A 123,317-nucleotide genomic window follows, 5' to 3' on the forward strand; every position below is an offset into this window, starting at 1 on the left:
TGAAACCAGTTCACCGCGATGAAAGTGTTTTTGTAAATGTTTTTGAAGTACTGGTTTGGGCACTGTTTAAGCACCTGCATGGCATAATATGTAAACAACAGCCAACCCTATGGATTATCAGCAATTTTGTTTGCTGGAAGGCTGGCGTGTGTTACGCAATCGCACAGTTATTTGAGTGAGCGATGAAGCGAGCCAAAGCTGCTCAGGTTACGAGGCCCGTATCGGTGTCTCACCAGCAAAGGTTTGAGATCCTTCCTCAAAGGGAAAAGCTGTGGCTGGCTGCGATGAGCCTTGGCAGCACAACATGCCCTGCTTCGCCATCGCCATCGCCCAGAGAGCCAAAGAGCCTGCAGTTTATTTAAAGGCGGTGGAAACTTACAGTGGCGTGAAAAGAACCGTCGCTGTGGTTTTGTTTGTCTTTGTGTCACAGCACGGCTGGTGCACTTGATTCAGTCGCCTTATTTACTTTGGTATTTTCACATTGATAATATAGGTTGTTTTGTGTGTGATTCCACCATAGGAGTGATGGCAAAGAGAAAAAATGCGATGATGACCATAGAACACAAACTTATTGCGATGTAGGAAAGCACTGGTTGCTCCTCATGATTAAACCGTTTGTACAATCTATGGTTAGTCTAGATGTGAACAGACCCACCTCCTGGGTAATCTAAAAATGCTTCAAAAGATAAAAAAAGACTTACCGGTGACATACATGTCGTTCCCGAGGGCTGCTATGCTGTAGCCTCCCCCCAGGTGGTCCGGGAACTCGGCCAAGTAGCGCCACTGGCCCGTCTGCGGGTTGAAACAGTCAACGGTGACCAGCTCGTCACAGTCCTTGTCACAGCCGCCCACCACCACCAGGATCTCGGCCAGTCCCGTGGACGGCCGTGGGCGCATGCGGCGGCACGGCCGGTCGTGGCGGTCGTACTCGCAGGACTGGAAGCTGCGGGCCTCGTTCACCATGCGGAGGCAGGTGGGCGACAGGTACACCAGCGGGTCGCTCTCCACGTGGGCCAACAGGAAGAACCTCCTGACGAAAGGCAGTCGCACCTGCTGGAGGAGCTCGGGCCAGTAGTGGAGCCGCCGCTGGAGGTCGGCCTTCACCCATCGCACGGCGATCTGATAAACCGTCTCCTCCTTGTCCACGCACAGCTCGTCGTCCGACACAAACTCCAGCAGGCGCTTCCATGGCAAGCGCTCAAAGTCTGTCCCTTTGGCCAGATCCATCAAGTTCTTGAGGACGAAGCGGCGAGCGCTGGTCGCCAGCTCTCGGCAAGCGTAGGCCTCTGCAAAGTCCTGAATTTCTAAACAGTTGGAAACGTCCAGACGCTGTTCCAGAAAAGCGCAGCAGGCCTCCTTGACTGACGGGAACTGAAACAGATCCGCCGTTTTCAGCAGCAGGTCCACATTGTCCTGTGTTACGGTGACGCGTCCCGTGTAGCAGAAGTCCACAAGAAGTCCCAAAAGCTCTGCCGAGACCTCGTAGAGAACCACCCTGTCCATGGCGCTCTCCCGCAGCGTCCCAGCGAACATGGCCCGGAAGTAGGTGCTGGCGGCGGCCAGCACCGTACGGTGGCAGTGGAACTCACGGCCCTCAGCGCACAGAGTCACGTCAAAAAACTTCCTCTCGGCGCGGAGCTCGTGGATCCCGCGCAGCAGGTTGAAGGCGTGGGCCGTGTCAAAAAAGGGCAGGGTAGACGGCTGCGTCTGTAGGACGGGCTTCTCCATCTTGTGCTTGTGCTCGGGGCCGGTGTTTACATCTAGACACAAAGGTCAACACGGCACCGCATTAATCGGATTCCTTCACCACGCCCTCCCTGAGACCACCTTGTCAAAACAAAGTGAAAAGCAATCCAAACAGTTAATTTCCGTAACCCGCGAAGCTCAAGTAGAGCTTCTCCCAAGCGAGGTAACAGAACATCCAGCCTGGGTCGATATGAGCAGCTCTTTCCACGTTCAAGACACACACATAGCTTGTGTGCTTGAGGCTATAAATACACCGCCAGTGTCCATTTGGAGTGAAGGGGGTTGGGGAAAACACCTAGCCTGTTGTGAGCTGGCACTTTTGAGGACTGACTGTACAACCGACCTCCCCCACTCCATGTTATGTAGCAGTGGCGGGATAATGTAAGCCACCATGAGCAAGGTGGCCATTCAAAACACGCTAACTTCCTTGTTGACTGCAGTCATATTTATATTAAAGATGGACTCACTGTGACAGCTGCAGACATTTAATACACCTGCATGCTGCACACTTACTATTTTTGTTGTTTTGACTCATGGTGTCCCAGAAGCGGATGACTAACTGTTTGGACATATTGGACTCTAAATAGTAGAAACCGAATCAAACATGCCTCTGCTGGTTGCCTCAGCTGCTTCATCAACAATCAATTCCACCCAAAATATTCTCAAACAGCCGTACTTTAACACCAAAACTAATTTGTGTATTAACAAATTAATTCAAAAAGGACTAAAAATCACATGTGTGTATTTAGTTAGTCAGTGGCTGACGCAGCAGCTACAATATCCAAGCTGGACATAATTAGTGTCTTCTCTCAAGGGTGTCCAAACTTTTTCCACACAGGGCCACGTACTGAAAAATCAAAACAATGCAATTAATACAGTAAAAACTTGTTTAAAATAAATGTAGAAATTCTGTATTTTTAATTAAAAAAAGCAATTTTGTAAAAAAAAAATAAAAATTGTTTAAAAATCCTCACTGTTTGTAAAAAAAACATCACTTTTTGTTACAAAACAATTTTGTAAAAAAAAAAATGCAAACATTGTAAAAAAAAATTGTTTGCAAAAAAACAAAAAAGGTTACAAAAGTTTATTTGTTGTAAAAAAAATTTTTTTAAAGATTTTTTTAATGTAAAAAAAAAAAGGCATTTAATATGTTTTTTGGTAAAAATTTCATGCTTTTCTTTGTACATTTTTGGTGACAATGTATTCCAGGACACTCATTTGTGTGATTATTAGTTATTTGTAGTATCAACATTTCAGCCGGCTGTATTCACATTCTGTGTTTTTGCTCTATTTTTACCATTTGTATTATTGTTTTTTGTGTAATTTTATTTCTACATTGTGACAAGGACCATTAAAAAACAACCCGCCAGCTGCAGATGGCCCCTGCCCTGCACTTTGGACACCACAGTCCTAACTAAACAACACTGATATCTAAAATAACATGTTTCTCAATCTACATAGGCACTGTATCATATCTTTATAGTTGCACATAAGGCAGAAGGGTGTTCCGTAAGTATTCCGTATTAAAAAGCGTCCGGAATGCTGTATATCATGCCTAGCTGCGTCACACGCTCAACTCAGTGAATTACTGCGACCACAAGGTGTCACAAAATAACAACCACCACTTGGGGGCAGCCTACATTTTTTTAAGCACATGCTCATGAGGCATCATTAATCACACAGGCAAGATCCTTGTTAACATTTGGAGATCATTTCCTCTGAAAATAAGCAGCTATCCGCTTTTGCTTCAAGGTCGTAATAAAAGTCACTGGTCTGCCGCCAGAGAGACTTAGCGCGCATTCCGTGCAGCGGCGTTTCAACGATGCAGCCACACATGGAGCTCTGCAAAGGATCAAACTCGCTCTCTGCAAGGGCAAACGGCATGCAAATCAACCTGCAACACAAAACCAGACAACGCTACGTATGCACGCAAGTTAGCATGTTGTCTACTTGCAGGTGTGCTGTGGCCTGCTAGATTGTTAGCATGACTGAATGTTCCCTTGTGTCCCCAGAGCCTAGTGTGTGAAGAGGTGCTCCAACGCTCATGAACCTCTTTCCTCGTGGACATGATAGCGCCTCTAACCCGCTCCCCATTTCACCAAGGGCAACTTTGAAAAAAAAAAAAAAAAAAAGACAGACATCACTACACATCTTTGAAAAAGTTTTCAAGCTAATCCCATTTGACTCCTATTAGAACCACATATTTTTGATATCCTGCAATCCTGATATATTATAATGCGTTACTCATGAATACCTCATAAATCTAAGCCTATTGCGCTCACCCCTTGACAGGTGTACAGCTTTGTAAATTTTTGTTTGAAAAAAAAAAAAGCAGGCTTTGCTACACATCTTAAAATAAAGCTCTACCAACTATTCACCAGTAAGTTTGATCGCTAAGTTTTTCATCAACAAATAGGCTAAACCAGCATGATGTTGCTGTTACGTTGGGAGTGCAATACTAGCACTTTAGCACACTATTGTGGCTCCTTATTAAAATGTATATAAATAGTGTAAAATGGAATATTTAAAGTCAAAATCGTCTTCCTGTTTATGCTATGTGGTTTGCAGCAACACATTTTTCTACACGTGAAACGGATCAAACTCAAGGAACGGAACCCAAGGGGAGCCAAGTTCCAACCTTGATTTAGGGAGGTTATATTCAGGAGGACCTGCGAATGTTCGAGTCCAACCCCTGAGCCCAACCCCTGATTTGTGTAAACACATGACAAGTGGTGTACGGTATATACACGACGATGAGCTGACAAGCATCCATCACCGCAAAGGCGCTGTTGATACATGGTGCTGAAATGATCCAATCAGCCTGCCAGAGCCGTACACAAGGCTGGAGAAGACATGTCATGTTTGTTATTCTCCTCTGGCTGAAAATAGATCATGACGGGCTTTTAACCGACGCACAAACAGCAACAAGCAGAAAACAGCTGCAGAGAGAAGCTCTGCCGCGAGACGTCAGGTAATACGCTGCTGCCACTATCGTCCCCTCCACAACTTTTACTGTTATAATAGAGTGCTTAACTTCGTTTTACACATGTGGGACAGTGGGAATGCTCAAAACAAAGTGGTGTCGGGTGCATCCACGACACAAATAATCTTTCACAGAGCTCTATTCGGGACTAGATAGGACGGCTCTAGTCCTATTTAGTCTTGAGCATGAATGTTATTCTGTTGAGAAAAAAAATTCTGCGAATATGCCCGGACCCTCTGTACCTTATTACCTACATGAAAAACCATTTCAGGAGGCTTCTGACTGCCTGATATGCTGAAATGCTGTGGGGGAACAAAGTCTAAGTAATTATTTATTTATAATTATAAATATATCATACAGTATTGCGGATATTGTTTATCGAGGTTAGTATTTTCACTGTTAAGAGCATAGAAAACCTGTTTACGACCTTCTAAATACAGTTTTTAACATTATTAGAGCCCTCTAGACATTAAATAGTCACCTTTACATTCCTATTACCCAATAGAATACTTCCTGCGGTGGCTATTGTCTTATCAATGTAACATTACTGACACCTAGTGACCAGTGAAGAATATTACATACGTATATCAAAATGTCTTTGAATTTAGCCATTTTTATGCTTCAAAATACTTATTTTAGGCCAAAAATGTGTAAAATTTGCATCAATGTGCATTTTTTAAAACTAATAATAGGCTGCAGTCAACCACGAAACAGCGATGATTTGTTCATTCATATATTTTTGCAAAACCGTGATAGAGTGAAGCCGCAATATTCTAAGCGCAAAGTGGCGATGGATTGCTGTACTTCCTGCGGTGGCTATTGTCTCATCAATGTAATATTTCTGACACCTAGTGACCAGTGTAGAGTACTACATATCATCAACGTCTTTGAATGCATCTTCTGAATGCCTTATATTTGTATTCTACTTCCTTTAGGCATTTTTATGCATGAAAATGCGGCATTTAGGCCAAAAATACATAAAATCTGCTAATATATATATACATATATATATATATATATATATATGTATATATATGTGTGTATGCATATTTTTCACTAATAATAAGCCATAGTCACCCACCAAACAGCGGTGATTTATTAATTCATTGTTTTAGAAAAACCCTACGACTGAAGCAGCGAAATTCACAGCGCACAAGTGGGCACAAGTATGCAAGTTAACCATGTTCAATATTACAGTATGTTCCATACAAAAGGAAACAATCTGGAAGACAGATGACTAGCCACAGGGCAACCAAAAACATCAGATTGAGGAGGAGGGGGGAAGGGGTTATGTAGTTCCATGCCGCACTGGCGACCGGCCATGCAAGCGACAGCTGCCGTCGGCCGTCCGAGTGGAGCGACATAAAGCCCGGGTCCTCCAGACCATAAAAAGACACTCACATTCAGCTCATTGCCGACTGAGGCAGACCAGCTCAAGGTCACTCAGTTCATCATTTTTAGCATTATTATTATTATTTGTTATTATTATTATTAGTAGTGGTCGTGGTGGTAGCAGGAGTAATATAGCGGCATCCGTATAAGACAAAACACCTAATGTAGGGCTGCGTGGCCCAATGGATAAGGCGTCTGACTTCGGATCAGAAGATTGAGGGTTCGAGTCCCTTTGTGGTCGTGCCTTTTAGGGGTGGGAGATCTTAGATTAGAGGTGTTCTTTGAGATGCAGAGATTTTTTCTTGCATCCTTTCATTTTTCACTATCTGGCCCTCGCTGCCAAAAATCGTGACACCCCTGATGTTTATGAACAGGGCAACGAAGGTGTGAAGGTGCCCTAAATAGTAATAACTTCCATTTTTTTTAATATACAGATTGACACCGACATGTCTCACTTGCGCCATGCCACTGCCCTCTACCAAGTTCATGTGCCGTGTATAATCGTAACTGTATGCATCCTGCTATAATTTCCCAGGTTAATCCATATACATATTTTTATTGTACAGTAATCCCTCGTTCATTGCAGTTACATGGTTCCAGAACCGACTGTAATAAGTGAAATCCTGCAACGTATGATTTCTTATTTATAAATGGAATATTTTTGTAGTTAGAGCATAGAAAAACGATTTACCACCTTCTAAATACAGTTTTTAACATTATGAGAGCCCTCTAGCCGTGAAAAAGCACCCCTATAGTCACCTTTACACTCCTATTTCCCAATATAGTAGAGAAAATAAGAGAACATAATACATAAATAAGACTTCAGAGTTGACTTTTAGCTTTTCCCCCCAAAGATATTATGTTTATGTTATGCAATTATTTAAGCAGTTTGAGGGGTGATTGTACAAACCAAGTAGAGTTGGCTGTGCATTCCAGTCATTCCTCTTCATTCAGCACGGTAACCATACATGTCCATTGCAATGTGGCCTACACAAACTTTCCCCTCCATGAAAGAGTGACAAAATACAACTAAAATTCACGTCTGAAGAACAAAAACAAGAAGCAGCTCTTTTAAAAAAACTTAGTCATAAACCGCTACATCATCAGGCTAGTTATGCTAACCTACTATTAGCAGGATTTAGTACGCATTGAATGTTTGGCTGGTTGCTAAATCAACTTAAAGGTCAGTTTAGGCGTTCATGTGCCGGACAGAACGCCCGTGACGTTTGAATATTTGTGACATCTTACAGAAAAACAGTGTTTATATGTTGGTTAAAAGTTCAAACGTGTGTTGAAGATTAACGTCACGATTCCATGGAACGGTTCGCTGTCCCGTTAGTTCCGACTAATTCGCCGTATGGGGAGATTCGGCGGGTAAACAAGGAGCTTCAAAGCCGACTTACCAGCTTATGTCGTCGCCCGGAGCTCATAAATATTCAGGACTCGTTCGAGGAAAAAAAGCCTCACGAATGGAGTGTCGATGAAACTTTGATGTCGCCGATGTGATGTTTTTGTAGTTGGAGCTCAGCCTCCTTCGACGCCATGACACCCTGTGGACCGCCACATATGCTGCCTTCGCGTACTGCGGGGGAAACGAGTGCTTAAGATGAATACGCAGGCACTTACGTAATCTGATGTTTATTTTAATTTCTTAACGTTTTCAACTCTACATCGTCTGCTCTATCCTACACATACTAAAGATAATATTCTCATTAAGAAATGTTTATAATTAATATTTATACTATTGCGAGCTTCGCTTTCGCATGTCAACATTCGAAAACACCCAAAGTCACCAGGAACTCTTACTGTATATCCAAGCACTGTATGACTACGTCAATAATATACTTCATTTTCTGTTACTTTTTTTTAACAGTGATGTGACATTATGTTGCAATACACGTATCATTTTGTCTGTCCCTTTTCTGAAAAAAAGGTTACAAGCATTGCTGCATTGCTGGTGGTATGTTGACCTCTAGTGGCAGAAGCTGGGCGCGACCCGCGGGCTAACCATGACCATTAATGACGTCTTACTGGTCCACTAGTTCAGTTTAAAATTTGGGACTAACAAAAAATTGTCATCTAGAGGATCTTTGAGTAGCGTTTTTTTGCAGTACCTCCTTAAAAAACACCAGAGCACTCCTGTCATATGGAGGATGTTTGACTAGTGTTTTTGCAGAAGGTTTTCAAAAACAGCAGAAAACACTCCTGCCACATACATGATCTCTGACTGGTGTTTTTTGTTTTTGCAGTGTTTCCTCGAAAAAAAAAAATAGAGCACCCTATCACATAAAATATCTTGAACTAGAGTTTTTGCAGCAGGTCCTTAAAACCAGGACCCTAACCCTGTCATACAGAGGATTTCTGACTAGATCTCTGACTATAAAGACGATCTTTCACTAGGTTTTTGCAGCAGGACTTTAGAAACAGTAGCTTGCTCTTGTCATAAAGGGGATCTTTGACTACTATTTTTAGTCAGTGTACGACAAATGTATTAACAAAAAGACACCCTACACAGAACAAAACACAAAAATACAACAAAAACCACCGGGCCTAGCCACGCGAGCAAACTACAAAAACTAAGTGTGCTGCTAAACACGAAAATAGAGGAAAACACAATGCAATGCAGGACTAGGCAGGCGGAAAAAACTAACAAAAAATCATAGCTAACACAGAGCTGGAAAAAAATAGTCAATTGAACAAAAGGCGACGCTGCTGAAAAACAAAGCAGGTAGTGAGTAGCTACAGAGGTACACGCACTCATGACAATAACAAGGTGGACCATAAAGTAGGGTAAGGAACCAACACGAGGCATGAAGCAGGGAACGACCTGGCAATGAGCTAACACAAAGACACAGCTAATGTTCCTGGTTAATTGGCCGCAGGTGTGACCAGGTGACTCCTCCCAGGGAATGATAGGTGTGCTGCAACACAGAGCAGACAGGCGGCAGCACAGGAGCTCCTTTAAAAACAGCACAGAGCTCCTGCTACTTAGAGGATCTTTGACTCGCGTTTTTGCAGTAAGTCCTTAGAAACAGGACCCTAAGCTTGTCATATAGAGGATCTCTGACTAGTCTTTTTGCAGTAACATCTTCAAAACAGTAGAAAACAGCAGAGCGCCCCTGTCATATAGAGGATATTTGAATTGCCTTTTTGTGGTAGCTTTGACAGCAGCGCGTGCCTCCAGGCAACAATTTCGATCCAGACGTATGGCAGACGTATATCCATATGGCACGTGACCGTGTGGCCTAATGGATAAGGCGTCTGACTTCGGATCAGAAGATTGAGGGTTCGAGTCCCTTCATGGTTGGATTTTGCAGTTACCAATCATCTATGCACTATACTCAGAGGTGCATACAACAGACATATTACATCTGCTTCATAATCAGCCAATTTAATACAAAAAGGAAGCTACTTTTGACAAATGAGGTCATGAAATCAACGTGTCTACAAAAAGTTGGAATGAGTATATGACAATAACCCTTTGATTCAGTGCTGCTGGCTGACAACTGCTTCGCCGCTAGATGGAGACAAATCGCTCTTTTAACCAGCAACCCATCACAAGCCATTCTCATTTATCATTTAAATAATAATAATAAATAACACGATAATACTAATAATATAATCTAATTAGCATAATGTTGAAATATTAAACAAAAAAGACAATATTTTTTAAAAGTCGCATTAGTATAAGAAACAAAGCAAAATAAAGTTGTAGTTTTTGGGAAATTGGGTTGCAGAAAAAGTTATAATGTTTTGAGAATAAAGTCCTGGTAATAAAATATAACATTACAAAAAGAACATTTACAATAAAGAAGTTTAAATAGTAATAGTAAATACAATTGGAATTTTACGAGAATAAAGTCAAAATATTAAGAGAAAAAGTCTTTTCTAACACGAAAAAAGGTCGCAATATGAGAGAAAAATTGTATCATTTTAGTAGCATAGAACTAAAATATTAAAGAGAAAATACATTCTAAAAAAGTGGTAATGTATGTGAAACAAACAAAACAAAATGAAGTTGTCAACTTTGGAAAATTAGGATTAGTTATGAATAAAGTCTATATATTATGGGAGAAAAAGTCATGTTATGAGAAAAACGTAACATCATGTTGAAAAATAATAGTAATAGTAGCACAGAGTTGAAATAATAAAGAAAAAAACGTTTTTTTAAAGTCATAATATTATTAGAAATTAAGTTTTAGGTTGAGGAAAATGTTATAATATGGGAATAAAGTCAAAATATTAAGGGAAAAAGTCGCAATTTTATGAGAATAAACTCGTAATATCATGATGAAAAATAATGTCATTTTAGTAGCATGGAGTTGAAATATTAGAGAAAAAAAATGTTCTTTTTTAGTATTATGAGAAACAAACAAAACAAAATAAGGTTGTCATTTTTGGAAAATGAGGTTGGGGAAAAAGTTTGAATATTACGGGAATAAAGTCAAAATATTAGGAGAAAAAAGTTGTAGTCTAGTGAGAAAAAAGTCACAATTTTACGAGAATAAACTCGTAATATTTTGAGGAAAACTAATGTAATCTTAGAAGCACGGAGTTGAAATATAAAAAAAAAAATGTTATTTTTTGTAAAGTCATAATATTATGAGAACCAAGCGCAAAAAGAAAATAAAGTTGTAATTTTTGAAAAATGAAGTTGACGAAAAAGTTATATTATATTCGGAATAAAGTCAAAATATAATGGGAAAGAAGTCTACATTTTATGAGAATAGACTGGTAATATTATGAGGAAAAATGTTTTAATAAAGTAAATGCAAATAATGTAAATATTCTCGTAGCATGGAGTTGAAATATTCATGAAAATTTTTTTATTTTTTTGGTCATAAAATTATGAGACACAAACTTTTTTTTTTTTTAATTAGGTTGGGGAAAAAGTTATAATATTGTGGGAATAAAGTCACTATTACAGAGAGAACATTTTCAAAAGAAAGTAAATAGTAAATAGTTGGAACATAAAAAAAACAACAGCAAAAATGAAAAAAAAACCAGCTGTAATTTTACGAGAATAATGTCACAATATTAGGAGGAAAAAAGTTCAAATTTTATGAAAATAAACTTGTAATATCACGAGGAAAAATAATGTCATTTTAGCAGCATAGAGTTGAAATATAAAAAAAAGTAATTTTTTTAAAAGCCATAATATGAGAAACAAACTAAACAAAATAAAGTTGTCATTCTTGGAAAATTAGGTTGGGGGGGAAGTTTAAATATTATTGGAATGAAGTCCTAATATTACGAGAAGACATTTTATAAATATTATTTGAGAATAAATATTTGGAACGTAAGAAAAAAACCCAGCAAAAATGGGAAAAAAGAGCAAAGAGTGAAGTTGATACTAATAATAGGCTTTTTCAGCTACAGTATAGGACAAAGCTGAGATGCAGTTTTTTCTTGATATCACTTCTTAGCATTTCTGCCTTTGTTGCTGTAGAAAATTTCAAAATGGCAAAAATGCATCCTTTCATTCTTTTTTTTGCTGGAAAATGTTTGGACACCGTCTGAATGAGCGTCTCAACAAGCAGACGTGAGCGTGAAAAGAATAACCGTCTGTGGCAAGTAAAGCGTTAAAAGCAAACTGCGGACTCTGTGTAATGATCTTTAAATAATCTAGCGGTAAATTGACCTGACAACGTTGTATTTACACCAAAGAGGCGCGCGCGTGTGTGTGTGTTGTAGTGATGCTCGGCTTGCGGTGTGAATTATTGATATGACAGACGGCAGGCAGCTGTGCATGTCAATACATCTCCCTGGATACGCAGAGACAGAAGCAAAGCCTGACATCAATACGCCACCACACACACAGACAGAGCAAGAGGTGGGAAAAGCCGGAGAAGACGATGATCAGACGTTTGCTGATCAAGACGGAAAAGAAGTTCTACGCTAGCTCTTTTAACAAAACTACAACACAGCCTCCAAAGTCCAACAGTGCGTTGCTTGAACAAGTCACTAAAACTGCAGTGTCCAAACTTTTTCAGAGAAGACGACAAGTGTGTAATTTCTGGAGAAATTGCATGTGAACGCTGGCAAAGCTGCACTTTTAATCCATATACACTGCCAAAGCTTCCGCAATAAACTCATAATATCAAAGAGAAAATTCACAAAAAAAGGTTGAAATAGTTGGAAAATTGAAAAAAAAAAACCCACCAACAGAAGAAATGGAAAAAACAGCTGTAATTTTACAAGAATAAAGTCAAAATATTTAGAGAAAATAAGCTATATTCTAACAAAAAAAGTTGTAATTTTACAAAAAATTTACAAAAAATTTTGTACAAAAAAAATGTCATTTTAGCAGCAACGAGTTGAAATATTAAAAGAAAAAACAATTTATAAGTTGTAATAATATGCAAAACAAACAAAACAAAATAAAATTGTCATTTTTGGAAAATTAGATGGGAAAACGTTATAATATTATGGGAATAAAGTCATTATATTACGGAGAAAATTCACAAGAAAAAAACCTGAAATAGTTGGAAAATTAAAAATCCCACAACAGAAGAAATGGAAAAAAAACAGCTGTAATTTTACAAGAATAAAGGCAAAATATGAATAGAAAAAAGTCATATTCTAACAAAAAAAGTTGTAAGTTTACAAAAATAATCTCATAATATTATGACGAAAAATAATGTCAAGAGTTGAAATAAGAAAAATACACTATTTTTTTTTACAAGTCATAATATTATGAGAAACAAACAAAACAAAATAAAGTTGCCATTTTTGGAAAATTAGGTTGGGAAAACGTGATAATGTTATGGGAATAAAGTCATAATATTACAGAGAAAATTCACAAGAAAAAAGCTGAAATAGTTGGAAAATAAAGTCAAAATATTAAGAGGAAAGAATTCATATTTTAACAAAAAAAGTTGTAATTTTACAAAAATAATCTCACATTATTATGAGGAAAAATAATATCATATTCTAATAGGAAATGCTGTCATTTTACGAAAATTAACCCATATTATTTAGGGGTAAAAACAATGTAATTTTAGTAGCAAAATAGTTGAAATAAGAAAAATACATTATTTTTTTTTTATAAGTCATAATATTATGAGAAACAAACAAAACAAAATAAAGGTGCCATTTTTGGAAAATTAGGTTGGGAAAACATTATAATATTATGGGAATAAAGTCATAATATTACGGAGAAAATTCACAAGAAAAAAGCTGAAATAGTTTGAATAAAAAAATCCAACAACAGAAAAAAAAAGTTGTAATTTGACAAAAATAATCTCATGATTTTATGAGGAAAAATAATAATATGTCATTTTAGCAGCAAAGAGTTGAAATATTAAAAGAAAAAAAACAATTTAGAAGTCGTAACAATATGGAAAACAAACAAAACAAAATAAAATTGTCATTTTTGGAAAATTAGGTTGGGAAAACATTATAATATTATGGGAATAAAGTCATAATATTACATAGAAAATTCACAAGAAAAAAGTTGAAATGGGTGGGAAAATAAAAAATCCAACAACAGAAGAAATGGAAAAAACAGCTGTAATTTTACAAGAATAAAGTCAAAATATTAAGAGAAAAAAAGTCATATTATAACAAAAATAGTTGTAATTTTACAAAAAATGTACAAAAAATTTTGTACAAAAAAATGTCATTTTATCAGCAATGACTTGAAATATTAAAAGAAAAAACAATTTATAAGTCGTAATAATGCAAAACAAACAAAACAAAATAAAGTTGCCATTTTTGGAAAATTAGATTGGGGAAAAATTATAATATGGGAGTAAAGTCATAAGATTACATGGAAAATTCACAAGAAAAAAGTTGAAATGGGTGGGAAAATAAAAAAAAAAAACCCACTCACAGCAGAAATGGAAAAAAATAGCTATAGTTTTACGAGAATAAAAACAAAATATTAAGAGAAAAATACGTATTCTAACGAGAAAAAAAGTTGTGATTTGAAGAGAATAAACAGTTGACATATTAAAAGAAAAAATAGATTTTTTTAATATTATGAGCAACAAACAAAATAAAATAAAGTTGCCATAATTGGAAAATTTACATTAAATGTACATTATTTGTTAGGTGAAAAACTGCCTCGGTTTTTGTGCGTTTTGGTTTTTGTCCAACCTTTTGGAACAAATGTATAACAAAAACTGAGGTGGCACTGTATTATGAATGGTGACAGTTAAGAATGTTCAACTGCGACTTCAACCCTTGCTTGTACGCTTAATAAAAGGGCAGAGTTTGACCCTGGAACAGATTATTTTTGCTTGACATGGTTTCTTGTGAAAAAACGGTGTCCATCTTTCTAAGGCATGACAAGAAGCTGCTTGTGCGCGGCGGCGAAATAACGTGAAAGGTCAAGATGTGCTCTCTGCTTAATTCAATTCCAAATGTATTGTCGTGCAGGCGCCTCTTCCCGTGGAGACGTGGAGCTTTCAAGAGCCCGGTAATGCTGCGCTCGGGCAGCTCGGTCGCGTCAAACAATATCAAACAAAGCATCTTCATTTGGCCGTCTTTGTGTACGCTGAAGAGGCACGCCGCCTGCAAAATAGGCCACAGTCTCCTGGGGAAAAAAAAAACCCCTCATGTACTGTATTCATTTATTTATTAATTTGCATTTGACGTTATTCATGCATTCAAATGGTGCCATTATTTATTATTTTTACATGCAGGGTTATTTATGAGCAACACAATACACCTGAGGGCACATTTATTCAGCCTGTGCAGCTGTGCTACACTGTTTTACTTGGAGGAATAATCAGCAAATCATCATTTCTATGTGATGCCACATACCGTATCACAGACAACGTAGTAACAGCGAGAGAGGAGGACGCAAACGCCAGCAATGCTAACGTAGCGACTGTATGTCATGCTAAAGTGCTAACATTACACCCACATTTTAACATCAACATCATGTGGCTTCACCTGTTTGCCCTGGCTTCCCTTACACTCATTTATTTGTGATTTTAGTGTTTTTTATTTATGTATTATTTTTATTTTATATATTAATTATTTAATTATTTAAAGTATTTTGTTATTTGAAAATTTTATCTGGGATTTTAGATTTGGTGCTACCTTTTACATACAGATACATTAATTTATTTGTGATTTTATTTATTTATTTATTTTATTATTATGGCAAATGTTTTTAATTATTGTTTTATGTTTTTATTGTATTATTGATTTTATTGTTTTTTTAAATTTATATATTGTTTTACTTTATTTTGAAATGATTTTTTTATTATTGTGTTCTATTTTTTTTATTTTATTTGTGATTTTAGATTTGATGCTACCTGTTTGCGTTGGCTTCCCATACATTCATTTATTTGTGATTTTATTTATTTTATTGTTTTTTTAAGTTTATGTCTGTTTGTCACCCTTAAATATTTCAGATCATCAAACAAATGTAAATATTAGTCAATGGCTACACAACTAAACACAAAATGCAGTTTTTAAACTAAACTTTTTATTATTAAGGGAGAAAAAAATCCAAACCTACATGGCCCTGTGTGAAAAAGTGATTGCCCCCCCATTAAAACACAACTGAGATTAACTGAGATCTCTCAGTCTGGAAAAGGTTGTAAAGCCATTTGGAAAGCTTTGGGACTCCAGCGAACCACAGTGAGAGCCATTATCCACAAATGGCAAAAACATGGAACAGTGGTGAACCTTCCCAGGAGTGGCCGGCCAACCAAAATGACCCCAAGAGCGCAATGTTGACTCACCCAGGAGGTTACAAAAGACCCCACCATAAGAAAGACAAAAGGCAAAAACGACCTGCATGGCAGAGTTCCAAGACCAAAACATTAAGGCTCGTCTCAATTTTTCTAGAAAACATCTTGATGATCTCCAAGACCTTTGGGAAAACACTCTGTGGTCTGATGAGAGAAAAGTTGAACTTTTTGGAAGGTGTGTGTCCCATTACATCTCGGGTAAAAGTACTGGCGCATTTCAGAAAAAGAACATCATACCAAGAGTAAAATATGGTGGTGATAGTGTGATGGTCTCGGGCTGTTTTGCTGCTTCAGGACCTGGAAGACTTGCTGTGATAAATAGAACCATGGGGGTGGCCCAAGCAGTGATTAGGTTTAGGAGGCAATCACTTCTTCACACAGGGTCATGTAGGTTTGGATTTTTTTTGTCCGTTAATCATAAAAAGTTTCATTTAAAAACTGCATTCTGTGTTCAGTTGTGTTGTCATTGACTAATATTTACATTTGTTTGATGATCTGAAACATTTAAGTCTGACAAACATGCAAAAAAAGAAATCAGCAAGGGGGCAAACACTTTTTCACGCCACCGTAAGCACATCCCCTATTCTATACGCCCTGTAGCGGGGATAATTGATTGAATTGTAAAAATAGTAATAAGTAAAAAAAAAATCCCGGCCTCATTTCATTCAAACAAATAGCCTTTAAATGTTTTTTTAAGATGTGTAGCAAAGCCTGATTTTTTAGGGAGGGGCATATACACTGTTTATCAAGCTGGAGACGGGGGTCAGAGTTGGTATCATGTCCATGAGGAAGATGCAACTCGAAAAGCCAGCATTTGAGCACCTCTTTTCTCCAAAGTAAAGCAAACAAGTGAGAGAGATGACAGATAACACATATATTTCTGTGATCACGTCATTAAAAGTCGCTTTGGCATCGCAGGGCACCTTTCAGCTCTATAATTGAGTCAGCGGAGGAGAGGATGCGGCGCTTTGCCTCCAAACAAATGACGACACGACGTTAGTCACGCTAGTCGCAGTTGTTGTCGTGCCAGGGTTTGATGGCCCGAGGTGGGCGGGCCGAGACTGACAGAGCGTGATGGTGTTACTGATGGCAGCCGTGTGGTTCTCTCAATACGGACTTCAAACAGGCAGCATGTACAAAGTACACAACATTTTGCAGACGTGAAGGAAGAAGACATTTTGGGACCTATCCAGATAAAGCTGCAGATTCAGCCATTGTTGCTATTGTGCCTTTTCCAGTTGTTACTTTCTTCAGGCTTCTGGTGGCCTCAGGGTTTCCAATATATTCAATTATTTGTGATTTTATTTATTTATTCAAAGTTATTTAAGTTTTTAAATTACTGTATTTTATTTTTATTATTATTATTTTATATTTGGGACTACCAGTTTCCGTGGCTTCCCATACATTCATTTATTTGTGAATTTATTTATTTTATTGTTTTTTATTTATTTAATTTTCTAAATATTATTATTATTATTTTTTAATGATTCTAATTTATTTGTAATATTATTCATGATTTTACATTTGGCATTACCTGTTTATCCTGGCTTCCCATACATTCATTTAATTTTGATTTGATTTATTTTATTGTTTTTTAATTTATCTTTATTTTTTAAATAATATTAAATATTTTAAAATTGTTGTATTTTATTTTTAATATTATTTCTGATTTTACATTTGGCACTACCTGTTTATCCTGGCTTTTCATACAGTCATTTATTTGTGATTTGATTTATTTTATTTTATTTTTTATTTATTTAATTTTCTAAATATTATTAGTAGTATTTTTTAATGATTCTAATTTATTTGTAACATTATTCATGATTTTACATTTGGCATTACCTGTTTATCCTGGCTTCCCATACATTCATTCAATTTTTATTTGATTTATTTTATTGTTTTTTAATTTATTTTTTATTTTAAAATAATATTAAATATTTTAAAATTGTTGTATTTTATTTTTAATATTATTTCTGATTTTACATTTGGCACTACCTGTTTATCCTGGCTTTTCATACAGTCATTTATTTGTGATTTTATTTATTGTTTTTTACATGTATTTTATTTTTTAAATATTATTTTGTTCCATGTATTATTTAAAATAGTACCCTGGCTTTACATACATTTTATTTTTTGCAATTGTATTTATTTTATAGTTTGTAAATTTATGTATTTATTTTATTATTTTATTGCATTATTCATATTTGCATTTTATTTTTCCTTGTATTTGTTATTTTCGATTTGGCGCTTCCAGTTTGCCCTGGCTTCCTGTAAAACCCCTCACAATACACTTTATACACTTTTCTCAGACAGGCATGAACATTTTCTCACATTTCTCTCTTGTTTAAACACTCTCAAAGTTCAAATTTTGTTTGAATTTTAATGATCAATCTACTAAGTTGGACACAAGAAATGATTAAGTGACTCGCGGGTATTCACTCCTCTGACCGTGCCTCGTCCTGGCGCCTTTCGGCTGTAGCATTTTTGTATCCTTGTTAAAACATATTGCTCCTGCCGTCATCCTGCTCCTCGTCCTACTCCTTGAACCTAAGATTCATTTAGTCGGTCGATCTCTTTTTTTTAAATTTTTTTATCGTTTGATTTTTTTTCTATTTTATTTAGAATATTCTAGGTTCTATTTATTTATTATTTTCTATTTTATTTTTAATTTTATTTGTGATTGTATTGTTTTTTATTTATGTATTATTAATATTATATACGTATTATATATTATATTATATTAATATTTTATTATATTATGTATTATTTATTTATTTTTTCCATTTTTGTATATTATTGTATTTAAGTTTACATTTTATTTGTGATTTTAGATTTGGCGCTGTTTGCCTTGGCGTGCCATATATTCATTTATTTGTAATTTTATTTCTTTTCTTTTTTTTTAATGTATGTATTATTTTATTTTTTTTTTAATTATATTTTTTTTTACTGATTGTATTTTTAATTTTATTTGTGATTTTAGATTTGGCACTACCTGTTTGCCCTGGCTTCTTATACATTCATTTATTTGTGATGTAATTTATTTTATTGTTTTTTTAAATTTATGTATTTATTTTATAAACATTTTTGTAATTATTGAATTTCTAAAATTACTCTTTTGTTTTTAATTGTATTTATGATTTTAAATTTGGCGCTACATGTGTGATTTTATTTATTTGATTGTTTTTTTTTTATTTATGTATTATTTTATTTTATTATTTAATTTATTATTGTATTTTATTTTTATTTGTCATTTTAGATTTGGCGCTTCCTGTTTACGCTGGCTCATAAACACATTATAACGGGACTGTGTGCTTTCTGTCTGTGAATGTAGCTTGTGCTTCCAACTCCATTCAGGAGATGGCATCTTAACTCTGCTATAGTATACTAATACAACAATTTAATATGTATATTTATGCAGAAAAATAGTGACTTCCCTAAAACAGCATTAATGTGACCGTTTTTATACCTGTGCATGACATGAAATGCAATCATCAATTAAAAAAAAACAGGGTTTATTGCAGAAAACTATGCTGTTTCAACGCACACTGTGTAAGAAAATCAATAGTGTGCTCGCTCAGACAAAGCGAAATGAAAAAGGTTGATCAATCGGGTTCTTGTATGGGACATCCAATGAAGCCTCGTGTTCAGTGAAGAGTGAAACAAAGAAAAATAGTGAAAGAAATGACAGCTGAAAGAAAATAAATGCGACATGAAAGGCGGCTGACAGCATTGAGGGGGATGAAAGATGACCTTGTCCTCACGATCGCACCTCTGGGACGTGCGAGACGCCACCGCTTGATGTTTAAAGCAACAATACACAACCACAACAGCTATAGCAGTCCATCACACTGGTGGACCAGCCAGGACGCCTCTTGGATTGTGTTAGCGATACAGGATGACAGTCGAAATTTGATGAGAAAACATTTGGAAAATGGAAAAGGTAATCCTTTTTATGATAAAATGCAGCAGTTTTACAAGAAAAAGTCAGACTGTGATGAAAAAAGTTCCAATTTTACAAAATATGATTGTAATTTTATGAGATGAAATTCTGAGAAAAAAGTCAAGATTTTTCATGAGAAAATACTGCAATTTTATGAGAAAAAAGGTGAAATTTTAGGAGAATTTTACAAATTTACTGGAAAATATTTGCACTTCTATGGAAAAAAAGAAAAACAATACTGCAGTTTTTACAAAAAAAAGTTGGAATAATATGAAGAAAATCTGAATTAGGTTGGTTTTTTTTGCAGTTGGGAAATTTTAGGGGAAAAATTTTTATTTTACAGGAAAAAGTAATTATTTTTATGATGAAATACTGCAGTTTTACAAGAAAAAGTTGGACAATTATGAAAAAAAATTAGATGAAATTCTGAGAAAAAGTCAGGATTTTTAATGTGAAAATACTGCAATTTTATGAGAAAAAATGTAAAATTACAAAAAAATATTGGAATTTTATGACAAATGTATTCGATTTTAAACGTTGAAAGTTGCAGTTTTACTGAAAAAAAATGTGGTACTTCTATGGAAAAAAGTAATTACTTTTATAATAAAACACTGCAGTTTTGCAAGAAAAAGTTGGATGATTATGAAAAAGATCAGATTTCTTTTGTTGCAGTTTTACACAATTAAAGTCGCAATTGGAGAGGAAACTGGAGAGGGGGCAGCACCGATAGGGACAGGAGCAGGATCAATAGACTGATCAGGAGAGCAAGCTCTGTCCTGGACGGTCCTGTGGACTCCGTGGAGGAAGTGGGGGAGAGAAGGATGTTGGCTAAGCTGACATCCATCATGGACAACACTTCTCACCCGCTACGTGACACTGTGGGTTCCCTTAGCAGCTCCTTCAGCAGCAGACTGTTACACCCACGGTGTAAGAAGGAGAGGTTCCGCAGGTCCTTCATACCGACCGCTGTCAGGCTCTACAACACCTGAACCACCTGAACCATGTTGTAGTCACTATGTATTCTTTACTTGCGTATCTTGCTTGCTGCTGTAACAAGTGAATTTCCCTGCTGTGGGATTAATAAAGTACTATACATACAGTACATACATGCAATTGTATGGGGAAAAAGTTGTACTTTTACAAGAACAAGCAATCATTTTTGCAGTTTTACAAAAAAAGTTAGAATATTATGAAAAAAATCTCAATTAGCTTTATTTTTTTATTTTTTTTACAATTTTACAGGAAAAATGTACTTTTATGGGGAGAAATGATCCTTTTTGTAATAAAATGCTGCAGTTTCACAAGAAATTTACTGCGATTTTACTGGATAAAAGTTAGCATCACGTTAGCAATACTGCTAAAGCTATTTATTTTTTTTTTTGTTAAGGGCCCTGTCACACCTTGACGATTTAGCCAGCTTACGCCAGCGTATGAAAAAATTGGCCAATACGCTGGCGTACGTCCAATAAGCTATGGGTAAGTTTTGTATAAGTTAGCTCCCGCCCTCGAGAGCAATTTAACTCACCGTGATTGGTTCGTTCAGCCGAGGTCCCGGCCCGTGGCTCCGCACACGACAAGTGTCATTCATATCAAAGTTGCGGGCCACACGAATATTAATCTTTCATATTAAGACGAGGGGCGCAAACTATCGTCCCGGGGGCCGCGAGACTGAGACCCCTGGTGTCGGCTGCATACGCTACCACTCATGGATTTGTGACTCGCTAATGCATTAATAAAGTTGATAATAAAGTTGAATCAATACAAGTTGGTTCCATTCCCAGGTCACAGTGCCCTCTACTGGTCAAGCTGCAAACTTACCTGCAAATACAAACACGACAGCCTCTCCTCCTCTCCATCTTCGCTCGCCAAGAAGACAGTTCTGTCTCAAGGCATGTTGACGTATTTTGACTTGTACGTAACTTACAAATAACGTGTGTGAACGGGCGTCAACGAACGCATAACTTATTGCCCGCGGATGCGGGACGTATGAATCATACGTTGACATACGTGGAAAAGTTATATGCAGGCACAAAATTTTTGGACGACTTGGACGTACTACGACGTATGCCGGCGTGCTTCCGCGTGCTCTTAACTTATACAAAACTTACCCATAACTTATTGGACGTACGCCAGCGTATTGGCCAATTTTTTCATACGTTGGCGTAAGCTGGCTAAATCGTCAAGGTGTGACAGGCGTTGGGCGTTGGGCATAAATTGTGAACACCGGCAACACGCTACGCATTCGTTGATATAAGTTGTCTATTAGTTAGAGAAACGTTCTATGTAAGTTACTAATACGTCATGTTTACGTCAACCTCGTTATGAATACGCTATGTATACGCCCAAAATTGAAAAAAAAAAACGTCGGCAGTTCAACGTATGCCATCAAAATGATCACGTCAGGCATGCGCTGCCTAAATCGTCAAGGTGTGACAGGGCCTTAACCGTTAGCATCAGCATTACTGCTATTGCTACTTTTTATTATCAACTGGGGTTAACTTCTTTTTACACTTGTATGACAGTGAAGAATGTTAAAATGTGATTGTATATTAAATCAAGCTGTTATGATGGCCACAGTTTGACTCTGGAACAGACTATTTTTATTTCCATGACTCGCTATGGGTGAATGGTGTCTCGGGATGGTAGTATGACTGTAGCATGTACTGTAGTAGTAAATATAATACATTTCAGCATGTTTGATTGTACAGTATAGTGTTCATACAAAGAGGGAAACGCTGAGTCAGCAGTCAGCGCCACGGGAAGTGTGGTGTCATGTGATTTGTTTGTTTTGCTGACGCCATGGCTTGAGCCTCTGCAGCGTCCTCGCCAATAATCTCGCCCTCATTACAACGGCCGCAAGAAGATAACACAGAAGAAGCTTCAGCAACAAATTGGCCAAAAGTCATCAAGCATTTGAGTAACGATGATAAGAAAACCCTGAAGGGGGCGTCATTCTTATGTGACACAAGTCAGGATGGTTTGTCTGGACTCACCAAAATGTCAACGCAATCCATCCAGTCCTGTGATCAGCTGGACTTGAAAGGAAGACTTCTTGTCCCCAGGGCACCACGTCCTGGAGGAAATATCCTGTCAAATGATTTCATTTCATCACGAAAGCAGGACATCATCAAATGTACTGTACCACACCACACTCATACTCCCTCACATTCACACAGCAAACACCAGAAGTACCCATACCATCCAGATTAATACCTATCATAGAGAGAAATGCTGATATCATAAAGATATACAGTAGATATACCGTTACATCATAGAGATACTGTAAGTACTGATAGAATAGAGACACATACTGATGTCGTATATTGTAGCGACAAATAAGATATCGTGAACATAAATACTGATATCGTACAGATAAATACTGATATCGTACAGATAAATACTGATATAACGAGTATAAACACTGATATCATAGAAAAATATGGATATCGCAGAGATAAATACGGATATCATAGAATTACTGATATCATAGAGATAAGTACTGATACAGCAGCGATAAATACCGATATAATAGAGACACGTATCTCGACACGAAATAAATATCATGCAGATAAAATACTGACATCATACAGATGAATACCGATATCGTACAGATAGATACTTACATTATAGAAAAATACTGATATTGTAGAGATAAATGCAGATATCATAGAGATACGTACTGATATAGCAGAGATGAATACCTATGTAATAGAGATGCATACTGATATCATGAAGATAAATACTGATATCATACACATAAACACTCATATAATGAATACAAACACTGATATCATGGAGATAATGACATAAATACTGATATCATAGAGATAAGTACTGATATGGTAGCGTATATAATAGAGATATATACTGATATCATACAGATAAATGATATCATACAGATAAAATACTGAGATCATACACATAAATACAGATATAATACAGATAAGTAGTGATATCATAGAGAAAAACACTGATATCATAGATAAGCAGTGATAATGAGATAAATACTGATATCACAGAGAAAAATACTAATATAATAAAGACACAAATGGAGATAAATAGCGATATCATAAAGAAAAATACTGATATCAGCGATAAGTATTGATAGGGTAGAGATAACTACTGATATTATAGACATACAAACTGATATAATGAAGACAAATACTGATATAATAGCAATAAATACTAATATCAAAGAAATAAATACTATATATCATAAAAAAATACTTGTTGAGATAAGTACTGATATCATAGAGGAAAGCACTGATATCACAGAGATAAGTAATGATATCATAGAGATTAATGAGATAAATACTGATATCATAGAGAAACACACTGATATAAAAAAGATACATAAAGAGATTAGTACTGATATCATAGAGAAAAAACACTAATATCAAAGAGATAAGTACTGATATAGCAGAGATAAATCCCGATATAATAGAGATACATACTGACATCATGAAGATAAATACTGATATCATACAGATAAATACTGATATAATGATGATAAACACTGATATCATAGAAAAAAATATGGATATTGCAGAGGTAAATATGGATATCATAGAGTTACTGATATCATAGATAAGTACTGATATCAGAGAGATAATGAGCTAAATACTGATATCGTAGCAAAAAATACTGATATAATAAAGATACATACAAAGATAAATAGTGATATCACAAAGATAAACACTGCTTTAATAGATATGAATTGTGATATCATAAAGATAAATACCGATATCATAAATAGTGGTATCATAAATCCAAATGTATGTATAGCATGTGCTGATGAATGAATGTATGAAATTGCACGCCTGCCTCTTCCTCTTCCTGTCAGCACACATGTTGTGTTGTGTTGCGTTGTTGTGCTGTCTTCCACTGCACATTTGTGTTGCATGACATGTCTGAAGAAATCAGGTCAGCACGACCACTGACCTCTTCCTTCTACATCCTACCCCCCCTCCTCCCCCTCCCCAAACACACACACACACACACACACAAAGACTGCAATTTCACGAGAAAAAAGTCATAATATTATGAAAATATCAAAATACTACAAGAAATGAATGTACTGTTAAAGAATGAAATTCCCAATTTGGCGTGAAAACAAACATTGTACCTCTCTGGGAAAAAGTAATCCTCTGTATCATAAAATACAAGAAATTAAATATTACAAACATTACAAATATTATTAAATTAAATATTACAAACATATCTGAATTTTATTTTATAATTTTTTTTTATTATTACAGTTTTACAAAATTAAAGTAATACTTTTATGAAAAAAGCTATAATTTTGAAGAAAAAAAAATCTACAAAATCCCCCCCAATAAATTAAAATGTACACAAAATGAATGCAATTTTACACTATGAAAATTTTTTAAAGAAAAATCAGAATGTTTATGAGGGGAAAAAAGGTAATTTTATTATGAAAATATCAGAATTTTTATTTCAGTTTTTCATCATGAAAGTCAGAATTTTAAGAAAAAATAATAATTTTGAATTAAAAAATACTGCAATCTTTTGAGGAAAAAAAATTACTTTTCAGAATTATCAGAATTTTAAAGAAATTAATGCAATTTTCACAGGCTGGGAGTCGCAATTTTACAGGAAAAAACAAAACGTTGGAATATTATTAAAATATCTGAATTTTTATTGCAGTTTTACAAAATGAAGTCATCATTTTATGAACCAAAAAAAATTTGTTTTAATTAAAAAATACTGCAATTTTACGACAAAAAATCTACACAAATATCTCCAAAATCTTAAAACAAGATGAAAGTTGCAATTTAAAAAAGTTATAATTTTAAAATGAGAAATTACTAAAATTTTAAGAGAAAAAAAATCATAAAATTCCAAAAAATGCCATAAAAATTTCATTGGGAATTTAGTGCAATTTTTGCAGGCTGAAAGTCGCAAATTTATGGAAAAAAAAAGTTGTTCTTCTATGGAAAAGTCATCCTTTTTATAATGAAATTTTTTAATTTAATTCGAAAAAAAATGAATTTTACAAGATTAAGGCTGCAATTATACAATAAAAGTCATCATTTTAATGAGAAAATGCTGCGATTTTATGAGGGATAAATGTAAAAATTTGATGAGAAGATGAATGTCGCAATGTTGAAGCAGCAGCCAGGGCGGAAGCTCAGAATTAGTGGGGAAAGAATTAGCATAGCTTTGAGTGAGCAGCTTTTGTCCGCCGCCGACATGTGCGGGTCAAAGATTGCCGCCCATTTGCACAAGAAAAGGAACACCTCCAAGGCTGCGCTTGCTTTTCAAACCTGGATCATCCGGGAGACTCCTCGTTTTGCTGCCCAATCCCGAAAGACGCGTCTTAAATGTGTTATTAGTTGGCGGCGCTATCCGGTTAAGCTCTCTCAGCAGTTGTCTTTACGAGCTCATTAATTTGCCATTAGCATACGGGCGCTAGCTTCCCCTCGCAAACGCTGGGGTAGCTTTGCCGAGCTCTCAATTATTTAGAGGCGGCTGAGCACTTCCACGAGAGAGAAATAGAGAGATGCTATTTTGTGTTGCCGTTAACCGCGCCGCATCAATTATTAACGGCGGCGCCCGGCAGTTTAATCATTGCTTTAAGCGGCACACTCTTTTGCTTTTTATTTGGCCTGCTTCATTCACTTCAGGCACGCGGACGCTAGCATGATAGCATGTCGCTATAAGCGTCATCAGGAGGGGAGGGTATGAGCAGCAGATGCAGAGGAAGGCGTAATGGAGTCTTTGGAAACAATGGTTCATTTGCTGGCTAATCGCGTTGGCCCACACGGACTCCGTGCCGTCGTCAATAACAAGAACCTTTGAGGGAGACGGGAGAAGACTTAGATAAGCTCTTAACGATCTGTCCTGGAACAATGACGTCCATGCCGTTGGCTCTCCTTCTCTCCGAGAGACGAGCCGGACCAGGAAGACGCCACAGCCAGATGGCGAGGACGCCGCCTGATGAAAAATGATGTTTGCAACATCATGAAGACAGCAGAGTTCAAACGTAGTTCACCTTAACTTGCGCACTAAGTCAATTCTACACAAAAAAACCCTCCTAAACTATTAGATATTATTTTACTTTCCTTTTTTTTATGGGAGTATTTTACAAGTCAGACAATCAAGTGTATATTCATCATAAATACTGCCCCAAAAAGTTGTAATCTCACATGAAAAAGTCATAATTATATGAGAACATATTGCAATGTGAGAAATATCCCAATATGACAAAAAAGGATACAACTTTACAATTCAAAAAAATCTTTTAAAAAGCCTTTTTATGAGAAAAAAAGTCAAAATATATAAACACAAACCTTTTTATCATTGTCAAAATAATTTTACAAGAAATGAATGCAATTTTACAGATGAAATTCGCAATTTTACAAGAACAAAACGTCCTTTATGAAAAAACCACATCCTTTTTAGAATAAAATGCTGCAATTTTCCTGAAATTTGCCATGATGAAAGTTGTAATTTTACAAGAAAAAGTCACACTTTTTAAAAGAAAATACTACAGTGCCAGAACAAAAAAGTCGTAGTTTCTGAAAAAAAAAATCTGCATTTTTCAAGAAAGTAATGCTAGCATATGGAAAAAGGCTGTACCTCTAATAGTCATCATTATCATGAGAAAATGCTACAATTTTATGAGAAATAAAGTCAAAATATTATGAAAAAAATCCTACATTTTACAATAAATGCAATTTCCAAGATGAAAGTTGCAACTTTATATAAAAAGGTAGTAATTTTTATGAGAAAATACTGCAATTTCACAAGAAAAAAGTCAGAATTTTGGAAAGAAAAACAATCAGCATTTTACCAGAAAAGAATGCAATCTTAAGGAAAATATTTTTGCACTTTTACGGGGGGAAAAGGCATCATTTTCATAAGAAAATGCTGCAATTTATAAAAAATTAAGTCAAAATATATATTTTTAAAAAAGTAATTTTACAAGAAATGAATACAGTTTCAATTTTAGAAGAACAAAAAGTACAGTACAGTACTTGGATGGAAACAAGTCATCCTTTTTCTAATAAATTACTGCAATTTTATGAGAAAAATGTCAGTATGTAAAAAAAAATCTGAATTATGTAAGAAATTATTGACATTTTACAAGATGAAAGTCCTAATTTTACAAGAAAAAGTACATTTTTTAAAATGAGAAAATACAACAATTTCATAAGAAAAAAGTGGTAATTAAAAAAAAAAATTAAAAATGCAATCTTTTGGGAAAAGGTTGTTGTTCTGCTGCAAAAAAGTCACATTTCCATGAAAAAATGTGGTTTTTTATGAGAGAAACTATTCCAACACCCTCCACAAGACGAAAGCTGCAAGTAAAAATTTTTTAATGAGAAAATACTTCAATTTCAGAAGAAAAAAGTCTGAATTTTAGGGAAAAATATCGGAATTTTACAAGAAAAGAATGCAAAAAAGTCACAATGTTCATGCAATTTTATGAGAAAGATGTCTGAATATTAGGAAAGAAATCTGAATTATACAAGAAATTGTTGCAATTTTGCAAAACAAAAGTCATTATAGAGAAATACGCAATCATTTTTTAATAAGAAAAGACAAAAAGGGAATATTATAAAAGAATAACTGAATGCTGTCGTACAAGATGAAAGTCACAATTCTATGAGACAAAAACTTGGACTTCTACAGGACAAAGGCATCCTACTTCTATGTTAAATGTTGCAATTTTTATGAGAAAAGTGTCAGAATATGATGTAAAAATCTGAATTTTACACAAAATTACTGACATTTTACAAGAGGCAAGTTGTAATTTCATGTGAAAAAAGTTGTACTTCTACGGGAAAAAGTAATTATTTGTATTTTCTTTTCCGAGAAAAGTAATAGTTTTTGTGAGACTTAAGTCTGGATATAAATATACATACATACATAATAATCCAATAAAAGAATAAACAATAAAATAATCTTACAATTAAAAAAATCACAATTATATTTTTCAAGAAATTGACGCAATTTTACAGGATGAAAGTCGCAATTTTACAAGAAAAAAAGCTGCACTTTCAAACATCAGCATCCCGCGGTGGTCTCAGTGTCTGTGTGTGTGTGTGTGTGTGTGTGTGTGTGTGTGTGTGTGTGTGTCTGTGTGTGTGTGTGTGCGTGTGTGCGTGTGGGACTTCCCTGTCGCAGGTGCTTCACCTTGGGGGAAACTCCCGTGGGATCTGAGGGAGGCGCCGTGACTTGAGAAAAACAATCCCAGCAGTGGTTAGGACATGAGCCAGGCTGAAGTGTGTGTGTGCGTGTGCGTGTCACATTGTCTCCTTGTGTGGACGTGTGATGCAATCACATCTTTGTTGTGTCACCAGGGACAATGTGCTCTTCATTAGGTGCACAAATGTAAACACACACACACACATACAGTATACAGTGTACATACAGCATAGTATACGTACAGTATTACTTAGCAGTACCACACTGTAGTATTTGTATACGTTTGAAATAAGTGTCGGAGGTACACAGTATTATATTGGAAGCGTGTTAGCCTTGAGGCTGGAATTTAGACACTTTAAAAGTGCTTTTAGCAATGCTAATGAGCTGTGTTGCTAAGTGTTAGCAACAGTAGCATAGCTATGTGATGCTAAAGTGCTAACATGACACTCGCTTTTTAACAGCAACATCACGCTAGGTTAGACTATTCACAGATAGATCAAACTTACAGCTCCCACGTCCGCAGCTGACCGACAGATAGTTGACAGACATGACAGACATTTTAGGACATGTAGTGAAGCCTTTTTTTTTTTTTTTTTTTTTTTTTTTACAAAGTTATCATCCATCAAATGGTCTGAATTTTACAATTAATTAGAGCAATTTTACAAAGGGGAAGTCATAATTAAAAAAAAAAACCTATCGTTATCGTTTTTTTTTAGTGGTGCCTTACAGCAGGGGTGTCCGAACATTTTGCCCTGAGAGCTTCATACTGATATATGAAAGGATAGGGGGGCCACTTTGATATATATACTCTACATCTTTGGAGATATTTTGGCTACGTTCACACTGTAGGGTATGATGCCCAATTCAGATTTTTTGTTTAAATCCAATTTTTTTTATGTGGTCGTTCACATTACCAAACAAATGCGCCTTGTTAAGGTGAACGCAAAGCGTCTGGATTGTGGCGTGCATGCGCAAAAGCAGACTTCACTCGCATTTCCGTGTGTTTACGAAACTAAAGATTGCAGCAGTGTGTGCTCTAGTGATGTGTGATACCACTGATTTCATTTCCGATGCGATGCTGGGAAAAATTCAGGCTGGAATCGACGATACCGATCCGATATTGTGTGCAAATTCACCTAATGCCATGAAAAAATCAAATGCAGGTCACATATTAGCAAAAATCGGAATTCACCTGCAGTAAATATATACATGTACTGTACAGTATATGTATATATTTATGCATTTTAAACTATATATTTTTAAAGACAAAGCTTTATGTTATTATTAGTTGCTGATACTAGTAACTAATAACTAATGTCAGCATTTCAGTGTCTGTTTTTTCCACGTTTGCTGCTTGTTATTTGTTTAATTTGATTTCTACAACAATACAATACCAGCCAAGGGGCCACAAAGGGCCCCCGGGCCACACCTTGGACACCCCCCTGCCTTATGCTGTGCACGGGGCGGGCTCATGTAGATAGGGGCGGGGTCAGAGGTGGTATTGTGTCCGTGAGGAAGGAGCATTTTCTTGAAGACGCAGCCTGAAAAGCGAGCGTTGGAGCGCCTCTTCTCTCCAAAGTAAAGCCAACAAAGGAGAGAGATGATAGATTTGCTGTTGACAAAAACAAATCATTCAAATATGATGAAAAGGGTTGCAAGAGGAGAGCAGAGGATCAAGAAGATGCAGCGTTAGGGTGAGAGCGTGGTGACTACTAGTTGCTTCTGCATGATAGGCTGCTGAGTGTGTGTGTGTGTGTGTGTGTGTGTGTGTGTGTGTGTCTGGGATGAGTACGCTGGTGCGCTGAGGATGCAGGGTGAGCAGCAGCATGAGTGAGGAGCGAGTGGACAATGATGACATGGTGTGTCAGAGCGCCCTGACCCTCATGCTTGACCTGTGCCTGCACAACAACACGCTGCCGGACCAGCACGCCTGCCACGACTTCCTCTTCCTGCTCGCACACGGACACGCCAAGCACACGCAAGCAGGTAAGCCATGAGCACGATCATGATGATGGTGATGATGATGGCAACTTTCCAAGCCTTTCTGCTTATTTGGATGCCATATTGTCATTACGTAAAACTCGAGTGTGTACTTTGTGTACTTCTAAGTGTCTGTTAGACGTCAGCGGCAGTGGAGAACACCCCCACCCCCCACTGGGATGCTGACATGAAGAATATGATATATAATAATGTAACGTAAAGTAATATAATACAATATAATAAAATTCATTTATTAGCTATATCGCTTAATCCTATTAGGGTCGCCTGGGTATCAATATAATATCATATAAAAATACATAAAAATAAATCAAATGTAATATAATGTACTGTCATGTAATACAATATAATATTACATAATAAAATATCATTTAATTTAACAAAATAATACAATATAATGTAATAAATATAAAATGATATCATGTAACCTAATATATTATAATATAATATAATATAATGTAATATAATATAATTTAATTTAAAAAAAGCAAATAAGTTATAAAAGGTAATATAACATAATATAATAAAACATTATTTAAGGTAACAACCATAAATAACAATAAAATAAATAATAAAATAAAATACATCTAATATAATATAATATAATAAATAAAAATAATAATAAATAAATCAAATGTAATATAATGTACTGTCATGTAATAAATAAAATATAATTTAATTTAACAAAATAATACAATAAAATGTAATAAATATAAAATGATATCATGAAACCTAATATATTATAATATAATATAATATAATGTAATATAACATAATTTCATTTAATAAAAGCAAATAAGTTATAAAAGACAATAAAAGGTAATATAACATAATATAATAAAGTTAAATAAATGATAAAATAAAAGGTAATATAACATAATATAATAAAACATTATTTAAGGTAACAACCATAAATAACAATAAAAATAACAATAAAATAAATAATAAAATAAAATACATCTAATATAATATAATATAATAAATAAAAATAATAATAAATAAATCAAATGTAATATAATGTACTGTCATGTAATAAATAAAATATAATTTAATTTAACAAAATAATACAATATAATGTAATAAATATAAAATGATATCATGTAACCTAATATATTATAATATAATATAATATAATGTAATATAACATAATTTCATTTAATAAAAGCAAATCAGTTATAAAAGACAATAAAAGGTAATATAACATAATATAATAAAATGAAATAAATAATAAAATAAAAGGTAATATAACATAATATAACAAAACATTATTTAAGGTAACAACCATAAATAACAATAAAAATAACAATAAAATAAATAATAAAATAAAATACATCTAATATAATATAATATAATAAATAAAAAATTATATAATATCATGTAATATATTATAATATCATGTAAGGTAATATAGCATAATAAAATGAAATAATATAATATATTATAATTTAATATAATATAATAAAATATGACATCCATCCAATTTCTGTACTGCTTGTCCTAATAAAATAAAATAAAATAAAATAAAATAAAATAATGCCCTGCTATTGGATGTCGACCAATCCAGACTGTACCCCGCCTCTCTCCCAAAGACAGCTGGGATAGGCTCCAGCATACCCAGGCTACCCTAGTGAAGACAAACGGCATATAAAATGGATGGATGGATAATATGATACATGAAATTTGTTGTGCAGTAGTTGACACGTTTACTCATCAGACGTCAGTACCGCGCAAATTATAATCACTATAATAATAATTATTGCTATAATTTCAACGATAATCACTATCATTATAATATACAGTGGAATCTCGACAGTCTAATGCCGGCCAACAAAAATTTCCATCAAAGTTGCGCTTCATCGATCTGCTTTTTTTAAAAACATGTTTAATTGTCATACAAGTGTAAGAAGAAGTGAAGAAGTGAAGCAACGTTAATAGTATAACAACATACACATATTTTGATATAATAATATGAAGAGCCGATGATAACTTTGCTAACAAGTGAGTTAGCGTACGTGAAGCTGCTTTGAATGCGGGTCTTCAACACAATGGCTAGCTGCTAATGTTGCTAATGCTATCAGTTTAGCAAACCTCTCATACAAACTCTGGCCAAGAGTCCAAGTAGAATGTGAGTAAATAGAATCAAAGCGTTCTAATAAAGTCGTCTGATGTTCGTCAGATGACAGACAAGCGTGCCCTTGGCGCCGTCAGCAGGAGCTCGCGCCCGCCCCGCCGTTCCTGGACGGCCGGGCTGTCACCCCGCATCATCGTCAGCGATGGATTGAACGTACGTCGCGGCGCCACGGGGCATCCACCGTTATGCCAGGCTGCCGCTCCGCGTGATGTCTCTGCTACACTTTGTGCCTGGTGGACGCTTGCGACGACATGCTTGTCATACGCCATGTTGGGGGACAAATAGGACGGGGTCAAACAGTCGATACAGTATCACTCAATAATCCAGTATCATCAGATATACCTGCATCAAACCTCAATATCATATTTATGTACAGTATTTAGCGGCAGTGGTCGTCCGGAAACCGTAAGGTTGGCGGTTCGGTCCTCGCTCCCTCCACTCAAGTCACTGTCGTTGTGTCCCTGGGCAAGACATTTCCCCCACCTTATCTCCAGTGCTGCCCACACTGGTGTTTGTTTCTTTGGTGGTGGTCGGAGAGGCCGTTGGCACGAACTGGCAGCCACGTTTCCGTCAGGCTACCCCAAGGCAGGTGGGGCTACGGATGTAGATTACCACAACAAGTGTGTGACTGAATAATGGGTTGACTTCATTGTGAAGCGCTTTGGGTGCCTTGAAAAGCGCTATATAAAATGATTTGATTGCGAAATATAATATAAATGTGATATTAAACACTAAAACTGTTTGCAAACTATTTCATGGCAAATATATTTATTTTGTGATCAATTTAGAAATGTCAAATGCTTTTTAAAAATATTTCATGACAGATATATTAAATGTATTATTATTTATATTATTATTAAAAATTATATATTAAATAAATTTATTAAATTGCATTTTCAGTTATTAATTTTTTTGGAAAGTAATTATTATTTTTTTTAGGATATGATTGATTATTTAACGATTTGTTTATTTCTTGAATTTCTTTAGTTTATGATCAATTTATACATTTCACGTCTTATACAAAAATATTTTTGACATTTATATTTATTCACATTTAAAATTGTATTTTTAATTTCTTTTGAAGGTACTTATAAATTTAAGGGCATTATTGATGATTTAATAACGTGTTTATTTCTTTAATATTTGAGTTCATGCTGCTGAAAAGCAGTCATGAAAAGCAACATGGCTTTATATTTATGTATATTTATTTTTTATTTATTTATATTTATTTTTTTTCCAGGGTATTGATGAATATCAATGTTTGTGTTGTGATATTATTGTCAGAATTGGAAAAAAAACAGGAGGGCGGGTAGGAGAGTCGACAGTATTTCGACTTTCCGTGGTTGATGTCCAGTTGCATTGGGGCCAAGTAGGGCGGTGTCGGACTCGCTCCAGCAGGTGGAGCCCCACCTACAGGGACTTGAGCGGTCTTGTACGGTGTACGACGTGTCAATCAAACGAGTCTGTTGTTATTTTCTTGATGAGAGGAACCTTGTGACAGTTGATTCTGAGCCAGTCGTTCTTCGTCTTGCTCTCATTTGCTGATGGGTCACATGGTTCTGGAGCTGCCGATTAGCGTGGTTGGCGCCGTGCCGGCAGCCCGCTCGCATGTCAAAACTCATTTGCTTGACGACGTGACTCTCTGGAGCGCTGGCATCCTGCTTTGCTTCTTCTTGACACTATCCAGTTCTGCAGCACATGTTGGTGGTCTCTCCGTGGTCTATAGTCCTTAAACCAGCCATTGGTACCAAATGGTCTACTGAACACTACTGATTTATTTTAATAGGCACCGCATGTCATAAAAATCTTCATCATCGCTCTCACTTGTTTGCTTTACTTTGGAGAGAAGCGGCGCTCAAATGCTCGCTTTGAAGGAAGGAAAAAGCTCCTTCCTCATGGACATAATACCACCTTTGACCCGCCCTGTGCATACGCCCACCACTAGACAAAGGACAGCTTTGTTTTTAAAAAGGCTTCACTACACATCTTAAAATAAAGTTGGCCAGGGTTAGCTTTGTAATTATTATTTTTGAAATGTAAGTGATTCCCTCGATTGCAATGTGTATAGAATCGGAGATTTGCATACGTGCCCACACTATTTACCCTCAGGAAAAAAAAACATGCTTCGCTACACATCTTAAAATAGTTTCAAGGCAAATTGTATGCACCGTGGTCAGGATTTGGATTTAAATTGTGTCTGTTTAAAAGTCAATGATTTATTTTACTGAAAGGTGTATAGAATTGGAGATTTGGATATATGACCACACGATTTACCTTCGGGTCCCCTTTGGCTCCCATAAGAAGGACATATTTTTAATATACTGCAATCCTGACATATTGTAATGCTTTACTCATCAATACTAATCAAATCTAAGCCTACTACGCCCACCACTTGGCAGAGGACAGCTTTGTAAAAAAAAAAAAAGAGTAGGCTTTGCTACACATCTTAAAATAAATCTCTGCCACCTATCGGTCTGTCAGCTACAGGTGTGGGAGCTGCAAGTTTGGTCATGTCGTTTTCCTTCAGCGAATGTGCTTCGGGTTAGGATGATGAGGATATCAACTCTCCGAGATGGTTAGTAATGTAATGTTAGCAGCATAGCATCACATAGCCATGCAAGTGTTGCTAACTTTTGCGTCCTCCTGTCCCGCTTCTCCATGTTACGTTGTTGTATGTGATATATGCTATCTTTTACGTTGGATAAATGCAGAGATACAGTGTACATGTCAAAAGTACATCAGGTACATAAATAAGTAAAATGCTAAAGTGCTAAAGTAAATATCGCTGCTGTGGGCGCATTAAAGCTACAGACACAGACTCCCCCAAAATACTCTAATATGGTACTTTTAAAGGGAACTGAGGTGAATTAGAGATAAGGTGAGAAGCAGTGTCATCCGGGAGAGGAGCCAGATGAGGCGGCTTGGGCATCTGGTCATGATGCCTCCCGGACACCTCCCTCGGGAGGGCACGTCCGACCGATAGGAGGCCTCGGGGAAGACCCAGGACATGTTTGAGAGACTATGTCTCTCATCTGGTCTGGGAATGCCGGGAGAAGCTGGACGAAGTGGGAGGGGAGAGGGAAGTCTGGGCTTCCCTGCTTAGGCTGCTGCCCCCGCAGCCCGACCTCGGGTAAGCGGTAGAAGATGGACGGATGGATGGATGGATGGATGGATGGATGGATGGATGAAATGATTATCCAAACGACATCACAAACCGCGCAACGCCTTTTAACGAGCTGCCTCTGAGGAACAAAGAACTTTAGCTTCCCTATTTCTGAATACAATATCACATTTAGTTGTCATGCTGGCTGGAGGATGTCACATGACCTGGCCACACCCGCCGCTGCTTCCGCGAGCTGATCGACTGCTAATGTGAAATATTGATATTTACACAGCACAGCGGCAGATGAAGTCCGCACAGATTAAATTCAAGCCTGTGGAGAAGAGGTGGTCTTACTTCTAACACCCACACAGACACACACGCAGGTATTGTGAGGAAACACACACACACACACACACACACACACACACCGTCATTGCAAATTCCACTTTCATTATCCGCTGCTGCTTCAGGTGTGCGGACGTGAATGAAGCGGCCTTTTTTTGATCACATGACGCCCTGCAGAGCGTTATTAGACAGAAGCTTGGCTGGCAGAGGACATTAGCATCAGCACTCGCCACGCTGCATTGCACCTTCACAACAACACACACACTCACACACACACACACACACACATCGTGACGTGCAAGGTTGAGCTGAGAAGCAATCAAACACCACAGATCTGCTCTGTTCATGTTGGGCGAGATTACAAATGTTTGTTTTTTTTGTCTTGTGTCATGAAAAGCATTTTTTCTTGTGTGTATGCTGAGAGACGAGCATTGATGCTAAAGCTACTAGCGCACAAAAAGGAAATCATTGTTTGGAGGAAGGTTGACTTACAGTGTGTCCCACAGGACTGCAAACGCATCTGTGGTGGTGGGGGTGGTCGGCGAATTTCGACGCATTAGCAAACAGTGAGTAAAACATGACAAAGCTAGTTAAAATTTGTTAAAATGACGACGCCTGTTTAAAACGTGTTCAAATACGGCAATGCTGGTTTAGCACTTCTTAAAATGACAAAGCTTGTTTATTCATTAAAACCATAAAGCCCATTTAAACCTTTTTACAACGACAAAGCTACTTTAAAAGTCGTTAAAACGACATAGCTAGTTTGAAACTTGACAAAACTCATTCAAAACTCATTATAACAGCAAAGCTCATTTAAAACTTGTTAAAAACATAAAGCTCGTTTAAAACTACTTAAAATGTCAAACCTTGTTTAAAAGGTTTGAAAACGACACAGCTAAAGAGTTAGCACAGATTAAAACTCGTATAGCACAGAGCTAGTTTAAAACTTGCCCTCCTCCCATCTCAGAGCACTCACAAACAGCTCTGTCTTGCTTGTGACATAAAAAAAAGACAAAAAAAGCAACAAAAAAAGTTGTTTTGCATTTCATGTTTTGTACTGGCTTTTTTTAAAGAGATCCCACATTTATGTTAGTATCATTTTCTCGTTAGCATAAAGTCTTTTTTAACATATCAGTGTCGTGTCTAAGTGAAAAGGTGCAAGGAGGTTCACGCTCCATCGTTAGGAGGGCTGGTGCGGTCGTATCCAATCGTACAAATCATTCAGGGCACTTTTTCTTTTTAAAGTCAAAGCGCTTAAAAGGAAAGAAGCGTGAGCGGCTTTGAATAGCGAGCAGCTCTTGTGTGAGCAACAATCCAAACGTGCACCTCCAGCGTTCTCTTTCAGCACCTTTGGCTTTCCATCATGCACGTTTCTTTAATGCTCATCCGCCACTCGGATGGACGGCCCCTGAAGGTGACAATTCCTGCCGCCTGAACTCAGCAGTCGCCATGAATGACATTACAAGTCTTCACTCCTCACTGCACACATTTCTACTACCAAACTATCTCCATGTACTGAAAGACCACATAAGTAGTTTATTCTTTTCAATTCTACTGCTTGTCAAGGACATCTATGACACAATCCATTTACGTCGACAACTCGTTTATGTCAACAACTCAGTTTATGTCGACAACTAGCCTGTTAACAGCCATCTATGCTCACAACCCGTTTATGTAATCAACAGACAAGTTATGTTGACAACCTGTCTATCTCGACAACCCATTTATTTCAACAATCAGTCTGTCGACAACCAGTTTTCGTTGACAACCCATTCGTGTCAACAACTAGTTTATGTTATTGACAACCCATTTATGTCGACAACCCGTATACTGTATGTTCACAAGCTGTTTATGTCTACAACTACTTTATGTTGACAACCAGTCTGTTGACGACCCATCTGTGTTGACAATCCATTTATGTCATCGACAAACCATTTATGTCGACAACCAGTCTGTCGACGACTCGTTTGTGCACAACCGGTTTATGTTGTCAGCATTCCATCTATGTGACAACCCGTTTGTGGACAATCCGTTTATGTTGACAAGCCATTTATGTCGTTTAAACCCATTTATGTCGGCAACCCATTTGTCATCGACAAACCATTTATGCTGACAACCCATCTATGTCGACAACCCATCTATGACGACAACCTGTTTGTCATCGTCAGACAGCCAACACCCTGTTTATATTAGCAAGCCATCCATGCCGACAACACATTAATGTCGACAAACTGTGTATGTAGGCAACCCGTCTGTCGACAACCCATTAATGTCGACAACCTGTTTATGCAGACAACCAGTTTCTCAACAACCCGTCTATGTCAACAACCCGTTTTTGTCAACCACCAATCTGTTGATAACCCATCTATGTCGATAACCATTTACATCATCAACAACACGTTTGTTGACAACTCGTGTAGTTTTGTGTCGACAGCTGACAGCCAGTTTATGTTGACAATAACTTCCTGTATCTGCACCTTTATCCAGACGCTGACCAAAAAGTAACAACATCTGCCTTGCTCCATGCGGCACACGTCTACTCAGTTTGACTTGGTGTTGTTTTTGCGTAATCCTGCCAACAGTATCAGGACAAGTATTTACTCTTCTGTTATCTCAAAGTGACTGCTGTAGAAATGGCAGTGGAGGACAGAGACAATGTTGGTTAAAGTGCAGTACTTCCATGCTAGCGTAGGTGGCGCTATGTCCTCTCTCAGCCTGTGAAGCAAACGCCCCTGCCACGGTAACACCACGCCATCCATAACGTCGACACGTGGACCAAGCCCTGGTGGACTCTGGACCAACAGACTGTTCTTTTATTGTTAGTATTGATTTGTGGTCTCTTTTAATTGTGCACGGTGGAAAGGCCAGGACACAACACGGAACTCCATTTTGTTGCTGGTTGAGCCTCACTGGAGCAGAACATACCACCACAGCAAGGTCCTGACCCACAACAACTGGAACGCACACCTCGTTGGTCCGTCTCCTGTTCATGGCGTTGCCACAAATAAAGGAATGAACTAGGGATGAGCCGGACGCTCGTTACGGATCATGCATTTTTGCAGAATACCAGCATGAAACGAGTACATCTCCTCATTATCCGTAATCGTGATGAACGAAAATTCTCATTATGTAACCACTCTTCACACTCTGTGATTGGCCAGTCACACACAGCGACCGCCCCTCTCAAGACACACCGTGCAGGCACATAGGAGCTGAGCGGCGCCTCATTCGCTCAACTCAGCTCAATTGGGGTAGCATGACCACTTTTTTCCTTGAAATGTATTTTTGTCTTACTCCATGAAGGCACCATAAAACAGGCGTGATACGTACAATATAAGAATTTTGTTACTTTTCAGTTGCAGTACGCAGACAGTGGTGCATTGACTGGCCACAACATTAGGTACGCCTGCACAGCTTCATCAAAAATTCTGCCTGCGTGGCTATCATACTACATTATATACAAAAGCGTGGTAAAATATTGCACCCCTCTCAATACGTTGCAATCTGAAACTTGTTTCGTAACGTACGCGGTGCATTTCACAAGACTGCTGTATACGGCTCACGCGTCAGTCACCGCCGGGGTTTTTTTAGTCTGCTTGCTTATAATTTAGCTGGTGATATAAAGTTGGACAACTTTACTACTATACTACATTCCATAATGGCAGTGCTACAGTATATTACAGGATGTGAAAAGGCTTGGTAATCATATCCGTGCATATGCATAAAACGTACAGTAAAAAGATTGATAATTAGCTGCTAGTTCATTAACAGTGTAGCGTCACTGTCAATCAAACGAGTGTTTGGCACGCAGTTTAAAAAAAAACAACAAGTGCCTTGATTGGAAGAAGTCACGGGTGGAGTGTCGGGTGCAGACAGCTTGGAGATAATGAGGACTTCTAGCCGTTAAAAAAAAACAAAAAAAGCTTTTATTTGCTAATTAGACAGCGATGTCGCACCAAGTCAAGCATTTTATAAAAACGGCTACGACTTATTGTGCTGCTTTTTACACAGGCACTCAATAAAAGACACAAAGAGAAAGATAATACCCTGAACACACGCATGTTGCACATGGGGGCAGGAAGTGTTTGAAAAAGGCCAGGCGACTTTCAGAACAACATGCGACAAGTAAAAGAACCAGCAGTACGTAGTGTTAGCATGACAAGCTAGCACCTTGGGAAGTTGTATTTATTTATTTGATTATTTTTACACTAAATCAGGTAATTAGTGTTTGTTGTTTTAAGGTGTTATATACTGTATATATATTCCACATCTTTCTCCTTGTATATTCAACATTCTGTATTCCACATTCTATTTTCCTCGTGTATCCATTCTATTCTCCTTTGGTATTCCAGATTCTCCTCGTGTTTTCCACATCGTGTTCCCTTCGTGTGCACCATATTCTGTTCTCCTTGTGTATCCTCCATTCTCTTCTTGTGTATTCCACATTCTATTCTCCTCATGTATTCTCCAGTCCCTTGCAGACACTGGTGAAATCTTGATGTCTATAAGAAGCACCATCACTCACTGCTGTTCTGGAAACACGTATCTATATGAATATCTACATGGACACACCGCCCCAGCCCCCATGCCTCCTTTGGTCTGTTCTCCTGAGGCTCTGATTCAATTTGTACGCCCCGCCCCTTTTCCTTTTCTTCTCCAGTTCGTGCTTGTCGGGGGTCATGCATCCTCAGTTTTAATGGCAGGATGTGTGAAAATGATAGCAAGCAAAGATTCCAGGAAATGCAAACGCCGCAGTCGCCACATTCCGTGTTACAGCGTTCCATGTTGCGATGTACGGTTCGCGGACGTTCCGTGTTGTGCCGTTTCTTGTTACGGCATATCTTGTTACGCTTCACGTTCCGGATGTTCCATGCTGCAACATTTCGTGTTACGACATTTGGTGTTGTGATGTTCTGTGTTACGCTGTTTTGTGTCATGACATTCTGTGCTAATCCGTGGTGTGTGATGATGTTTCACGTTACAATGTTCCATGCTGCAGTGTTTTGTGCTACAACGTTCGTGGTGCAACATTTTGTCTGACGCCATTCTGTGCTACAGTGTTCCATGTTGCGATGTTTAGTGTTACAGCATTTTGTGCTACAAGGTTCTGTGTTACAATGTTCTGTACTATGCTGTTTCGTGTCATGACATTCTGTGCTACAACGTTTTGTGCTACGATGTTTTGTGTTACGCCGGTTCATGTTGCGGTGTTTTGTGTTACAACGTTCCGTACTGCAATGTTTCGTGTTACAGCGTTTCGTTGTATGGTGTTCTGTGCTATTGCGTTTTGTTTGATGACGTTCCGTGCTGCTACGTTTTGTGGTACATTTCATGTTGCGATGTTCTGTCTTACAGTGTTTCATGTTGCAGCGTTTCGTGTTATGGCATTCCGTGCTGCTACGTTTTATATTACGCGGTTCCGTGCGATAGCGTTCTGTGTTATGGCGTTCCGTGCTATGATGTTTTGTGTTATGATGTTCTGTGCTGCTACGTTTTGTGGTACATTTCATGTTGCTATGTTCTGTGTACCAGTATTTTGTGTCATGCCGTTCTGTGCTACGTCGTTTTGTCTTACTGTTTTTCATGTTCATGGCGTTTTGTGTTACGACATTCCGTGCGGCAACGTTTCGTGTTACAGCGTTTTGTCTCATGGCATTATGTGCTATTGTGTTTTGTTTGATGACGTTTCGTGCTGCTATGTTTTGTGGTACATTTCATGTTGCAATGTTTTGCATTACTGTGTTTCATGTTAGGGTGTTTTGTGTTACGATGTTTCAGCCTTTCATTTTGCGATGTTTTGTGTTCCACGCTATGACGTTTTGTGTTTCATGCTGCTATGTTTTGTGGTGCATGTCATATTGCGATGTTCTGTCTTACACCGTTTCATGCTACGGTGTTTTGTGTTATGACGTTCCGTGTTGCGGCGTTTCGTGTTATGGCGTTCTGTGCTGCTACGTTTTGTGGTACATTTCATGTTGCTATGTTCTGTGTTACAGCGTTTTGTGTCATGCCGTTCTGCGCTACCACGTTTTGTCTTACAGTGTTACAACGTTTTTGTGTTATGACATTCTGTGCTGCTAAGTTTCGTGTTCCAGCGTTTTGTGTTATGGCGTTCTGTGCTATTCCGTTTTGTTTTGTGACGTTCCATGCTGCTACGTTTTGTGGTACATTTCATGTTGCAATGTTCTGTGTTACTGCGTTTCATGTTAGGGTGTTTTGTGTTACGACGTTCCGGGCTGCGGCGCTTTATGTTGCGGCGTTTAGTGCTATGGCGTTCCGTGCTGCTACGTTTTGTGGTACAACATTTCAAGTTGCGATGTTCTGCGCTACGTTTTGTGACACACTCCCATAAATGACTAAAACAACTGATATTTTGTTTCATACTTTTTTCCCCACTTGGACGGGTGATTACATTATCCGTGAAGCGTGACATGGCAAACAAATATTACGTGATAATGGTAAGTGTTGTCAGAAAATGGAGGAATGGATTTTCAGATCAAAAAAATACTTTTTTTTGCCTGGAAAACACTCATTACGTTTGTTTGTCCATTCACGTCATACACACGCTCTACTGACAAAAAGTGAGGGATAGCAGGCTTCGTGGTGACATTTCAAAATGCAGTCTAACCTTTCCAGGTGAACTTAATTTGACCTTCTCTAAACTTTTGAATGTCCAAATGTTGAATATTTGAATACTTTTTGCACAACTTGCTGTTGCACAATATCCCTAATGTGACCAGTGTATAAGGTGCATGTCCAAAACACGTACATACTACACAGAAGCAGTACGGCAAACTGCATTAGTGTATCTTGCTTACCGCAAGCATAAATCTCATTAAACAGCAGCGCAGTGCAGAAAATACAACGTTAATTAATTTTTCAGACAACAAGTAGTAATCATCAGCGCACACTCGGACAAGGGAACCTTGCTGCATAATCCAAAACCAGTCGCACACACATTTAATTAGCATATCTCATTTATCATTCCCGTTGCGGTGATAACTATTGTGATATAGATGGTATTCTGCGGCAAAAGTGACTTGATGTTAATTAGTTTTATCTGGCAGATTTTAACTTAGTAAATAGTGGCTAGGCACAGAAAATGCAAGTGGAGTTGTTTGCCGACTAACTGTAGTGCATATGCATACATATGGACTGCAGTTTTCTTAAACTGCAGTGTTATTTAGTAATGCGCTTACAAATGAGTTTGATGTACGTGGTGATTTATGTGGTGATTGGAACAAAACGCAATACAGTCGTCCTTCACCACTTTGCGCTTCAAATTTTGCGGCTTCACTCTATCACGTTTTTTCCAGAATGTATAAATGAATACATCATCGCGGTTTCGTGGTTGACTACAGCCTATTAAGAAAATGAAATGCATATTTAAGCACATTTTACGTGCTGTGACGTTCTGTGCTACGCCTTTTCGTGCTACGCCTTTTTGAATTGTTTTATTTCGTTTTTTATTTATTTTTATTTTCGTTTCGTGTTGCGCAGTTTCATGCTATGCTGTTCCGTGCTACGACATTCCATGCTGTCCCTGCTGTTTTGTGTGACGCCATGTCCTGTTGTAGTCTAAAAATATACACATTTAAGTAAATTTTACACACTGCATCATTTCATGTTGCGTCATTTTCTTTTGCTGCGTTTCGTTATACAACGTTCCTTGCTACAACATTCTGTGTTGCTACAGTCTGTGTCACGACGATATTCCGTGTTACAATGTTTAGTGTTGCTGCGTTTCGTACTACAGCATTCCGTGTTACAATGTTTAGTGTTGCTGCGTTTTGTACTCCAACATTCCGTGTTACTACATTCTGTGCAACAATGTTCCGTGCTACGCCATTTTGTGCTACGTCATTTCATGCTACGCCGTTTCATGTTACGTCATTTTGTGTTGCGCAGTTTCATGTTGTGACGTTCCGTGCTACGACGTTCCGTTGCAACGTTCCATGTTGCTGTGTTTCATGTTACAGCGTTTTGTCCTACGACATTCCGTGTTATAACGTTTAGTGCTACGCCATTTCATAAATTTTATATAGTGCATTGTTTCGTGTTGCGGCATTTTCTGTTGTGGTGTTTCGTGATAGGACGTTCCTTGCTACGACATTCCATGTTACGGTATTTTGTGTTACAGCGTTTCGTAGAACGACATTCCGTGTTATCACATTCTGCGCTAAAATGTTACGTGCTTCGCTGTTTCATGTTACGCCATTTCATGTCGTGGTAAAAAAAAACATGCATATTTTACATGCTGCATCGTTTCGTGTTGTGGCGTTTCATGATACGACGTTCCGTGCTACAACATTATGTGTTGCAATGTTCCGGGCTACACAGTTTCGTGTTAAGCTGTTCCGTGCTAGTATTTGCATGTTACGATGTGCTACGACGTTCCATGTTGTTATGTTTCGTGTTATGGCGTTTCGTGTTATGGCCATTCTACAACATTCCGTGCTACAACGTTTCGCGTTACGACGTTTTATGTTGCAACTTTGTGCATTACAATATTCTGAGCTACAACATTTGTGTTATTACGTTCCGTGCTACAAGGTTTTGTGTTGTAGTAAAAAAAAAAAAGTATATTTAAGCAAATTTTAAACTCTGCGTCAGTTTATATTGCAGCTTTTAGTGCTTTGACGTTCCATGCTACGAAATTCCACGTTACAATGTTCTGTCCTACGCCGTTTTCTGTTGCGCAGTTTCGTGTTTAGACATTCTGTGCTACTACATTTTGTGCTGCGACTTTGACAAAATTCCAGGTTTCAGTGTTCCGTACTGCGACGTTGCATGTTGCGACATTCCATGCTATGACGTTGCGTGTTGTGACACTCAGTGCTACGACGTTCCGTGTTTCCATGTTTTGTATTACGGCATTTTGCACTACAACATTTCGTATTTATTTTTTGTTACGCCATTTTATGTTGCATCAATTTGCATTACGCTCCGCGGTACTTTTTTTTTTTCCAGGGTTTCGTGTTACGATGTACTCCAATAAATTATTAATACTCTACAAAAATAAAAAGAGAACTAGTTCTTGCACTCGGCATAAGATACACGAGGAAGAGAGAAACGAGGAAGGATGCAATTTTTATTCTTCTTAGCCAAAAAAAAAATCATTGTGTTTCATGTTGCGACGTTCCATGCTACGACATTCCGTGTTATGCCATTTTGTGTTGCATTCATGTTACAACGTTCCATTATACGCCACTTAATGTTATGCTGTTTTGTGTTACGTTTACTGGGCTTTACTTTTCTGGGCTGCAATGTTCTTGTTACGTTTTGTGTTGCAATGTTTCGTGTTGTGGCGTTTCGTACTGTGACGTTCCATTTTATGACATTCTGTGCTACAACGTTCTGTCTTACATTCTGTCTTATGTTGTGTGATGTTCCGTGTGATGCCATTTTATGTATTGGGACGTTCTTTGTCAAAAATATCCATATTTAGGGTTAGATTTTTTTTGTCTAAATTAAGCATTTTCCAAGCATAAAAATGGCTAAATGGAGTAAATACAAATATAAGGCATTTAGAAGACACATTCAGAGATGTTGTGATGATATGTAGTATTCTCCACTGGTCACTAGGTGTCAGTAATGTAGCATCGATGAGACAATAGCCACCACAGGAAGTACAGAAACCACAAGTAAAAAAGGAACAAGGAACACTCCCAATGCTTTCTGCTGTGAGTCTACGTATATTATGTCTTATTTTCTTTTATTGTGTCTACTATGTTGGGTAATACTAGTGTAAAGCTGACGCTACAATATAATTTGCCTCTTTTTGGGGGTGCCAAAACCTCCAAAACTAAAGGAGGTTGAAAACCAAGAAGGTTAAAAATGTGTATTTTACAATATTTCAGATGTGGATCTGAAATGCTAAAGTTACGTATACTATATGTATCCACTGAACATGTGTCCTTAGTTGTGTTTATGTGGCTTCCTGCAACATTTTGTTTCCATCCGGACCAAACTTGACCTGCATTTAACTCCAAAGATCCAAGATGTTGATTGATTTCATCGCCCTGCTGTGTCCCTTGTTCTCTCCAATTGTTGCACAAATGAAACGCGTCGCGATCGCCATGAGAGTGCTGTGCTAGTTTACATTATCAGCGGTGACCTGGGGGAGTGGGGGGGAGGTCAGGTATGAAAATCTCAATATGTAAATACGATTCACAGTCGCTAACTTATCCCCCGCGACATCATCACCCCGCTCTTTGACAAGCAAATTCCCAGCCGAGCGTGTAATTAAGAGCGGAGGTTGTCCATGGCGGGAGTTGAGGCGGCGGTGGTGGCGGCATGTGCCGGCGGCACGGTAAAGAATCACCTGTCAGCGACGTCGTTGGCCGAGCGCGGACGCTAATGCATTCGATCTGCCAGCTTGTAATGAAGACAAATAAGGGAAGTGCGGCTAAGTGATTAATCGAAATGTTCAGAGCATCGTTACTTAAATCCCGGCTTTTTTTTTTTTTTTACCCCATCTGCACACGTCTGCACTACTTGGACACTCCTTTCGATGCAATTATTGTGGTAATCCAGCAAAGCAGTCATGTTGACGCCGTAAAACAGTCAATCGCAGGACACATACAATTGGTAGAATTTCAGATGGACAAAGAGGGAAGCCATTTCATTTTGGTGAGGATCTGGATAATGGTGCCTAAATATCATACCATCTAAATGAGACGAGTGTCATATTGTAACGTTAACCAGCAGCAGCAGCGTGTCAGCCTCCAGTCATGATGACTGTACAGGAGAATTGCGATACACAACAATGGCGTACAGATACCGCGAGAGAAAACAGTGGTGTGAAAAAGTGTTTGCCCCTTTCCTGATTTCTTATTTTTTTAAGGTCATGCCACAGCATCTCAAAAGGATTCAGGTCAGGGCTTTGACAAGGCCACTCCAAAGTCTTCATTTTGTTTTTCTCCAGCCATTCAGAGGTGGACTTGCTGGGGGTGTTTTGGATCATTGTCCTGCTGCAGAACACAAGGTTTCAGTTTGAGGTCACAAACAGATGGCAGGACATTCTCCTTCAGGGTTTTTTGGTGGACAGCATAATTCATGGTTCCAGTCTTCCCGGTCCTGAAGCAGCATAACAGCCTCAGACCATCACACTACCACCACTATATTTTACTCTTAGTATGAAGTTCTTTTTCTGAAATGCGGCGTTACTTTTATGCCAGATGTAATGGGACACACGCCTTCCAAAAAGTTCAACTTTTGTCTCGTCAGACCACAGAGTATTTTCCCAAAGGTCTTGGAGATCATCAAGATGTTTTCTGGTACAATTGAGACGAGCCTTTTTGTTCTTTCTGTTCATCAGCGGTTTCATCTTGGAACTCTGCCATGCAGGACATTTTTGCCCAGTGTGTTTCTTCTGGTGGAGCCATGAACACTGACCTTAACTGAGGCAAGTGAGGCCTGCAGTTCTTTGGATGTTGTTGTGGGGTCTTTTGTGACCTCCTGGATGAGTCCTCCCTGCGCATTTGTGGATAATGGCTCTCACTGTGGTTTGCTGGATTCCCAAAGCTTTACAAATGGCTTTATAACCTTTTCCAGATTGATAGATCACAATTAATCTCAGTTAAGCTATGTTTTAACAAGGAGGACAATCGCTTTTTCACATGTAGGTTTGGACTTTTTTTCTCCCTTAATAATAAAAACTTTCATTTAAAAACTGCATCTTGTGTTCAGTTGTTTTGTCATTGACTGAAATTTAAATTTGTTTGATGATCTGATACATTTAAGTGTGACAAACATGCAAAAAAAAAAAGAAATCAGGAAGGGGGCAAACACTTTTTCACACCAATCTATATTGGGATATTTCGCCTCTCGATGTTCCATGTTGCAATGTTTCGTGTTGTGGCATTTTGTACTACGTCATTCCTTGCTACAACGTGCTGTGATGCCCCATTTTGTGTTACAATGTTCCGTGTTGCTATGTTCTGTGCTATGCTGTTACATACTGCACTATTTTGTGTTGCAACATTCCATGCTACGACATTCCGTGTTACAGCCTTTTCTGTTGCAACGTTCCATATGGCAATGTTCCGTGCCACCCCATTTCATGTTATGCCCTTTTGTGTTGCTACGTTCTGTGCTGAAACGTTCGTGTTGCAACATTGTGTGCTGTGACGTCTCGTACTACGACATTCCGTTTTATGACATGCAGTGTTTCAACATTCCGTGTTGCCATGTTTCGTGCCACACTGTTTTATTTTAGCCGTTGCGATGTTCTGTGCTGCAACGTTTGTGTTACAAATGTCCATGTTGCGATGTTCCGTGCCATGCCGTTTCATGCTACGTCTTTTTGTGTTGCGACGTTCCGTGCTGCAACGTTTGTGTTACGCAATTTCGAGTTATGATGTTTTGTGTTACAACGTTCCATGTTGCAATGTTCGTGCCTTGCTGTTTCATGTTATTCTGTTTTCTGTTGCAACGTTCTGTGTCGCAACCTTTGTTTTACGTTTTGTGTTATGCCGTTGTGTGTTGTAACGTTTTGTGTTACAACGTCCTGTGTTGCGATGTTGCGTGCTGCAACGTTCATGATACGTTTTGTGTTACAACGTTCCATGTTGCAATGTTGCGAGCTACACCGTTTCATGTTATGCGGTTTCGTGTTCCCACGTTCATGACATGTTTTGTGTTGCAACGTTCCATGTTGCAATGTTGTGTGCAACGCCGTTTCAAGTTATGCAGTTTCGTGTTGCCACATTCCGTGTGCGGCGTTTTGTACTATGCCGTTCCGTTTTATGACATTACGTGCTGCAACGTTCCGTGTTACAGCGTTTCGTGTTTGTGTTACAACCTTCCGTTGATGTTTTGTGTTACCGTGTTTCATACTATGACATTCGGTGTGATGACACCGTGCTACAACGATCCGTGCTACAATGTTCTGTGTTACGCCATTCTGTGTTGCGCTGTTTAGTGTTGCAACGTTTCGTGTGACAACATTCCGTGTTGCGACGTTCCATGCTTACCACATTTTGTGTTACGACGTGTTGCAATGTTGTGTGTCACCGCATTTTGTACTACGGCATTCTGTGTTGCGACATCTCGCGCTACAGCGATCCGACTTACAATGTTGTTGTTGTCTTATGCGGTTTTGTGTTGCGATGTTCTGTGCTATGACGTTTGGTGTTACGCCGTTTCACGTGGCGACGTTCTGTTCTACGACGTTCTGTGTCGCGATGTCTAGGTTTGCAAAGTTTCGTGTTACAATGTTCCGTGCTGGCTTCTTGACATGTAACTTGACTGCATTCTTATTTGTTATTATTGTTATAATAATAATAACAATAATAATAATACATTTTATATTAAATGTTGGGAGTTTAAAAATATATCTTTTAATTTCAATTGCACTACTTAGCCAATTACGGTAAATCCTCCAATTAACGGCGCTGTTCAATGAACCACAGACACTCGGTTATACCTGGGTGCGTGCAAGCACTTTGGCTTTGGCGGCTATTAAAAAACTTTAAAAAAAACAAAACAATGTAGTGCAACTATAGTGAGCGAGGGTGGCCATCTGCCTCGAGCCAGTGTGTATTTTAGTACCCATCCAGCTGTGCTCTTCGTCAACGCCTTCTAGCCTGTTTTTCCTCTCAGCTTCATTTACTTTCTTTTCTTTATTTCCTGCCTGATTTTCTTTGGCTTTTTATATGAGCGCCCCCTGCAGTGTTGGACGTGTCCCATCTCTGTCGTTGAACCATCTCTTGGGGGTGTTGGGGGGTTGCACAAGCTGTCTTTTCATGGCTTGGAGGTTTATTATTGCAGAAAATACACTGTAGTTCCACCTTCCACTGCTTGGAGCCATCGTATCTCCGCTCTCGTCAGAAGACCATGCGTCTTTCTAACGTCCTCGTAAAGCGTTCCCTTCCATCTGCTTTCCTAAAAGTACCCGATAGCTGTAGGAAGACCACCACCCTGCCCTCAAGAGTTCAAGAGCGGGTCAGTCCAAGACAGGAAATGGAAACTCCAAACATGGGAACGCTTAAGTCCGCTAATATCCAGCCTCTGCTTCACCTTAATATACAGCAGTTTATTCCCTTTAAGGCCAACTGCTACTGAGCTTTACTTTCACAGCGACCATTAAGTCTCTGGAATTTGGAGATTTGAAAAAACACAACATTTGCACATGTAAAACATTTTCACTTCACCTTGAAACTATCCTCCATAAGCACAAGCCAAAACAGCCTGAAAACATACGAAATTCGATAAACGAAATGACAATAATCAGAGAATAATACCAAGCTGCACCTGTGGTATTATTATTATTAGATGTTTACACAAGGACAAGAATGACGGATGTATTTTTCTAGAAAGAAAATCCTATTTTCAAGAAGGAAGTAATTTTTTTATTTAAAAAGTTGAATATTTCAGGAGAAAAGTCTTTTTTTTTTTAAGTTGTACATTTTTCCAGTATTTTTCTTGAAAAGACATTTCTCGAGACGAAATAACTGTGATTTTTTGGAGGGGGAAGAAAATGACTTAAAGTAAAATATACTTTATTTACTTAAAAACAACGTTTTTGTTTTGAGAGTTTTGGCTGCAAAATGTCAAACTTTCTTGAAAAAAATGCCACTTTGGTGAACAATGAGGACAAAAGCGGCCCACCATGTATGTTGACGTGGACTTAGGTACTTATTAGTCAGAGGACTGACATGGTGGATGTGTACTTGACGGGTTGTTTGTATTTTTTTGAGAAAGTGTCCTTTTTCTGAAAGGGTTGTATATTTCAGAGAACGAAGTAATTTTTTTTGTTCAGAGGAAAAACTCATTTTTGAGAAAAGGATTGTACATTTTTCTAGACTAAAAACTTCTTTTTTCTGGAAAATATACAAGATTGTTGGCTCAAAAATGTCAGACTTTACTGAAGAAACACCACTTTTGTGGAAAATGACAAATGATGAAGTTATGAATGATGAAAAAAAAATGATGACATTAACAATAGTACAACACATCTCGACATAAACTGACCATTTTTCAAAGAAATAACCCCATTGGTGCTCACATTTTGTCAACAAAAGCTGTCCACCATGTATGTTGATGTCGACTTAGGCACTTTTTAGTCATAGGACGAACATGGTGGATGAGGACTTGACGAGTTGTTTGTATTTTTTTGAGGTGTCCTTTTTTTGAAAAAATTTGATATTTTTCAAGAATTAAGTTGAATGTTTCTAGAAAAATAAGCCAATTTTTGAGAAGGAAGTCATTATTTGATTAAAAAGCTGAATATTTCAGGGGAAAAGTCATATTTTTGAGAAAGAGGCTGTGCATTTTTCTATATTTTTGTCAGTGAATATTTTCTAGATAATGTACATTTCTCAAGAATTAAAAAAAAAAAAACTTGCCTCCTTTTTTCTTTTTGTCTTGATAAGAGTTTTGACTCCAAAATATCAAGACTTGATGAGTTGTTTTTATATTTTTGAGAGTGTCCTCTTTTTGAAAAGGTTTTATATTTTTCTGGAATAAAGCTGTGTTTTTCTAAAAACAAAATCCTATTCCAGAGAAGGAAGCCTTTTTTTTAATTAAAAGTTAAATATTTCAGAGGAGAAAAGTCATATTTTTTTAAAGGTTGTACATTTGAGTTTTTTTTCTTGAAAAAACTTCTAGAAAATATGCTTTTCTCAATAATTAAAACAAATTCTTAAGATATGCCTCTTGAGTTAAGAGGAAATATTTGAGAAAATGACTTTCAGGAAAATGTCCTTTTTTTTTAAACAACCTTTTTTGGAAAATATAAAAGACCTTTGCACAAAAATGTCAAACTTTCTTGAAAAAATGCCACTTTTGTGGAAAATGACGCAAGATGACGCTATGAATGGTGAAGAAAAAATGATGACGTTAACAACACTACAACGCATCTCGACATAAACGGCCCATTTTTCAGAGAAGTGACCCCTTCCGATATCACATTTTATGTCAACTGAAGCGTGCAGTTTTTAGTCGTAAGGCGTACACGGTGGACCAGGACTTCATGAGCTGTTTGTATTCTTTTGAGAAAATGTCGTCTGTTTGAAAATGTTTGATATTTTTGTAGAATAATAATGGATTTTCGAGAAAGTAAATCCTATTTTCAAGAAGGAACTGCTTTTAATCCATTTAAAAGGAATTTTTAGGAAAAAAGCCATATAATTGAGAAAAAAGGTTGTACATTTTTGGAGACTGTTTCTTGTCTTTTCTTGGAAAGACTTTTTTTTTTTTTTTAACAAAATGACTTCCCAGAAAATATACTTTTTTTTCCTTGAAAACGACTTTTTCTGGAAAATATTCAAGACGTTTGGCTCAAAAATGTCAAACTTTCTTGACAAAATGGCACTTTTGTGGAAAATTATGAATGAAGTCATTTTAAAAAATGATGACATGAATAATACTACGACACATCTCGACATAAACGGACCGTTTTTCATACCCCTTTGGCGACAAAAGTAGTCCAGCATATGTTGACATTGACTTTTTCGTCATTTTGCAAAAAGCAGTTGCAAAATGTTCACGAGAGAAGCGCACTCCCACAATGTGCTTGAAGACTGACTGCTGACTGTGCGTTCTATCCGGCCAAATCCCTTCCAGCAAGAAGAAGAAGTGTCAGCTCCACTGACGTACGTCCTTCAAAAGCAACTTAAGTTCCCGTGATGGCGACCCGTGTGGAATATCAAAATGGTGTTCCATGAATATTCCCTGAGACGTTCTTTCTCCTCCAGCTGACTCCATCACTTCCAGGTCAGATCCACGGGAGGAATTAAGGAGGGCTGCATTAAATCTGCTCCAGTGAATACCTGAGTGGATTTCGATTCCCCAGAGAGGCCAGTCCGCCAGCATGAGCCTTCCTTTCCCTTCTGAACCTTCAAACTTGTATTTTCCTCCTCAGGCCATGAGCTGATGGGGTTGGTGCAAGAGTGCAGGAAGGTCTTTATTAGAGAGATGGATGGCGCTCTGTGACTCCCCAGGGAGGTTTCCTCCTTTTCAGCTTATTGATTTTCATGCAGCCCTCCAACAAGTTCACTCCATGTTTATACTACTATACTATATACTATGTGTATATATATATATATATATATATATGCAATTATCTAAACAAACCACTGTATGAGTTGCTGGCACCAGCATCGATCAAGCATGACACTAACAGACGTACCAACCTTGAAGAAGTTTTATGAGTACATAAACGTATTATTTGATCATTTTGACCAGGGGTATCCAAACTTTTTCCCAGCGAGGGCCCCATAGTGAAAAATCAGAGGATGCAACTTTGCCACTTTGATATTTAGTAAAGCAACACATGTCGATATGCTAAGACGTTATGTATATCTGATCTCAGCTTTGTCATGTGGATGAAAAAAAAATTATTAGTATCAAATTCACTCTTTTATTCCCATTTTTCCTGTTGTTTTTCTTTTGCTTTCTTCCAGTTAATTTTCTTCTCATAATTATGACTTTATTCCCATAATATTAGAACTTTTTCCCCAACCTAATTTTCCAAAAATTACAACTTTATTTTGTTTAAAATGACAGCTGTTTTTTCCATTTCTGCTGTTGTTATTTTTCTTTTTCTTTTCCAAACTATTTCAACTTTCTTCTTCTACATTTTTTTCCGATATTATGACTTTATTCCCATAATATTACATAATATAAGTTTTTTTGGCCAACCTAATTTTCCAAAAATGACAACTTTATTTTGTTTTCTTTGTTTCTCATAATACAGTATTACCACTTAAAAAAAAATAACATGTTTTTCTTTAATAATTCATTTCTATGCTACTAAAATAACATTAGTTTTTCTCATAATATTACAAATCTATTCTCATAAAATTGTGACTTTTATTTCTTAATATTTTGATTTATTCTCATAAAATCCCAACTGTTTTGTCCCAACTATTTCAACTTTCTTCTTGGAAATGTTCTTCTTGTAATTAAAACTTTATTCCCATAATATTTTGACCATATTCTCATTATACGTGCATAATATGTTTTTCATAATATTACGACTTAAAAAAATAAAATCTTTCTTTAATATTTCATCTTTATGCTACTAAAATGGTGTTATTTTTTCTCATAATATCACAAAATGATTCTCGTAAAATTACAACTTTTTCTCAGTTAGAGAAAATAGCTTACAATTTTTTTCTCTTAATATTTTCACATTATTCTTCGAAAATGCCTGCTGATTGTTTTTGTTTAGTTTTCTTCTTAAATTATATTTTTAGGATGTGCCGCCGGCTGCAAATGGCCCCCGGTCAGCACTTTGGACACCCCCGGTCATCGAAAACCAAACCATATGAAAACTGGGGCGCACAATAAGCGAGGTTTGACTGCACTTACAAGTAAACAACTTACAATCTTGAAAGGACTTTCATCCTCAGGCACTTGACTGTCAGCATAATCGATGACACACGTTATTCCATGAAAGGGCGGCTGTATGCTTAATAAAGTTTTAACGGCCGTGACGATATTTCCTGTGGGTGCTCAGTGTCAAGTGTAACGTGACATTAGCGGTCTGTTGTCTTCCAGCACAGCAGCTGGGAACGACAACGCCTCCCGCCGTCTTTTGTCTTAACAGCTTGTTGGCTTTCCTTCATTGGAGACTTTTTCTTTTGTCTCGTTGAGACCGTGCAGAGTGATGGAGGCCTGCTTGCTACCTAATCACTGCTAATCCTTTTAAGACAGTAAGCTATCGCTGCTCAGGTTACTCTTCCAGAAGGATTAGCACTGGTTATTTCTCCACCGGGAGAGGTTAATTACAGCGGCAGGCTCCCGCCTTCTTGGAACCTTGTTGCGTACGCTTTTGAAAAATCTCAGCTTTCACGGCTCTTTGTTGACCCCTAATTCCAAAAAATGTTATCAATTTCACTGTTTCTTACATTCTAAAAACATAATTTAACAAAAACAAAGCCAACAGCAAAAATGGAAAAATCAGCAGTAATTTTACAAGAATAAAGTCAAAATATGAAGTGAGAGAAAAGGTCATAATTTTACAACAATAAAGTAAAATTAAGAGGAAGTCATTTTAGTAGCATAAAGTTAAAATATAAAAACAATGACATTATTTTTTTTTATAATATTATCATAATATTATGAGAAACAAACAAAACAAAAGAATTTTGGGAAAATTAGGTTGCCGAAAAAGTTATAATGTTATGAGAATAAAGTCAAAATATTATGGCAATAAAGTCATAATTACGAGAAGAAAATTGACAAAAAGAAAGTTAAAATAGTTTATATATATATATATATATGTGTGTCTACTACCATGTCTACTATATACAGAAGACATGGAAAAAAACTGCTGGAAGTTTATGAGAATAAAGTAAAAATATTATGAAAAAAATTTGTCTTCTAATGAGACAAAAGTCACAATTTTGTGAGAATAAACTCGGAATATTATGAGGAAAAATAATGTCATTTAAGCAGCATAGACTTCAAGTATTACAGAAAAAATATTTTCTATATATTTTTAAAGTTCTAATATTAGGAGAAACAAACAAAACAAAATAAATGTGTCATTTTTGGAAAATTAGGTTGGAGAAAAAGTTATAATATTGTGGGAATAAAGTCAAAATATTATGGGGATAAAGTCATAGTATTACAAACATAAAATGTACATGAAAAGTCTAAATATTTGGGAAAAAAAAATAACAACAGCAGGAATGGAAAAAAAACAGCTGAAATTTTATGAGAATAAAGTCCAAATATTAAGAGAAAAAAAGTTGTATTCTAAAAAGAAAATAAAGTTGCAATTTCATAACAATAGTAATATTATAAGAAAATGTAATGTCATTTTAGGAGCAGAGTTGAAATGTTCTTTTTTAAAAATCGTAGTATTATGAGATACAAACAAAACAAAATAAATTAGTCATTTCTGGAAAATTAGGTTGGGGAAAAGGCTATAATATTGTGGGAAAAAAAATCTAAATACTATGGGAATCAAGTCATAGCATTACAAAAGGAACATTTCCGAAGATTCTTTAACAAGAAGTTGAAATATTTTGAAAAAAAAAACAAAAACAAAGAATGAAGTTGATAGTAATAATAAGCTTTTTCACCGACATGACAAAGCTGCGATGCAGTTTTTTCTTGAAATATACGTATGTAACTTCTTAGCATATCTACTTGTGTCGCTTTACAAAATACCAAAATGGCAAAGTTGCATCCTTTCATTTTGCTGGAAAAAGATTTGCACACTCCTGCTCTAGGAAGAGAACAGTGGATAGCAAAGGGAAAGATTTCAACCCAGCATACTAATTTCTGTTTATTCTTGCCTCTGGAAGCACAAAAGAAGTTATATTGTATATTATAGTTGCTATAAAGTCTCACGAGATGCGCTGAAGTCTTGCGAGACTTCATGCTTAAACGTCACTTCGGCCTTTGAAGCTGCGTGCAAAATTTTGGGGTCGAATTGTGAATTGATGGCGACGGCAGTACGGTCATCAGACCAGCTCGGAGAGTCCGTCCATGGTTGACATCAACCGTGGAAAGAGCTGTGATTGTGTTTGCTCTGCCTCTCAGCTGGTTTACTCTGGCGGGACTCTGCTTACATTTCTAATCGCTTGCGAGGCAACCCCCCACCCCCACCGCCCCAGGCCGTTTCCAACATAATTACGAGTCGGTGGCCGCCGCTTGCCTGCTGATGTGCGGAGAATGAGAAGAAAAGAAAGCATACAAACTCTTTCACGCTTCAGTTTGGATGTCACCAAGTCGACAAGGTAGCCTGGACAAAGCTTCAAGAAGGACGTCACATGTTGTGATAGGTGTATGGGGACTTACATGCCTGCTAATAAAGTGCACGCTCTACACATGGTGCTATAATGACACTTTCCTGTGCTGGATTGGTGAACCTTTGTTACAGCCTTCATCGCCAAGGAATTGTGTTGGGGAGGGCACATTCCGACAACAAGACGTTGGGACCGGGCAATCTCACCTAGCCACCCTGTGTTGTTATGAGGTGGCTAAAGTTCAGGACCTGTTAGGAATGGAATTTGAACAACATGTTGAAGGCTTGTTGATAGCAGGCATATTAACAGGCATTAAGTAATCCCATATGATACACACTAACACGTCTTACATATAGCACTGCTTATATTCCCGTTAATAAAATACATGGTGCTATATTGACACTTTGCTGTTTTGGATTGGTGAACCTTTGTTACAGCCTTTGTCGCCTCGGAATTGTGTTGGTGGGGCACATTCCGACAACAAAACGTTGGGACCGAGCAATCTCACCTAGCCACCCTGTGTTGTTATGAGGTGACTAAAGGTCACCTCAATAGGGGCCCTATTAGGAATGGAATATTTTCCCTCTGGTTTGAACAAGACATGTTGAAGGCTTGTTGTTAGCTGGCATATTAACAGGCATCCTATATAATACAAACGTACTCAGCTTACTTAGAGGACTGCTTATATGGCAGTTAATAAGGTGCATGCTCTACACATGGTGCTATCATGACTGTGCTATATTTGCTGTGTTTGATTGGTGAACCTTTGTTGTAGCATTCGTTGCCTAGGAATTATGTTTGGGGGCACATTCCAACAGTAAGACGTTGGGACCGGGCAATCTCACCTACCCACCCTGTGTTCAATAGGAGACCTATTAGGAATGGAATATGTTCCCTCTGCTTTGAACAAGACCTGTTGAAGGCTTGTTGATAGCAGACACATGACACATGACAACAAGGCCATCTTAGTCGATACAAACACTCTGTCCTCACAGCTATCTTACACACACAGAGTTCCTCTTCGGAGTACAATTGGACTTTGTTAAACCTTCGTTGGCCGCTAATCTCTCCAGCGCTGGCTTTGCAACTGTCTGTATCTACTCCTGTTTTAATTCAATTGTAAACTGTCCTTGAAACTAAAACTGTCCTAATTTCACAGCTGTTAGAATAAAAGAATCTGGGGGGACTTCCAACTTATAAAAGGGCCGGTACCAGCACCACCTGTTGGCCTTCAGTCATAAACACATTATAACGGGACTGTCTGTGAAGGTAGCTTGTCATTCCAACTCCATACAATAGATGGCATCGTAGCTCTGCTTCTTAACACACCTCATACACACCTGCTCTGCCAAAGAATAAGAAGACGCAGCAGAAGGGATCAGTGTGTAGCGTATTGGGACACCAAGGAAGCAACTAGCGTCAAATCTAGCGACCTATTCTGGTCTTATTGGACACTTTTGGCGTCTCTGTCTTGCTTGTAACATGAAAAAAAGTTAATTTGTATTCGAGCTTGTTTGGAGGAAGACATGTTTTATTCACACTGACATTTAAGAGAGCTTCATTACTGGCAAAATTCAACGGTAACATCTGACAGCCACGGCTCACGCTCGCTGTGGACGTGTTGACCATCTTTGCAAATGAGGCACCATCGTCAGAGAGGGATACTGAATCAGTAGAGCACAGACCTCTGGCAAGCCTGAACTGTTCACATTTGTAACGAAAAGCAAAAAAACTGTGACGCGTCATTTGTACGTTAGCATGAGCAGGCCACTTCCTGGTTTGGGGAGGATGACGTAAGGCATTCTTTTGGATTTGAAGGGTGACTGGAATTGATTCCATCCATCCATCAATCCATCTTCTACCGCTTATCTGAGGTCAGGTCGCGGGGGCAGCAGCCTAAGCAAGGAAGCCCAGACTTCCCTCTCTCCGGACACTTTGTCCAGGTCCTCCCAGGCAAGTTGAGAGACATAGTCTTTCCATTGTGTCCTGGGTCTTCCCCGAGGCCTCCTACTGGTTGGAGGTGCCCTGAACCCCAGGGAGGTGTCCGGGAGGCATCCTGACCATCTGGGTTCTCTCCTACTCCGAGTTTCTGATGACAGAGGTTCTCACCCGATCTCTAAGGGAGAGCGCGGTCACCCTACAGAGGAAACTCATTTTGGACGCGATCTTGTCCTTTCGGTCACTACCCAAAGCTCATGACCATGTGAGGGTAGGAACGTAAATCGACTGAAAAAGTGAAAAGTTTTGTTTGTTGGCTAGCTAGCGGGCCACTTCCTGGTTTAGGGACAATGGGCCTCATTCACGAATATCTTCTTAAAAGTCTTCTTAAGAAGGCGCGGGTTGGAAACTGCGCCACATTCACGACACGTTCTTAAGTAGGAATAATCGTTCGCACCGGTGTTCTTAGGTTGATGAATGCCAACTGCGATGCCCGTGCATGTGAGCCCTAATTTGCATAGGTCACCGCCTATTATTTCCTATATAAGGTAAAAAATGTGCCGTGCGCAACAGGCAGCTGGAGGCGGAGATGGCAACGTGCAAGGGGGAGACTGAGAAGCAGCTGGACAACAAACGAAAGAAAAACTTCAATTCTACTGAAATAGAGGTGCTTTTACAAGGAGTGACCGAACACAAGACCACCTTATTTTCACGTGTATCCACCGGTCATCAGGCCATCCAAAAAGAGTCGGCATGGAGCACCATTGCAGGAAACATAAATGCCGTTTCCACGGAGAAACGCACCACCGCAGAGGTTAAAAAGAAGTGTTTTGACTTAAAATAGACTAAAAAAAGAAGATTGGACTGCACCGGAGGGATCTGGAGGAAACGGGAGGTGGGCCATCAATCAGAAACCAAACCATTTCGGAAACTCTAGAAAATATTTACACAATCATGATGGAAAAATAAAGTCAAAATACATAGTTTGTGTGTGACAATTTATTTTTTCTGTGGTTACATTTGATTAGACGCTGCCTAATTAATACAGCAGCCCCGTGCTCTGGCTCAAGACGTGGCTGGGGGCGCATGTAGTTATCTGGGGGTGCTACGTGCGCAATAGACACACCACGTTTCATTGCGATGTTATTCTGATGATCCTGCACACCTGCAAGAACAGAGAGGGAAGCCTGAAGCCTGAAGCGGGACATCAAATATTCGTGGCTTTCAGCAAATAAATCTACATGGTCCCTTTACATTCTCTCTCTGCGCAGCGCACGTCCAGCCAGCTACTTTTTTGTTGATGAATTGGGATTTGAATATATATTTATCGATGGAGTATATCTTAGTTGTTTTGATGATAAATAATTGTTGGGATATTTTATTTGCACTACATTTTTTGGGATCAGGTTGCAAAATCCATCATGAGGGCGATTGCGCATTGAAAGTGCAAGCTTTGCTTGTGCGTAAGAGTCCTCCTGAGCGTTCTTGGAATTTGTTCTTAGATCTAAGAACTGTGAGTTAAGAACACGTTTCATGAATGCCAAAAATCTTCATAAGAAGGCTTTAAGAACAGATTTGTGCGTAGGAACGTTTCGTGAATGAGGCCCAATGACGTGATAGTACCAGTTTTGATTCTGGGGCGGGGTGAATTACTCCATTGTGATTAAAACAGTAAAAATAAATATTTAAGAAAAGTTGGTCACTTCCTAGTTTTAAATGGCTAGTTTGTTGACAAGTGTATTGTTGTTATTTCTATCAACATTTCAACAGTTTCCCACCTTTTTGCTATTTTTTGTTGTTTTATTGGGTTAGCATGTGCCACGGGCCAACGAAAAACAAACTGCGAGCCACAATTGGCTGCCGGGCTGCACTGTGGACACCCCTGCTCTCTGGGACGAGTAGCTGAGATCCCAAACTACTGTATTTTTAAACATGAGAGGCTTATCAAATAGATGGCAGTCCCGTGTGAGTTGAATTAAGGCAGGAATTCCAATAAGGAAGGACACTAGAGTGGGAACGCCGAGAGTGAGCCATTTTCTCTTCAGGCGTCTGAAGCGTGTCATAACCACTGTTATTTTCAAACTCCTTCTCGTGTGAGTCCATCTTCCATAGTCGGCCTTGAGAAGCCAGTCCTTTGTGCTCCTTAATGAGGAGAACCCAAGGCGATCCACTTGATGATACCTTTCACCGAGTGGTTTCAAGCGCTGAGATTGATGACAGAAGAGTTTCAAGTTGAGAGTTGTTAGCCATTCTTAGCGCCAGGAGTGTGCAGGCGAGGTTACGTTGCTCCAGGGCTGAATTTAGGAACATGTCAGACTTCTTCCCTCCAGAGTGTAGCAAATACTAACACCGGTCCGTGCTCCAGTGCAAGTCTTGGCCGTTGCATGCTAAATGATTCAGTGTGTATTGCTCGGAGAGGCATGATATACAGGCTAACCTGGATGCAGGATGAACAGGCCGCCAGGGACTAACAACACTAGCTTGAAGGAACTCAATCTGGCAACCAGACGGATATAAACAAACACAAAAGTCAATAGCGGGCTTTCAGCTCAAGACTCAAACTTAAAATGTGCTTCGTCCCTGAGACCACTTTGGGTCCCGACTCTAGAATCTCTACTATAGATTGCTCAGGCATGCATATGTATCGGCATACTGTATGCCAAATAGCTGCTAGCGACTGGGAGGACTCGCCATCGCCATGGGAACCCCTTGATATTTAACAAGAATACAAGAATGACCTTTAACCAAACTACAAAAACCCTTATGGAATTCAACTTTTACACTCAAACACCTTTTTCCTTTCACGCCAACAATACAAGAACAAACATTCTATAGCATGCCAATATGGTACATTACTGCTACATTACCACAACAATATGATACATTATTGGTACATTATCACGCCAATATGGTGAATACATCATCACGGCAGTATGCTACAGTGCTGGCATGATAATGTACCAACATTGTACCATGTCGCTGTGATAATGTGCCATAGTAACATATCACATTGCCATGATAATGTACCACCAATGTACCACATTTGTCACGGTGCGAGGAGCTGTCAAGGTATGCAGAGACAGAAGGCAGAAAGAAGTGTGCACATAAAAATATTTTGATAACAAAGCAAAAACCACAACTCACAGTAGTGCAGGACAACAAAACAAAAGGCGACAGAGAAAAAGGCCCTGTGACAAAAAGCAAATGGAAACAGTCACAGGTCTGTGAAATGTTCAGGTGACGGCACAGGCGAGGAGCAACAAGTCACTGAACCAGCACCGTCTCTGCGACGGCGCTGGGCTTTTAAACCCCACTAACTGTGATTGTGACCAGCTGTGCACAATACCACTGGGGTGAAGCGGCTGCAACTTCACCCCAGGCAGGAAGCGCAGCACTCCAAAATAAGAGAGCAGGACAGGAAGTGCTCACATACTTTAAATATGATGTAAATATGGCATATTAGAGATACCTGTATGGTACATTAAATAGGATGTAAATACGGTACCATCAAATAAAATGTAAATACGTTGCATTAAATATGATGCAAATGTGGTACATTTGAGGTACATTAAATATGACGTAAATATGGTATATTAAAAGTACATTATGATGTAAATATGGTATCTTAGAGGTACGTAAACATGAAATAGGATGTGTAGTAATAACCTTGAAAGAGATGAGTTTGCACGGCAGTGTGCTGACAGCAGCTGGACAGGTGATAACGGGCGTGGGGATGTGGGGGTCGATGGTTTGAGCTCGAGAGCTGTCGAGCGATCGTCAACACTCGTCGGGTACGAGCCGCGACTGTCAGGATCCTCTCTGCCGTGATGCAGGTGGCGTGATTTACATCTCAAACTCGGACTGAAGGTTACGTTCAGGTGTGACGAGGCCTCTTCAGTCACAAATTGCGAACACGACTGCTTTGAAGAGCCGGGTCACCTTCTTCACAGACGCGTGGAGAGATAAATGTATTATTTGTGTTAAGAACGTCACTTCAACATAAGATCACCTGTGTCACACCGAGGATAGCGTGGCGGTGATGAGCAGCCATTAGCATGGAAGTACTGTATGTTCATGCATGTTCGTAACATTCAGGGTTCATTGCATGACCTGGATTTCATGCCAAAAAGCAGCTGGGGAACAAAAACGTTTCCCATAATGAAAAGCAAAGAATGTTGGAACGTAACACCAGAGCTGAATATCTGCTTTCACACTACGACTGCACCATATGGTCTGCCAGAGAAGATGGAGCAGGAGGAATCAGTGTTGGCAACTTAGCGTGTATTCAGACCCCTCTAGATTATCTCTAGATATCTAGTGACTTTTTCTGGTCTTATTGGACACTTTTGGGGACTCTAACATGAAAGCACGTATCGCTCTTCTCAACGAGCAGCAGGTGCTGCTGTGGCCTCACCAGCTCCCCCAACGCTAAAAGCACTCAAGCAGTCTTGCTTGTGACATAAGAAAAACACACACTAAAAGAAGTGACAGAAAAAAAATAATTTATATTTCTGATCATATTAATTTTTTGCATATTTTTCTGTTTTAAAAATACTCATTTTAATTAATTTGATAATTAATTAGCATAAATAACAGAATTTTACACAGGTCAACACAATTAGACGGCGTCATCTACTGTAGAGCGGACTGCAAATACACAAATACTGCATGGGAAACACTGTGTATACCTTAAGAATGATGCTTTTAAGAAAACACCCACTGAGCATGTGCAGCATTTCTGAGCTTCCTGTGCTGCATCCTTTTCATTCCTTCTTTTAATAAAAGGCCTTCTCCTGAGACCGGCCATGTTATAACTCTAAAGCAGTGCTCTGCTGGGCTGCTAACATCAACACACACACACACACACACACGTACACACACGCACACACACTAAAAAGAGTAAACATTACAGGATGATGCATGAGACCTCAGGCCTCTGTGACTCGTAAGATGAATCAAATTATAAAAAGAACAAACAAAATCCACTCTGCTTTACCACTAATTTGTAGATATTGAGAAGAAATGATGGAAATAATTTGTTCCAGAGTTAAACTGTCACTGCACAGGCAATATGTCAAGTCACATTCACCATTGTTAACTCAAGTGTAAAAAGAAGTCATAAAACCACAACAAGCAAAGCAAAACTCTTGGTATCACTATAGGGCCGTGGTCGACTCTGGGGTTGTGCACACAGTAATGCAGTCTAATACAATAATCCCTCGTTTATCGCAGTTCATTTGTTCTGCAAAACACAGAATATTTTTGCAGTTAGAGCACAGAAAACCTTTTTTTTTACAACCTTCTAAATACGGTTTTTAACATTATGAGTGTCCTCGAGACATGAAATAACACCATTATATTCACCTTTACAGTCGTATTACTCAGTATAGTAGAAATACGACATATCAGACATAATATAGACGCACACGTTAGCATTCTGGACAGCGGTAAATCTATTCCACACCCGACCGTGACAAGTGAATTTCCGTAAAAGTAGGATTCCTTATTCCTTAGATATAAATGGAATACTTTCATAGTTAGAGCAAAGAAACCCCTGTTTACCACCTTCTAAATGCAGCTTTTAACATAATAAAAGCCCTCTAGACATGAAATAACACCCCTATAGTCACCTTTACACGCCTATAACCCAATACAGTAGACATAGGAGAAAATAAGACATATAAGACAAAAGGGCTGCGCGATGAATTGAAAAATAACCAAACCTGACATTTAGACCTTCTAATCGATGTCAAACTGCCAGGTCGGTTATTTCAGTCGCCACCCGACAATGCGATCAAAATTTTATTTGGTAATGTTACATTCACGACTTCATCTTTCGAGATTTGGCGAATGACAGTGTAATCCAACTGTATTTACATTGACTTACAACAAAAAATCAAGTGAAGAAAAATATGCATTTACTGAGAGTCATTTCGTTCTTTTCCACAAACGCCGCGTCATCGGAATTTGAGAATGCATCAAAATTAGAGTACCTCTGCTGCACTTAATCAGCAGCGGTGTATTGAAGATTTTGCAGACTGCATTTATTGATTTGTTTATTTTCAAAAGAGATGCAAGTCGTTTTCCACTTTTCATAAGCAAATATGCTAAGTTCATTTTGTTAAGAGAAGCAAGTTGTCACAATGTGCTAGTGACTACCATTTGTTGTGGTTGTCACTGCGTGGTACCTGCCTTCTTCTGGCTTGTTTTTCCTTTATGGTTGCAGTTACACCTTAAGCGGGCTGGAGGCGGGGACGCTGGGCACACCTGTGGCTAATTACCCAATACTCATTTAAGCAGACTACCCACAGCTGGCAGCCGCTGGTTCATTGTTTCGCCTCTGCTGGCAACACACCCGAGTGCTTCTGCTACCAGTCGTTGTTCCATGCCCATTTGGACCTGCCGCCTCCCTGCCGTCCAGCTAACTCCAGTGTTTGTACTTTTCTTCATGGTGTAACTTTCATTTGCCTTTTGTCTCTATTTTTGCCACAACACCATCGTTTTCTGTTTTTGGATCTACTCTCTCTTGCACTTTTTGTCATTAAAAATCCTGAATGACCACACGAACTCTAAGCCTCTGCATCTGGGGTCCTAACCACACCGAGAACCTGACACAAGTAAGCGTTCACTGTTTAGTATATTGTGACTGTTTTTGTATTTTAGTATTTTGATACGAGATTGTTTTCTATTTTGACACAACAATGTTTTCTTTGCATCAGATTTTAATTAACTTTATTCTGTATCAGCATATATATTTACTTTGCTTGCAAGAAATACATTTTTTTTATTCTCCTTTGTTAGGAAAATCAAATGTGAATTTTTTTCACGAAGGATTTTCATTCTAGTTGATGTTTTCAGTTCCACTGTTCCAATAAATAACCCTAAATTGTTCATCTGCGCGTATTCATTTCGCTTGTTTCCAAATTATAGAAATATTTATGAAATAAAGAGTTGAGAGTGGGATAATCGTACATCAACTGATATCGTGGCTGGAGGTTCAAGTAATCATGATTTGTGTTTTTTGCCAAAATCGCCCAGCCTCACTACATATCATCCCAATGCGTCTTATATTTGGATTTTACTTCATTTTACTGTTACCCTTGAAAATGTTTCATTTAGGCCACAAATAAATCCTATTTGCTTCAATACGCAAATTCAACCACCAATTACTATGTTTTTGAAAAATTTTGACAAAGTGGTGCCGCAAATTCTAGTTTTACAACTGGATTTCTCAGATGGTGCTTGATGCTGGCTGGCAACGCACTAGCAGACAAATCTCATAACAAGTTTTCAAAATAAAACCACTATTTCAAGAAGAATTAAACATTTAGCATTGGATCTATTATCATATGAAGAAGCCCTATAATTTAAAAAAAAAAATGCTACACAGTTTCTGGGCGACCTAGTACCAAACGGCCTATGGCCCGGTACTGGGGCCTGACCTAGGTGGCTGGGGGACTGCACCCCGCTCGCCAAGAAGCCTATTTTCTCTGACAATTTTGGTCATTTTCAAAATTTTTCTCGTACTTTTAGCAATGCAGCAAGCGTACCTTGTGACGTTTAAAGTTAAGATGCTTTTTGGAGGATTTTGCCCATTGCCCATGGTTTCAACACAACGTCAAATAATAATAATAATAATAATAATAACAATAAAGTAGTTAACTTTTAATTCTTGTGTCGCTGCAGTCACATGTGGCGGCATCCTCCACAGGCTGCTGATTGCAACGTAGATAGAGGCAAGACGGTGGAGGAGGAGGAGGAGGGGGGAGGGGGTTGAGATAAGCCCTCCTACTCTCTCTTTTTCTCTGATGAAGATGCTGCAATATGTCGCATGACCGCCGCCAGGACTGCAGTTGATACTTCATACAGTGCAACCAGTCGACAGTATGTGGACCAACTCATCAAGTCCTGGTCCAATGTGTTCTTTTATGGCAAAAAAAAGTGCTTAAGTCGACGTCAATATACACGATGGACCACTTGAGTCGACATAATCCTTTAAATGAAAAATGGTCATAAGAATTATTATGGTGATATTAACTTCACAATTATCACTAACCACCAACGCTCCTCTCAACGAGCAGCAGGTGCTACTGTGGGCCCCTCCCCTGTCTAAAAGCACACTCAGGAGGCTCTGTCTTGTTTGTGATATTTAAAACAAAAAAGAAGCGACAGAAAAGAGTTCATTTGTATTTTTAAATACATTTGTTTTGCTTCTCGTGTTTTTTTGTTTTTTTTTTACCCACACGTCGTCGTGGCCCGTTATGCAAAATTCAACAATTACGTCTTTACGCCACACCCTACCAAATTAGCGCATTAGCAGCTGTGTTAGATAAGAGTATAACATATCGAATCAAAATAAAATGACACTAGTCCCACGCCGCTTTGCACTTTGAATTTCGTTGCTTCTCTCTATCACGGTTTTTCAAGAATATATAAATAAATCCTGCTTTTTTCTGGTTAATATGGCCCATTACTAGTAAAAAAAAATGATATGTATATTTAATCACATTATATATATTTTTTGTCCTAAATTAAGCATTTTCAAGCCTAAAAATCGCTAAATGAAGTAAAATACAAATATAATGTACTGTACACTGGTCATTAGGTGTCAGTAATGTTACATTGATGAGCCAATAATTATTTATGCCATATTTTCTGATGCTAACATGTGTGCATCTATATTATGTCTGATATGTCCTATTTTCTCTTGTTATGTCTACTATATTGGGTGATAGGAGTGTAAAGGTTACTATAGGGGTGTTATTTCATGTCTAGACGGCTCTAATAATGTTAAGAAGTGTATTTAGAAGGTTGTAAACAGGTTTTCTATGTCTTATATGTCTTCTTTCTCTTTTCTTATGTCTACTATATTGGGTAATAGGAGTGTAAAGGTGACTATAGGGGTGTTATTTCATGTCTAGAGGGCTCTAATAGTGTTAACAAACGTATTTAGAAGGTGGTAAACATGTTTTCTATGTCTTATTTTCTCTTATGTCTACAATATCGAGTAGAAGGAGCATAAATGTAACTATTGGGTGTTATTTCATGTCTAGAGGGCTCTAATAATGTAAAAAAAACATACTTAGAAGGTGGTAAACATGTTTTCTATGTCTTATTTTCTCTTATGTCTACTATATTGGGTAATAGGAGTGTAAAGGTGACTATAGGGGTGTTATTTCATGTCTAGACGGCTCTAATAATGTTAAGAAGTGTATTTAGATGGTTGTAAACAGGTTTTCTATGTCTTATATGTCTTCTTTCTCTTTTCTTATGTCTACTATATTGGGTAATAGGAGTGTAAAGGTGACTATAGGGGTGTTATTTCATGTCTAGAGGGCTCTAATAGTGTTAACAAACGTATTTAGAAGGTGGTAAACATGTTTTCTATGTCTTATTTTCTCTTATTATGTCTACAATATCGAGTAGAAGGAGCATAAATGTAACTATTGGGTGTTATTTCATGTCTAGAGGGCTCTAATAATGTAAAAAAAACATACTTAGAAGGTGGTAAACATGTTTTCTATGTCTTATTTTCTCTTATGTCTACTATATTGGGTAATAGGAGTGTAAAGGTGACTATAGGGGTGTTATTTCGTGTCTAGACGGCTCTAATAATGTTAAGAAGTGTATTTAGATGGTTGTAAACAGGTTTTCTATGTCTTATATGTCTTACTTTCTCTTTTCTTATGTCTACTATATTGGGTAATAGGAGTGTAAAGGTGACTATAGGGGTGTTATTTCATGTCTAGAGGGCTCTAATAGTGTTAAAAAACGTATTTAGAAGGTGGTAAACATGTTTTCTATGTCTTATTTTCTCTTATTATGTCTACAATATCGAGTAGAAGGAGCATAAATGTAACTATTGGGTGTTATTTCATGTCTAGAGGGCTCTAATAATGTAAAAAAACATATTTAGAAGGTGGTAAACATGTTTTCTATGTCTTATTTTCTCTTATGTCTACTATATTGGGTAATAGGAGTGTAAAGGTGACTATAGGGGTGTTATTTCATGTCTAGAGGGCTATGATAATGTTAAGAAGTGTATTTAGAAGATTGTAAACAGGTTTTCTATCTCTGTCTTACTTTCTCTTCTTTTCTTATGTCTACTATATTGGGTAATAGGAGTGGAAAGGTGACTATAGGGGTGTTATTTCATGTCTAGAGGGCTCTAATAATGTTAAGAAGTGTATTTAGAAGGTTGTAAACAGGTTTTCTATGTCTTACTTTCTCTTCTTTTCTTATGTCTACTATATTGGGTAATAGTAGTGTAAAGGTGACTACAGGGGTGTTATTTCATGTCTAGAGGGCTATGATAATGTTATAAAGTGTATTTAGAAGGTCGTAACAGGTTTTTTTAAACTATGAAAATATCCATTCATAAATAAGGTCTGCTACTTCGCGGAAATTCACTTCTCACGGTCAGGCCTGGAACCAAATAACAGCGATAAGCGAGGGGTTACTGTATACACAAATGCAAGAAAAGCATTTTTAAAAATCCTTTATCATGCATCCTCCTTATGTGTCTGGACAAAATTGCAAGTAAATGTGCAAGTAATGGTTAGTTTCGGTTATGTGAACAACCGCTCATGTCGGTCCAAGGATTCCACAGGAGTAATAATCACTAAAAAAAAGCAAAAAAATTGTATAACACCACTAAGCAAAGCATTGTTTGCTCTTGAATGTATTTATTTACTGTACTAAGAGGCTTTTGATACGTTGCTTGTCATAAAACAAGTCTTCTTCTTCAAACAGCTGCTTTGATATTCATGACCGTCTTTCATTGATATTCATGCCGCTCAAAACCTACACGGCTTTGCTGCATTGTCCCTCATCATCTTTTTTTTTTTTTTTTTTTTTTTAACTCCAACACTGCATGCTCAGTCTGCTCTGGTCTGACCTGATCACCCCCCCTGCCCGAAATCCCCCACAACCCACCTTTTTTTTTGGACATTAATGCGCCGCAGCATCCCCGCTGCCATAGAAACCAAAAGGAGCATCCTGGGTGGCGCATCCGTGCGCTCGGCAGCAGCGGGAGAGGAGAGAGAGAGAGAGAGAGAGAGAGAGAGCGACGGGGAAAGGGATGGTGGTGTTATTGGAGGCTGAGGTGGTGAGGAGTGGGGGGAGGTGAGGCGAAGCAGAGGGAGGAGAAGCGAGCGAGGTTATCCAGAGAGGGAAAAGTGACTTTCACGGGTGAGTACGGCACGTAGCGTGTGTGTGTGTTTTGTGATGTTGCTCTGCAGTTTACTTTGTGTGCTGTTGCTCCACCATTGATGAAGCGGCGCGTTCTTACTATCTCCGTGTTGGCCGTCTTTAAGCTGCTCTGCTGCATAGCGCAACAAAATGTCAATTGGGGCTTTTTTGTTAGCGTCTTTTCCGCCCTCCCTTGTCCTGACACTTTGATGAAGGGCCGGAGTGGCAGGGGCTGAGGTGGGAGGGGGTTCAAAGTAGGATTGTGACAGCAGAGTCGGCACCTTTCGCACCAGCCTTGTGTGTGATAACGAGATGAGGTTGTGAACGAAGACAGGGGACAAAAAAAAAGGTGCAACCTGTTAATGTCATGGGTGTTCTCTTTCACCTGCTCCTGTGGTGCAACACCCCCGCCCCCAACACGGCAGCTTTCAGGGAGGCTGAATGCAAGAATTCGTTCAAGCTTTGATAAGCTTTTTGCTTGTCAAAAGTTGTCAAGGGACCTCTAAGGCTTTTAACAGTGATGTACACTAATCCCTCGTTTATGGCGGTTAATCAGTTCCAGAACCAACCATGATAAGTTACCAGACTTCTTTTTTAGAAATGGAATATTTTTGTAATTACAGCATAGAAAACCTGTTTACAACCTTCCAAATACGTGTTTTAACATTATTAGAGCCCTCTAGACATGAAATAACACCCCTACAGTCACCTTTACACTCCAATTACCCAATATAGTAAACATAACAAAGAATATAAGACATAATATACAGTAGACTCACAGATGTTAGCATTTAGAGAGTTCCTGTTTTTCCTTTTTAACTTCCTGTTCTGTACAGTACTTTCTGTGGTGGCTATTGTCTCATTAATGTAGCATTACTGACACCTAGCGATCAGTGCAGAATACTACATATCATCACAATGTCTTTGAATGCGTCTTCAGAATGCCTTATACAGTATTTGTATTTGACTTCATTTAGCCATTTTTATGCTTGAAAATGCTTACTTTAGGGCAGAAGTAAGTAACATTTGCAGGCTGTAGTCAACCACAAAACAGTGATGACTTGTTAATAGTAAACGGTGATAGAGTGAAGCCGCGAATGAAGTGGCGATGTATTGTTGTAGCGGGTTTTTTCTTGCCACAGCCTTATACAGTAATCCCTCATTTATTGCGGTAAATCTATTCCAGACCCGACCGTGATAAGTGAATTTCCGTAAAAGTAGGATTCCTTATTTATAAATGGAATACTTTTGCAGTTATAGCAAAGAAAACCTGTTTACAACCTTCTAAATACAGGTTTTAACATTATTAAAACCCTCTAGAAAAGAAATAACACACCCGTAGTCACCTTTACACGCCTATTACCCAATATAGTAGGCATAATACACACGTTAGCATTCTGGACAGTACTTCCTGTGGTGGCTACTGTCTCATCAATGTAACATTACTGACAGCTAGTCACCAGTGTAAAATACTACATATCATCACAACGTCTTTGAATGCATCTTCTGAATGCTTTATATACATATTTTATTATATATATAATATAATAATAGTTTTTCTATGCATTAACTATGAAAATATTCCATTTATAAATAAGGCATCCTACTTCACGGGAATTCGTGATACTACAAAATGTACAAAAGTCGATGTTCTTCCTGAAAGTGATTTTCTCCCAAAAAAATGATACATTTTCAAAAGGCATATCTTTAGGAAAAGTTTGTTTTATTCTTGAGAAAAAAGTTGTTTCTAGAAAAGCCCTTTCAAGAAAATAATACAAAATCTAGAAAAATGTACCTTCTAAAAAAATATATGATTTTGTCCCTGAAAAATCAACTTTTAAATTTAAGAAATATTATTGTAAACACGAGAATCTAAATTAAAATATGCACAAATGGGAATGTTTCGATTTTTTATTGTTTACTACATGGTTGCTATGCTGCCCCGCTAATATTTTGTCTTTTCAAGAAACATACTCTAGAATCGAGAAAAAACATTTTTCCCCATCATTTATAACGTCATTTTCCGCTAAAGTGGCATTTTTTCAAGATAGGTTGACATTTTCAAGCGAAGAGTCTTATATTTAAGAAAAAAGTTCCATATATTTCAGAAAAAAAAATTGTTTTCAAGAAAGAAAAATTATATTTTCCAGGAAGTCATTTTCTAAAAAAAAAATACGTTTTCAAGAGGCACATCTTTAGGGAAAAAATGTTTTTATTCTAGACAATTTTCAAGAAAAATAGTGTAGAATCTAGAAAAAAATTCACATCATTCATCACGTCATCATTTGTGTATTTTTTTCAAGAAAGTTCAACATTTTCAAGCCAAAAGTCTTCAAGAAAAAAATTTAATCCTGAAGGTAATTTTGTAATTTTCCAAGAAATTTTGTTTTCAAGAAAAATATTCTTGCATCTATAAACATATTTTTCCCCATCATTCATCATGTCACCATTTGTGAAAATTTTTCAATATTCATTATTATTATTATTATTTCAATATTCAAATTTTGAATCAAAATATGACTTTCTTCTTGATATAGGATTTTCTTTCTAGAAAAATGTAACTTTATTCACAAAAAAGTTTGTTGCATAAATTAAAAAAAAGGTGTTTTCAAGAAAAAAAAGTATATTTTCCTGAAAGTCATTTTCTCCCCCCCAAAAAAATATATATTTTTTTAAATCAAATCAAGAATCAAATCATAAAATATCATATTTTATGATTCTATCCTGCACTAGCTTTTTAATGATTGTACCTTGTATTTATATGTGGTTTCTTGTATTTCACTTTATTGAATTTTTTGTACCTGGGATTTATATGTACTCTCTTGTATTTGTATTGCACTTTATTGTATTTTTGTATTGTATTTTATGATGTGAGGACTGCAGATGGAAATTAGCTCTGAGCTAAATCTGGTGTAGACATCTTTTTAATGAAACCGCACACTGTCCTTAATAAACTAAACTAAACTAAATTTCTGATCTTATTTCTGTATTCTTTACTTGTGTATCTTGCTTGCTGCTGTAACAAGCGAATTTCCCCGCTGTGGGATCAACAAAGTACAATCTAATCTAATCTGAAATTAGACATTAAGAGGTAAATCTTTAGGAAAAATAGTTTTTATTCTCGAGAATTTTTTACAGTAGAATACAGTAGAACCTTAAAAAATTGACCTTTTTCTACAAAAAATGTGACTTTTCCCCTGAAATATTAAACTTTTGAATTTAAAAGTGTAAATGATCATTTGAAAACACAAGAATCGTACACAAATGGGAATGTTTCAATTTCCTGTTATTGTTTACTACGTGGCCTTACACTGTGTGGCTATGCTGCCACGCTAATATTAACCCTTTCGAGTGCAAAGTGACTGCAAGGATGGAAACGTGACTTAAAACAAATCCAGCCTCCTTATTTTGCTCACAGTGGCCTTTTCTGGCTCGCTGTGCGTGAGTGTGCACACTTTACATGTGCACATGTGTGTATCAGTGTTGACATGATTGCGTGTGATGAGGATGTCCGCGGGGCGGGGGGTGGCGGTCGGGGAGGGTTGTGCGGCTGTTCTTTGTGTGTGTGTGTGTGTGTGTGTGTGTGTGTGTGCATATTCGGGGTTTTGCGGCGCCTGTCGTGTGACACCTTTTACGACTCCTTGTTTAAAGGTCCCTGGCTGAGGCCCGCGCCTGCACGCACGCTGGCAGTAGCACATAAACATGGGAAAACACAAACAGGCTGCAGGACTGATAATGCTCAGTCCAATCCCCTCCACCACCACCAACCGCCCCTTCCAGCCTCCTGCAGGAACACTTGCTTTCAGCCCCAAACTGGAGCAGATTGCACCAGGGGCCCCATGGGCCCCATGGGCCAGATCAATAGTGTGTGAGAGGAAACAATATCGGCCGTGTAAACGAGGGGTGGTGCTTGACGGGCAATGATCTCACTTGTTACAGGAAGCGCATGTTTAATAGATGACATTAAAAACTGCTCAGGAAGTGTTTGCAAGCCGCACACTTCATCAGTAAAGCGATCACAATCAAGCAGCCTCAGGCCCTGCAGGCCCCCCATCGCCCTCTTTATGTCCGCTCAACACAAAGCTGTGAATGTAGCATTCCTGAAACAGTCCAGCCAAAGTAATCCATACTTTTCTGCGCTGGCCAGACAGGAGTAAGTGCATCCAAGAACAAACAACAGCAAACCTCCGGTTAGCATATTTCGTGGTTACGTACGCACACCCATGCATTATTAAGGCGAGGGACGGTCGATACTGGCACCATTAAAATGAGATATCGGTAAATATCGGTATCAGTTTTTCTGCCGATAATGATATCTAGCTTAGTATGTCCACGGTCTGGAATGATTTCCAAGTTTCGCCTCGGGATCGTAAAAATGCATTTTTTTTTCATGACTATTAACTTGAGACAAAATGTCTTAAATAAATATAGCAAACCAAAAAAAGGCAGATTTTGCACAGTAGAAGAAGCATCACATGTTCATTACATGACATCAATATCGGTATCGGAAAGAAGTGCTTGACAAAATCGGTATATCGGTGGCGTCCCGTGCTATGATGTTTCCTGCCACGACATTTCCTACTATGTTTCATGTTGCCACCTTTCCTGTTACGACGTTCCATGATATGACTTTTTGTGTTACGGCGTTTCATGATGCGACATTACTTTTTATGATGTTTCGTGCTACGACATTCTGTGTCACGAGGTTCCATGCTGCATCTTTTCATGTTGCGACGTTTTCTGCTACGATGTTTCATGCTACAATGTTCCATGTTGCACTGTTCCGTGTTACGATGTTCGGTGTTACGACATACCGTACTTCAATGTTTTGTGTTTCAACGCTCCATGTTACGGCTTTTCGTGTTGCGACATTTCGTGTTACAATGTCTTGTGTTAATATGTCAGGTGCTACGACAGTCCATGTCATACGTTCAATGCTACAGCTTTTCGTATTGCAGCATTTCACGTTACGACCTTTCATGCTACGACGCAACGTTTCCTTTTACGGCGTTCCGTGCTATGGCTTTTTGTGTTATGGTGTTACGTGTTCAAACATTTCGGGATATAATGTTTCAAGCTTTGACATTCGTGTCACAACCTTCTGTACTACGACGTTTCGTGTTGCGATGTTTCGTATTGCAATGTCTGTGCTATGACATTCTGTCTTACAATGTTTATGCTTCGGCTTTTCGTATTGCACCATTTCACGTTGCGATGTCTTGTGCTGTGACGTTTTGTGCTACAACGTTTTGTGCTACGTTTCGTGCTACCACGTTCCGTGTTGAGCTCTTCCGTGTTACAACGTTCCAACGTTTCATGTTGTGACATTTCATGATACAATGTCTCAGACATGTGTTACGATGTCTGGTGCTACGACATTCCCTGTCACGACGTTCAGTGCTATGGCTTTTTGTGTTTTCGCGTTTCGTGTTGCAAAATTTCATGTTGTGATGTTTCATATTACAATGTCTCGTGCTACGACATTACATGTTACGACGTTCCATGCTTCGGCTTTTCGCATTGCACCGTTTCATGTTGCCATGTTTGACATTTTGTGCTAGCATGTTTCATGTTGAGCTGTTCCGTGTTACACCGTTTCGTATTGCAGCATTTCATGTTACAATGTTTTGTGCTACAATGTTTCATGCTATGACATTCAATGCTACGGCTTTTCGTGTTATGGCGTTTCATGTCGCGACATTTCGTGTTATGATGTTTCAGAATACGACATTACGTGTTGCAACCTTCTGTGCTACGACATTCCATGTTACAGCGTTCCATGCTATGGCTTTTCACGTTGCAGTGTTTTTGTTACGATGTTTCGTGCTGCGACATTTCTATGTTATGATGTTCCGTGCTATGGCTTTGTTTGTGTTTCATGACGCGGCATTTTGTGTTGCAGCGTTTTGCGTTAGAATGTTTCGTGCTGTGAAATTTCGTGCTACGACATTTCGTGTTACGACGTTCCATGCTACGGTATTTTGTGTTACGATGCGGTACGACTTGCCGTGTTACAATTTTACGTGTTACAACGTTCCTTGTTCTGATGTTCCATATATGGACATACTCCTATAAATTATTAATAATGTCCAAAAAGAAAAAGAACTGCGTGTGCACGGTGTACACAAGGAAGACAGGCTGTTTTTGTTCTCTTTCGTGAACTTTTTCCTTCATGTTTCCCAAGCGAGAGGCAGACTCGTCAGATTGGAGCTTGTCAAAGAAAAGGAAAGTGAAAAGTGAAACAAAGAGAATTAGACGTGGTACAAACGTTCACAAATTCGGTCCAAGACGCTGAAACGCGGCGACCACCGTGAAGGATAAAAATGGTATCCTTGAACATGTGAAAGGATCTGCTCCAATGAAATGGAAAGTCAGAACTAAGCAGTGTAGTGCTCTCATTCCTGAGACCTGTCTCTCCCTCCATTGCAACACCCCTTCCAGTGTGCAAGACAACCACGGGGATAAAAGTAAGGTTGTTTTTTTTTCAGATGACGTCATGACTCAGCATTCACTATTTGCACTTGTAAAATAACATTAAGTCAGGCTTTCAAGGATCGATATCACTTGATCAATACGTGTTTGAGCAAAGGCAGAAATGTGCGTGTAAATCAGCTGGCTAGCTAGCTAGGCAGGATAACGCCAGACCATCCAACAGGGTCACCACAGTGTGATGGATGCTTCATTTCTTCATGCTGACTTGTTGTTTGTCGCCCACCCCCGGGGGGGGACAGAGGTCGGGTCAAAGCTCGAAGAAATCTGATGTGGTGGCGTTTATTTTTTTTTTGTCCGTTCAGAGTTCAAGAAGCGGAATAACATCTTGTTAAGACGTGATTAAGACAAACATGCTTCACTGCGTTCCGTAATGAGGGTTGGATGTTTTATCTTAGCAGAGAATTGTTGAGAGGGTTCAACAAGTTAGTCCAACGTCCCGAAGGTTTTATTTGTCATTTCCTGTCGCCACTGGGTGATGCTGTGCCTGAGGAAGTGACCTCTGGTTGGAGTATAAAAATATATATTTATTTATGTATTTATTTATTTTATGCCAGTTTGATTAAAATGTCATTTATAATGTTAATAATGTTATTTTCCATGTAGTAAATGTTTTTAGATTAGTACTAAAATAAATTTTGAAGCCTTGTTAGATTGTTTTCGGTGAGATCTTTATTTTTAACTTTCAGCCAAAACTGCTATAAAAACTGATTAACATTTATTCTACATTTTTGCTCTGATATTTTAGTCAACCTCTGTCCCAATAAAAAAAATTGCAAATATTAAAATTTGTAACATTATTTTAACCCCTTAAAAGCCCATTTGATTTGGAAAAATCCACATCATTGTACTGTAGAAAGTAATTTGTTGCTACAAAAATGGCAAGAAAAAAGGGAATTAACAATGGAAGAGAGACAGACCATCTTAACACTTGTAACAAAATTGTTCTAAAACATTTGACCAGTAGTATGTTGGCTTTTTATTTTTAACTTCCTACACTTTCAGCCAAAAACTGCTATCAAAACATGCCAGATTCACATTTTTCAGTCCTAATAAAAAAAATATATGTGTAAAAATTATTTTAAGCCTTTAAATGCCCATTTGATGTCACGATGTCAGTGTTTTAATTTTGACAAATACATATCAAATGAGTTTATTTTCCATATAATATTTTGGATCTATAAAATGGTGCATGCTTTAATCATGGTTATGCTGGCTTTTCTAGCAGTCCACACGCGTGAAGCATTACTCCACTATTTCCCTTGCTGTGGCTTGCAAACAAATCACGGGTTCTTAGAATTAAAAAAAAAAAAAAAAAAACGATCCCCTGAACAGTTTTTCTCAAGCTAATCTGAGACGTTAAGTAGCTAAAGCGTCTTCCCCCTCAATTCCCATCACTCACAGGCCCGCAATCCACTCGACGGGCTCGCTAGCGTTGTTGTATGAATTAGTCACAATAACGCAAGGCTTCGCAGGCTGGTGGCAGGCGCTGACTGTAAATTCTTCGAGCTTGTGTGTTTGGAAAGGATGCAGCAAATCCATTGGTAATCCCTGCTGATGAAAATTAGTGAGACTGAAAATGAGTTGAGGACTTTTTTTTATTGTTGTTTAACAGATGATTTCAGCCCGTTGGTTTTTATTGTGATGCCGCTGGTAACATCGCACAGCCGTTATATTTATTTATTGGATGGCATCATGTTGCGATGCTCAAAAGGTTACCATGACGACATCCTTATGACTGTGATTATTGATGCTTTAAAACTTTTTTTTGTTATCAACGAACTCCCTCTTCTTTAGTATACTCTAAACACAGGGGTGTCCTAAGTGCGGCCCACGGCACATTCTAAAAATATAATTTGACAAGAAAACAACAAAAAAAAATGGAAAAGCAAAAATGGAGAAATCTGCAGTAATTTTACAGGAATAAAGTCAAAATATGAACAGAGAAAGGTTATACTCGAACAACAAAATGTCATAATTTGATGAGAATGAAGTCCTAATATTATGAGGAAATATAATGTCATTTTGGTAGCAAAGTTGAAATATATATTAGAAAAAATCTTTCTGCTGTTGTTCTTTTGAAGTCATACTGTTGAGAACCACACAAAACCAAATAAAGTTGTATTTTTGTCAAATTAGGTTGGGGGAAAAAAATTCTTCCCATAATAGTTTAACTTATTCCCATAATAATTGGACTCCCCCCCCCCCCCCCCCCCCCACCTAATTTTCCAAAAATGACAACTTCATTTCGTTTAGTTTTTTTCTCAAAATATTCCAACTTTTAAAAAATGTTTTTTTTAATGTTTCAACTCTATGCTACTAAGTTGACTGTATTTTTCTCATAATATTACAAGTTTATTCTCATAAATTGCAACGTTTTTCTTGTTAGAATTTTCACTTTATTTCTGTACAAATTACAACAGTTTTTCCCATTTCTGCTGCGTTTTTTTATTTTATTTTCCGACTATTTCGACTTTCTTCTTGTAAAGGTTTCATTCCCATAATATTGTGACTTTATTCTTGTAACACTATCATATTCTCCGCAACCTAATTTTCCAAAAATTACAACTTTATTCATTGCTTTGTTTGTTTGTCATGATATCGCGACTTTCAAAAAATACTGCCTTTCTTCAATTTTTAACTTTATGCTACTAAAACAATGCTATTTTTCTTCATAATATTATTCTCATAAAATTACGCCTTTTTTTGTTTGTTTTGACTTTAATCTTGTAAAATTACTACTGATTTCTCAATTTTTGCTGCTGCTGTTTTTTTAATATTTTTTATTTTTCTTGTTAAATTATATGTCTAAAAAGCGCCACGGGCCAATAAAAGTACAGCCGTGGGTCGCAAATGACCCCTACACCGCACTTTGGACACCCCTGGCCTAACCGTTAAAGGTTACAGGGCCACCTGTTGTGGCGTCATGCACTTGGACACCAATGTGAGGTTTATTTGGACCCCCTGAGGCCAGGAGAAAATTAGTTTTTTAAACTAGCTACAAATAGATGACTATATGTGTCGGTTGTCTGGCAAAACCAATTTGACCCTCGACCCCGAGCTAACTGCAACAGATTGGGGCCAGGTGTTCTTTAAAAAAACATCCATCATCTTTGACACTCAGAAGAACATGACAGAAGATGATTGGCTGAAAAATAAATGCCGTTTTGGAAAAGTTTTTTCCCCCCAAAGGAGGTCATGGAAATAATCTGTTCTACGGTCAAATGAATGCTTTATTGTCGTTGGAGTCAAACGTACATCAAAATTACCGCAGAAGCTCTGTTACGTAAGAGTAAAAAAATAACATACAAAAACATAATTTAAATAAAAATATGCACAAATGGTGCAAAACCATGTTAACAAACTGCCATAGGTGGAAAATCACCCATTCTCCTTACTGTATGTCTCAGGACAAAGTCACATGTCACGACTCCGCTTGAACCAAGATCCGCAGAATGAGAGTCAAGCATGCTAGCTGGACTGTCAACTTGACGTTCAGCGCGACTGGAGTGAGGTTTACCAAGGAACATCCACCCCCCCAAACCGATGTAACCCAGATGGCTCAGCTAGCTGTGCCGGACACCTAGCTGACATGCTGGGCTTACAGCTGGATGGCTAGCGCTCACGACTCTCATTCAGCAAACCTTGTTTTGAGCCCTGGGTAGAGGCGGGGCTGGCTGAGCCGGGCGGGTTACACGGATGCCGTGACGGAGATACACGGATGCCGTGACCGGGATGAGACTGAGATTTAGGGCGGGTTTAGTAGGATGAGTTGCGCTGTATGCAGAGTCAGAGTCATTCTGCCCAATGGGATTCGAGCTCCGGGTAGATGCGGGGCTGGCTGAACCGGGAGGGTTACATTGATGGTGCGACCCCTGATGAGAGTGAGGGTTACGGGGGTGAGTTGGGGGTGAGTTGCGCTGGATGCAACGCTGACAGCCTTGGCTTTTAGCTGGATGGCTAGTGCTCTCAACTCTCGGTTTGGGCCCTAGGAACCAGGCAGGTTACACATGTTGCTCTGAAAGCAGCCATATTTACATTCATTTCATAAATATTGACGCATTGCCCATGTCTTTGCTGAAACCCATGTCGCCGATGATGCAACGTTAGAATTTTTTTTGGAGATGTACGAAAATCCTGAGGGTTTGGAGGGGGGAGGAGCAAGCCCCTGTAGCATAAGGAAGCCTTAAATGTGCAAGCAATGGCTAGTTTCCGTTTCAGTTATGTCGACGTGACTCAGTGTGTCAGTCCACGAGGGGCGCACTTTAGTAGTCGATCACCTGCAATGACGTTCATGATCTAAAGTTGTTAGCCGGAGTGGACGAACGACTGGGATACAACAATGGCAGACGGTTACTGCGCTTCAAAGTATGTCTCTGTGGGAAAGTCAAACCTTCTGGCTATAAACAGGAAACATAACGGTCCGTCTGGCAACAGGGGATCAAATGGCGGCCCCTCACGTAAGACTCCACTATTGACTATTGATCGAAAGATCCACGCTGGGCTTCCTTTGATGCAGATTGACTGATCAATACATCCGATTTCCTCAAGGCCACTCAAAACAGCAAAACAGCTTTCAGGACAGAGGCTCATGTCCTTGGATGGAAACATGTTTTTTGTTGTCAGCACAACATTTAGAATCCCCATGAATGTTTGACTTTGACACGGTTTATGCTAACTGTCCATTTCATGGGAGCCGATCCTTTCACACATTCGAAGATGCCATCTTTATCCTTCATGATGGTCACTTTTTCCAAATGCCGACTCGGATATGAAAGCACTTATTGCTCTTCTCAATCCCTACCCCATTTAAAAGCACTCACAGGAGGCTCCGTCTTGTTTATGACATTTTTAAAAATGCCAAAAAGAAGCAACAGAAGAAAGTATATAACATATTTGATTTTTTCAACTCACTTTTTACAAATGTGTCATGGCCAATCATGCAAATTTAGACGATTACGTGATTATGGCGGTTGTCGTCATAAGCAGGACCGGTTTTAGCGGGGTTCCGCCGTTTGTCATTTGTATGTAAATATGTTGCTGGAAAAGCAATGTTGAAATTGTTGAACTCATGCTTGAATGTGACCGTTGAAAATGCAGGATAAAAATTCCTGTTTTTATTTTTTATCAGGGTACACACACACACACACACAGGAGCTGTTAAGTACTTCAAGTGTGATATTAATCATCGCCATCCCTCCAGGAAAGTTAAACTATCAAATCAAACATTTATTTTTTTTTGCCTGTCCATGTACTCCTCCGGGTCACTTCCCGCATACTTCCCTGCTGGCCAGCCATTGGCCACTTGAGCTGCGGCGGAATGGAACAATTAACCTGCTTGGTCAACACGAGCCGCTATCTCTGCAGCGCAGCTTCCAGCTCGCCTGCCTGCCTGCTCACACACGGCAAATATGGAAATGATATTGGATTATTTAAAAGGGCTGTGAAAACACAAAGACGACGTGCAGCGTTGAACGCTCACACAATCTTTCTTTAACAATCTTGCAATTAGTATTCACTTTTAGCTGTATGTCACATATGCGTCTTTGTTGCCCTGACAAAGTGGATTTTCAGGTGCCGTGTATCACATTCAACAGTGCTAGCACTTTAGCACGCTGTGTGTGCTTAAAGTGCTAACATTACACTCAGCAACATCATGCTTGGTTGGCATGCATGCAGAAGAAAAACTAAGTGATCGAACTTAAGCGCTCCCACGTCTGCAAGTTGGCAGAGCTTTGTTTTAAGATGTGTAGTGAAGCCTGGTATGATTTCTTTGGGTTTTTTTTTTTTTTTTTTTTAGAAAGGTGTCCTCCATCAGGTGGTAGGTGTTGTAGGCATGGATTTATCATGTATTCATGAGTATAGATGAGTAAGCATTACAATATGTCTGGATTACACCATATCCAAAATATGTGCTTTTTATGGGAGTCAAATGGGACCAAATCGGTCCCGAAGGTAAAAAGTGTGTGTATATATGCACATTTCCTATTTTATACATCTTGCAATAGATACAATAATTGAATCATCAGATTGGTTGAATTTTCCTAACCAAGATCCCTACAACTAGCATGCAAGCTTTGTTTTAAGAAGTGTAGTGAAGGCTCTTTTTTTTTTTCTTTTTTAAAAAGCTGTCCGTCGGTTTATTAGGGATTCATGAGTATATATGAGTAAAGCATTACAATATGTCAGAATTACAGCATAACCAAAATGTGCGCTTTTTATGGCCATCCAATGGGACCTCATCGGCCCGAAGGGCAAACAGTGTGTGGACATCTGCAAATCTCTCTCTTCTATACACCTTTCAGAGGGCATCATTGAATTTTAAAACTACTAATAGAAACAGTAATCCTGGCCAAGTTTCCTACAATTAGACCCAAACATTTATTATTATTTTTTTTTAGATGTGTAGCAAAGCTTGTCTTTTGACTAAATGGTAGCCGTATACAGTATATGGGGCGGCCTCAGCTCAAATTCATAAGAATTGTATATCATATTATTATACAAGCATGGAACCACAGAAAATGCAATGCAGTTCAACAGCGACACACTGTGTGTTCTTAAAAAGTGCACAACTGCTTGAATGAATGAGGCCCAATGTTTTTAGTAGAAAGTTTACAAATCTCCAGCTTTCTAGTAGCTAAATATTTTAAGTAGGACAAAGCAGGAAGTTGCAGAATCCCCACAAGGGCATCATTTACCTCCTCACACATCCGACTTATCCCCCAGCGCCTAACACCAACTCATGAGTGCTGGAGCTTCAGGATTTGGGTTTGTGTGTGTGTGTGTGTGTGTGTGTGTGTGTGTGTGGTGGGGACGAGAGGGGGATTATGGGATTTGGTGAAAAAGACACCATGGTGTAAGAGCTCCAAAAATGGCTGAGGTGCCCACATCGAGATTAGCGAGAATTACTCGCCGCCCTCAGGGAAAGTAGACAGGAAGACAAGCATGTTGGTGAAACAGCTTTTACAAATTAATGTCACCAGCTGCAAAATCCTATTTTTGTACATTTCCAGTGTCATGGAATGTCAAACTCCCCTTCAGACACTTAACTTCATTAGCTCCCTCTTACAAGTAAAACACCAATACCCGTACTAAACAGTAGACATGTGCGAGTCATGAAAGAGTCGTTTGAAACGAGAACATTTTTGCTAAAACGGGAAAACTCATGGGTACTCGTCTCCGTTAAGTCGGTCGCTTCTGAATCGAGTACCCGATTCACGCAAGTTGTACCTGCGCTTTCTGACGAGAGTGAATCAAGTACGGAATTCACGCCCTTTGATGCAAGTTTCTGCATATGCGCTTTGTGAGGTATGACTCCATTGAATATAATACCCGATTCACACGAGTTTCTGTGCATGCGCTCTGTGACGGGTGGTTCAAGCAAACCAAGCTACCGATTCAAGCCGATTCATGCGAGTTTCTGCACACATGCTTTATGAAGGGTGACTCGAGTGAATGAAGTAACGGATTCGCTCCCAAAGATGCATGTGTCTGCATTTGGGCTTTGTGAGGGGTTACTCAAGTGAACTGAATACTCGATTTACACTGATCCACATGAGTTTCTTCACACGGGAGTGACTCCAGTACCTGATTCACAATTTCTTGCACATGTTCAAACAGCTACGCTCATGCGCTACGCTCATACGCTTTGCGTGAATGACCGAGTGAATGGAGTACCCGATTCAAGCAAGTTTCTGTGCATGTGCTCTGTGATGGGTGACTGGAATACCTGATTCACAATTTGTCGCACACGTGCAAGTTTCTGCGCATGTGCTCCGTAACTGGTGACTTAAGCGAATAGAGTTCCCGATTCATGCGAGTTTCTGCACATGCGCTTTGTGACAGATTACTTGAGTGAATCGAGTACCCGATTCACGCGAGTTTCTGCGCATGCGCTCTGTGACGGATGGCTCGAGCAAATCAAGTACCCGATATGCACCGATTCATGCGAGTTTCTTCACATGCGCTTTGTGAAAGGTGACTTGAGTAAATCCAGTACTCGATTCACGCCCCCTCCCCCGTGAGTTTCTGCGCATGTGCTGTGACGGATGACTCAAGCAAATTTAGTGCCCGATTGATGCAAGCATGGGCATACGCTCTGTGAATGGTGACTTCAGTGACTCCAGTACTCGATTCACAATTTGTTGTGCATGTGCGAGTTTCTGTGCGTGCACAAAGGACACTAGGTTACTAGTTACTAGGTGAATAGAGTACCCTATTCACGCGAGTTTCTGCGCCTGCGCTTTATGACAGGTTAGTCGATTCTTCACCTCACGCACTCATGTGAGGGGTAAGTCCAGTGAATCAAGTACCCGCTTCATGGCCATTCACGAGTTTCTGTGCATGCACTCTGTGACTGAAGTGAATTGAGTAGCCGATTCACGCAAGTTTCCGGGCATGCGCTCAGTGACGAGTTACTCAAGTGAATCAAGTACCGTTTTCGCGTTTCTTCGCCTGCACTTAAGGACGAGTTTCTTCTGCGCATGCACTCTGTGAATCACTGAGTGAATCAAGTACCCGATTTACTTCAGTGAGAGACTCTTAAGAACTCAAATCAGTCAAAGGAATCAAGTTTTTAGCAGAGACACTTAGGAAATGTCTGGTGTCAAATCTGGCAAATGCCGAGCTCAAGGAAGCCTACAATTAGCAGTTTTATCAGAACCGGACAACATGTTGTTAGGAAAAGATGTTATGTTTATGTTGTTGTGCGTGTGTTGCAGTGACAAAATGATGCTGATTTCAGGACTGGAAGCGGCTTCGTTGATTGAGCAAAGTACGTGATGTAACATTTACGACGTTCAGCAACGTGGTCATCGCCAACTACTGGCCCAGCATGCGCATTACAGCAAAACTTCAAGAGACAAAAGGAAAAAGTTGCTGTGGCGTAAACGCAGTGCGAGTTTGCCTCCGGCTTTTCACTGAAACTGTGATGAGCGTGTCTGCAACAGATGACCTGGTTGCCATGGAAACGCCGTTTGATTAGAAGGTGAAGACCCTCGGGTGTCAATTTGCTGTCTCGCTCCATTTTGGCACAAACATTCATTAAATGTGTGCATCTTGTAAACAAACAGATGAGACATCAACTTCAGTTGTCATTTTGGGGGAAGCTGGGGGGCATGTACAGGTTTTGTGCAAGTCATTCTGCAAGCAGCAAAAAGACTTCCCGGACATCGCGGCTTACTTGCCCGCCCTTCACTGCAGCGCCGACAGCCACCTGAGGGAGCGCGGCGGCCTGATTGATTCCGCTCGGGGAGTATTGATTGTGAGAAGTGTTTCTCAGCATGAAGGGATCCCGAAAAGAGCCCCGCTCCTGCGGAAAGAGGCGTGGGCGCGATCATCAATAGCGTGGCTAAAAAAGCCCGAGGTCGCTACATTCTCACGCTGTCCGGCAGGAATAATGCACTCACACGGCTCCGCTCCATTAGGCGTGCATCGGTAGAGGAAGTCCGACGACTTTTTAAAATATCGCTGCCTGTTGGGCTTACAGTCACGCCTGTCTATGTGTGGCGATTGCTGGATTATTAGCGCTCTGGCCGCTGAAGTCATTAGCTGCTTTTCAGCTTGGCTGCGTCTATTTCTGTAGCCATTATGCTAAACGCGCCTTCCACGTCTGATTGACGAGTGCGCGGGCGTGGCGGTGCTGCCGTTCCCTCATTAACCTTTTCCCCGACAACACATTTCATCTCTTCCAGCGTACAGATTTGGCGCTACCCATTTGCTCCCGCCCATAAACACAAAGAGGCTAAAGAGCCAAGACCATAAAGAGACGCAAACCCCTCTTCTGACAGGAAGTCAAACACCATCACTCAGTGTTTCTGCTTGAACTCTCAACATTTTTTTTTCCTTTTTCTTTTACGACACTTTTGGGATAAAACCCCCCCTCCTCTAAATAGTCAGCAGTGCAAATGTTCCGCTACACATGCAGAGTGCAGAGTCAGCATCAATTTGCTGTGATGAAGGATGATCCACCGTCACCAGGATTTGGCCCAAGCGTCTGTACGCCGGCGTGGTCAGCTGAGACCTGCTGAGTCGTTCTCGTGCCTAAATCCCCCTCCAAAAGGCGGAAATCCTGCCCCGCTTTTTGGCTCAGCTTAAGTTTTCGGTTAAGTTTGGAAGCCTTTTGAGACATAAAAGCGAGAAGTGTTATTAGAGCCCAAACACAGACACACGAGGGCCCTTTTGAAACTGTTATGTTTATTATTATTATTCCGCGACTTTCCAGGAAACTCACCAAAGTTTGCAAGCGTGTCAGGTTCGACGAAAAATTTTATTTTTCAGGGGTCCCAAACACAAATTCCCAAATTTCACTCAGTAAACTTTAAAAAAAAAATATGCCCTTGCCACAAATTATAACTAGAAAAAAAATATTTCTTTATTTTGACTCTTTAGTTCCCTAAAAAACATACAGTACTTATTTCAAATAAGACTTGTTTCTTTTTATTTTAACTTTATTCTCATATAAGTTTTTCTTCTAGAAAATGTTTTTTCTCTTTCTTGAGGAAAAAATAAAACTACTTCTAAAAAAAAAACTGAACAACTTTATTCTCATATAATGACTTTTTCTAGAAAACAATTTTTCTTTCTATTTTCCTTTAATATTTCAATTCTACGCTACTAAAATGACATTTTTCCTCATATTCCTCATATATTCTCGTAAAATTGTGACTTTTTTTCTCATTAGAATACAACTTTTTTCTCTTAGTATTTTGACTTTATTCTTGTAAAATTACAGCTGATTTTGTCATTTCTGCTGCTGTTTTTTGAAAATTTCCAACTATTTCAACTTTCTTTTTGTATATTTTCTTCTCATAATTATTACTTTAGTCCCATGATGTTTTGCACGTGGCACATATTCTTTCGGCGGTGCGTGCTATGATTAGTTCTCGAGTGAGTCTTCTGTTTACAGACCAAAATTATGAGTTGAATGAAATTACTGGGGGCTCGTTCATAACCACTGTCAGGAAAATAACATGACTAATATTAGTTATAATGATGCACTAACATACATATGTACTGTATTTCTGCCAAGACACACATTAATGCCACACTGACGTGCTATGATTATCTGCTCAAGGATAGACGCCTGTTGTCTCCAAAACAAGTCCTCCACATGCTTATCACATACTGCAAATAGCTTTGCGCAAGAGCGTTCAAAGTGCGGCCCGCAGCACATTCTAAAAATGTAATTAAACAAGACAACAAAAAAAAAACAGCAGAAAAAGTAGAAAAATCACCAGTAATTTTACAACAATGAAGTCAAAACATTAAGTCTTTTAATACTAAAGAGGTGATGATGCAACTCTGCACTAATGCATTAACATTTCAGAGCACTTTTAAGCCATAAAAACGACCACAAGGTGGCAGAAGTGCATTTGATAAGAGCCCGGCAGGGATCATTCAATGGAAGAATCACATCGAGAACTGATATTTTCCTGAAACTCACGTGTGTTCTACTGCTGATTACTAAAGAACGGAAAAAGTTTTTTTTTTCTGATGAAGGACGGGAGTCTAATCTTTCTTTTGGTAGGTTTCATGTTTATATAGTCATAGAACAATATTCTGTGTGCCTTGAAAGATCAGTCGACATCGTCTAATATGGCCAGTACTGAAGGGGTTTTCTTTCGAATTAGTTAAGAGAAGAAGTCGTAATTTTATGAGAATAAAATCACTCAACACTTACACTTACACTCAACAAAAATATAAATGCAACACTTTTGTTTTTGCTCCCATTTTTTTTTAGATGAACTCAAAGATGTAAAACTTTTTCTACATACACAATATCACCATTTCTCTCAAATATTGTTGACAAATCTGTCTAAATCTGTGACAGTGAGCACTTCTCCTTTGCTAAGGTAATCCCTCCCACCTCACAGGTGTGCCATATCAAGATGCTAATTAGACACCATGATTAGTGCACAGGTGTGCCTTAGACTGCCCACAATAAAAGGCCACTCTGAAAAAAAACAGCAAAAATGGGCTTAATAATAGGCTTTTTCACCTATATCACAAAGCTGAGATGCCATTTTTTTTTTTGAAATAGGTATAACTTCTTAGGATATTTTACAAAATATCAAAGTGGCTTTGTGTCCTTTCATTTTTTCAGTATAAGAAAGTGAAAAGTTTGGGCACCCCCAAGAGTGTTTGGCCATGCAAGTCTGCCCTTCATCGCCTCGGTCCCTCACAGGCCTTTTGTCTCCTAAATGCAAATGAACATTCTAGCAGAAATAGCCAGACATTTTCTCTGGAAGCCGTCTGTTTAGGTTGTTTTATTAAATTGTATCTCATTATTTTCAAAGAACTTGTCTCGTCTCTGATCTATTTCGGATTACGAAACGTCGAGGGCCACCTGCATCTTAAGTTAATGCTGTTGTCTTCTTTGGGGGAACGCCGCTTTTTTTGACGCTTTGTCGCTTCTTGGATTCCTCATTTTTCCGCTCATGTTCCCTCAGTCGCGTCAGATAATGAAGATGAAAGCGCATCACAAGCCGACACGATGCAGATGAAAGTAATCGGCTTCTCTCTATTAATAACGCTTCCATTGTGAGAAAAGCGATGTGACCTGCAGCTTCCAGCAGCTCGTGTTTGTCTTCGGCACAGGAAGATTTAGCTCAGTAAACATTTGGAAGACAAAAAAAAGCTAATTCAATGTGCCCTAAAGCGTCTTCCTGCTATCTGTGCACTATTACACAGAAAGAGCAGCACTCAGCTATGGTAGATAAATTAGAGTCATGGCGGTGCATGGAAAAGAGAACACCACTGCGAAATGCGGGGAATTGAATTCAGGCTGGGGCCAATGGGGAATGTTCCAGGTATCAGATGCGGAAATATGATTATACGGAATCAAGAAACAGCGTGTTTTCCCTGTTCTCCCTCGGGCCCTGCGCATCCTGCTAGTCAGCACGCCTGGTTGGCGTCCAGGTCTTTGTGTGCATGTTCAAAGCCAACCTGTGTCTGTTGGCCATTCTGACACCTCATCTCTCATCCCACCAGCCTTCTTTTGGATTAGCATTTAAATGCTTTACATTTCAAATATCATTTATCACTAGAGTACATTTTTTCTTTACAAATTTGGTGTTTATATATATATATATATGTGAGATATATATATATATATATATATATATATATATATATATATATATATATATATATATAAATCTCACATTAGGGGCGTAAAAGTACATGTATGTGTGGTGAGATCTTCCGTTCATAACAAAAAGGCGACAGATTTCCCACATGGGACACATTAAATGTGAGGAACAGAGCGATAACAAAAGTGAAATACGTAAACCAGAGGTGTCCAAAGTACGGCGCAGGGCTGTTTTTTTTTTTGGTTGTTTTTTTTTTGGGCCTGCGACACATTGTAAAAATATACGAAAACTAAAACAAGATATATTTTTAAAAATCTGCAGTAAGGGGCGGGGGCAAAAACCTGGGACCAAAAACAGCCCCACCCACCGGATAATTGCTCAGCCTCCCCCTTTCTACCCACACCCTGTCCTTGGGTAAGGACAGGAAGGAAGGGGATGGGTTTCAAACAAACTTCATTAGTGTAGTCAGGTAAGCACCCTCCTTCATTGGTGTTTCAATGATAGGCCCACGACCCCTCCAGAGAGCTCATCAGCAACACCTGGCATCCCAGGTGAGCCCCGCTGTGCTTTGAGCCCAGCAAGGGTCCTTGCGCTTGATCCATAGCCACTAGCTGCTTCTTTCGGCCGCTTCAGAGACTGATCTTATTGTCTGTCGCAGAGCCTGTCCATGAATGCCAAGGTCTTTCATGAGCCTGATGGTAGAGGAAGCCACTGCATCCTACTTGAACTGAATAGACCTTGGCCTTCCATCCTCGTTGTTGCGCATCTGCTGCCAGGTCTGTTAGCGCAGGTTCTTTTGTTCGTAGCCCTCTTTGGTGGAATCCTCCTATGGGACGGTGAGCTCTATGATGTTGACCACCTGAGGGTGGTGGTTGCATTCTCTGGAGGAAAGATTAGTTGCTTGCCAATATCAACTAGTATCTTCCAATTGCGGGCCATAGCTAGCTGTCCAGCTTCTGGTTTGGTAGGGAGGTGGTTGGCTGTTTCTGTCCCTCTCGAATGAATGTTGGCACAGAGATGGAATTGGTAGCTCTCAAGGGCAAGGAGTTGATGGTGTTCCTCTTGCTCTCAAAGGCTTCTGCCGGACTCTTGAGGACCCGGTTGTGCCTCCAGGTGTAGCGGCCTTGTGTGAGGCTGGTCCTACAACCGGTCAAGATGTGTTTGAGAGTCGCTGGGTTTGGGCACAGGGCGGGTCCTCGCAATACCACTGGTGAAGGTTTTTTGGGGATGGGAGCACATCATATGTACCTCTTATGATGAAACTGATGTTGCTTGCTTCCATTTCCCAGAGCTACCTCCAGGTGAGCTTTCTCTTCTCCATGCCTTCCCACCTCATCCAATGTCCCTGCTTGGCAAGAGAGACAGCCTCTGTGCTTCCTTTCAGCCTTCTACTGACGGCGCACCTCCTCTACCACCATTTTCCTCCTTTGTGAGGCTGAAGCTTTGCGGCAAGTTGGTTTATTCACTGCAACACCAAATCCCCCTCTTCCCAGTTGCACATGTCCCACGATGTTGTTGTGCTTCAGGGCTGACGTAGCGTGCTGTACTGCGTCGGATGTAGTCCATTTCCTGCCCGTTGAGAGAGGTGGAGCAGCATTGCTGACGGTCTGATCTCTGGAGTCCTTTAATGTCATCTTTAGTCTCATTTTAGAGTACTTGTACTCTTCGGTGAGGCTTGTGATAGATAGGACTCCTTTGTCGTAGATGCTGAAGTTGGTCAGACAGCATGGGACACCCAAGCCACTTCTTCACATATGAAGTTATGGTTCGCTCCATCTTCTCCACAGTTGTTATTGGGACCTCGTAGATTGTGAGTGGCCACATTACTCTAGGGAGAAGTCCAAATTGTAGGCACAAGAGTTTGAGCTTCCCTGGCAGCATTGTCTTGTTGATGGTGTCCAGACTGGTGGTGATTCCTTAGTACCTGCACCTGGTCTTTGTCCCTGAGGCTTGCATTGTACCATATGCCCAAGCTTTTGACGGGTTGCTGTGACACCATCGGTGTTGGGTCGCCACCAATGCAGAACCTCACATTCTTAAGCGCTCCCATGACTATTGAAATGCTTTGTGACAGATTCGGTTTGATTTTCACCTGTGCCCACCTGATGTTTTCCTGCAGCTTTCCAAGTATCTACCTGGTCCATAATGCAGTAGTGGTCAGCGTGGTCATGTCATCCATGAATGCTCGAATAGGTGAAAGGAAGTCCAAATTATTAAGAGAAAAAAGTTGTAATCAAATGAGAAGAAGTTGTAATTTTACAAGAATAACATCTTTTTATTATGGGGGAAAATAATGTCATTAGGGTAGCATAAAGTTGAAATATTAAAGAAAAAGATACTTTTTTTAAAGGTTGTAATACTAGGAGAAACAAACAAAACAACAAAAAAAGTTGTGATTTTTGGAAAATTAGGTTGCAAAAAAAGGTATAATGTTCCAAGAGTAAAGTATTATGGGAATAAAGCTGAAATAGTTGAAAAAGTTGGAAAATAAAAACAACAACAGCAGAAATAGAAACAACAGCTGTAGTTTTACAAGAATAAAGTCAAAATCTTAAGAGAAAAAAGGTCACAGTTTTACAAAAATAAACTCGTAATTTTATGAAGAAAAATAATGTAATTTTAGTAGCGCAGAGTTGAAATATTAAAGAAACACGTTTTTTATTGTAATATGAGAAACAAGCAAAAGAAAATAAAGTTGTCCTTTTTGGAAAATTACGTTGAAAAAGTTCTAACGTTACAACAATAGTCAGCAGCAGAAATGAAAAAAACAGCTGTATTTTTATGAGAATAAAGTCAAACTATTAGGAGAAAAAAGTTGCACACTAATGAGAAAACAAGTCAGAATTTTACGAGAGTAAACTTGTAATATATTGAAGAAAAATAATGTCATTTTAGTCGCATTAAGTTAAAATATATTTTTCAAAATACCTTTTTTGAAGTTGTAACTGTAAGAGAAAAGCAAAACAAAGTTGTGGAAAATCAGGTTGCGGAAAATGTTTTAACGTTACTAGAATAAACTCCCAATATTATGGGACTAAAGTCATAATTACGAGAAAAAAAATGTACGACAAGAAAGTTGAAAAAGCTGGAAAATTACACACAAAAAAAACTGCGGAAATGGAAAAAACAGGGGTAATTTTATGAGAATAAAGTCAAAATATTAAGAAAAAATTATTGTATTGTATTCTGATGTTATTATGAAATCTAATAATATTATGAAGAAAAATAACGTCTTTTTAGTAGCATAGAGATTAAATCATAAAGAAAAAATATTTTGTTTAAAGTCGTAATATTATGAGAAAGAAACTAAACAAAATAAGGCTGTACTTTTTGAAAATTAGGTTGCAGAAAAAGTTATATTATTGCTGTAATAAAGTAAAAATATTATGGGGAAAAAAGTCTAAACATTATGGGAATACCGTCATAATATTACAAAAAAAATTATGAAGATTGTTTAAGAAAATTTTAAGTTTAAATATTTATAAAACTTAAAAAAAAAAACTACAGCAAAAATGGGAGAAAAAAAAGCAAAGCTTGAAGTTCATATGAATAATAGGCTTTTTCATAGCGGGCTTTCTAGGCGGAATTGGTGCGTCCCATTACGTGCATTAATTAGCTGCCTCTTTTCAGCTTTAGTTTTTATAGCGTGGATATTGTGGATGATGGGCAAAAAGTTCACTTTTCCTTTAAATTTCATACAATCGACATGACACGTCTCAGGTGGCTTGGTTGTCTCCTAACCTGAGGGTTGCTGGTTCGATCCGCTGTCAACCTCGTGGCCTTTTTTCCATAAATGTTTTGTCTAACGTAAAATGTTTTTTTGTCATAACATTACAACTTTATTGTAATGACAACTTAATACTCAGGGGTTTTTCAGTGTGGTTTGAATTGTTCGCACACAAGAGTCATGTGAATTCATACAACATTTGAGCAAGAAATTGACATTCTTGTTTTTCCACCACCTAAAATCTCATTTTGCAGCCTCCCTGGCTGGGTAGTTAGTTAGAAATTGATATTCCATCATATCATTTTATTTTATGCATATATGGTTTTACAAGTATTCTTAATGACTGTGTGTTGAGCATTGACCTAACAGAGTGTCTCTCTGTGTCCTCTCACCCTCGTCCTCGCCATCTGTCCGCCCATATTGTGTTCCCGGACCCCGTGGGCGGCCACCAGACGCTACTTTCGGCCTCCTGCTCGGTGTGTTTGTGGTCTGTGGCCTGGTTCTGCTGGGCCTCCTGGCCTTTGGCTCCTGGAAGCTGTGCGGACCGCCTGGCCGGAGCAAGGCCGGCTTCCCCGGTCCGTCCCAAAGTGCGGACGACCGCCCGCTGCAGCCGGCGTTGCCGGCGGCCGGTCACCACCACTTCCACCACCAGCATCAACAGCAACAGCAACAGCAGCAGCAGCCGCCAGTTACCATGGCGACAGAGAAAGTGAAAGACCCCGTGGGCCCTATGGGCTTCCTGGAGGCGGCAGTGAAGATAAGCCATACATCTCCTGACATCCCCACCGATGTTCAGCTTTCCATGAGGGAGCACTTCCTGCGCCGCACGCAGCGCATGCAGAGGCAGACCACTGAGCCTGCTTCCTCCACCCGGTTAGTCTTCACACATTAGTTTTATTGATAAGCTTGATAAGGCACAAAGAGTCCTCGAAAAGAGCTTGAAATGAAATCAGCCCTTCTGGGATAACACCCAGATGAAATGCGTAAAAAGCGCTTTGTTACATAAGACGAAAGCCACGCCGCCTCAGAGGCACCGCATCTTCTCGCAGGTCATTACGCTGACGCTAATTATACGTGACGACTTCATGATGAGCCCTCGACTGGGCTGCGGTGCAGGGACCACAGTGGCTTGAGTGTTTTGGGCATGCTAAGTGAGCGTCTCACTCAGGCGTCCTTTAAGTCTGCTTGTCCTTGAATTCAAGTATTCTAGCTGTGTCACTCCTTTTACAAATAATGAAATAGACTGTCTTTCTAGAAAATGTACCCACGCTTCCTTGAGAAAAAATAAAACTTTAATAAATGAACAACTTTGTCATAAAATGATCTTTCCTAGAAAAAAAAATTTTCTTGAAAGAATACAACTCTATTCTCATATTAATGCAACATTTTTCAAAAAAATAGACAAGTTCTTTCTTGCAAAAAATAAGACTTTCGTTTTACCAAATAAAAAACAAAAATCTCCAAAATATGCACCTTTATTCGCATATTCTGCAAAGACTTTTTCAAGAAAATCTATTTCTGGAAAAAAGATGTTTCTAAAAATTTTCTTAATACGTACACAACTTTATTCTCATATATTTACCTTTTTCTAAACAACATACAAGGACTTTTTGGAAATACTTATTTCTTTTTTTTCTTAACTTTCCTCTCACATTGGCTTTTTTTCCAGACAATGTACATGAGCTATCTTGAGAAAAATACAATTTTATTCTTGCAAAATAAAATTACTTCTTTCTTATTTGACTAAAAAAAAAAACAACAACAACAAAAACTTTATTCTCGTGTTAATACAACTTTTCCCCCCAAAATATTGAGACTAGAATAGAATAAATAGAATAAATCTTATTGACTTTTTTTTCCTGAAAATGTACAGGCACTTTCTTGAGAAATTGTATTCTTGCAAAATAAAAAAAAATGTAAAAGTACTCATGTGACATTTTCTAGAAAAAATACTTCTGGAATAAATATGATTTTCTTCTTGCAAAATCTATTTTTTTTTCCTTGAAAGAATACAACTCCATTCTCATATGACTTTCTAGAATAAATATTTCTCTTGAAAAAATACAACTTTCTTCTTGCAAAATTGAGACAGTTTTTTCTTTAAAAGAATAAAACTTTATTCTCATATTGCCTTTTTTTCCTGAAAATGTACATGAGCTTTCTTGAGAAATTTATTCTTGCAAAATAAAAATAAAAAAGTACAACTTTATTCTCATGTGACATTTTCTTTGAAAAATACTCCTGGAAAGACTTTCCTCTTGTAAAACAGATTTTTTTTTTTCTTGAAAGAATACAACTCTATTCTCATATTAATATGACTATTTTACTTGAAAATATACACGTTCTTTCTTGCAAAACAAATAAGACTTTACCCTTACAAAATAAAACAAGTCAAAAAATATACAGCTTTATTCTCATGACTTTTTAAAGAAAAAATATTAATTTCTTGAAATTACTTTCTTTTCTTTATTTGGACTTTTACATTATTTTTTTTTCTTGAAAATATACAAATTTATTTTCAGATTATTTTGCCTTTTTTTCTAAAAAAAAAAAACACGCAAATGCTTTCTTGAAGTAATAACACTTCTTATTTTCTAACTTTATCCTCATATTGACTTTTCCCTCCCCAAAAAATCCCACACTTTCTTGAGAAAAAATAAACACATATCGTTGCAAAGTCAAAAAACCACGTACAACATTATTCTTATATGACTTTTTAGAATAAATATTTCTGTCCTGAAAAAGTACGACTTTGTTGTTGCAAAATTGAGACATTTTTTCTTGAAAGAATAAAACTTTATTCTCATATTAATACAACTTTTTTCTCAAACATATACAACTTAATTCTCTAATAGAACTTTCTTGAATAAATAAGACTTCCCTTCGAAAAATGACCAATTTTTTTCGAGGCTTGCTGGAATGGATAAATGGGCTTTACAGGATTTCCTATGGAAAACTTTGGCTTTCGTACAATTTTGTACGACTTGAGAAGCAAGGTTCCACTGCACAACAATGAAACTTTTGGTCAGATGCTGTTGTCCTTCTGAAGTCACCTGCATCTCTTGTCCCTGCGCAGGCACAATTCCTTCAAGCGCCATCTTCCCCGGCAGATGCAGGTGGGCAGCCTGGACCTCGGGAACGACTACGTGTTGGACAAAGAGGAAAAATCCACCAGCATCGGCCGCATCCAGCCGGAGCTCTACCAGCAGAAAACTTTGGAGTCGGAGGATTCGTCCAAGAACGGCGGCAGCAAAAACTGCGGCAGGATTAACTTCTCCCTCAAGTATGACTACGACAGCGAGGCCCTGCTGGTCAACATCATCCAGGCAGTGGAGCTCCCTGCCAAGGACTTGTGCGGCACGTCCGACCCTTACGTAAAGATCTACCTGCTGCCCGACCGCAAGAAGTTCCAGACGCGCGTCCACCGGAAGACACTCAACCCCACCTTCGACGAGAGCTTCCACTTCCCCGTGCCTTATGACGAGCTGGCCACCAGGAAACTCCACATGAGCGTCTTTGACTTTGACAGGTTCTCCCGCCACGACATGATCGGGGAGGTGGTGCTGGACAACCTGTTCGAGACGTCTGACCTGTCCCGGGAGACCAACATATGGAGGGACATTGACTATGCCACCAGTGTAAGAATAAAAATCCTCCGTCTTCTTCTTTGAACACCTTTTTGTTTGTCTCGCCTTGACGCCACTGTCTGTCCCGGTTGTCAGACGTCACACTTGAAAGTGTGCAGTTTCCTCCGCCGCCGTCATTTCATGCTTTGACAAGACTGCACTCTCGCAGTCCCGGCTCTACTTTCATACCTTTCACCGCCAAGACGCATGGCGTGCCGACGCTCAGCCGTCAGCGTGAGACCTTCTTGTACCTTCGCCACTTCCATTTCACTGCTCACTCATGGTGCAACCAAAAATAGTATCCACTAACACACATGTATAGTCATACCAATACTACTATTAGGCAACCCGCAAGGCATGCTGGGAAGTCAGCGCGCAAGGTGTGGATTTGTGTTGAGGCAAAGCATGGTACATTTTACTTTGAAACATTTAAATTTTTTTAAATTTGTTTTATTTTATTGTATTTTATTATATTTATTATTTTTTTCTCATCATATTAAGACTTTTTCTAGAAATAAAAACACATTATTTCTTGAAATTATATGTCTTTCTTTTTGCAAAATTAAGAAAAAAAATCTCAAAAATAAAAAAAAAATGTTCTGATATTAAGGCTTTGTTTCCTCTTAAAAATATAATTATATACTAATTATACAAATAAAATATTTTCAAAAAATTTGCTTTATTTTCACTGCGGAATTATTTCATTCTTTTCTACGGAATATACAAGTTCTTTCTCGAGTTCTGACAAGTTCTAGACAAGTTCTTACCATTAATGTGACTTCTGGTGTTGCATGGCTTACGTCTGTCGACTCATCGAAAGCGAGGGAAAAGTATACCGCTGCAGTTGTCCTTCACTTGTGTTTCCTCCACTTGATTTGCCATCATTAACATATTATTACGCCTTCTTTTCCTCTTAAAATATAATTATATAAAAAGCTTTTTTTTAAAATATGATTTACTTTCACAGTATAATTATTTAATTCTTTTCTTGAGAATATACAAGTTATTTTTTCAAACTACAATACATTCATTTTGCAAAATTGATTTAAAATATTAAATCTCACCTGCTCACCTGTGTCTTGTTGTGCGTCCTCAGGAGAGCGTGGACCTCGGGGAGATCATGTTCTCACTCTGCTACCTGCCCACTGCTGGCAGACTCACCCTGACCGTCATCAAGTGCAGGAACCTGAAGGCCATGGACATCACCGGATACTCAGGTGTGCCTTACACCCTGAATAGGGCAAATAATACGGATGAAGGCATGGTGGCGTCAGCAGAACTTTAATAAAACAAAAATATGCACAATATGCTAAAATAGTTGTCTGCTTTCCCTCCAGTGTTAGCTGTGTTCCATTTCACAACATGCCCTTTTCGGTTTCACTCATGCAAAGTAACAATAACGAGGCATACAAGGAAACACCGCTCCGCGATGACGTCATTAACACACGCATGCGCGTTGCTTCAACAAGGCTACTGAGTTAGCTATCGGCTAAAACCGCGACAAATGAAGCCTTAGCCGCTTAAAACAATTCAAAATACATCCTAAGTGTTGTTAACATGCATAGAAAATTATAAAGCAAGTCGACATTCTTGTCAAAAGAGCAAATATGGGTTAGAAACGCACCTGGAAAGGGGCAAATAAAGACACTTATGTCGTCTCCCCCACAGCTCCCACTTCTGGTCTCTTCAGGCATCACTAATCGATCCAGATCGATTACAATGCACACGTTCAAAGCATTTAACCCTTTAACTGAGCACTTTAACGTTTTTCACACAAAGTGTAACGTGTGGGTATTTAACATTAGACTTGTAATGGCTGTCATAAAGAGATTTTAATCCTTACTTCATTTTAATCTGACTAAATATCATGTTTTCCCTTACATCATGTACATTTGTGCATGTACTGTCAAATAATCATAAGCAAGGTGTGTAATGTCAAGCCAAATAGCGTTTTCTTTTTTCAATAAAAAAAAAATGCAACAAGGATGCCGCTTATGAAATGTGACATTTATGCTGCTTTAAATGCCAGACTTCAACCCCTAGTTTGGATTTAATGTGACATTTTTTCTTCTTCTAATGTTTAATGACATTCAGTTTTAATCCCTAGTCTTTGTAAGGCTTCCGCTGTTTGCCGTTATGTATTTTATTCATTATACTTGTGCATCATTATACTTGTGCATTCGAGACGGCAAACTTGTAGTAGACTCCATCGTATTTCCTCATATTATGGGCGAGGTTTATATTTGCTCAACTGCAGAGAGTGTAAGGCATCTATGAGGCGCACTGAATTTTGCGTAACAGGACAGCTATGCAAAATTGTAGTGCTTATTATAAATATATAGAATTGTATAATATCGTTTATTATAAAAATGTATTATTTATACAAAAATAAGGAAGTGCTTTTCTGATCCTATCTTCATTTCATAAAACTTTACTTTTTCTTGAAAATATACGTTATTCTCATATTATTATTACTTTTCTTTCTAGAATTATATATATATATATATATACATTAAAAAGTCTTTACTTTTGAAAAATTATGATTTTTTTTCTTGAAAATATAAAATTTTATTCTCATATTATTATGCCTTTTTTTTCTAGAAAATATACACGTTCCTTGTTGAAAAAAATAAGACCAAGACCTTCCTGTTGAAAAATTATGTATTTTTTTCTTGAAAATATACTTTAGTCTCATAATTATACAACTTTTTTCTTGAAAAAAAGCTTTCTTGCTAAAAATAAGACTTCACTCTTGCAAAATTAAGACTTTTTTAAAATAAATAAATTTTTTATTGAAAAAAAATCTGATTTTACTTTTGAAAAATTAAAAAAAAAAAATTCCTGACAATATACACGTTTATTCTCATGATTATTACTTTTTTCTCAAAAAGCTACAACTTCTTTCCTGAGAACAAAAACGTTTGAAACATTACGTAGGATTTTTGGGAGTGACAAACATACAACTTGAAGAAAAGACTTCCCTCTTGCTAAAAAAAAAAAATTCTCAAAAATATACAACTCATATTATGACTTTTTTCTACAAAATCTACTTTCTTGAACTTCTTTCTTGAAAAGAAATAATCAAAAATGTACAACAATAATTGAATAATCAATTATTATTATGACTTTACTTTGAAAATATTAATGTTTTCTTTACTTTACTTTTGCAAGATGATTTTTTTTTCCACTCCAAAAAATATGACTTTTTGCCGACTTTATATATTTATATATATATATATATATATATATATATATATATATATATATATTTATATTTATTTCATTCTTCTTGTAGTAGTACTAATATTTCTTTGTAAACAATACCTGAAGCATGTGGGTTGAGTTGTTATTATTACATATAGACACACTTTGGACAAAAGTATTGGGTATTAGTAGTATTGGTAGTATTGTGATAACTTAACACATATTTATGTCCCGATACTTTTGTACATTTGTAAATGTATGCCACTATGTATGGAAAGTGCCCCGTCATGACTTATTTTCCCGTCCGTCCATCTTTGTGCTTCCAAACAGATCCGTACGTCAAAGTGTCGCTCATATGTGACGGGCGACGTCTAAAGAAGAAGAAGACGAGCATCAAGAAGAACACCCTGAACCCCACCTACAACGAGGCCATCATCTTCGACATCCCGCCCGACAGCATGGACCACGTCAGCCTGCACATCTCAGTCATGGACTACGACTTGTACGTAAAAAGAAAACGGCGTAAAAAAATAAGAGTACCGTAGGCTTTTCACGTGAAGTCACATGGCGCTCGCCCGCCCCTCACAGGGTCGGTCACAACGAGGTCATCGGCGTCATGCGGTTGGGCTGCAACGCCGAGGGACTGGGCAGGGACCACTGGAACGAAATGTTGGCTTACCCCCGCAAGCCCATCGCACACTGGCACCCCCTGCTGGAGTCCAAGAAGTCTGAGAAGGAGGTGAGCGCCTTCCTCGCAATAACAGCCAGCGGAACTGATTGGGGTCACATTTCAATTATTCCCTTCTATATTTAAAAATTTCATCTTACTTTTTGGGGGGTAGTTGATTTTTTAAGAAAAAAACTAAAAGTTAATAAAAATGTCAAATTTACAAATTTTAAATTCATTGGTTAAATTTTTTTTTAGCAAAAATTTAAATGTAAATGTATTTTTTTTTAGATTTTGTAGTTTTCATAGTGTGGAAAAAAAATACAAATATATACGTGAAATAAAAACTATTGAATTCAAATGTCAAATTTTAATTCAAATAAAATGATCTAATTTTGCTAAAATACAATTGTAAACAATTAAACCACAAAATCCACTGGATTAAAAAAAATCTACAAAAAATGTAAATTCTTTTCTTTTATATTTTGTAATTTCAACAGTGAGGAAAAAATTTAAAAGAAATATGTGAAACACAAACTATTTAATACAGATGTCAAATTTCAGTTAAATTAAATGATGCTATAATCTTGCTAAAATCGAATAAAAAAAATAATTAAACCAGAAAATCCACTGGTTTAAAAAAATCTAAAAAAGTAAATGAATAAAAATGTTTTAAAAAAAATTATTTTGTACAGTGTTCATAGTGGGGAAAAAATTAAAAATAAATGTGAGATTAAAAAAAAACTATCGAGGAAAAGGCTTCTTGAGACGTCATCTGTACTTCTGTGTAGAAGGTGTCGGACGTTTCGCTCCTCATCCGAAGAGCTTCGTCAGCAAACTAATAAGTGCTGGTAGCTTAGGCCTTAAATATAGTAAGAGTGGGCGGAATTGGTGTGCCAACACCCTCCTCCTATTGGTTCGTTACACTAAGCCTGGGCGGAGCAGTGGTATAATCCTATCCTGTTATTCACACCTACGATAAAAGGGAAGTGTCGCTCCCTGAATTGGGTATGAACGACTCTGATACTGGCTTGTTAGTATCTATTGTTCTGGCTCGGCCCTGCCTTCACCTCATTTGCAAGACTAAGAGCTGTGGGTTTTGGTCTCAGTAACCTGCTGAACACCGGGTCCAAATTGAACCTCAAACCACCATTCCGATTCAATGATGGGTTCTGTTGTTTGACAAAAATAGCTTCCTTTACTCCTCTTTCAAACCATCTGTTTTCTTTGGCCAAAATCTTTACCTCGCTGTCCTGAAAAGAGTGATTGGTAGCTTTCAGGTGTAGATGTACTGCTGATTGAGGACCACTAGCATTGTCCCTGCGATGTTGATAAAGCCTTTTTTGGAGCATTTGCTTAGTTTCCCCAATGTAGTGCTCTTTGCATTCCTCATCTTTACAGTGGATGGAATAGACCACATTGCTCTGTTTCTGGTTTGGAGCCTTGTCTTTAGGATGCACTAATTTTTGTCTCAGGGTATTTACTGGTTTGAAATAGGTAGGAATTTTGTGTTGCCATAAGATCCTCTGGAGTTTTTCGGAGACCCCCGCTACATAAGGGACTACCACTCCTCTCCTTTTTGCTTCTGTGGGCTTTTGGGTTTCTTTCCCTACTCTCTTCTTTTGACATTTGTTAAAAGCCCACCGTGGGTACCCACAGGTTGAGAGCGCTCTCTGGACATGTTGTGTCTCCTTTTTCTTTCCCTCAGCACTAGTTGGTATTTGTTCCGCTCTATGTTGGAGGGTCCTAATAACCCCTAGTTTATGTTGTAGTGGATGGTTTGATTCAAAAAGCAGGTATTGGTCAGTGTGTGTGGCCTTTCTAAAGACCTCTGTAAGTAGCTGTCTGTCCTTTCCTATAATTACCTTGCAGTCTAAGAAGGCTAGTTGGTTTTCTTTAGTGTCCTCGCGAGTAAATTTGATATTGGTGTCCACCGCATTGATGTGATCTGTGAAAGACTGAATTTCTTGTTTTTTGATTATGACAAAGGTGTCATCCACGTATCTAAACCAGTGCCTTGGTTTTGTCCCTGAGAAGGATGTGAGAGCCTGTTTCTCCATCTCTTCCATGTACAGATTCGCCACTATGGGTGAGACTGGTGAGCCCATAGCACAACCATGAATTTGTCTGTAGAATTTCCCTCTAAACTGAAAATATGTGGTGTTAAGGCAAATTTCCAGTAATTGGCAGATGTGGTCAGCACTAAGTTTTGTTCTCCGATGCAGAGTTGAGTCCTCGAGCAGTCTCTTCCTCACCACCGAGACTGCTGCTGAGGTGGGGACAGATGTGAAAAGTGAAGTCACATCATAAGACACCAAAGTTTCCTCTGGCTCCAATCTGAGCTAATAAAATAAACTAGGGGTTATTAGGACCCTCCAACATAGAGCGGAACAAATACCAACTAGTGCTGAGGGAAAGAAAAAGGAGACACAACATGTCCAGAGAGCGCTCTCAACCTGTGGGTACCCACGGTGGGCTTTTAACAAATGTCAAAAGAAGAGAGTAGGGAAAGAAACCCAAAAGCCCACAGAAGCAAAAAGGAGAGGAGTGGTAGTCCCTTATGTAGCGGGGGTCTCCGAAAAACTCCAGAGGATCTTATGGCAACACAAAATTCCTACCTATTTCAAACCAGTAAATACCCTGAGACAAAAATTAGTGCATCCTAAAGACAAGGCTCCAAACCAGAAACAGAGCAATGTGGTCTATTCCATCCACTGTAAAGATGAGGAATGCAAAGAGCACTACATTGGGGAAACTAAGCAAATGCTCCAAAAAAGGCTTTATCAACATCGCAGGGACAATGCTAGTGGTCCTCAATCAGCAGTACATCTACACCTGAAAGCTACCAATCACTCTTTTCAGGACAGCGAGGTAAAGATTTTGGCCAAAGAAAACAGATGGTTTGAAAGAGGAGTAAAGGAAGCTATTTTTGTCAAACAACAGAACCCATCATTGAATCGGAATGGTGGTTTGAGGTTCAATTTGGACCCGGTGTTCAGCAGGTTACTGAGACCAAAACCCACAGCTCTTAGTCTTGCAAATGAGGTGAAGGCAGGGCCGAGCCAGAACAATAGATACTAACAAGCCAGTATCAGAGTCGTTCATACCCATTTCAGGGAGCGACACTTCCCTTTTATCGTAGGTGTGAATAACAGGATAGGATTATACCACTGCTCCGCCCAGGCTTAGTGTAACGAACCAATAGGAGGAGGGTGTTGGCACACCAATTCCGCCCACTCTTACTATATTTAAGGCCTAAGCTACCAGCACTTATTAGTTTGCTGACGAAGCTCTTCGGATGAGGAGCGAAACGTCCGACACCTTCTACACAGAAGTACAGATGACGTCTCAAGAAGCCTTTTCCTCGATGGACAACTCCTGTACGACTGAGAGCCTACACAGATAAAAAAAAACTATTTCATAAAAATGTCAGATTTCAATTAAAATGAAATGATTATCTAATTTTGCTAAAATAAAATTTGTAAAATTAAACCACAAACTCCACTGGTTAAAAAAAATTAAAAAAAAAATTAAAATGTTAATTTATTATTATTATTTTTAATATTTTGGACAATTTTTGTAGTGGGGGAAAAATGAAAATAAATAATATTTGAGATAAAAAAAATAAAAAAAATGTTAAAAAATATATATATATATATATATATAATAAAATAAACAACTGAAAATCCACTGGGTTTAAATAAAATAGAATTTTTTAAATTTTTTTTGTAATTTTTGAACTTTTTACAATGGGGGAAAATAAACAATAAGTATGTGCGATAAAAGCTATTTAGAAAATGTCAAATTTTTATTAAAATGAAATGATGATATAATTTTGCAAAAAATAAAATAAAAAAAAATAAACCAAAAAAAATCTACTGGTTAAAAAAAAATGGGAAATTTATGTGATGTGAAGTTCAAAAACAAAAGTAATATAAAATGATGAAATAATTAATTTAAAAAAATCTATAAATAACTTCCTGTAATAATTCAAATTGTTACAAATTTTTTAAACATTTTTTACAAACCAGCTGACACCACAATTTTATTGGATTCATTTAATATTTTGTTCTGAACGTGATGAGAATTTTTTTAAAATATTTTTCATTTTATATTATTATCCTAGATCATATTTATATGTATTTTGATACATTATTTATTTTTTATGTGGACCTTGTAGATGTTAAAATATTTCCTATCATTAATTTTTGAGAAAATTGTGTAGAAAATGTAAAATTACAGCCCAAAAAAGTGGCAAAATAATGACTTCATTCTCCTTTATATTTTTTCCTTCTTATTGACTTTTTTTGTGTTATTTTATAGCTTTTCTTTCATTTTTCCATGATCCTTTGTCTTATTGATTGCAGACTAAAATAGAAGTGTGTGTGTGTGTGTGTGTGTGTGTGTGTGTGTGTGTGACAGTGGAAAGCGAGAACGGCCAGCTTTGACAGCCAGGGCTCCTGCCCCTCCCCTCGTCCCCCAGCCACACCCTGAGAGGCGCCACCTGAGACCCCCTGCAACCCAGTGGGGTGGGGGTGGTTAGCGGCGGTGGTGGTGCTGCTGTGTTTTCTGCCTCCTGCTGGTCCACTTCCTGTCTGTCTGACTCTGTTCTGACCTCCCCCCCCAGCGAGGCCCGTTCCTCCCGCCCTCACCTTCCGTGGGACCACGTCAGGTCAGAGCGACCGGTGTTTGCGGTTTGCAGGCCGTTGAGCTAAGCGGCGGTTTCTTGACGGGAAGGTCGGGGGTCACCAGGGAACATTTCTTGGTGCGAAACAGGAAGGCAGAGGAGACAAGTTACAAAAATAAGTGTCGCATATGATAAAAAGTCTTTAAAAAAAATCCTATTTGTTGTTCAAGTTGAGTTTGCAGTTGCATCAACGACATTATTTGTCATGCAATGTTTGTTTTTCTGCCTAGCAACAGGTAAAATACTTCGCAGCCAAAAGATAATCATTTGTATTCTAATAAGTCTTAATTTTGTTTTTTGAAATTAATAAAAATGTATTCTGGTTGCTAAAATGAATTCAAAACAATAACATTAACTACAATTAATTAAACTAAATGAATTAAAATTAATTTATTTGCTAAAAAGTTAAAACAATTACAATTTAATTAAAATGAAATTAAAGAAAAAAATAAATATATATATTTAAATTAGCCCAACTCACTATCACTATCCCTGGTTGTTTTTACTGTAATAAGGCTTATCTTTTTCATTTAATTAAAATTAATTCAGTTTGCTAAAATTAATTTGAAACAAAATGTAATAAAATTAAACTAAATACATTTATTTCAAATGTATTTAAATTAGAACAACTCGTCTCTTTTCCTGGTTGCTTTTACTCTATTAAGTCTTAATTATTTTTTAAACGAATTTAAATTAATTCACTTTCCCAAAATTAATTTAAAACAATAAAATGAATTAACATTGACAGAAATTAATTTTATTTAAATACATTTTCTTCGCTAAGAAAAAGTTTCAATTAGCACAACTTCACACTTTCTCTGGTTGTTCTCACTCCAATAAGCCTTAATTATTTATTTTGAAATGAATTTAAAATGAATTCAGTTTGCTAATATTAATCAACATTCATGAAACTAAATTAATTAAAATAAAATACATTTTGTTTGCTAAGAAAAATGTTTAAACTCGCACAACTTGCCACTTTCCGTGGTTGCTTTTACTCTAAGTCTTCATTTTTTTGTATTAATTAAAAAGTATTCAGTTTGCTAAAATTAACTTAAAAACAATAATATTAATTAAAATGAATTAAACTGAACTAATTTCATTAAAAAAAAACTCTTTGCCTAGAAAAAATAATTTAAATTAGCCCAACTTATCATTCCTGGTTGTTTTTACTCTAGTAAGTTTTTTAAAAATTACAATGAATTAAGTTTGCTAAAATTACCTTAAAACAATAATATTAACTAAATTAATTTAAAAAATTAAAATTGTATTAAGATTTAATTAAAAATTTAATTACAAATTTAATTAAAAATTAATTTAATTTAAAAAATGTTTGCTTAAAAAATATATTTAAATCAGCACAACTTCCCCTGGTTGTTTTTACTCTAATCAGGCTTAATTTTTTTTTAATTAAGTAAAGCTTTAAAATTAATTTAAAAAAACGTTAATTAAAATCAAACTAAATTAATTTCATTCAAATACATTTTGTTTTTAACATATTTAATATAAAATAATATAATACAATAAAATGAATTAAATTGAATTGCAATTTAAGTGGATTTTTAGTGGATTTTTTAGTTTTCCAAAAACGTAATAATTTAAATTAGCACAATTTGTCACTTTCTGGTGGTTTTTGGTGGTTTCTGCGGGTGGAGTTTGTATACTTGAGTGTATATTTTCATGTAATGTGTTTTGTTCCCTCCGCGTAGTGACTATGTTTTGTTAACGAGACCGGATGTGACGAGTACATAACAGTAGTGATTTTTCGAGCATACAGTATGTAGCCTAGCCGGTGGTGATATTTTGAGGAAAAAAAAAACCCAAACACTCCCTCGATGTGATTTGTCACACTGGTTCTGATTCTGTGCTTCTACTGGATCCCCTCAGGCCCTTGTCTTTCACACTGACACCGTTTTAATAACATTGTGAGAAGAAATCAGCAGTTTGGTGCCGTGTTTCCCGTACGCCACAAATAGATTTGGTACTACCTGTTTGCCCTTGCGCATAAAGACATTATAATGCACCTGGTCTGCCAGAGATGATGAAGAAGAAGACGTAGCAGGAGGGATCGGTGTTGCCAACTTAGCCACTTTGTTGCGATATTTAGCGAGTAATCAGATCTGTCTCGATGCTCTTTTTCACAAAAGTGACTAGCGACAAGTCTCGTGAAGACATGAAAGCAGGTACCGCTCTTCTCAACGAGCAGCGGGTGCTGCGGTGGGCTCCTCCCCATCAAAAAGCACTCACAGACGATAGTTCATTTGTACATTGAAACTTATTTGTTTTGCTTTTTGTGTTTTTCTTACTCACTTTTTGCAAATGTGTCATCATCAACTTCAACTTGTCTAGGTTGCCTCCTAGTGGCCAAAAACGACAAAGATTAGATGCACCCAGTTGCGGCCAATCAGACCTAAGGTTTGGGGTTTGAAACTTGTTTCTGCTGCACCCTGGTAGCCAAAAATTTTGATAAGGCATGGAAATTTTGTTTGGTCACAAACGAAACTTCAGTTTGTTTAATGACCATAACGACATTAAGAAATGTAGATCAAGACAATCTGTCATTTCTAGTGGCGGCCAATCAGGTTCAATCAATTTAAAAGTCGTTAGTAAAAAAAAAAAAACCACAACAATAACATTAACATTTTCATTTTCATCTAACCATATTTATGCAAGGTTGTTTTCGATGTCTAAATACGGGGAGGGGAGGGAATAGTGAAAAATGACTGGTTGATGACCCGGTGTGTCATATCTAAAGGCGGCCAATCAGATTCAATCAGGGTTGGGTTTGAACATCTTTTATGTCGGCCCCAACTGGCCAAAAAAAACGCCGACGACATTAAAAAAACCCACTGGATCCGCAAAAAATGTTGATGGTTGATGACCCGGTGTGTCATATCTGAAGGTCTCCAATAAGATTGGATCAGGGTTGGGTTCAAAAGTCATTTATGCTGCCCCCAACAGGCCCAAAAAACAATAAAAAAAATCTCATTCCATCTGCACAAAATCTAACCACTTGTGCATTGTTGTTTTCGAAGTCTAAAATCGAGGGAAAATGGATGGAGAAAGAGAACTGGTTGATGACCCGGTGTGTCATATCTAAATGTGGCCAATCCGATTCAATCAGGGTTGGGTTCAAAATTATTTTATGCTGCTCCCAACTGGCCAAAACATTTAATAAGGACACTAAAAATGAGTTTCAGCAAATGAAAAGTTGTTTTCTAATGGGACGATTGGATGAAGATTAGGGTGTCACATCGTTGCTTGTACTGCCCCCAAGTGGCCAAAAAATCTGAATAGAAAATAAACAACTCTGGAAACAGAAGGAACTTAGTTATTTTCATGACAAGCATTCACAAGTTTGCTAAACCATGCCCCCTATCTTCCGCATCTGGGCCACTTGCGTGCACAAACGACCTGACCATATATCAACAGTGTGTCTCCAGTGGCTCCGCTTTCCAGACTGTGTAGGTGCAGATGTTTCCGGCAGGATCTGTTTTCGACATTTACCGCTGCGTCGGCCAGACGGGGGTCAGCCCAGTTGGGTGGGCGTCGGAAGAGCTGTGACATTTAGCCTAATTGGCGTTTGTTCAGCGGTGGCGACGGTGAGTCCATGCGTTGATGGTTGTGTCATCTCACTTACTTTTATTGGCGAGCATCCACAACATGTCAAGTGTCATATCAGAGCACAAACAAAAAATACAACCACGTACCGTACTTCAGACCCTCGGAAACCAAGCGTAATCCATCCCAGTTTGATTGGATTTGAATTTCCTCCATAAGAAACACACGGTTGTCGGCACGCACAACGCAGCCCACCAATTGTTTGTGATACTCTATGTTTCGCAAAACAACGTAAACAAGTCATAACTTTAAAAAGATACAATTTCTGCCCCATTTGGAGATCTCAAGTACAGTTACCAAAACACAGGACCCAAAGAAAACTACGCACAAAAAATCTCATATCTCTGCGGACATATCCACAGTGTGGGAGCATCAACCTCGTCTCCCAAGGGTCAAACTTGAACACGATCCAAAGATACTGTGATCTCTGTTCTACGCACAAAAAATCTTTGGACCTATCCACAGGGAGGGCGAATCAGCCCCATCTTTCTCGGGTCAAACTTATATGGTTCTTTGTTCTTCACAGAGTGATACCATTTTTGCCCTGTTTGGAGATCTCAAGTAGAGTTACCAACACACAAAACTTGAACATGACCCAAAGAAAACTGCAACCCCTGTTCGTCACAAAAAAAAAATGTCCGACCTATAGTGGGAGAGTCAGCCCCCAATTTTTTTTTATGGAGTGATACCGTTTTGCCCCATTTAGAGATCTCAAGTAGAGTTACCAACAGACAAAATTTTAACATGACCCAAAGAAAACTGCAACCCCTGTTGTACGCACAAAAAAATCTCGGACCTATCTACAGAGTAGGAGAATGAAGCCCGTCTTCCTGGGGTCAAACTTATGCAGATTTTTTTTTTAGAGCAATACTATTTTTGCCCATTTGGGGAGCTTAAGTAGAGTTACTACCGCGCGGGATGACCACAGTTCCAACGGCCACTTATGCTGCAAATGTTCATCCGAAATTATAGAGAATGTTCACAAAGGTTGGCTGTATACGCCCTCGGAACAAGTCGTACACACACAAGAAATAATGTAGTAAAAGCCGACCAATCACAGCTCTTACGCCGTCGCCTTGACACAGAAGCATAAGCGAGGTTTTAGAAATAATAAATTGTCTAGCAAAGCAGACCATTGACTTTACGTTATTCTTCCAGGTCTACGGTGGTTGTGACTATTTTGAAACAACTGCTTGAAAAATACGGTCTTCTTTAACTTTCATTTGGGCTTTCAAATATTTCCTTGAAACTTTCGCTGGAATTCCAGTTTGTTTGCTCAAACGTTCAAATTCGAGCATCCACTGTATGTACGATCTCGTTTTTGTACATGTTTTGGACTGTTATCGCTTAGCTCCACCTACCTTTCTCAATATGCTTTCTTGATATGATAGCACTGAATTTTTTTATTGAACATTTTGTATTTGTAACAAAGATGAACGCGTGCGATACCATGAAGAGTTGAGTTGTTATCATGAAGTCTGATGACGTTATTATCGACATTCTATCGGCTACTAGTTGTCACTGTCAGACCAATTTGTTGTTTTCCTTCCATGAGGTGTCATATTGGTGTTCTGGGTTCTGTGACCTTATCTTTCTTTGGATTAAAGGATCTTATATGCAAAGCGGGCTCTTGTTTGTGTGTTTTTGGGCCTAACGAGCCACGGCGGCCACCGACAACGTGAGATGAGACGACACTGCGGGGACGCTTGACAACATCCAATTAAAGTGTTTCTGTGTTGTTGCTTTATTGCCAATAATACTGAAGATACATTGTGTTGGAAAATGTGAGATTTGCTCTGTTTATAAGCACAAATGCGATGTGAAATGCTTATATTCACTTAGGTGTTTAATTAGCAAGATAGCTCGCCAAGTCAGCCCTGCAAACCAATAGGGGGCAGTATATTAGAAATGTATATGAGAAATGTTTCTCCTCACAAAAATGACATATATTTTGTAAACATCAAACGACTTGAACCTAAATGTTTTTGCGACAACAAAGAAAATGCAACTCAACGCATATATGTTTGTTGAAGACGATTTTAGAGTTTTGACAATTTAGACGAACCTAACATGTACGCTCTTTGTTCGACATCAAAAACGGTTTGTTGTCTTCATTGAAGACAACGTGTGTGTTATCAAAAACATTGGAAAGGATTGGTCACGTTCCGCAACCCTAACATAAGCGTAAGACGATTTTAGAGTACACGTTATAACAGACACGTTTTTGTCTACCGTCAACGCAGAAGCACCTAATGTGTTTTTTTCGTTAACGCTGAAGGCTGTGTAGAGTTTCCAATGAACGCAACACAGAAAGAAACAAACCTAGCATACGTGTTTTGGTAGACGTCAATGAAGACATCGTGTGTGTTGTCAAAATCGGAATCGGAAAGGGTTGGTCACATTCAGCAAGCCTAACGTAAGCGGTATCGTAAATATTATATTGAATACGATTTTATAGTTGTAAGTAAACCTAACTTACAATGTAAACACAGAGGGACCTAACGTGTTTTTCGTTTTGTGTTTTCAAAGACATTTGAGACAAATCTAGCATACGTGCTTTGGTAGACGTCCAAAATTGTTTGGTGTCTTTGACAAAGACAATGTAGTTGTTATCATAAACATCGGGAAAGGTTGGTCATGTTAGGGTTAGAGTTAGGGTTAGGCAAACCTATCGTAAGTGTTATCAAAAATAATTGACTGAAGATGGTTTTAGAGTTGTCAGCGAATGTAACCTACAACGTAAACACAGAAGGACCGAATGTGTTTTTCGTTAACACTGACGAGCACAAAGCACAAAGACAATTTAGACGAACTTAGCATACCTAAAGACAATTTTGACAAACCTAACATGTACCTGTTTTGGTAGACGTCAAAAGTGTTCTTAAACGGAGAAAAACATTCGTATTATCAAAAACATCGCAAAGGATTGGCCTTGTTCAGCAAACTTAATGTAATCGTAAGACAACTTTAGAGTTCTGAATAAACCTAACACAGACGTTTTTGTCTACCGTAAATGCATAGGAACCTAACGTGTGTTTTTCATCAACGCTGACGAGGGTTTCAAGTCTCCAATGAGCACGACCCACAGAGACAATTTAGACAAATTCAGCATACGTGTTTTGGTAGACGTCCAAAATTCTTTGGTGCCTTCGACGAAGACAACATATGTGTTATCAAAAACATTGGAAACGATCGGTCACATTAGTCAGTAGGACAGTTTTAGAGTCTTATGTACAACCAACACACGTGCAGACAAACGTAACGCTGAAGAGAGTTTAGAGTCTCCAACAAGCGCAACAAATTGAGACAAACCTATCATACGTGTTTGGTAGACATCACTGAAACATCGTATGTAATCGGAAAGGGTTGGTGGAGTCTCCAACAAGGCCAAAGACAATTTACACAAAGCTAACATGTACTGTACATGTTTTGGAAGACTTGATAAACTGTTTGGCGACAGACAAGACAATGTTTGAGTTATCAAAACATTAAAAAGGGTTGGCCATGTTCAACCAACCTTACGTACGCGTTATTGGAAATATTGAAGATGATTTTAGAGTCGTCAGTAAACCTAACAGACGTTTTTCTCTACGCCGAAGAAGGCTCAGAGTCTTCATCGAGCCTAACATATATATTTTCTAACTTCTATGGTTTTACTCGGGAAAAAATTGGAAGAAAGTCCTGGATAATTTATTCTTGTCAAACCAAGAGTTTCCTCTTGGCACTCAGCCTGTAGAGGATTTGGTATCCGTCGTCCCAGCTGTAGATCTGTTTCTCTTCGGGGTTGTACTTCAGACTGGCGTGGGCTCCATAGCGTCGGGGGAAGTAGAAGAGCGGCGCCTCCTCGCTCGTAACCTTGTTGTTAACGTCAAAGACACACTGGACACGCGAGCGACTGGCCAGCCGAGTGTTGTAAACAACGTAGAGGGTCCCGCACGCCACAAATGCCGCCTCCGACTTGTCCCTGGGGCAGCGGGTGTCCCAGATTTGCTCAATGTCCAACGTGATGGGGTCCATCTTGGCCAGGTTGATGTTGGGCTCGCTCTCGCTGTTGGCGTAAAGAAGCCAGAGGCCTTGGTCATCCACCGCGATGTCTGCCAACGTCTCTGGGTTGAGGCTGTAAACGACAGAGTGACTCTCCACAGGGAGGATGGCCGCGTCCACAGGCTCGCCCCTCAGGATGTCGTATTTGACCACCTGCACGTCTGCCCCCTGCTGGATGTAATACAGATACCCGTTGTAAACAGCCACACCGCTCCCCCTCCAGTCAGAGGGCAGCTTGATGGGTCGGCCGAGGGCGCCCGCTGCAGACCCCCCAAACTCCTTCACGGACTCAAACTGGTAGACGGTGTCCCCTGCTGTCCCGTTAAACACGTAAACCTTGGACGACCTGGGGTCTCGAAACCACACGCCCTTAGAAGCGCCCATCCGCTTCAGGATCTTTGCCGAGCGGATGGCAGAGGTGATTTCCACGCAGTCTGCATTGGCACAAAACACATAGAACACAATAGTGGCGTCAATGTGGACTCCATGCTTGGATTTACACGTACATCAAAGCTAATTGGGCAGATACGGTGAATCAGGGGTGTCCAAAGTGTGGCCTAGGGACCATTTGCGGCCCGCGACTGTTTTTCTATTGGCCCGCGGCACATTCTAAAAATAGAATTTAATAAGAAAACTAAAAAAAAACAAAAACTACAAGAGCAAAACTTTAATAATTCGCCAGTAATTTTACCAGAATGAAGTCAAAATATTAACACAAAAAAGTTGTACTCTAACAACAAAAAGTCATATTTTTTTTAGGAATATTATAAGGTAAAGTATTGTCATGTTAGTAGCATAAAGTTGAAATATTAAAGAAAAAAGAATATGACAAACATACAAAACAACAAGCAAAGTTTTAATTTTTACAAAATTAGGTTGTGAAAAAAAATTATAAATATAATAGGAATATTTTGATACAATTTACAAGAAAAAAGCTTAAATTGTCGGAAAATTTGAAAAACCCCATCAGAAATAAAGAAACAGATTTTATGAGAATAAAGTAAAAAAATTAAGAGAAAAAAGTCATATTCTAACAAGAAAAAAGTCGCAATTTTATGAGATTAAACTCTCAATATCATGAGGAAAAATAAAGTCATTTTAGTGGCATAGAGTTGAAATATTAAAGAAAAAATAAGTTATTTTTTAAAAAGGTGTAATATTATGAGAAACAAACAAAAAATTAAGTTTTGGAAAATTAGGTTGGGAGGAAAAAAAGTTACAATATTATAGGAATAAAGTCAAAATATTACAAAAAGAAATTTATTCATCATTTATTTATGAACAAAGTTGACACATTTGGAACATTAACAAAAACAACAACAGCAAAAACGGTAATACGGATAATCGGCTTTTTCACTTACATCACAAAACTGAGATGCTGTTTTTTTCTTGAAACATATCTAACTGGCCCTTGCACCTTTTCGTTTTTCAGTACGTGGCTCTTGCTGGAAAAGGTTAGGACACCCCTGCTGTAAATGCGTCTGGATTCCATTAAGCGCAGAGCGCCTGGATATTCCAAGTTGTGGCCTCGAAGCACACAACAAAAAACCCTGAAAGTTTGAGGAAAGTCGAAGAAGAACATTTTGTTCCGCTTTTGTTGCGATCCAAAGCCTTGAGGGGGAGGAAAGAGGCTCACAGAATTCAACATAAAAGCAGCGCAAAAGAACAGAAGATGCTCCTTGGATGTGACCAGGAGGCAAATTAGTCTCCCAAACAAAAGAAAATAAGAGTCTCCTCACAAGGGGTTCATTTTGGGGTCGCTTGACAATGGACAGGGGAACAGGAGCAGGAACAGGAACGCTGCTGACCTGAGGCCAGCGTCTCTAACTAGCTGGAAAGAGCAAAGCCTCATTCTGAATTCTTCCCGTGGCTTCGTGATGGTGCTGATATCCTACACGTGTGCGTCATTACCTTTGGAGAGTCATTGGAGAAATGCTTCATTTCATCTAAACGCTCCCGAAGGAATTCCCCCAATCCGACGTTGTCGTTTGCAACCAATCATGCGTTTTTTCATATCTCCCTTCATGTTCCACTCAGATGAACATGATGCCGTTTGCTAGATTAACTATTGGAAGAAGCCGTCGTTACAAATGTTCACGTTCACACGGCTTCAGAGGAATCTTGGACAACCGAGTCACAGAAAGAGAAGCATTTTACAACAAACCTAATATGCGTATAAAGCTACGTGTTTTTGTAAACATTCAAGCTAATATTGTCAAACGATTTTACATTTTTGCAAACGTTGTAGCTAATTTACTTTCTTGTCGGAAACAAAAAAAAATGTATATTAGAACTGGGTTAATGTGTGTACCATCAACCAACCAAACGTACATGTTTTCGTAAACATTCAAGCTAATTTAATTTACTTTGTTGTCGGGAACAACAACACCTTAGTTAGTTAGTCTTGGATTAACGTAACATAAGCATTAACACAAACATCGCAGATAATTTGGTCGTTTTTGCCAACAACAGCACCATTGTGAGTTTTGAAGAAACTTAACGACAGCATTGTCGTAAACATCGCAGATGATTTAGCCGACAACAAACCAAACGTGCGCATTATCGTGAATGCAAAAGACATTTTAGTTATCAATGAACCTCATGTACGTGTTTTTAAAAAATAAATATTAAAAAACGCTTTAGTTGTCTTCAGCAAACCTAATGTAAACGTGCCAACATCAACCCAACGTACGTGTTTTCGTAAACATTAACGCTAATTTACTTCAATATCACAAACAACAGCACTATTGAGAGTTTTAAAGAAACGTAACAACAGCATTATTGTAAACATCGCCGATGATTTAGCCAACAACAACCCAAACGTAAACATTTTCGCAAACGCAAATGATATTTTAGTTATCAATTAACCTCACGTACATGTTTTTAAAAAATAAATAGTAAAGACGTTTTAGTTGTCTTCAACAAAATAAACGTGTCAACATCAACCATACGTACGTGTTTTTGTAAACATTTAAGCTAATTTACTTTGTTATCGGAAACAACAACACCTTTTAGAATCTTCGTTATCGTCGACACCGAAGCCTTCGTTGAACATCATGTACTTGTTTTTGCAAAGATTAAAGACAATTTGGGTGTTATGGGAAACAAAAAACAAATGTTTAGACTTAGGAATGAAAGTTTTTGTCAACATTGTCGATCATTTAAGAATCTTTGCTGAACATAAACGCATAAAGACGTAAGATATTTGACGGTTATCGGAGGAAACACAAGCGTGTTATCGCAAACATCAGTGACAATTAAGCCCACTATAAAGCTAACGTATGTGTTTTTAGGTGACGATTAGGTTATGATTTTGAGTCTTAGACGGACTTATTGTACACATGGAACACAATTTAAAGTCGCGTACAAGCCCACACGCGTTTTCATACAAGTTGACTTTCAGCATAACTTCCGAACGCGTTTTGTAATCTTTGACAAATCTCATGTGCACCACCGAGCGTACCTTTATTTTGGTAATCATGGAAAAGGCTTTCTCACCAGACACTCTGGAGGGAATCTCTTCCCAGCCCTGGTCCTGGTCTCCTCGGCTTTCCTCCTGGCTCCACACTCCCTGCTCCACCACACGCTCCGCCTGATTAGCGCAGGCCCTCGGGGACGTCCGGCTCTCCACAAAGTCCATGTCTCGTTCCACACGCTCCACGCGGGCTGCCGCCGCCGCCATGTCTTTGGTCAGCACGCCGTGCTGCTGCCTCAGGGCCTCCATGGTCTTGTTGGACTGTTTGTGTAAGTCCTGCAGCTCCCCGTGGTGCTGCCGCAGTTGCTCCTGCCACAGGTGCATGTGGCCCTGGCAAACAAACGTGCACACATTTTAGTATTTAGTGTTTAAATGGGAAAGTGGTACATTTGACTAAACTTCTAATACTGTGTTATGTGAAACACATTTTCATTAAGTCCTAATATCCCCAGAAAAGAACCATTTAGAAAATCGGCCTAATATGACTACAAAGAAAAAATTCCATCAATTTAAATGAAATTGTCATTTTATCCGAAAATTCATACAGTTTACAAATTGTGATGTTATTTCATTTATCTTTTTGATGAAGTCGGCATTTTACTGGAAAAGTTGTATATGTTACAAAATAAAGCTCTAGCATTGTGAGTTTTAAATAAATAATTAAATTAGGCCATCATTTTAAACATTAAAGTCATAATATTACCAGTATAAAAAAAATTAAAAAGCAAAAAAAAATTTGATTTTTAAGACAAAATGAATACACTTTATGAGACAAAGTTGTATGTTGTATGGTTTTACTAAAATAAATTTGTAATAATATGACAAAATAACACAAAGTTGTACATTTGTGAGAATATTGATATAATATGAAAAGAAATAAAATAAATAATAATAATAAAATAAAGAAAATAATGTTGTAATATATATATTTTTTTAATTAAGTTGCTGGAAAGTTGGAATTTTTTGGGTCCAAAGTTGCAGTATTGTGGGGAAAAATGAAAACAAATTACGTCGTAATTTGAGCAGAAAAGTAAATTTTACAACAATAATGTTCTACTATTATGAGTTAAAAAAAAAAATTACCAAGATTTTTACCAGAAAAGTTACAGTCAAGCCGTAATGTTATGAGTATAGAAGAATTGTGAAAAGAAATTAAACTGTAATTTTGTAATTCAAATACTTTATGAGCAAAAATTTGTAATATTTTTGGCTATTTTTAAAAATTAAGTAATAAATTTTACTGGCAAAGTTTTCCATTTAAGGTATTTTAAAAAAAAAGATAAATAATTGACATTATATATATAAAATATTATATATATATATATATTATATATATAATATTATATTTATATTGACATTACAAGGATAAAAACACTGAAATTAAGCGGTCATTTTAACAAAAAAGTTGTATATTTTACTCGACTGGACTTTTAAATATTAGAATAAAATATTTATCGAATATCTTAAAAAGGATTTGGCGAGTTAACAGTCCTGAACTGGGAGGACAAAGTCATGTTTGTTGTTAAAGTGACATTGCCAACTGGTGGCCTGGCGTGCGTATTACACTCACAGGCAACATTTGGAATACGAGAAACTTTGAAAAACACAAGAATTAAAAAAAAAAAAGTTGCAAGCAGTACAAAGAGGGTGTGTGGGCATGACTCGTACCTCGATAGCCAACAGTCTGTTCTCCACATAGTCCATCAGGGCCTGGTAGTAGAACTGAGACGCACAAAGCGTCCAGCCAGTGGACACCAGCAGGATCAACACAAGCTTCATTGTTCTCTCATCGGGATTCCTTCCAGAACTTCACACAACCTCCTGGTCCAAGCAAGCGCAGGGTGCTGGAGGGGATAAAGACGGGAGACTTTGCGGGTCCTGGGGCCGAGTTCTCTCTTGGAATGTTTTCTCTCAGGGAGGAGCCTGCTGGAGGAGACCTCACACACTCAACATGCACACATCTTCTCTTTTTCTTCTGCAAGTCCACCATGAATATCTTTGCATTGCTCGGTCCACAATATAAACATAACGTTGAATTTGTGAATGTATTTCATAACAAAAGATATAAACACATCCTTCTGAAATGATTAAATCAGCTACATGCACATTTAGGCCATTTTTCAACTCATATAAACACCATTTTCTGTTTATACGTAATCAAAATGCACTTTCTGATCTTTCTAGACACTATTACCATACCTACATTTATATTTAGGCGTGTTTTTACGTCATTGAAACATATAAACACACATTTACACAACTTTTTGGCACGATTAAATCGGCTAAAATGCACATTTAGGCTATTTTTCAAACCATACAGGCACCTTTTTCCATTAATAAATCACCGAAATGCGAATTTTGATCCTTCCATACATTATTACCATACCTACATTTAACCATGTTTTTACATCATTAAAACATATAAACACACATGTAGACAGCTTTTTGACATGATTACATCATCTTAATGCACATTAGGGCTATTTTTCAAAACATATAAGTACCTTTTTCCATTAATAAATCAGCAAAATGCACATTTTGCTCCTTCTATACATTATTACCATACCTCCACATACATTTAACCATATTTTTACGTTATTAAAACATATAAACACACATTTACACAACTTTTTGACATGATTAAATCAGCTAAAATGCACATTTAGGTCATTTTTCAAACCATAGAAATACTTTTTTTAATGGTGTGTTTTTTGTTTTTTTTATTGGCTAATGTAATTTGACAAAAAAACCACCAACAACGACGACAGAAAAAATGGAAAAATCTTCAGGAATTTTACAGGAATTAAGTCAAAATATTAAGAAAAAAAGTTGTAATATAACAAGAAAAAGTTGTAATTTTATGGGATTAACGTTGTATTATTTATCAGGAAAATATTATTTTTGAGGTTGCGGAAAAGTTATAATGTTACGAGAATAGAGGGAAAGTAAAGTCAGAACATTATGGGAATAAAGGTACAAGAAAATTGCCAAGAGCAAAGTTGAAACAGTTGGACAATTAAAAACAAAAAAAACAGCAGAAAAAAAACAGCTGTAATTTTACGGGAATAAAGTCAAAATAATAATAGAAAAAAGTTGTATTCTAATGAGAAAACAAGTCATAATTTCTTGACAATAAGCTATTAAAGAAAAAAATATTAAAGAAAAAACATGCCATTTTTTAGTCACAATATTATGAGAAACAAACTAAACAAAATAAAGTTGTAATTTTTTGGAAAATTACATCGCAGAAAAAGTTAGAAGATGGGAATAAATTTGAAATATTATAGGAATAAAGTCATAATATTATGAGAAAAAAGTCACATTTGAATGAGGAAAAAGTCGCAATTTTTTTACGAGAATAAACTTGTAGTCTTATGAGGAAAAATAATGTCATTTTAGTATCAGAGTTGAAATATTAAAAAAAAATACTTAAAAAAAATTCATAGTATTATGACAAACAAGCAAAACAAAGTTGTATTTTTTTTGGAAAATTTGGTTGCAGAAAAAGTCAAAATATTATGTGAATAAAGTCAAAATATTATGTGAAAAAAAATGACAAAGAATGTTTAAGAAGAAAGTGGAAATATTTGGTAATTTTTTTTTTTAAATGGGAAAAGAAAGCAAAGAGTTAAGTTGATATTAACTCATTCAGTACCAAAGACGTTTTTAGAATCCCCAGCGCCTGATCCCAACAACGTATTTATACGTCTTTTTTGCACGAGAGACAAAGAGAGGTGATGACACAACTCCCCCCCCAACACACATGCATATTTTTTCTTTAATACTTCAACTCTGTGCTACTAGAATGACATTAGTTTTCACCATAATACTACAAGTTTATTCTCGTAAAATTGTGACTTTTTTCTTGTTAAAATGCCACTTTTTTTTATTTGTATTTTATTCTCCTAAAAAATTACACCTATTCCCCCCCCCCCATGCTGTTGTTTTTTTAATTTTCCAACTATTTCAGCTTTCTTCTTGTAAATTTTCTTCTCAAATTATGACTTTATTCCCATAACATTAGAACTTTTTTCCAAAAATTACAACTTTTTTTGCTGTTTTGTGTGTTTCATATTAAAATGTGGAAAAAAACAACATTTCTTTAATATTTCAACTTTATGCTAATAAAATGACGTTATTTTTCTTCATAATATTATGAGTTTATTCTCAGAAATGTCGACTTTTTTTCATAAGGAGTACAGTTTTTTTCCTTAATGTTATGACTTTATTCTTGTAAAATTCCTGCCGATTTTTCCATTTCTGCTGTGTTTTTTTTTTTTTTAATTTTTCTTGTAAATGATATTTTTAGAATGCACTGCGGGCCAATAAAACAAACAAACAAACAAAAAAAACTTTATGGTAATTGTATAAAACTTGGCCCGGATTAGTTTGTTTATTATTATTGTTTTTAAAAAATGTAATGATTTCCTGTTTGGCAAGGTGTATAAAATAGGAGATTTGCAAATACGTCCCCATTTTATACCCTCGGGACCCATTTGGCTCCCATAAGAAGCACATATTTTTAAAATAGTGTAATCCTAATTCTATTTGCTTTTGAAGGCTGGACAGGACAGGGGTAAAATAAATAAATAAAATAAAATAAAATAAAATAAAATAAAATAAAATAAAATAAAATAAAATAAAATAAAATAGTGTAATCCTGACATATTATAATGCTTTACTCATCAATACCTAATAAATGTAAGCCTTCTAGGCCCACCAATTGATGGTGTACCGCTCTGTAAAGAAATCAGGCTTCGCTACACATCTTAAAGTGTCATCATGTAGTTTATGCACGCCGGATAAGATGCAACCTTTAATGAAATGTCTAGGTCTGAGTAACTGGTCTGCGTGTTTCCTTGTATGGAAAGTAAAGTTTATAAATAAAGTTGTGATTGAGCGCGGGACATTAAGCGGAATTAAGTTGTGTGTGCTTGGAACGTCAAATATGAGGAAAGACACCAGATCTGGTTTGAGGAGTGACTTTGCCGCCTTCAACGTTGCTTTTGTGTGTTGAACGCAAACAGAGGCTTGTTGCTTCCGACCCCGCCTCGCCGCCAGCGTCGCCGCCAATGGATGTTTGGTGACCCACAGGCGTATCGTAACGTACCACCAGTAAACGACAAGATTAGATATACCGTATATAGCATGTACGTATGTATGTGATACAATATAGTCATGTTTTATTTATTGTATTATTTGTATTTATTTCATTATTCTAGATATATATATATATATATATATAATTTATTCATTTATATTCATTTTATTATATTATATATATATATATATTATGTGTTATTTATTTTCATGCATTTTATTATAGTACTGCTGTTATTATTATATATAATATTTATATATAATATTACCTTATATATTAGTTCATATTTTATTTGAGAATTCACAAGATTAAAGTCAGAATATTCTGAGTCATTTTACATGAAAAAGTAATAATTTTACATGAAACTATTGCAATGTTACAAAGGGGGGAAAAATGCAACAAAAAATTGGCTCTTGGCATATTGGGGGAAAAAAATTGATTATGAATACAGTACTTTACATATACATCATATATGAATTAATTCACAAAGTAAAACAATATATATTAATTATTTTTATATGGGAATTTGAGCCTATGAAAGTCAAAATATTAAATCTAAAATTTTATTAGGAATTTTGCATTAAAAAAGGCAATAACGCTAGAAACAATAGAAAATATTGCAATGTTACAAAAACAAAGTCTGGATATGACAAAAACAAGTTTAAACAGCACAAAAAAAGAGAAAATAAATAATTTAATATGACAAATAGTCCTAAATTTAGAAATAAGTAGCAATTTTACAAGAAAAAGACAAACTTTTTAGGCTGCAATTTTACCAGGAAAAAGTACTCATGAAAAAAAAGGCTGTAATTTTACATAAAAGTAATAATTTTAGGAGAAAATATTGCAATGTTACAAGAACAAAAAAAGAATATGACAAAAAATGTGAAAACTGCAATCTGACACGATGAAAGTTTCAATGTTATGAGCAAAAGGAATCATTTTTATCCTGCAATCACTAAAAAGGTCACCTGGATTGTGTATTTCTACAGTGTAGAGAATGGCATTTGTATAAATATGACAAAAAAGACAATATTATTGGAAAATTATTGAGGAAAAAAAGGCATCATGGGACAAAGTAATCATTTTACATGAAAAAAACCTCCAAATTTTACGAGAAAATATTGCAAAAGAAAAAAAGCTAAAACTTTACAAAAAAATAAAAAATACAATAACTTAAAATGAGGAAAAGTCATACGTTTACGAGAAAAAAGTTGCACTTTTATG

General features: G+C 37.9%; 3 protein-coding genes and 2 non-coding genes across 5 annotated transcripts in view; 3 read left to right on the forward strand and 2 right to left on the reverse strand.

The window, feature by feature from the left end:
• klhl21 (kelch-like family member 21) overlaps positions 1-7,682 on the reverse strand; it is a 15,456-nt gene extending 7,774 nt beyond the window's left edge. The window contains exons 1-2 of the mRNA XM_054791407.1: positions 7,525-7,682; positions 702-1,760 (exon numbers count right to left, since the gene is read on the reverse strand). Coding sequence (XP_054647382.1) covers positions 702-1,728 — 1,027 coding nt within the window. The 5' untranslated portion in view covers positions 1,729-1,760; positions 7,525-7,682. The remainder of the gene's footprint in view (positions 1-701; positions 1,761-7,524) is intronic.
• Positions 6,290-6,362, forward strand: trnar-ucg (transfer RNA arginine (anticodon UCG)). The gene has a single exon. It is a non-coding gene; the product is annotated as a tRNA-Arg (tRNA).
• A 1,673-nt stretch (positions 7,683-9,355) lies between the features above and the next one.
• On the forward strand, positions 9,356-9,428 carry trnar-ucg (transfer RNA arginine (anticodon UCG)). The gene has a single exon. It is a non-coding gene; the product is annotated as a tRNA-Arg (tRNA).
• A 21,033-nt stretch (positions 9,429-30,461) lies between these two features.
• Positions 30,462-111,092, forward strand: syt6a (synaptotagmin VIa). The gene is made up of 7 exons (XM_054773782.1): positions 30,462-30,931; positions 94,118-94,538; positions 96,742-97,303; positions 98,388-98,508; positions 100,826-100,997; positions 101,084-101,234; positions 105,585-111,092. The coding sequence occupies exons 1-7, from the start codon at positions 30,772-30,774 to the stop codon at positions 105,654-105,656; spliced, it is 1,659 nt and encodes a 552-aa protein (XP_054629757.1). The 5' UTR covers positions 30,462-30,771; the 3' UTR covers positions 105,657-111,092.
• Positions 108,331-119,053, reverse strand: olfml3a (olfactomedin-like 3a). The gene is made up of 3 exons (XM_054773795.1): positions 118,658-119,053; positions 117,013-117,319; positions 108,331-113,948 (listed from the first exon to the last, which is right to left on the reverse strand). Exons 1-3 carry the CDS (start codon positions 118,766-118,768, stop codon positions 113,170-113,172), a joined length of 1,197 nt encoding a protein of 398 aa, XP_054629770.1. The 5' UTR covers positions 118,769-119,053; the 3' UTR covers positions 108,331-113,169.
• Positions 119,054-123,317: the final 4,264 nt, after the last annotated feature.

This window comes from Dunckerocampus dactyliophorus, chromosome 1 (assembly GCF_027744805.1).
Source record: "Dunckerocampus dactyliophorus isolate RoL2022-P2 chromosome 1, RoL_Ddac_1.1, whole genome shotgun sequence".
NCBI lineage: Eukaryota > Metazoa > Chordata > Actinopteri > Syngnathiformes > Syngnathidae > Dunckerocampus > Dunckerocampus dactyliophorus.

Bases quoted from the DNA above. Each gene is read 5' to 3' on its own strand.
- syt6a (XM_054773782.1), top strand. From the start codon at position 30,772: ATGAGTGAGGAGCGAGTGGACAATGATGACATGGTGTGTCAGAGCGCC. The intron at 94,539-96,741 runs GTTAGTCTTCAC...GTCCCTGCGCAG, and splicing joins GAGCCTGCTTCCTCCACCCG to GCACAATTCCTTCAAGCGCC. The intron at 97,304-98,387 runs GTAAGAATAAAA...GTGCGTCCTCAG, and splicing joins ACATTGACTATGCCACCAGT to GAGAGCGTGGACCTCGGGGA.
- olfml3a (XM_054773795.1), bottom strand. From the start codon at position 118,768: ATGAAGCTTGTGTTGATCCTGCTGGTGTCCACTGGCTGGACGCTTTGT. The intron at 117,320-118,657 runs GTACGAGTCATG...TTTGTTTGCCAG, and splicing joins ACAGACTGTTGGCTATCGAG to GGCCACATGCACCTGTGGCA. The intron at 113,949-117,012 runs GTGAGAAAGCCT...GTGCCAATGCAG, and splicing joins GATTCCCTCCAGAGTGTCTG to ACTGCGTGGAAATCACCTCT.